The 114133-nt window shown below is 46.9% G+C and overlaps 4 protein-coding genes across 5 annotated transcripts in view; 2 read left to right on the top strand and 2 right to left on the bottom strand.

The window, feature by feature from the left end:
- The first annotated feature begins 9980 nt into the window (after positions 1-9980).
- On the top strand, positions 9981-29234 carry B3GNT8 (UDP-GlcNAc:betaGal beta-1,3-N-acetylglucosaminyltransferase 8). Its single transcript, XM_058196386.1, has 2 exons — positions 9981-10081; positions 26426-29234. Coding segments are annotated over exons 1-2 (1287 nt in total). The 5' UTR covers positions 9981-10079; the 3' UTR covers positions 27711-29234.
- Positions 29235-33597: 4363 nt separating this feature from the next.
- On the bottom strand, positions 33598-52421 carry BCKDHA (branched chain keto acid dehydrogenase E1 subunit alpha). Its single transcript, XM_058196151.1, has 9 exons — positions 52262-52421; positions 47585-47761; positions 46974-47060; positions 46177-46285; positions 43588-43749; positions 41000-41206; positions 39047-39188; positions 38754-38925; positions 33598-35702 (listed from the first exon to the last, which is right to left on the bottom strand). Exons 1-9 carry the CDS (start codon positions 52361-52363, stop codon positions 35532-35534), a joined length of 1329 nt encoding a protein of 442 aa, XP_058052134.1. The 5' UTR covers positions 52364-52421; the 3' UTR covers positions 33598-35531.
- A 3763-nt stretch (positions 52422-56184) lies between these two features.
- Positions 56185-84802, top strand: EXOSC5 (exosome component 5). Of its 2 annotated transcripts, XR_009156611.1 has the most exons (7): positions 56185-56318; positions 57948-58061; positions 61075-61196; positions 66771-66911; positions 69032-69121; positions 83337-83575; positions 84316-84802. XR_009156611.1 is itself a non-coding variant. In XM_058195991.1 (6 exons), exons 1-6 carry the CDS (start codon positions 56207-56209, stop codon positions 83427-83429), a joined length of 672 nt encoding a protein of 223 aa, XP_058051974.1. In that variant the 5' UTR covers positions 56185-56206; the 3' UTR covers positions 83430-84802. The 2 variants fall into 2 exon arrangements, 1 of the variants encoding a protein (XP_058051974.1); XM_058195991.1 differs by having other exon boundaries at positions 83337-84802.
- A 10033-nt stretch (positions 84803-94835) lies between these two features.
- The window catches only part of TMEM91 (transmembrane protein 91), a 22745-nt gene continuing 3447 nt past the window's right edge, over positions 94836-114133 (bottom strand). Inside the window, exons 2-4 of the mRNA XM_058196385.1 lie at positions 99174-99643; positions 96879-97022; positions 94836-95755 (exon numbers count right to left, since the gene is read on the bottom strand). Of these exons, the coding sequence (XP_058052368.1) occupies positions 95597-95755; positions 96879-97022; positions 99174-99590 (720 nt within the window). The 5' untranslated portion in view covers positions 99591-99643 and the 3' untranslated portion in view covers positions 94836-95596. The remainder of the gene's footprint in view (positions 95756-96878; positions 97023-99173; positions 99644-114133) is intronic.

The raw sequence follows: 114133 nt of genomic DNA, 5'->3' as shown, positions 1-114133 counted from the left end.
CTTGCTACTGTCGTTAAGCCTCTGTGGCTCAGACTGCTAATGCGGTCTTTTCTTTTATGTACACTGAGAGCGTATGTACCAAGACAAATTTCTTGTGTGTCCAATCACACTTGGCCAATAAAATTCTATTCTATTCTATTCTATTAACAGTAGCTGCCTGCAATTACTGCAGGTTCAAGTCCCACCAGGCCCAAGGTTGACTCAGCCTTCCATCCTTTATAAGGTAGGTAAAATGAGGACCCAGATTGTTGGGGTGGGCAATAAGTTGTCTTTGTATATAAATATACAAATAGAATGAAGATTATTGCTAACATAGTGTAAGCCGCCCTGAGTCTTCGGAGAAGGGCGGGATATAAATGCAAAAAAAAAAAAAAAAGTGAATCACTGGAGTTGTTCAGTTAGTCACACAATTATTAAGTGAACCTGGCGTCCCCTTGACTTGGCTTGTCAGAAAATTGCAAAAGGGGATCACGTGACCCCAGGAACATTGCAATCGTCATAAATATGAGTCAGTTGCCGAGCTGCTGAATTTTGATCCCATGACCATGGGGCATGCTGTAATGGTCATAAGTGTGAAAAACGGTCCTAAGTCACTGTTTCTAGTCGCTGTTTCTAGTCCCGTCTTTGGCTTGAAAATTGGCTGGGTGACTTTGGGTCAAACACCAGGAGACGGCGAGTTCTAGTACAGGGGTCTACAACCGTGTCAACCTTAAGACTTGTGGACTGAGGGATTCTGGGAGTTGAAGTCCACAAGTTTTAAAGTTGACAAGGTTGGAGACCCCTGTTCTAGTGGCCGCTTTAGGTAGAAAAGCTAGTTGGATAATTTTGGATCAATCACCAGGAGATAGTGATAGTAATGGGATTCAGCCGGTTCGCAATGGGATTCAGCCGGTTCGCACCTATTTGGGAGAACCGGTTGTTAACTATCTAAGCAGTTCGGAGAACCGGTTGTTGGAAGAAATCTTATTTTGTTTTTTTCCACTTTACAGGGCTAATTTTTTTTATTATTTATTTTTTTCTTTGCATTTATATCCCACCCTTCTCTGAAGACTCAGGGCGGCTTACACTGTGTTAAGCAATAGTCTTCATCCATTTGTATATTATATACAAAGTCAACTTTTATTGCCCCCAACAATCTGGGTCCTCATTTTACCTACCTTATAAAGGATGGAAGGCTGAGTCAACCTTGGCCCTGGTGGGACTTGAACTTGCAGTAATTGCAAGCAGCTGTGTTAATAACAGACAGACTTAGTCTGCTGAGCCACCAGAGGCCCATTCATTAATCCTGTAAGGCAGGCAGGAAGGTAACATTCTGGTGGTGTTTCTAGCCTCATCTGTATTGCCCTGCTTACAGAAACTGCCTCTCTGCTTAACCGTTATTACATTGTAACAGCTAAGGCGAAGCGCCCATCGACGTGAATGACGTTGAGTTGGCCATGCCCACATGGTCACGTGACCACCGAGCCACGCCTATCCAGCTGGTCATTAAGGCAGAGAACCGGTTGTTAAATTATTTGAATCCCACCACTGGATAATGAGTTCTAGTTCCACCTTAGGCATGAAAGTCGATGGGTGACTTTGGGCCAGTGAAGTCCCTCCCTCTCTGCCCAACCCAACCTCATAACACTGTTATGGGGAAAATAGTAGGAGGAAGATGTATTATATATGTTCATCACCTTGAGTTACTTAAAGGTAAAGGTAAAGGTTCCCCTCGCACATACTTGCTAGTCGTTGCCGACTCTAGGGGGCGGTGCTCATCCTCGTTTCAAAGCCAAAGAGCCAGCGCTGTCCGAAGATGTCTCCGTGGTCATGTGGCCGGCATGACTCAACGCCAAAGGCGCACGGAACGCTGATACCTTCCCACCAAAGGTGGTCCCTATTTTTTCTACTTGCATTTTTACGTGCTTTCGAAACTGCTAGGTTGGCAGAAGCTGGGACAAGTAACATAAAAGGCAGGATTTAAAAACCTAATCAAACAGTAAGAAATACACGCATTAAACTTAATCATGCCCAGTCCCATCGCCCGATTTGTCCTTGCTTACCCTGCCCTGCTAAACTACAGTGCCCTATTCTTGATCTGTCATGGTCCCCTTGGGGATCTATGCACTTTCCCCATCTACTTTCATTTACAGCACCATAAAAAGCTCGTCACAGATATATAAAGCGTTCGCTAAGTGCTTTTTCAGAGTTCTCGTCACCTTCGTTTAGGATGCAGGCATCTTTTTCCAGATGAGATGGCAAAATTACACCCACCAAAAAGTACTCTGTGAGAAGAGCCCGATTAAAGGTCGATAAGAGATCTGGGTGTCTTGTTTTATTACTCGATGATTGACAGCTGAAAGAATAGGTAAGCTTGACCTAGTGCAGTGTTTTTTTCGACCCTGGCCACTTTAAAAAGAGGTGTGGACTTCAATTCCCAGAATTCCTCAGCCACCCAGTTGCTGAGATTGAGGCGGGCTGGGAGATTCTGGGAGTTGGAGTCCACACTTCTTCCAGTTGCTGAGATCGAAGCTGGCTGGGGGATTCTGGGAGTTGGAGTCCACACTTCTCATAGTTGCTGAGATTGAAGCTGGCTGGGGGATTCTGGGAGTTGGAGTCCACACTTCTCATAGTTGCTGAGATTGAGGCTGGCTGGGGAATTCTGGGATATTGCAAAATACCCATTCCCACCCCACTCTGGAGCCAGCCAGAGGTGGTATTTGCAGGTTCTCCAAACTACTCAAAATTTCCCCTTCTGGTTCTCCAGAATCTGTCAGAACCTGCTGAAGGACGAGGGGAGACATGATAGGCACATTCACATCGCTAACGAGAATGTCGCAATCCTAAATCCTTTCGCAATATTTAATTAGTGTTGGGAAATTTGAATGAATTTGCCTGACGATCATCGTTATTTTTAATGACTAGGCTGGTGGGGAAAAAACATCTCGAAACCCAAATGTGATGACCAATCGATTCCTTAGTCACCGCAAGGAGCAGAATAAAGCGGAAAATTACGGCAGCATCCAGACGGGAATGGAATTAAGTTTCCTTCCCAGATGTTTTGCTCTTTGGGATAATTTAAAAACCGCACCTGTTGCTCTGATCCAGCACAGTATCTTTTCCTCTCCATATAGAACTCCATCATTTCTGCTTCCTGCATCTGTAAGAAAAAGCCAGATTCAGGTTCCGGAATGGAATTATCCTTAAAGACAGGAAGTTGTCGACTTACAACAGTTCGCTTTAATGACCTTTCAGAGTTACAACGGCGTTGAAAAAAGTGACTTGAAGGCCACACTTGGAATATTGCATCCAGTTTTGGCCGCCACGATGTAAAAAAGATGTTGAGACTCTAGAAAGAGTGCAGAGAAGAGCAACAAAGATGATTAGGGGACTGGAGGATAAAACATATGAAGAACGGTTGCAGGAACTGGGTATGTCTAGTTTCATAAAAAGAAAGACTAGGGGAGACATGATAGCTGTGTTCCAATATCTCAGGGGTTGCCACAAAGAAGAGGGAGTCGGGCTGTTCTCCAAAGCACCTGAGGGTAGAACAAGAAGCAATGGGTGGAAACTGATCAAAGAAAGAAGCAACTTAGAACTAAGGAGAAATTTCCTGACAGTTAGAATAATTAATAAGTGGAACGACTTGCCTGCAGAAGTTGTGAATGCTCCAACACCGGAAATTTTTAAGAAAATGTTGGATAACCATCTGACTGAGATGGTGTAGGGTTTCCTGCCTAGGCAGGGGGTTGGACTAGAAGGCCTCCAAGGTCCCTTCCAACTCTGTTGTTATGTTATGTTGTTAAGTTAAAATAGCCTCTATGGTGCAGTGATAGAAGGCCATCAGCAGTTTTCCATTCAGATGATAATAATAATAATAACAACAATAACAATAACAATAATAGTAATAATAGTAATAATAATAGTAATAATAATAATAATAATTTAATTTGTATACCGCCCTTCTTCCGAAGGACTCAGGGCGGTTAACAGCCAAATAAAACAACAATCAAAATACATACAATATAAATAAAACAATAGCTAAACAACTTATTCAAAATTTGGCCCAAAATTTAAAATATATTTAAAACCCTAAAAACAAATTAAGAATTAAAAACCCATAAAAACCTCTAAAAATTTTATGCCAGTCCTGCGCGGAGAAATAGGTACGTCTATTGTTGTTTCCCCGAGAAGTCTCAGGTAGTATAATCTCTGCCGGGCCCTTTTGACCAGGGCTGTAATGTGAGCGCCCCAGGTCAGGTCCTCTTTTTATGATTTTTATGAAAACCATTTTTTGCGACCTTCTGACAAGCAAAGTTTTGCGAGCGGCAAGCCCTTGCAGTTGTGAGCACCCAGTTTCAAACAGCGGGCTGGGGCCCCAAGGGGCCCCAAGCCTGCAAGACGATTTTTGCAAATCTGGTTCTCCAACTTTTAGGGCCAGGATGGTTGGGGAGCAGCCAAGAATGACCTTTTAATTCTTAAAACGTTTTCTTCCCCCCCCCCCGACCTCCGCCCGGGTAGCTCAACTAGTTTGGCTGAATCGGGTGGCCTGTGGCCTTTCCTTCATGGTCCACCCTGATTGTCCATCTCTCCAGGCAGAAATTCTGCTGGAAATTTCCAGCGAGCGTTCTCCGCTCCGTGAGCGATGAATTTGCTCTGGATTTCCTGAGGGTACCAGGATTTTTATTTATTTATTTAATTTTGTCACAACAGTATACGTAAACATTGTCATAAGTAAAAAAAAAATATCATGAAGAATATATATATATATATATATATTTGTTTTCTGAGGTTTTCACGGGTGTTTGTATCAGTTCAAACCCCCACTAGCAGTTAAAAGGAAGAAACAGCTGCGATCACACATTGCTCTCAGAAGCACGAAGCTGAAGCCTGAAGATGACGAATGAGACTTCGTCGAAACGTCGCCAAGACACTTCCAATTTTACACGGGAGAAAACCCGAACAACCAAAGACCTATATATATATATATATATATATATATATATATATATATATATATATATATATATATATATATATATATATATATATAGAATATGCATTAGCTATATTAATTTGATATAATAAAGGGAACAATAGGACAGGAACGGTAGGCACTCTTGTGCTCTTATGCACGCCCCTTACGGACCTCTTAGGAATGGGGTGAGGTCAATGGTAGACAGTTTTTGGTTGAAGCTCTGGGGATTTTGGGAAGAGACCACAGAGTCAGGTAGTGCATTCCAAGCATTAACAACTCTGTTGCAGAAGTCATATTTTCTGCAATCAAGTTTTGATTTCTTTCTTTTTGAATAGCTTTTTTTATTAATTGATAATATGACACACAAAGAGAATATAAAAGGAAATATTAGGAAAATTAGGGAAGGAAAAAAGGGAAATGGATAGTAGGGGAAAGAGGGGGAAAGAAAGGCATTGACTTCCAGCTCCCTTTGGTGCAGTAAAATAAGGCATTAACGTCTACCCTCAACTTTTTACTTTTTCATAATCCTAGAAAGTGGCCCTTTCTGTAACAGCAAATCTATCTCATCGGCAAAACCGAAAATCAAAGTTTCATTTTTTTTTCTTGCAGACATTTCATGACCCTACTAGGTAACTTCATCATTGCTAGAAGGGTGTGGGAGGACGGCTGAGAGATCCTTGGTGCCCTCTGACCTTGGTGGTTTTCTTGTAGACGTTTCATGACCCTACTAGGTAACGTGATCAGTGCTAGAAGGGAGTATGGTTTGTGAAGGAGAAAGGCGAGGGAGGAGGGGGAGGGGGAGGGGGAGGAGGAGAACTGTGGGTCCTTGGTGTTCTCTGAGCTTGGTGGTCTCTGAACTTGGTGGTTTTCTTGTAGGTGTTTCATGACCCTACTAAGTAATACGATCAGTGCTAGGAGTGGGGTTTGTGAAGGAGAAGGGAGGAGGAGGAGGAGGACGATTGTGAAGGAAAAGAGGAGGAGGAGGAGGAGGAGGGCTGTAGGGTCCTTGGTGTTCTCTGAGTTTGGTTGTTTTCTTGTAGACGTTTCATGACCCAACTAGGTAACATCATCAGCGCTAAAAGAGAGAGGGTTTGCTCTCATTTCTTTGAAGTTCAATGTTTATAGAAAAAGATATCTGTTGTTATACCAATCCCGACTGGAGCCTTCAGGGCGATAACAGAATAACAGATTGGGAAGGGACCTTGGAGGTCTTCTAATCTCATCCCTGCTCAGGCAGGAGTCTCTACATCGTTCCGGACAAGTGGCTGTCCAATCTCTTCTTAAAAACCTCCGAGATACACGAATGACTTCCTCAATAATTTAAAATATTGAATTTATCAGACTTGAACCGTGGAAAGACAGAGCCCCTTCCTTGGCGATAGGCCAAGCCGCGAGTGGGGCGCTCTCCCCCCCGCGTGACAAAACCGGCATAGCAACAGTCACACAACTCTTAAGAAACCAGCAGGTTGAGTAGGCGGGATGCTAAAAAGGTTCTTCCCACGCCCTGTGTGTGGTTAGGAAGAAGTCGCTCTCTCTAGGTGGGGAAAAAGAATCTCTAAAAATAAGAAAGAAAAAACTTGGTTAGGAGTTTTATTTGCAAGCCTGGCTCAGTCTGGGCGGTTTCTGGTAGACAGATCGTTCTCCTGTATCCGACTATTAAAAGCCAGGTGCTGGAACTAAAAATAATGCGGTGGGGGGGGGCATGGGTGGATATGGAATGAATGGACAGATAAATAGATAGATGAATGGATGATCCGGTAGGTAGATGAGCGAGAGAGGGAAGGAGAGGGAGGGGGGCTTGGATGGATGGAGGATAGACAAACAGAGAGAGTAATGGATGGATGTTGGATGGATGAATAGATGGATGGATGGATGAATAGATAGATAGATAGATAGATAGATAGATAGATAGATAGATAGATAGATAGATAGATAGATAGATAAATGGATGACAGACATACAGATAGTAGATAGATAGATAGATAGATAGATAGATAGATAGATAGATAGATAGATGATAGATAGATAGATAGATAGATAGATAGATAGATAGATAGATAGATAGATAGATAGATATAATTAATAGATGATAGATAGGTAGGTAGGTAGATAGATCTATAATTAATATATGATAGATAGATAGATAGATAGATAGATAGATAGATAGATAGATAGATAGATAGATAGATAGATAGATAGATAGATAGATGATATAGGATATAGGATAGGTAGATAGAGGAATGGATGGAAGATGGATGGATAGATGGTTAGATGAATGGGTGATAGAAAGCTAGACAGATAAAGAAGAATGAATGCATGATAGACAGACAGACAGAGACAGATATAGAATAGATAGATAGAAGAATGGATGGAAGGAAGGAAGATGAATGGAGGGATGGTCAGATGAATGGATGATTGAAAGATAGATAGAGAGGAATGAATGTATGATAGATGATAGATAGATAGATAGATAGATAGATAGATAGATAGATAGATAGATAGATAGATAGGAGTGGGTGGGTGGATGATATAGATATGTATCATTTTTATGCCTTCAAGTCAGCGTAGGCTCCTGGCAACTATCTGGAAAGATTCATGCAATTTTATTGGAAAGAGTGTTTTTTTTTCCTTACTGCTTCACCATTCATTGCCTCTTTCCTAGGTCTGAAAGAGAGTAACTGGCTGAAGGTCACCCAACTGGCTTCATGCCTAAGGTGAGACTAGAACTCAGGGTTTCCTGGTTTACGAAACACCCCTCTTCCCAGCTTTAGGGAACTTGTTTCCGGGTAGGGCATAGAACATAGCATAGAGCTGGAAGGGACCTTGGAGGTCTTCTAGTCCAACCCCCTCTGCTCAGGCAGGAAACCCTGTACCCATTCCAGACAAAGGGCTGTCCAGTCTCTTCTTAAAAACCTCCAGTAATAGAGAAGCCACAACTTCTGGAGGCAAGTCATTCCAGTGGTTTAATCGCAGAAAGAGAATTTTTAAAAAAAATCTTGCTGGATTTACCTTCTCAAAGGACTCGTCTCAAAACTTCTCAAAGGCCCGCTTAATTTGGAAAGGGGACTGAACGTTGGATGTTCCCATTTTCTTCTCAAATGTTTATTTTGGGGCGAAAAGGAGCACATTTTGCAACCGGAAAGGCTATTAGAAAATATTTTGTTTTCCTAGCATTTGACGCCGTTTAACCTTAGAGCCAGTCCCAGTTCTTGCTGAGGCAGAGAGCAAAAACTTATTTGAAAATGTTTGTTTTCCTAGTGCTTGGCTGAGCTTGACCTTAAAGGGCCTGTTTAATTTGCTCCTACGACGTCTGGTTTGGTCAGAGAACAAGGTGCTGGCACTCTAAAAGGTGGGCGTTTACCAGCAGGCTGTCAAATAAGGAGAAAGAGCTTTTCTGAGTATACACAGAGTGCTTCCAAGTTAAGGCCAAAGGACTTAGAACTGGAAAGGCCCATGGATCAATTCCTAAAAATGAAATCAAAGAATCAATTTGGCCTTGTTGCCCCTGTTCTACGAGCTCAGGTGCATAAGTGCATAAGGTGCATAAGTAAAAAAGGAATATTAGGATGGGGACGGTACTAACGTGTCTAATACCGTCCCCATCCTAATATTCCTTTTTTACTTACTCTTTTCATGTATCCAAATTACATGTTTATACTTTTACTTGTTATCTTATATGTGACTGACAAAATAAATTAAACAAATACAAGATAAAATAAATAAATAAAGCTGACTCCCCCCCTCCTTTCTGCTCCTTCGGATGGAATCATGAGGACTAGCGCCAGATTCCAATCGGCCAGCTTTAAACGGCTGCCGGACCTTCCCCTGCGGCATCTGGCGAGCCTCCCCAAGGGAAGCTCAGCTCTTCCACGATTCCAGAGAGAGACTCGGGCGGTTCGCCCAAAGGCTGGGCTGGGGTGGGGTGGGGGGGTCCTGTGTGTGTCCCCCACTTGGAATCGGGAGCATGCATGCTGCGCTTTCCTGGCTCCGCTGCTGCCTGTCCGGGACAGTGAGCGCTGCATCGGAGCTTCGCCTCCCGGCAGCGCGGGGGTCTCCTTGCTCCGGTGCCGGCAGAAGCTTGTCTCCAGGGTATTCCTGCGGGAGAGGCTCGGGCAGCGGGAGGAGGAGGAGGAGGAGGAGGAAGGAGGAAGGATGAGAAAAGGGAAAAAGGGGAGAAGGAGATACAGAAGGATAGGAGAAGAGAAGGAAAAGGAGAGGAAGGGAGAAGGAGGAAGAAAGGGAGGGAGATAGGAGGAGGAGGAGGAGGAGGAGGGAAGGAGAAAGAGAAGGTTGAGGAACAGAAGATAAAGAGAAGGAAAAAGAAGAGGAGAAGGACGGAAAAGGAGAAAAGAAAGGAGATAGAGAGGAGGAGGGAAGAAGAAAGGAGGAAGGAGAGGAAAAAGGAAGGAGATAGGCAAGAGTGGAGGAAAAAATAGGGCAAGAGGAAAAAAAGGAGAAGGAGAAGGAAGGAGATAGGACGAGGAGGAAAGGAGAGAAGGAAGAGAAAAGGGGGAAGGAGGTTGAGAAGGGTAGAAAAAAAGATAAGAGGAAGAGGAGAAGGAGAAAAAAAAAGAGGAGGGGAGAAGGGGAAAAGGGAAACAAATAGAGGAGGAGGAGGAGGAAAAGGAAGAAGTAAGGAAAAGGGAAGGAGAAAGAAGAAGATAGAGAAAAGAAAGAAGAGGAGGAGGAGGAAGAGAAGGAAAAGAAGAGGAGAAGGAGAAGGAGAAGGAGAAGGAGAAGGAGAAAGAAGAAGATAGAGAAAAGAAAGGAGGAAGGAGAAAGAAGAAGAGAGGAAAAGGAGAAGGAGGAAGGAGAAAGAAGAAGAGGAAAAGGAAAGAGTAGAACGGGGGGAAAGGGAAAAGAAGACAGAGAAGGAGAAAGAAGAAGAGAGGAAAAGGAGAAGGAGGAGGAGGAGGAGGAGGGCCCCGGACGGCGCAACCGCCCCGATTTCAGGTGAGCCCCACCCTCGCTTCTCCCTTCCAGTCCCTCCGCGCGGCGCGCTCACAAGAACAAGGCAGCCGGCCGGCCGGAGGGAGGGAGACGCTTCGCAGCGCTGCCCGGCGGAGCTCCTAGGATTCGAGCCCTGGGGAGGGGCAGCTGGAATCAACCCGCCCCAGCCACTATGTAAGTCTGGGGACTTTAACCCAGTGTGTGTCTGTGTGTGTGTTTATGTTTGTGTGTGCGCTCCTACTCTGTTCCTCCAGGAAAGACCCCCATCCCAGAGTCCAAACCAAGCCTTTGCGTTCCTTTTTCGGATCTCGGGTGGTCTTCATGGGTTGGGGTGGGGGTGGGGTGGGGTTTGCAAGGGAAGAAGCCCCTCTGCTTCGAGTTGTTCTGGACTTGGGGATGCCAGAGATAGTCACCTGATGCCTTCCTGGTCTGAAGAGGAAGACACAGAACCTGAATCTGAAGAAGAACACACACAGAACCATCTATTCTATTGTAATGTCCTTCCTGTTAAAGACTACTTCAGCTTCAATCGCAACAATACAAGAGCAAACGATAGATTCAAACTTGATGCGAACCGCTTCAATCTTGATTGCAGAAAATATGACTTCTGTAACAAGAGTTGTTAACAACGCTTGGAATGCACTGCCTGACTCTGTGGTCTCTTCTCAAAATCCCCAAAACTTCAACCAAAAACTGTCTACTATTGACCTCACCCAGTGGTGGGATTCAGCCGGTTCGCACCACTTCGGGAGAACCGGTTGTTAACTTTCTGAGCAGTTTGGCAAACTGGTTGTTGGAAGAAATCATCATCATCATCATCATCATCATCATCATCATCATCATCATCATCATCATATTTTAATTTTTATACCACCCTTCTCCCAAAGGACTCAGGGCGGTGAACAGCCAAGTAAAAACAATACAATATATTACAATAAAAACTATTTAAAAAACTTATTCAATGTGGCCTAAATTTAGATATAAAATACATAATATAAAATAACCCCATTTAAAACCGAATTAAAAACCCCTATCATGAGGGCAGAGAACCGGTTGTTAAATTACTTGAATCCCACCACTGACCTCACCTCATTCCTAAGAGGTCTGTAAGGGGCGTGCATAAGAGCACAAAAGTGCCTACGGTTCCTGTCCTATGATTTCCTTTCATTATATCAAACTAATATAATTGTTGCATACTTTTGCTTATATATATGTTTATATGATATGTTGTTGTTTTATGTTGATGTTTGTGTATACTGTTGTGACAAAATAAAAAAAAAAAGGGTCTCTTAAGAAGCCCCCCACCCCCTTCAAATTAGAGAAAAGGCCAGCTGGGAAGGTTTGAAGTTCAGACCAAAGGATCCAGAACCTGCCGAGAGCTTCTGTGATCAGAAAGTAGGAAAAGATGCTCTCTTCGAGGCAGGGCTGTCTTAAAAGCATTTGGGGCCCCCCTGGAACAAAGCAGTGTAGTGTCTGCCCCCCCCCCATGGCAACTACTCACAGGAATAAAAATGTAAACGGTCGATAAAATGGAACACGTATTTTATTGGCATGTTAGTATTCATTTTAAAAATGCAGTAAAACATAAGAAATAGGTTGCTGTGTTTATATGGTACAAGGTGCGTGGAAGGGTTAACATACACAGATTAGTAGGGGGGCCCCCTATGCTCCTGGGGCCCATGGACAAGGGCCCATCAGGCCCATGCGTTAAGACAGCCCTGCATTCAAGGGAGAGAAAGAGGTTGGTGGAGGTAAGGAACCCCCCCTGGGAAAATTTAAAAGATATGTCAGGCTCTGAAGATGCCTGACCTTTGAGGGGTCCAAGAAGGTAGAAGAGAACGTGGAGAAGCCTTCTTGGGTGTCTTAGGAGGGCGATGAAGGTTGCCAAGTCTTCCTCTCCAGAGCTAGTGAGGAGTCATCATCCTTGGCATTGGGAGGAGGAGGTTCCGTGGGAGAGAAACGAAACGAAAACCGGCTTTGGAGTGGCATTTTTTAATTGGCCCAGGTTCTCTTCCCCCAAAAGGCCATCACTGCACTGGGGGAAGAGACGGCCCGTTTAATGCAAGAGGTCCGGAGTCACCTGCGTAAGGGTAGAGTAAAAATTTGATAAACAAATAAAATGAAGTGAAGCAGAATATTTGTAGGTCAACGGTTGAACTGTGAGCTTCTGAGTTTGGTGGTTTTCTTGCGGAAGTTTCGTTATCCAGTTAGGTTACATCATCTGTGCTGGAAGGGAGTGTTGGTTTGTGGAGAGGGGGAGGGGGAGGAAGAGGAAGAAGGAGAAGAAGGAGGAGGAGGAGGAGGAGGAGACTATAGGGTTACATCCTCAGTGCTAGAAGACAGTGGGGTTTGCTGAGAGGAGGAGGAGGAGGAGGAGGAGGAGGGATGAAGGAAAAGGATGAGAAGGACAAAGATGGGAAAGAAGAAAATGGGGGAGGAGGAGGATTGAAGGATCTTCCCGGCTCTCTGAACTTGCATGTTTCATTACCAAGCTAGGTAACCTCCTCAGTGGTAGACAGGAGTGGGGTTTGCGAAGAGGAGGAGGAAGAGGAGAAAGACTATAAGGTCCTTGGAGCTTCATTGTTTTCTTGCAAACATTTATTTATTTTTTATTTATTTTTGTCACAACGTTATATACAAGCACATATAATGAAAGAAAACAATAGGACAGGAACGGTAGGCACTTTTGTGCTCTTATGCACGCCCCTTACAGACCTCTTAGGAATGGGGTGAGGTCAATAGTAGACAGTTTTTGGTTAAAGCTTTTGGGAGTTTGAGAAGAGACCACAGAGTCAGGTAGTGGGTTCCAAGCATTAACAACTCTGTTACAGAAGTCATATTTTCTGCAACCAAGACTGAAGCGGTTAACATTAAGTTTGAATCTATTGTTTGCTCTTGAATTATTGCGATTGAAGCTGAAGTAGTCTTTAACAGGAAGGACATTGCAATAGATAATTTCATTACCAAAGTAGGTACCATCATCAGTGCTAAAAGAGAGGGGAGTTTGCGGAGAGGGGAGGAGGAGAAGGAGGAGGAAGAGTGGTGGGGGGACTGTGAGATCCTTGGAACTCTCTAAGTTTGGATTTATTTATTTTTTGAAGACGTTTCATTACCCAAACTAGAGAACACCATCAGTGCCCCAAGGACCCCCCAAGCAAATAAAAGTGACATGTTTGGTTGTTGCCTTTTCCCAGCTGCCGGTTCCTCTGGCTCAGGAATTCCCACGCAGTGCCAGGAATCTGTTGGGTCACGTCCCGTTTCCGTTTTTCTGGGAAGGCTTCTAGGCCTTCCTCCCATCCATCCATCCATCCATCCATCCAAAGTCCAACAGACTCATTTACAGAACGATTGGCTTCTGTCTCTTCTCCAGGCAGATTCCTTTAGTAAACGTGTTGCTAACTTTAACAACTGCAGGGAATTCACTTAATATTTACGGCCCATAATATTTATGGGAGCAAACCTCCCTTAACCAATATTTCACTTAGCATCCATTCTGCAATGCTGGGCTCCATTCTGGTCGTTAAGTCAAGGGCTTGCCCGTATTCGCAGCCGTACTGGCCCAGAATGAGGAGACAGACTAATGGACTCCAGCTTGTTGTTTTCCTTGGGAGATGGATTCCGTTGCGTTCGTGCCAAGGAACGAAAAACAAAAGGCGGCCAAATCCCAAGTCCCATCAGGCTAGGAAATGGCTTCTCAAAGAGCACTTAGCAGCCCCCAACGTCTTCCAGGCGAGGCAGGGAGCTGGATTCAGCCACCACTTTCCTTTCTCCATTAACCTAGCAGGCACCTTTCCCTCTCTTGGTTTGGTCTCGCTCTCCAAAAAGAATTATAATTGGCTTTTTTTAGGCAGATGCTTTGTGCCAGGCCAGGCCAGGCCAGGCCAGGTCCGGTTTCTCTATGCTGCCTCCAGGAAGGGGAGCATGCTGACAGGCAGTGGGGTAGATTTGGGGTTTGGGAGGAGCGTGAGGGTAGATCCCAGAATAAGGGTTCGGACATGGGGGCTGTGATGGGTTTGGCCACTGCTTGGGTCCATAGGTAGTCCTCCATGAAGAAGTGTTTGTTTAGTGACCGATTGAAGCTACAACGGAATGGAAAAAAGACTTGTGACTTGGGACCTTCCTTCCTCGCTGCCCCTATCCTTCCTTCCTTCCTTCCTTCCTTCCTTCCTTCCTTCCTTCCTTCCTTCCTTCCTTCCTTCCTTCCTTTCCTTTCCTTTCCTTTCCTTCCTTCCCTCCTTTCTTTCTTTCTTTCTTTCTTTCTTTCTCTCTCTTTCTTCCTTCCTTCCTTCCTTCCTTCCCTCCTTCCCTGTATCTGTTCTTGTTCTCCTTCCTTCCTTCCTTCCTTCCTTCCTTCCTTCCCTTTCCTTTCCTTCCTTCCCTCCTTTCTCTTTCTTTCTTTCTTTCTTTCTCTCTCTCTCTCTCTTCCTTCCTTCCTTCCTTCCCTCCTTCCTTCCTTCCCTGTATCTGTTCTTGTTCTCCTTCCTTCCTTCCTTCCTTCCCTGTATCTGTTCTTGTTCTCCTTCCTTCCTTCCTTCCTTCCCTGTATCTGTTCTTGTTCTCCTTCCTTCCTTCCTTCCTTCCTTCCTTCCTTCCTTCCTTCCTTCCTTCCTTCCTTCCCTGTATCTGTTCTTGTTCTCCTTCCTTCCTTCCTTCCTTCCTTCCTTCCTTCCTTCCTTCCTTCCTTCCTTCCCTGTATCTGTTCTTGTTCTCCTTCCTTCCTTCCTTCCTTCCCTGTATCTGTTCTTGTTCTCCTTCCTTCCTTCCTTCCTTCCTTCCTTCCTTCCTTCCTTCCTTCCTTCCCTGTATCTGTTCTTGTTCTCCTTCCTTCCTTCCTTCCTTCCTTCCTTCCTTCCTTCCTTCCTTCCTTCCTTCCCTGTATCTGTTCTTGTTCTCCTTCCTTCCTTCCTTCCTTCCTTCCTTCCTTCCTTCCTTCCTTCCTTCCTTCCTTCCTTCCTTCCCTGTATCTGTTCTTGTTCTCCTTCCTTCCTTCCTTCCTTCCTTCCCTGTATCTGTTCTTGTTCTCCTTCCTTCCTTCCTTCCTTCCTTCCTTCCTTCCTTCCTTCCTTCCTTCCTTCCTTCCTCTCTGCCTGTTCTTGTTCTCCTCCCTCCCTCCCTCCCACACCTCCCTGCCTTTGTTCTTTTCCTTCTTTTTCTTTCTTCCTCCCTCCCTGTTCCCTCCCTCCCTCCCTCCCTCCCTCCCTTCCTTCCTTCCTTCCTTCCTTTCTTCCTTCCTTTTCTTCCCTCCGTCCCTCCCTCCCTTTGTTCTTGTTCCCCTTCTTTCCTTCCTTCCTTCCTTCCTTCTTTCCTTCCTTCCTTCCATCCATCCATCCATCCACCCAAAGTCCGAGAGACTCATTTACAGAAATATTGTCTGGTTTCTGACTCTCCTCCAGACAGTTCCAAAGTTCTTTTCCATTTGACCTGCTATTTTATTTATGTCGGGGAAAGATATCAGCTGGCCATAAACTTCCTCCACTGGCACATTCCTTTCCCAGAAAAGCTCTCCTGATAGGATTGTTTTTTTCCTTTACGCCTGTCAGATTTCTCTGGGCTCACCTCCCACGGTCCTGGCACCATCCCTGCAGATACCAGCACTTAATGCTGGCAGGCTGGGCTGGGGTGGCTCAGTTTTTGAAGAAAGAGTTACAGCTCTTTGGTGGAGGGGGGAGATATAGATGATCCTTGACTTACAACTGTAAATAACAACAACAACAACAACAACAACAACAACAGAATCTAGTCCAACCCCTGCCCAGGCAAGAAACCTTACACCACTTCAGACAAATGGTTATCCAACGTTTTCTTAAAAATTTCCAGTGTTGGAGCATTCACAACTTCTGGAGGCAAGTCGTCCCACTGATTAATTGTTCTAACTGTCAGGAAATTCCTCCTTAGTTCTAAGTTGCTTCTTTCCTTGATTAGTTTCCACCCGTTGCTTCTTGTTCTACCAGAATTGTGGTCAAAAGTTGTGTCAGTGGTTAAGGATGTTATTACATCACTGTGCCTAATTTTACCTTTTTGTGTGTTTGTGTGTGTGCAGCAGTTGTTAAATGAAGACCAGCAAATCCATTGTCCGCGATATGTTTTATTTGCCGGGAATTGATAACGAACGCCCATTTCCAGCAAAAAAACCCAAAAACAAATAAACAGCAACTTGCAAATTGTATCCTAAATATGAGCCGATTACCAAACACGCAGCATGCGATCACCTAGTTTTGCCCCCTGATAAGAATAATAAGAGTTGGAAGGGACCTTGGAGGTCATCTAGTCCAGGGGTCTCCAACCTTGGCAACTTTAAGACTTGTGGACTTCAACTCCCAGAATTCCTCAGCCGGCTTTGCCGCCTGTGGAATTCTGGGAGTTGAAGTCCACAAGTCTTAAAGTTGCCAAGGTTGGAGACCCCTGATCCAGTCCAACCCCCTGCTGCTCAAGCAGGAGACCCTAAACCATTTCTGACAGATGGCAGTCCAGTTTTTTTCTTGAAAGCCTCCAGGGATGAAGCTCCCAACAACTTCCATTGGTTGATTGTTCTCTCCGTCGGAAAATTTCTCCTTATTTAGATATATAGATTTATTTATATAGAGCATATAAAACATTTGCTAGACCAATTCTAGAATACAGCTCGCCTGTTTGGAACCCTCACCACATCTCTGACATCAATACAATTGAACGTGTCCAGAAATATTTCACAAGAAGAGTTCTCCATTCCTCTGAAAACAATAGAATACCTTATCCCACCAGACTTGAAATCCTAGGCTTAGAAAACTTGGAACTCCGTCGCCTTCGACAAGACCTAAGTTTAACTCACAGAATCATCTATTGTAATGTCCTTCCTGTCAAAGACTACTTCAGCTTTAATTCCAATAATACTAGAGCAACCAACAGATTTAAACTTAATGTCAACTGCTTTAATCTAGATTGCAGAAAATATGACTTCTGTAACAGAATCCTCAGTGCTTGGAATACTTTACCTGACTCTGTGGTCTCTTCTCATAACCCTAAAAGCTTTAACCAAAAACTTTCTACTATTGACCTCACCCCATTCCTAAGAGGACCATAAGGGGCGTGCATAAGCGCACAAACGTGCCTACCGTTCCTGTCCTATTGTTTTTCTTTTCTTCTTCCTATATATATATATATATATGCTTATACCTCCTTATATTTACTCATATAAGTGTTTATATACTATATAATCTTTTTGTATGATACCTACATATATTGTTGTGACGAATAAATAAATAAATAAAATAAATTTGTAGGTGGAATCTTTCCTTGATCGGTTTCCATCTCAATCTGACATGTTGGGATCAGTGATGGGTTTTCACTGACCTTTGCTACTGGTTCGCTTGCACGCGCGCCACTTCTGTGCATGTGCCAAGTGTATTTGATGATATCTGGGTGGGTGGGCGGGGCTTCTCACTGCCGCTACCAGTTTGCCCAAACTGGGGTGAACCGGTAGCAACCCACAACTGGTGCAGATGCCCCCAATCATCCCTGACCTTCAAAACGTAGAATCTGACTTGTAAATACAGGTAGTCTTTGAGCCCCAAACTTCCTTTTAACTTTAAGCAAAGTGAAGTGAATTTTGTTCCATTTACAAATCACTGCCGTTATTAAGTGAATCCTGAGGTCATTAAGTGAATCCGGCTTCCCCATTGACTTTGTTTGTCAGAAGCCAGCTGGGAAGAAAATAAATGGTGATCACATGACTTCAGGCCACTGCAACTGTCGTAAGTACATGCCAGTTGCCAAGCATCTGGATTTGGATCACCTGACTCTGGGGATGTTGCAAAAGTCATACGTTTGAAAACTGCTCATAAGTCACTTTTTTTCACTGCCGCTGTAATTTCAAATGGTCACTAAACGAATGGTTGTAAGTGGAGAATGACCTGTGTCATTTTTGGCGTCCGTCATAACCTCAAACGATCACCAACGAGTGGTCGTAACTCAAGGGCTACTTATGCATGTTAATAAAATAAGTTAGAAATAGCAACCGGGCCAGTCTGAATATTTTTTAGTGCATTTGGGAAGACTTAAGCCAGGGGTGAAATCCAGCAGGTTCTGACAGGTTCTGGAGAACCGCTAGCAGAAATTTTGAGTAGTTCAGAGAACTGGCAAATGCCACCTCTGGCTGGCCCTAGAGTGGGGTGGGAATGGGGATTTTGCAGTATCCTTCCCCCAGGAGTGGGATGGGAATGGGGATTTTGCAGTATCCTTCCCCCAGGAGTGGGATGGGAGTGGGGATTTTGCAGTATCCTTCCCCCAGGAGTGGGATGGGAATGGGGATTTTGCAGTATCCTTCCCCCAGGAGTGGGATGGGAATGGGGATTTTGCAGTATCCTTCCCCCAGGAGTGGGATGGGAGTGGGGATTTTGCAGTATCCTTCCCCCAGGAGTGGGATGGGAGTGGGGATTTTGCAGTATCCTTCCCCCAGGAGTGGGATAGGAGTGGGGATTTTGCAGTATCCTTCCCCCAGGAGTGGGATGGGAATGGGGATTTTGCAGTATCCTTCCCCCAGGAGTTGGGTGGGAGTGGGGATTTTGCAGTATCCTTCCCCCAGGAGTGGGATGGGAATGGGGATTTTGCAGTATCCTTCCCCCAGGAGTTGGGTGGGAATGGGGATTTTGCAGTATCCTTCCCCCAGGAGTGGGATGGGAATGGGGATTTTGCAGTATCCTTCCCCCAGGAGTGGGATGGGAATGGGGATTTTGCAGTATCCTTCCCCCAGGAGTGGGATGGGAATGGGGATTTTGCAGTATCCTTCCCCCAGGAGTGGGATGGGAATGGGGATTTTGCAGTATCCTTCCCCCAGGAGTTGGGTGGGAATGGGGATTTTGCAGTACCCTTCCCCAGGAGTGAGGAGGGAATGGAGATTTTGCAGTATCCTTCCCCTGCCGTGCTCACCAAGCCACGCCCACAGAACCGGTAGTAAAAAAAATTGGATTTCACCATTGATTTAAACCAGTCTGCCTGTTTTCCTTTTGGCTTGAAAATGGTGATGGCTGACATAAAAAATTAAACAAATAAAAAAAAGAGAGAAAGGATCATAATTTGAAAAGTTTCTTACCCGAGCAGCAGGTTGGACTAGAAAACCTCTGAGGTCCCTTCCAGCTCTGTTATTCTGAAAAAAAACCCCACACTTGTATAAACCAGGTTTGCTTGGAGGATCTGAAAAGAAGCTCAGTAGCCAGTTCTCAGGATTTAAAAAACAAAACAAAACTAAAAGCCCGCAGGCAAAGCAAAAATACATTTTTATGCTCAGAAGGCTGTTCTGATAAGGCTCATGTTTTTTGGAGAATTTTGGTACAAATTGGTACAATTCCAGTTTTTATCTGTTGGGAGGACAGATCAATTTAAGCAAGGGGGAAGTCACATTAGTTGGATTATTTGGCTCTTCCTACCAAGGGTACCTCAAAGCCCCAAAGGTACATTAGATTATAAATATTTGATATTGTTGATACAAAGAATACTGGTTACATTCAAGCAAGACGGGGGGAGCTCGTCCTTGTTCAGTGACGGCTTCATTTAGCAACAGTTCTTGGTTACAATGGTGAGGACGGAGTAACTTTTCGACCAATCCTCACGTTTACGGCTGTCGTAAGTCTGTAGAATGGCGTCAGTTAATCTCAGCCATTGGAAGAAGGGTGGACTTCAACTCCCAGAATTCCCCAGCCATCTCTTCTAGCTGCTGAGATTTGAGGCTGGCTGGGGGGATTCTGGGAGTTGGAGTCCACACCTTTTACAGTTGCTGAGATTGAGGATGGTGAAGGAATTCTGGGAGTTGAAGTCCACACGTTTTCAAGTTGCTGGAGATGGAGGCTGGCTGGGGGATTCTGGGAGTTGGAGTCCACCTCTCTTCCAGTTGCTGAGATTGAGGCTGGCAGAGGAATTCTGGGAGTTGGAGTCCACCTCTCTTCCAGTTGCTGAGATTGAGGCTGGCAGAGGAATTCTGGGAGTTGGAGTCCACCTCTCTTCCAGTTGCTGAGATTGAGGCTGGCAGAGGAATTCTGGGAGTTGGAGTCCACCTCTCTTCCAGTTGCTGAGATTGAGGCTGGCAGAGGAATTCTGGGAGTTGGAGTCCACCTCTCTTCCAGTTGCTGAGATTGAGGCTGGCAGAGGAATTCTGGGAGTTGGAGTCCCCCCCCTCTTCCAGTTGCTAAGATTGAGACTGGCAGAGGAATTCTGGGAGTTGGAGTCCCCCCCCCTCTTTGTTGCTGAGATTGACAAGCACCGCTGTAAAAGTGAAGGAAGATCATAAGCACAGTGTTTCAGCTTAACAACTGCTTCGCTTAATGGCCACGTTACCAGTCCTGATTGTGGATGTTGAAAAAGGACTACTTGGAATATATTTCTTGCAAAGCTGAGAGAACCAAGCTGTGGGTTTCTGGGTAAAAGCCGCAGGGCTTTTCAACAAAGAAACCAACTTTTCCGGTTATGTTTGTCTAACTGGGTCTATGCGTAGGAATCAAAGAGACTGACAGTTGGATATCTCCTTCCGGCTTCTGATAAGACTTTCTCCCAAATTTCAGAAAAGGGAAAGAGCCATTTTATGAAAATTCTCCCTGTGCAGCTAGTACTCAACAATGGAGCCCAACACTTACGTTGTTAAGTGAGACATTGGGGGAGTGACTTTTGCTCCCATTTTTACGACTTTTCTTGTCGCGTCTGTTAATGGAATCCTTGCAGTTGTTAAATCGGCAACTCCGTTGTTAAGCGAATCCAATTTCCCCATTGATTTTGCTGGTCCGAAGGACTCCAGGACGCTACAAACGCGTCACAAACGCGAGTCAGCGGTCAAGCTTCCGCACGTAACTCACGGGACCCCACGGGGAGGCTGCAACGGTCATTACGTGTGAAAAAAAAAGATCACAAGTCACTTTCTTCGGTGCCGTTGTAACCTCGGAAGTCGCTAAATAAACCACTGTAAAGTTGGGGACTCCCTGTACTTTAAATTTGCTCTTTCAAATGGATTTGCTGATAATTTACCAGACGCCTTCACCGTTGAGAAAAGCCAAGTTTTAAAATCTCTGCCCCTCGAGTGCCAGGTTGGCACGAATAGGAGGAGGCCATTCAGCTTCGAATTGGCAACGCGAAACTTCTAACGACATAATCACGGTTGTTAAGGAAGGTGCAAATTAATTGCTTCATTCCAGCTAATTGTTTTCTCTGGAAGTGGTTCTCACTTTTGCAAAAATCTTCCGGCTGAGACGGAGTCGATGGAGGCTGAGTAGTGGAAAAAGTTTTGATCGACTTTGGAGGAGAGCTGATCTTGTCCAAAAGTGATGTGTGTGTGTGGGGGGGGGGGAAACTGCATTTGAAACTAATATTTGCATTAATGAGATTTTGAATCGATTGGAAAAGACCCCAAAGTGGAAAGATTCCCAGACCTGGCTGCAGAGAAAGAAGCTCGTGATAGGGAGGAGAGAAATGAGAAGAAGGCCCAGATCCACTAGACTTGAAATCCTGGGCTTGGAAAACTTGGAACTCCATCGCCTTCGACAAGATCTAAGTTTAACTCATAGAATCATCTATTGTAATGTCCTTCCTGTCAAAGACTACTTCAGCTTTAATTGCAATAATACAAGAGCAACCGATAGATTTAAACTTAATGTCAACCGCTTTAATCTAGACTGCAGAAAATATGACTTCTGTAACAGAATCATCAGTGCTTGGAATACTTTACCTGACTCTGTGGTCTCTTCCCACAATCCTAAAAGCTTTAACCAAAAACTTTCTACTATTGACCTCACCCCATTCCTAAGAGGACCATAAGGGGCGTGCATAAGCGCACAAACGTGCCTACCATTCCTGTCCTATTGTTTTTCTTTTCTTCTATACCTTTATGTACTATATAACCTTTCTGTATGATAGTTACATATATTGTTGTGACAAAATAAATAAATAAATAAATAAAATAAATAGATAAACACTACACTACTAACCAGAGCATATAAAACATTTGCTAGACCAATTCTTGAATACAGCTCGCCTGTCTGGAACACATACCACATTTCAGACCTCAATACAATTGAACGAGTCCAGAAATATTTCTCCACTCCTCTGAATACAACAAAATACCTTATGCCACCAGACTTGAAATCCTGGGTTTAGAAAACTTAGAACTCCGCCGCCTTCGACATGACCTGAGTTTAACTCATAGAATCATCTATTACAATGTCCTTCCTGTTGAAGACTACTTCAGGTTCAATTGCAACAATACAAGAGCAAACAATAGATTTAAGCTTAATGTAAACCGCTCCAATCTTGATTGCAGAAAATATGACTTAGTAACAGAGTTGTAAATACTTGGAACACACTACCTGACTCTGTGGTCTCTTCCCAAAATCCCCAAAGCTTTAACCAAAAACTATCTACTATTGACCTCACCCCATTCCTAAGAGGTCTGTAAGGGGCGTGTATAAGAGCACAAGCTTGTTTGTTTCCTTTCATTATATCCAATTAATATAGTCATTACATACTTATGCTTATATATATGCTTATATATAGCATAGTTATTTCGTGCTTATGCTTATATATACTGTCGTGACAAATAAAATAAATAATAAAATAAAATAAAATAAATAAATAAATAAAACGGAAAGAGAAGGAAGAAATGAAAAAGGAAAAGTAACTGGAAGAGCTTAGGTGAGTGAGGAAATGGGTTTCCTTTCTTGCTATCCCTAGAACAGGCAGCTACGGAAGGTCTGATTGAACGGATAAGCACAGACAGTATCCGTAAGTTTGGATGTTCGGCAGGTCATGGAAGAGTTTTGTTTTAAATTCTGAGGAGAGGTGATTTGGCTTCTTCAACATGCCCAACTCTTGCTTGATTTCTCTCCTGTGCCCCTCAAATATTAAGAATATTCTAATGGTTACGTTAAATCGTCATGTAGCAAAGAAACTTGGCTTAAGGAGCCATTGGAATATTCTTCCTGTTACGATATCATGCATTTAATGACTACATTTAATGGGTGGAGAGAGGTAGTAGGAAGGCGTAATGGGATAGCAGCTTGCTTACAAGCTCTTTACTCTTCCGAAAGACTTCTTTAGTCCTCTAAAAACCACTTTTATGAGCTGAGCAGCCGTGTTAGAGAAAAGAAGAATTAGGGGTGACGTGATAGCAGGGTTCCGGTATTTGAGGGGCTGCCACAAAGAGGGAGGGGGGTCAAATTATTCTCCAAAGCACCTGAAGGCCAGACAAGAAACAATGGATGGAAGGAGAGAAGCAATCTGGAATTGAAACTTCCCAACTATGAGGATAATTAACCTGTGGAACAGCTTGCCACCAGAAATCGTGGGCGCTCCATCCCTGGATGCTTTTAAGAAGAGACTGGACTTGTCTGAAATGGTACAGGACAGGTTCTCCTGCCTACCGTTCCTGTCCTATTGTTTTTCTTTTCTTCTTCCTATATATATATATATATATATATATATATATATATATATATATATATATAGGTCTTTGGTTGTTCGGGTTTTCTCCCGTGTAAAATTGGAAGTGTCTTGGCGACGTTTCGACGAAGTCTCATTCGTCATCTTCAGGCTTCAGCTTCGTGCTTCTGGGAGCAATGTATGATCGCAGCTGTTTCTTCCTTTTAACTGCTAGTGGGGGTTTGAACTGATTGGGTGGGAGCTTGGCTGTGCTCTGATTGGATGGGGGTTTTTCTGTGCTCTGATTGGCTGGGGGTGTGTCCTGTGTTGGTGGGGGCTTGGTTGTGCTCAGTCTAGTCTGTGAAGATGTAGCACGACCACAAAGCCAAACAACAGCTATGCAGCTCACCAGCTCAAATCCCCCTGCAGCACAGACTAGACTGAGCACAACCAAGCCCCCACCAACACAGGACACACCCCCAGCCAATCAGAGCACAGAAAAACCCCCATCCAATCAGAGCACAGCCAAGCTCCCACCCAATCAGTTCAAACCCCCACTAGCAGTTAAAAGGAAGAAATAGCTGCGATCACACATTGCTCCCAGAAGCACGAAGCTGAAGCCTGAAGATGACGAATGAGACTTCGTCGAAACGTCGCCAAGACACTTCCAATTTTACACGGGAGAAAACCCGAACAACCAAAGACCTATATACAAACACCCGTGAAAACCTCAGAAAACATATATATATATATATATATATATATATATGCTTATACCTCCTAACATTTACTCATATATATGTTTATATACTATATAATCTTTTTGTATGATGTTGTGACAAAATAAATAAATAAATAAATAAAACAGCGGGCTGGACTAGAAGACCTTCGAGGTCCCTTCCAGCTCATTTCTATTCCGTTCCTAGAATTCCCCAAAGTGAGAAGGTAGAATTGACTTATTTTAAAACAACTTTGCAGGTTCCCGCGCCTTCTTAGGTGAACCTTGTAACTGCAGATTACAGGTAGTCCTTGATTTACGACCACAGTTGAGCCCAAAATGTATGTTGCCGAGTGAGAAATTCGTTAAGTGAGCCTTGTCCCCTTTTGCGACTTTTCTCGCCACATTGGTTAAGTGAATCACTGCAGTTCTTAAATTAGTGACCCGGTTGTTAAGTGGATCTGGCTTCCCCATTGACTTGGCTCGTTGGAAGGGGGCAAAAGGGGATCACGTGACCTAGGGAGACTGGAAACGTCATAAATGCGAATCAGTTGCCAAGCATCTGAATGTAAGTCAGATGACCAGGGAGATGCTGCAAAGGTCGTAATTGTGAAAAACGGTCATAAGTCCCTTTTTTCAGTGCCGTCGTAACCTTGAAAGGTCCACTAAGTGAACTGTTTTAAGTCAAGGACTACCCGCATTAACCTTGGTTTACTGTTGACCTGGTTGGTAAGTCAAGGTGCAAGTTAATCTGCATTAACCCTGGTTTATTATTGACCTGGTTGGTAAGTCGAGGACTACCTGCATTAACCCTGGTTTACTGTTGACCTGGTTGGTAAGTCAAGAACTACCTGCATTAACCCTGGTTTACTGTTGACCTGGTTGGTAAGTCAAGGACTACCTGCATTAACCCTGGTTTATTATTGACCTGGTTGGTAAGTCAAGGTGCAAGTTAATCTGCATTAACCCTGGTTTATTATTGACCTGGTTGGTAAGTCAAGGACTACCTGCATTAACCCTGGTTTACTGTCGACCTGGTTGGTAAGTCGAGGACTAGCTGCATTAACCCTGGTTTATTATTGACCTGGTTGGTAAGTCGAGGACTACCTGCATTAACCCTGGTTTACTGTCGACCTGGTTGGTAAGTCAAGGACTACCTGCATTAACCCTGGTTTATTATTGACCTGGTTGGTAAGTCGAGGACTACCTGCATTAACCCTGGTTTACTGTTGACCTGGTTGGTAAGTCGAGGACTACCTGCATTAACCCTGGTTTATTATTGACCTGGTTGGTAAGTCAAGGACTACCTGCATTAACCCTGGCTTACTGTCAACCTGGTTGGTAAGTTGAGGACTACCTGCATTAACCCTGGTTTACTGTTGACCTGGTTGGTAAGTCAAGAACTACCTGCATTAACCCTGGTTTATTATTGACCTGGTTGGTAAGTCGAGGACTACCTGCATTAACCCTGGTTTACTGTTGACCTGGTTGGTAAGTCGAGGACTACCTGCATTAACCCTGGTTTATTATTGACCTGGTTGGTAAGTCAAGGACTACCTGCATTAACCCTGGCTTACTGTCAACCTGGTTGGTAAGTTGAGGACTACCTGCATTAACCCTAGTTTACTGTTGATCTGGTTGGTAAGTCGAGGACTACCAGTATTAACCCTGGTTTACTGTCGACCTGATTGGTAAGTCGAGGACTACCTGCATTAACCCTGGTTTACTGTCGACCTGGTTGGTAAGTCAAGGACTACCGGTATTAACCCTTGTTTATTATTGACCTGGTTGGTAAGTCGAGGACTACCTCCATTAACCCTGGTTTATTATTGACCTGGTTGGTAAGTCAAGGACTACCTGCATTAACCCTGGTTTACTGTTGACCTGGTTGGTAAGTGGAGGACTACCTGCATTAACCCTGGTTTATTATTGACCTAGTTGGTAAGTGGAGGACTACCTGCATTAACCCTGGTTTATTATCGACCTGGTTGGTAAGTCGAAGACTACCTGCATTAACCCTGGTTTACTGTCGACCTGGTTGGTAAGTTGAGGACTACCTGCATTAACCCTGGTTTACTGTCGACCTGGTTGGTAAGTCGAGGACTACCGGTATTAACCCTTGTTTATTATCGACCTGGTTGGTAAGTCGAGGACTACCTGCATTAACCCTGGTTTACTGTTGACCTGGTTGGTTAGTCGAGGACTAGCCACATTAACCCTGATTTACTGTTGACCTGGTTGGTAAGTCGAGGACTACCCGCATTAACCCTGGTTTATTGTTGACCTGGTTGGTAAGTCGAGGACTACCTGCATTAACCCTGGTTTACCATTGATCTGGCTGTATGAACCCAGTCTCTAATCGTAACGCAAATTTAATTATCTGTCTTTCTTATCTCCTTACATGTTGGCTGCTTGTTCTCCCCCACCAGGAAGAGAAAAATGAACATTTCCCGGTGCCTCTCGATCGCCACGGCGTTGCTAACCCTGGTGGCTCTCAAGGCCTACATCGAATGGACAGCCGAGCAGGAGGAACGATACCCCACGCCTCACGCCGTTCGTTGGCAGAGCAGCCCCATCATCCCCATCCTGCCCTTCGAGGAAATCCCGCCGTCCTTGGTCTTCCATCGCTTTAACGCCTCCTTGCAACAATTCCGCCACAGCATCCCGCAGGTCAAAGCTTACTGGAACAATAAACAATACCAAAATTTCCGGGCGTTGGAAGAAGGTTCGGTGGCCAACGCTTCCTGGAATAAATGCCCCAGTGCCGATGTGGAGGAACTGGCCACCAAGATCAAAAATTTCAACTCGTATCCGGAGCTTTATAAGAATTTCATTCTCTACGGGGACTGCAGGAATTATTCCCTCCTGATCAACGAACCCCGTAAGTGTGCCGATACAAAGAACGGCACCTTCCTGCTCTTGGCCATCAAATCCGTGCCCGGCAATTTTGCCGCCCGCCAAGCCGTGCGGGACACTTGGGGGCAAGAAGGAGAACCCGGTGGGCTGGCCATCCGGACCGTCTTCTTGCTGGGCACGGCTGAGGGGCGGTTCGGACCCCGCCTGCAACACCTGGTCCATTTCGAGAGTCGGAGTTTTGGGGACATCTTGATGTGGGATTTTGAGGACACTTTCTTCAACCTGACCTTGAAGGACTCGCTCTTTCTGCATTGGACGCTGGACTATTGTCGGCACGTCCGTTTCATTCTCAAAGGGGACGATGACGTGTTCATCAACACCCCGAAAGTCTTGGGGTATCTAAGCTCGGTGGATACCAACAAGCCCCTCTACACGGGGCAGGTGATGTCCAATGCCTCTCCCTTCCGGTTGCAGAGAAGTAAATACTATGTGCCAGAATCGTTTTACGTGGGGCCGTATCCAGCTTATGCGGGAGGCGGGGGCTACATTTTCTCCGGACACCTGGCCCCGTTGCTCCTCCTCATTTCTCAGCATGTGGCCTTCTACCCCATCGACGACGTTTACACAGGGCTCTGCTTCCAAGCTCTGGGCATCCCCCCTCAGCCCCACGCCGGCTTCATGACCTTCGATATCGCCGAGAAGGACCGGGAAGACCCCTGCGTGCACAGCCAGCTGCTCTTGGTCCATCGGCGCAGCCCCCGACAGACTCTCCACCTTTGGAAGCAAATCACCGATCCAAACCTCCGATGCGGACGCAAGGCGTTGAACCCCCAACCGGGGAAGCGGGCGGGATTCTGACCAAACTGGGGAACGGACCACGTGGAACTTTTCAGTCCTCGGGGCTGCAACGGGGAGATGCTCAGGCCCAAATCCCATCGGAATGTTTCAGAGGGGACACCCCAACTTTTAAGGTACTTTTTGAAGGACAGGAGCTGAGGATGGGCATCCCCTTTGGACCCCTTTTGAAATTCCTGTTCTTTGTTTGCCTTTCTGAGATATCGCAGTGGAACCCAGAGCCGTACCAAGAGTCCAGGAAGTGCCATTTACAGAGATAAGCGTCCTTATGGTCAGAAAAGGGCCACAGCATCCACCTGGCCTTAGCTGAGAATGCCAGGCCTTCAAGCTTGCTTCCCCCACCCGGTGCCCTCCCAATAGGCCTGCAACAACTGGATTTCTAAGAGGAACCTTCCTCCACATCTGGAGGCAATGTAAGAGGATCCTGGCTAGCTGGCCCAACCTGCCTGGATTGCAGAGAGTATTGTCCACAAGTGTTTTATTTTTTTCTTCCTTTGGGGCCCGAATCTTTGAGGGCTGGATAAACCGAGAAATTGAGGCACGAAGCCGATTCTAAATAACCATGAAGTGTTTCAACGTGGTGAAAGAAAAGTGGAAATAAGGCCCTCTAGAATTATCATCAGAAGTGATGATAGCCACGATGGCACAGTGGCGAGAATGCAGTATTACAGGCTAACTCTGCCAACTGCCAGCAGTTCGATCCTGACCGGCTCAAGGTTGACTCAGCCTTCCGTCCTTCTGAAGTCGGTCAAATGAGATTGTTGGGGGGGGGGTGAGGCAAGATGTCATTGGTAATGTAATTTGGACCCCAGGATAGTTTTGGTGCCCGATAGGATCACTTTCTCTGTTCCACCGATCCTTAAGCCTTTTGACTCATTGACCGTTTCTGTATCTCATCTCTAGAAAAATTCCTTGTTCGTGCACTTTAGATGTCCAGATCCGTATTACCCTTCACCTGTCAGAGAGTTTCATGCAATGTTCAGCTTCTGCAAGTCTAAGTCTATCACCCGCTGCGCGGGTGATAGAGGGAGCACCGCGTTGCTCCCATATAACACCTATCCTGCGCGGCCTACACTGGCTGCCCGTAGCCTTCCGGGTGCAATTCAAGGTTTTGGTTACCATCTTTAAAGCGCTCCATGGCTTAGGACCGGGGTATCTACGAGACCGCCTTCTGCCGCCGATAGCCTCCCAACAACCGGTGCGCTCCTACAGAGCGGGCCTCCTCCGGGTGCCGTCGACCAAACAATGTAGGTTGGCGACCCCCAGGGGGAGGGCCTTCTCTGTGGCAGCACCGGCTCTGTGGAACGAGCTTCCTCCAGGGTTACGGCAACTCCCTGACCTCCGGACCTTCAGGCGTGAACTGAAGACTTTATTATTTCAACGAGCTGGACTAGCCTAAGAATAAAATATTTTAGTTAATTTTAATGGGTTTTAACCGGTTTTTTACCGTTTTAGTGATTTGGCGATTATAATATCTTGTTTTAATTGGGTTTTAAATTGCTTATTTATTATTGTTGTATTTTTAATATGCCTGTGAACCGCCCTGAGTCCTACGGGAGATGGTGCGGTATAAAAGTATAAAAATAAATAAATAAATAAGAAGCTGAGATAGGAAAGGGGAGAATCTGTAAATTGGTCAGAAAACTTGGACACCAGTTGTGAGCTGCTGCCGGTTCGGACCGGTTCGGCTGAACTGATAGTTCCGACAATCAGCTGGCCCCGCCCACCGGCCCCCACCCTATCCTGTCATATATCTCCTTCTTTCTGGCTCGGCTGATTCGCACGACACAGCTGTTTTCCGCGTCTCCGCTATTCTACTTACCGGGGCTGCCTTAGAAGGTAAGCAGCTGAGGTTCAGATTGCTGTATTTTGAACGCTGCACGCATGCGCGTTAGGATCACAGAAGCGGTTGTTAAACCGGTTGCATTCCACCACTGTTCGACATCTCTTGAAACTAATAGAGAAATGTACTTGCTGTGTCAGACACTCCCACTTATCCAAGCCCCTTGAAGTATTCGAGATAACACCAATATATATTTGTTTTCTGAGGTTTTCACGGGTGTTTGTATGTAGGTCTTTGGTTATTCGGGTTTTCTCCCGCATAAAATTAGAAGTGTCTTGGCGACGTTTCGATGAAGTCTCATTCATCTTCAGGCTTCATCTTGAAGCTGATGTGTCTCGCCCGCTTTCACCGCAGCCGGGGCCTTCTTATCTGCTTCCGAACGCTGAGGAATGTCCTAGTATGCCTCCCGGCCCCAGCCCTGGCTCCATGCCCAGACAGGCTGAGGAGGAAGAAGTACCTCCAGCCCCCAGCTCTGGCTCCATGCCCAGGCAAACGGAGCAACTAGACCCCTCCCCCTCCCCCACAGCATGTGAGCCTGAGGGAGGTCAATTGCCAACAGCTGCAGACTGGAGTGACCCTCGCGTCAGAAGACTTGATAGGCGGAGGCAACAGAAGGAAGGGAGGGGCAGGCCTGGATAAGTGCTGAGTCATGGAGCCACACCCCATGGCCTATATAAAGGACCTGCTTTCTGGCATTCTCTGAGTCAGGCAAAGTCTAAACATATCTTGCTGAAGTCACTTTCTGGTCTCCTGCCTGCTCTGAGGACTTTGCTAGGACTTTGGCAGAGCTGCAGAGGCACGCCTGATTCGGATTTCCCTGACCCGGCCGTCAGCGGGAGTGGGACGCGACAGCTGAAGCCTGAAGATGACAAATGAGACTTCGTCAAAACGTCGCCAAGACACTCCTAATTTTACGCAGGAGAAAACCCGAATAACCAAAGACCTACCTACCTACCTACCTACATATATCTCTCTCCATCTTTTCTTTCCAGAATTACAGCATTGAGGACTTGCAAACATTGAACCGTTTCCATCAGCTGCCCTTCTTTGCTGCGACACAGGCGCTGGCGGGGGGAGAGAGGAGAAAAAACGTATTCCTCTAATGCAGGGGTGAAATGTAAAATTTGTTACTACCAGTTCTGTGGGCATGGCTTGGTGGGGGGTGTAATGTGACTGGGTGGGCATGGCCAACTTTTTTTTTTTTACTTTTAAAAGCATTTTTTCTACAACCTCTTCAGCCAAAGAGGATGTAGAAAAAATGATTTTAAAAGGCTCTGGCGATCCCAGCTGAGCCGCACGATCATCAGAGGCTTTTTTTTTTTACTTTTAAAAGCATTTTTTTCCGCCGAAGAAAAAATGCTTTTAAAAGTTAAAAAAAAACCAAAAACCCTCTGATGATCGCGTGGCTCAGCTGGGCATGGGGGGAGAGGGATTTTTGCTACTGGCTCTCTGATCCACCTGCTGCCATCGCTACCGGATCGGACGATCCGGTCTGAACCGGGAGCATTTCACCCCTGCTCTAATGCAGGGGTGTCAGATTCAAGGATCTGGCCCGCAAGGTGCTTAGATCTGGCCAGTGGGGAGTTGCCCTTGAAACAGCAAATCGCCAACCCGCAGTGCCTCTGCCAGCAAAAATGGAGCTCGGGAGAGACGGCCTCGTGCAGCCCTTTGCCAACTCCATTTTTGTTGGCATAGACGCCCCCCGACACGAGTGACATCGAGCTGGCTGTGCCCACCCTAGCCATGCCCCCACAGCCCCCACCCCCACCCCTGGAGGACAAATACAACCCTGATGCGGCCCTCCATGAAATCGAGTTCGACGCCCCGTCTCTACTGAGCCTCGTCCTAGGAAATCCTCTTTTTTAGTTGACTCTGTAAACCGCTTCGAGAGGGCTGCAAAAACACTGTCAAGGGCTATGGCTACTGCTGACGGTGTTCTGTCTCCTTCCCCACTTCAGAGCCACGAGCTGGCCTTCAGCCAGTGGATTCACGGCTCTTATCAGTCCTGCCAGAGAAATCGCAGCTGCCTGCCAAAGTTCAAACAAATGACTCACGTAACAAGACTTTCAGCTCTTTCTGAAATGGTTCAACTAAACTTTTGCTTCCCATGGAGTGAGAGCAGTCTCAAAGCTCCTTATATATCCTGTGGGGTGGGGCTCCTGCCCCACACTTCCTTTTGGTGACGCCGCCTCTCTAATCTTCTGAAGCACGGGTCGATCCAAGCTTGATTATTATTATTATCAGCTGGGTCTGAAGGCGTAGCCTGGGGAAGGGAGGAATCAGGGGATGACGGCCTCATTACGTCCTCCGACTGGCCTGGTTCTGGCTCCTGGAGCCGGGCTAAAAGAATCGGTGCTCCCAAGGTAAGCCTTGCCGGCCCTTCCCCCTCACTCTCAGAGTCACTGTCGGGCATGGGGCTAGGTTCAGGGGCTGGAGTCACAACAGATGGTTTAGAGAGGGCTTGGTTACTTTTGACTTGACAAAACCCATTTCCCCAACTCCTCCTGCCCACCTTATAATGTCCTGCTGTAATAAAAATGTGAGCCGGATACCGCCGGTCTTGGAGAATGTCGACTGGCGATTTGTGAACAGGTGTTTTTTGGAAACGTTGGGCTTGGATCCTTCAAAGCAGCCGATTATAGGTAGTCCTCAACTTATTGCCACCCTTAGAAAATTCCCATCGCTAAGCGACACGTCCAAGTTTCCCTCCTTTTACGAGTTCCCTTGCCACTAAGTGAATCGTAGCAAATCAAGGCAACGGTTAAGTTAGCCGCCCGGTTGTTAAGTGAATCTGGCTTCCCATTGGTCTTTGCTTGTCGGAAGGTCGCGAAAGGGGATCTCGAGACACACACACACACCCCGGGATGCCGGAACCGTCATAAATATGAGTCCGTTGCCAAGGAAATCTGAATTTTTATCACGTGACCAGGGTGAGGAGGGATGATGCAATGGTCATAAGTGGGAAAGATGGTCATTGGTCGCTTTTTCCCCTCCCCGTGCCGTTGTCACTTGGAACGGTCACTAAATGAACTGTTGTAAATTGAGGACTACCTCTATTTCCTGCAGAGCCGGGGTCTCCAACTTTGGTCCCTTTAAGACTTGTGGACTTCAACTCCCAGAGTCCCTCAACCAGCAAAGCTGGCTGAGGAACTCTGGGAGTTGAAGTCCACAAGTCTTTAAGAGACCCCTGGACTAGATGACCTCCAAGCTTTGGTGGCTGAGGGACTCTGGGAGTTGAAGTCCACAAGTCTTAAAGGGACCAAGATTGGAGACCCCTGGATTAGATGACCTCCAAGCTTTGCTGGCTGAGGGACTCTGGGAGTTGGAGTCCACAAGTCTTAAAGGGACCAAGATTGGAGACCCCTGGATTAGATGACCTCCAAGCTTTGCTGGCTGAGGGACTCTGGGAGTTGAAGTCCACAAGTCTTAAAGGGACCAAGGTTGGAGACCCCTGGACTAGATGACATCCAAGCTTTGCTGGGTGAGGGACTCTGGGAGTTGAAGTCCACGAGTCTTAAAGGGACCAAGGTTGGAGACCCCTGGACTAGATGACCTCCAAGCTTTGGTGGCTGAGGGACTCTGGGAGTTGAAGTCCACAAGTCTTAAAGGGACCAAGGTTGGAGACCCCTGGACTAGATGACCTCCAAGCTTTGCTGGCTGAGGGATTCTGGGAGTTGGGAGTCCACAAGTCTTAAAGGGACCAAGGTTGGAGACCCCTGGACTAGATGACATCCAAGCTTTGCTGGCTGAGGGATTCTGGGAGTTGGAGTCCACAAGTCTTAAAGGGACCAAGGTTGGAGACCCCTGGACTAGATGACATCCAAGCTTTGCTGGCTGAGGGATTCTGGGAGTTGGGAGTCCACAAGTCTTAAAGGGACCAAGGTTGGAGACCCCAGCTGCACAGCATCTCCAGTAAAAATTCTGGGTTTTTTCCAAGGAGGCAGCCAGGAAAACTGTGCCAAAACACACACACACATATTCTGGGAAGAACATTCTGATACGTCGCGGGTCAGATGGTGTCTCCCAACAGGTATTCTCACACACGCGCACCGTTGGCCCAAAAAAATATTTATTGATTTTCCAACTTGCCCCATATGTGCGATTAGATAGGCTGCCATCTCTACCCGTTATTCCCTTTAACCCACTAATAATCGTTATTTTCAGTCGTAACCGCTTTTGTGTAAGAGTAACAGAACAGCGTGAATTCCACGTTGGGAAGGCGCCGGGAAAAAAAAAATTATGCACCAAACCGTCCACAAGAAGATGTTCGAACTCGGATCCCTGTGTCTCGTTCTCGCAACCCCAAACTTTTTCATTTCTAAAGCCCCCTCCCCCCCGGGTGCAAAGTTTTCCGGCCTTCTTCCCCCCCTTGCTCTAAGCCATTTCCCTCCCAAAGAAAACCCACAACTGTCGGGCAACTGTTTTCTAAGTAAAACACCCCTTTAAGCGTTTTGATAAATTAGCCGGCACCTCATTCGAGGCCGATTTCCGTGCCCTGGCAAAGAAATAAATTTATCGTGTCTGTTTCCACGGTGGAACATGGGGGGAGTGGCAGAGGTGGGTATTTATCCGGTTCGGACCAATTGACCCGAATCAGGAATGGAAATTGTCGGCTCTATGCTATCCTATCTGGGCACGTTTTTGAGGCCGGGCGCACATACGAAATGCCCATGTGCTCATATTTGCAACCCAGTAGGGAAAGTAAGTAAATACCACCCCTATGGGGTGGGGGCACCTCACTTCAAGCCTTCAGCCCCCTCTAGGGATTTTCCTAAAGAGAGATTCATTCCCTTCCAGAGAGCAATAGGATAAATTTAACCCTTTCCCACAGCGGGTCGCTCAAGGCGACACCCAATTTGCTCGCTGAATTTGAGGGCTGAGCAGCGAGGAAGGTGGGAACGTGTCAAAACTCAAGAAAGGCTAGAAAGCAGAAAATTTAAGGCAACTGCAGTCCATCACCATTGAGCTGGGAGATTTCTGTGCTTTTAAAGAAAGTATCTGTGGCTTTTCCCACCTTTTTGTGCAAAAAAACCCCCAAAAAACAAACACCCTCGTCGGATCATTCAAGATTATTCAATCCTTGAATGTTAAATTTCTAAAGCTCGGTTCCCACCACCCTCCGGTAAAAACCCCTAACCACAGTTACTGTCGTTAGGCCCTCTGACTATTGCAAAAGTAGTAGCTACAAGGAAGAAACTCCCCTTTGCTTTAAAAATTGGAACTTTTCTTAAAAGAAGACAGTGACAATCAAAAATTGACAGCTAGGGTGACGAGGGGTGAATCATAAAAAGATGAATACGTCGCTCAAGAAACAGAGTGCCAGGTGGTGCCCCTATACCAGACTATCTCTCTGACCCCAAATAGCGCCAGCCCAGCTCTATATTTTCCAAGAACCCAGAAGGAGAGGAAGCGTCGCTTGATCCAGAAAGCAAATTCAAGGCGAAGTCTTCGAAGATCAAAGCAGGCCGAAAGGATCCCACTCACCCACCCCAGTTCTAAATTAAACACTTGACAGTGTTAGAATGAAGTAGCGATAGCCGTATGTACAGAAATGCACCTAGCAATGCATTAAAACTCCTTTTAACTGTGGGGGTTCCCAATCCCCACTTAAGTCTCTTGCCCCCACCAAGCCCCTGAATGGGGTGTGTGTGTCACACTCTCTTCTTTTGGGCTGGCCTTTAAAAGGAAAAGAAAAACGAAAGGCCGTCGAATGACAGAAAGCAAGGCGCCCCTTTCGTAAGAAAAACCTTGGAGGGATGCCAAGACTCCAGCCGAAAGCAAAAACGAAGGATGGACGGATTGATGGGTGGATGGAAAGCTGGGGTTGCCATCCCCACAACGAGAGAGATTTTGGGGGGCGACCGGGGATGGGTGCTGGAGATGCCAACAGGGCGATCTGGCACCCTGGAGGGTGGGGAGCGCCAGCCTTCGTGGTTGGGAGGAAGGGGACGTAAGGAGGATGTCCCGCTAGGCTTCGAGATTCACTTCTCGAAGTGATCCAGAGGGTAATGTTCTCCATATTGTTTCAGATGACGCTCCAAGGACGTCTGCTGTTTGGCGATGTGCCAGGGCATCTCACTGTAGACGTCGGAGAAGAGGAGCTGAGGTTTCGGCTTCAGCTTCCGCTCGGCCTCCTCGAGGGCCTCCATCACCTGGAGATAGAGGGGTGGAGGGAACGCGACAATGAAGCAGAATCACGGAGTTGGAAGGGACCTTTGAGATCTTCTAGTCCAGGGGTCTCCAACCTTGGTCCCTTTAAGACTTGTGGACTTCAATTCCCAGAGTTCCTCAGCCAGCTTTGCTGGCTAAGGGACTCTGGGAGTTGAAGTCCACAAGTCTTAAAGGACCAAGGTTGAGACCCTGACTAGATGACCTCAAGCTTTGCTGGCTGAGGGACTCTGGGAGTTGAAGTCCACAAGTCTTCAAGGGACCAAGGTTGGAGACCCTGGACTAGATGACCTCCAAGCTTTGCTGGCTGAGGGACTCTAGGAGTTGAAGTCCACAAGTCTTAAAGGACCAAGATTGGAGACCCTGGACTAGATGACCTCCAAGCTTTGCTGGCTGAGGACTCTGGGAGTTGAAGTCCACAAGTCTTCAAGGGACCAAGGTTGGAGACCCTGGACTAGATGACCTCCAAGCTTTGCTGGCTGAGAGACTCTGGGAGTTGAAGTCCACAAGTCTTAAAGGGACCAAGGTTGGAGACCCCTGGACTAGATGACCTCCAAGCTTTGCTGGCTGAGGGACTCTGGGAGTTGAAGTCCACAAGTCTTAAAGGGACCAAGGTTGGAGACCCCTGGACTAGATGACCTCCAAGCTTTGCTGGCTGAGGGACTCTGGGAGTTGAAGTCCACAAGTCTTCAAGGGACCAAGGTTGGAGACCCCTGGACTAGATGACCTCCAAGCTTTGCTGGCTGAGGGACTCTAGGAGTTGAAGTCCACAAGTCTTAAAAGGACCAAGATTGGAGACCCCTGGACTAGATGACCTCCAAGCTTTGCTGGCTGAGGGACTCTGGGAGTTGAAGTCCACAAGTCTTCAAGGGACCAAGGTTGGAGACCCCTGGACTAGATGACCTCCAAGCTTTGCTGGCTGAGAGACTCTGGGAGTTGAAGTCCACAAGTCTTAAAGGGACCAAGGTTGGAGACCCCTGGACTAGATGACCTCCAAGCTTTGCTGGCTGAGGGACTCTGGGAGTTGAAGTCCACAAGTCTTAAAGGGACCAAGGTTGGAGACCCCTGGACTAGATGACCTCCAAGCTTTGCTGGCTGAGAGACTCTGGGAGTTGAAGTCCACAAGTCTTAAAGGGACCAAGGTTGGCGACCCCTGGACTAGATGACCTCCAAGCTTTGCTGGCTGAGGGACTCTGGGAGTTGAAGTCCACAAGTCTTAAAGGGAACAAGGTTGGAGACCCCTGGACTAGATGACCTCCAAGCTTTGCTGGCTGAGGGACTCTAGGAGTTGAAGTCCACAAGTCTTAAAGGGACCAAGATTGGAGACCCCTGGACTAGATGACCTCCAAGCTTTGCTGGCTGAGGGACTCTGGGAGTTGAAGTCCACAAGTCTTCAAGGGACCAAGGTTGGAGACCCCTGGACTAGATGACCTCCAAGCTTTGCTGGCTGAGAGACTCTGGGAGTTGAAGTCCACAAGTCTTAAAGGGACCAAGATTGGAGACCCCTGGACTAGATGACCTCCAAGCTTTGCTGGCTGAGGGACTCTGGGAGTTGAAGTCCACAAGTCTTCAAGGGACCAAGGTTGGAGACCCCTGGACTAGATGACCTCCAAGCTTTGCTGGCTGAGGGACTCTGGGAGTTGAAGTCCACAAGTCTTAAAGGGACCAAGGTTGAGACCCTGGACTAGATGACCTCCAAGCTTTGCTGGCTGAGGACTCTGGGAGTTGAAGTCCACAAGTCTTAAAGGGACCAAGGTTGGAGACCCTGGACTAGATGACCTCCAAGCTTTGCTGGCTGAGGGACTCTGGGAGTTGAAGTCCACAAGTCTTAAAGGGACCAAGGTTGGGACCAAGGGACCAAGTTTTGCTGGCTGAGGGACTCTGGGAGTTGAAGTCCACAAGTCTTAAAGGGACCAAGATTGGGACCAAGGGACCAAGTTTTGCTGGCTGAGGGACTCTGGGAGTTGAAGTCCACAAGTCTTAAAGGGACCAAGGTTGGGGACCCTGGACTAGATGACCTCCAAGCTTTGCTGGCTGAGAGACTCTGGGAGTTGAAGTCCACAAGTCTTAAAGGAACCAAGGTTGGAGACCCTGGACTAGATGACCTCCAAGCTTTGCTGGCTGAGGACTCTGGGAGTTGAAGTCCACAAGTCTTCAAGGGACCAAGGTTGGAGACCCCTGGACTAGATGACCTCCAAGCTTTGCTGGCTGAGAGACTCTGGGAGTTGAAGTCCACAAGTCTTAAAGGGACCAAGGTTGGAGACCCCTGGACTAGATGACCTCCAAGCTTTGCTGGCTGAGGGACTCTGGGAGTTGAAGTCCACAAGTCTTAAAGGGACCAAGGTTGGAGACCCCTGGACTAGATGACCTCCAAGCTTTGCTGGCTGAGGGACTCTGGGAGTTGAAGTCCACAAGTCTTAAAGGGAACAAGGTTGGAGACCCCTAGACTAGATGACCTCCAAGCTTTGCTGGCTGAGGGACTCTGGGAGTTGAAGTCCATAAGTCTTCCCCCCCAGGCCACGCCTCCAGACCCAGCTGATGGCAATCAGGCTTGGCTGGACCCTAGGTTTCGTAGGCAGGAGAGGCGGGAACAACAGAAGCAGGGGTGGGGCAGGCCTAGGAAGTGCTGAGTCATGGAGCCACACCCCACAGGATATAAAAGGCAGCAAGAACTGCTGTGCCTCTTCGTAGCAGGCAAATCAACTGATTAACTAAGAGCTGAAGTTTGTTCCTGGGTAACTCATCGGTGTCGAGGAAGATAACAGAGACATTTGGCAGACGCTAGCTATCCTGCTGCCAGAGCTGATAGTGCTGGCTAATTAAGCCATCACTCGGACGGAGGCGAAGGAGGGACAGAGCAATAGCCTTCCTTTTGGGGGGTTATTCCCAGGGGAATGCTTCTTGAAAAAGCACCATTGGGACAACCCTGACCTGGATGACTGAGAATCTCTGGGACTTTGGGGAAATTTAATCGCCCACCCTTGGCCCTCCCGGCACGGAGGCGAGACGGGAGGTCTTTCGGCTCCGCCACTGACCCGTTTGCGCGATTTCTTCCTCCAGCTCTTCTCCTGCTCCTCGTCCCACCAATTCCGGCTCGTCATGTAGTGACGGAGTCGGGAGATGGGATGATCTTGCTTGTCCCAATAATTGACTTCGTCCACGGAGCGGTAGGCTGAGCTGTCGTCGCTTGTGCTGTGGTGCCCAATCCTGGGAGAACAAACCAGGGCAGGCGGTGGGGGGGGGCCAAGCAGATTTCAGGCGGACCCCACCCCTCTCCCTCCACCCTCCCTGGTCTGACCTCCATTCCAGCTGTCGCCTCCAAACCTACCTGTAGGTCATGGCTTCAATGAGGAACGGCTGGTTCTCGGCAATGGCCCGGCGCCGGGCCTCCTTGGTGGCGTTAAACACCGCAAAGACGTCGTTGCCATCCACTCGGATAGACTGGATGCCGTAACCGGGACCCCGGGCGGCTGTGGGGGGGGCGGGGTTTCAAGAAGAGCTATCACCACACTGGGACTCTTGCCTTTTCCAGACCCTTCCTGCTAATTTTTGTTCAATTGACATTTTTTAAAATTTAAACTTAAAAATCTAGATCCAGGAAGGCTTGCGGATTGACTCTGGCAGAGTGGTTTCCAAAACAAGAATTCAGGCATTCCTCCACTTACGACCTTTCGTTTAGTGGCCGTACGAAGTTACAACAGCATTGGAAACAAAGGGAGTTACGACCCTGTTTCGCACTTACGACCATTGCACGGCCATGGGGAGGGCTACTTCTAACTTCCTTAGGATTAACAGCTTAAAACACGGATAGAGGAACTCCTCGACTTATGACCGGAATTAGGACCAAGAATTTCCATTGCTAAGCAAGACAATTACTAGGTCAGCGGTGCCCAATTTTACCATTGTTGTCGCCACGGTGGCTGAGCCAATTCACTTAACAGCGGGAGTGACTTGTGCAGTCGTTAAGCCAATTTGGCTTCCACGGTCGGAAGCCAGCTGCGAATGGCGATCCCTTGATCTCCGGACGCTGTATAACCGTCGTAAATACGTGCCGGTTTGCCAAGCATCTACATTTGGAGCAGGCGACAGTGGGGAATGCTACGATGGTCATAAGTGCGAGGACTGGTCCCAAGTCACTGTTTTCAGTGGCATTGTAACTGCGAACGGTCACTGAACGAACTCTTGTAAGTCGAGGACTCCCTGTAACGGGCCGTCCTCGACTTAGAACAATTCATTTAGTGACCGCTCGAAGTTACAATTTTTTTTTAAATTTTATTTGAATTTATACCCCGCCCTTCTCCGAAGACTCAGGGCGGCTTACACTATATCAAGCAATAGTCTTCATCCATTTGAATATTATATACAAAGTCAACTTTTATTGCCCCCAACAATCTGGGTCCTCATTTTACCTACCTTATAAAGGATGGAAGGCTGAGTCAACCTTGGGCCTGGTGGGACTTGAACCTGCAGTAATTGCAAGCAGCTGCTGTTAATAACAGACCGCTTAGTCTGTTGAGCCACCAGAGGCCCCTAATTTATTTATTTATTTATTTATTATTCATATTTATATACCGACCTATCTCCCGAAGGACTCAGGGCGGTTCACAGGCATATAAAACACTTATATACAATTTAAAATAAACATTAAAAAACTTATTCTAATGCCCAATTATTAAAACTAGAAATATAAATATTAAGACCAATTTAAAACCCCTATAAAATTTAAAATCTACGCCAGTCCTGCACAGATGAATAAATGTGTCTTGAGCTCGCGACGGAAGGTCCGGAGGTCCGGAAGTTGACGGAGTCCTGGGGGGAGTTCGTTCCAGAGGGTGTTTTAGGGGGTTTAATTTTCCAGTACAATGGTACCGGAAAAAGTGACCTAGGACCATTTTTCGCATTTATGGCTGTTGCACCATTCCCTGCGGTCATGTGATTTACTGTGCATTCGGATGATTGACAAATGACTCACATTTATGACAGCGGCAGTCTCTCTGGGGGGGGGAGGTGTCACGTGATCCCCTTTTGTGACCTTCTGACCAGCAAAATCAATGGGGAAGCCAGGTTCACTGAACAACTGGGTGACTAATTGAACTATTGCAGTGATTCACTTAACAACTGACTAAATGAACAACCACAACGATTCACTCAACCAAAGAGGCGAGGCGAGTTGTAACGCGGGGCGAAACCCACTGAACCGTCGTCTCACTCAGCGACATAAAGTTTGGTTCGTAAGTCGAGGACGGCCTGCATCCCCCTTTCCCCAACCGGACTGTCTCACCGATTCCATCGCCCCGGTATTGTTCGGAGGTCGGCGTGGAGATGGCGTAGCCGTTGTTCCGGCAGAAAAATATCACCGGGCACTCGAGGGTGGCCGCAAAATTGAAGCCCGCGTGGGCATCCCCCTCGCTGGACGTCCCTTCGCCGAAGTAGCAGATGACAACGCGGTTGGTGTTCGTCCGCTTGAAGGCGTAGGCGGCCCCCACCGCTAGCAAGGGAAGGAGAGTTAATTTTTGTTTGGGGGGGGGAGGGTTCCTCAAATATAAGAGCCTGCTTGGGCTTGGGTGGCTCCGTTTGGGGGGATGGGGGCTGGGATGTCTGCCCGGCAGTGGTGGGATTCAAATAATTTAACAACTGGTTCTCTGACCTAATGACCAACTGGGTGGGCGTGGTCATGGTGGGCGTGGCCAGGACCCAGCACACTTGGCATCCTTCACTGCACGGTCCCCCCGGAGCAAAAATGGGCTGTGGGGGGGGGCGCACTGCACCCCCCGCGCCCTGTTTTGGGCCTAGTAGACCTCCCTGCATTTACCTGGGAGCCAAAACCCGGGGTGTGTGGTGACTCCTGGAAGGGGAGGGGAAGGGCGGGGCCAGCCAGCAGTTTAACAACCGGGTTGCCTGAAGCGGACCGAACCGGCTGAACCTCACCACTGCTGCCAGAGTCTTGACAAGAAGCTGGCCTCTGGCGGTGCCTCACCTTGTGGGATCTGGGTGGCCAGCGGGGAGGAGATGGTGACGAAGTTCAAGTCCTTGCAGCCGTAATGCACCGGCATCTGGCGGCCTTTCCCGGGATCGCTGGCGTTGCCGTAGCACTGGGCCATAAACAGGTCCAGAGGGTAGCCCCTGTGCATCAGGACGCCTGGGAGGAAGGGAGGCAGAGAGAGAGAGAGAGAGAGAGAGAGAGAGAGACCAGGTTAGTGGCTTCGGGTAGCATCTGGCACTAGATTGGCATTGGCACTGGGCCAGGTGTTGTGGTCAACTTGTTTGTGTGTGTGGGGAGGGGAGGTAATCAACGGAATAAAAGATATAGATGAGACAAAATCACAAAATAATAAGGATAAGCTGAGATTTCTTTCTTTCTTTCTTTATTCAATTTTCTTCTTCTTCTTCCCTCCCTCTTCCTTTGTTCCTCTTCCTTCCTTCCTTTCCTTCTCTCCCTTCCTCTCTCTTTTCTTCCTACTTTCCTTCCTTCCTTTTCCTTTCTCCCTTCCTCTTTCTTTCTTTCTTTATTCAATTTTCTTCTTCTTCTTCCTCCTCTTCCTTTGTTCCTCTTCCTTCCTTTCCTTCTCTCCCTTCCTCTCTCTTTTCTTCCTACTTTCCTTCCTTCCTTTTCCTTTCTCCCTTCCTCTTTCTTTCTTTTCTTTCTTTCCTTTTCCTTCCTTCCTTCCCTCTTCCTCCCTCCCTTCCTCTCTTCTTCGTTTCTCCCTCCCTCCCTCTTTCTTTCTTTCTTTCCTCCTTCCTTCCTTCTTTCCTTCCTTCCTTCTTTCCTTCCTTTCCTCTTTCTCTTTCTTTCTATCTCTCTCTCTCTTTTCTTTCTTCCTTCCTTTCTTTCTTTCCTTTTTCTTTTCTTTCTCCCCCCCACTTAGTTGTTACTGACTCTGAGTAGCATACATACACATTTACTGCAATTCCTCTTATTAGAAACCAAAAAAAACAAAACCAAAACCCCTCTCTACAGCCCTCCAAAGCAACTGGTTGACTAGCTACCCGGTTAACGCCTCTCCCTTTTCAACTGCCTGTAATCCACCAACTTGTGCTGTTGGTGTTGCCTTAAAGAGGGGATACATTTCCCCCTAAACGAAGCTGCTGGGTTTCAGGAAACAGAGATCTGGTGCCAGTAGGCCATGCCGCGTTTGATCCCTGTGCGTTCCTGGTACCTCCTCAATTCAAAACAAACCAGGCTGGTCAATGAGAGATATGAAGTCCTCTGACATTGACTCATGCCAACAAGCCTTTATCCTGGGTTCAAGAGGCTATCATGCAAAACACGGCTGCTTTAAAGAGGTGCCAGCTGGGGCAACTTGCACCCGCAAACCTGCTCCCAAAACACCTTCTAGGCTTGGTTCCAAGCGCCATGCGTATCTCTAGGCTCAAGATACTAACAACGCAAGGGGAAGGAGAGTTAATTTTTGTTTGGGGGAGGGTTCCTCAAATATAAGAGCCTGCTTGGGCTTGGGTGGCTCCGTTTGGGGGGATGGGGGCTGGGATGTCTGCCCGGCAGTGGTGGGATTCAAATAATTTAACAACTGGTTCTCTGACCTAATGACCAACTGGGTGGGCGTGGTCATGGTGGGCGTGGCCAGGACCCAGCACACTTGGCATCCTTCACTGCACGGTCCCCCCGGAGCAAAAATGGGCTGTGGGGGGGGGCGCACTGCACCCCCCGCGCCCTGTTTTGGGCCTAGTAGACCTCCCTGCATTTACCTGGGAGCCAAAACCCGGGGTGTGTGGTGACTCCTGGAAGGGGAGGGGAAGGGCGGGGCCAGCCAGCAGTTTAACAACCGGGTTGCCTGAAGCGGACCGAACCGGCTGAACCTCACCACTGCTGCCAGAGTCTTGACAAGAAGCTGGCCTCTGGCGGTGCCTCACCTTGTGGGATCTGGGTGGCCAGCGGGGAGGAGATGGTGACGAAGTTCAAGTCCTTGCAGCCGTAATGCACCGGCATCTGGCGGCCTTTCCCGGGATCGCTGGCGTTGCCGTAGCACTGGGCCATAAACAGGTCCAGAGGGTAGCCCCTGTGCATCAGGACGCCTGGGAGGAAGGGAGGCAGAGAGAGAGAGAGAGAGAGAGAGACCAGGTTAGTGGCTTCGGGTAGCATCTGGCACTAGATTGGCATTGGCACTGGGCCAGGTGTTGTGGTCAACTTGTTTGTGTGTGTGGGGAGGGGAGGTAATCAACGGAATAAAAGATATAGATGAGACAAAATCACAAAATAATAAGGATAAGCTGAGATTTCTTTCTTTCTTTCTTTATTCAATTTTCTTCTTCTTCTTCCCTCCCTCTTCCTTTGTTCCTCTTCCTTCCTTCCTTTCCTTCTCTCCCTTCCTCTCTCTTTTCTTCCTACTTTCCTTCCTTCCTTTTCCTTTCTCCCTTCCTCTTTCTTTCTTTTCTTTCTTTCCTTTTCCTTCCTTCCTTCCTCTTCCTCCCTCCCTTCCTCTCTTCTTCGTTTCTCCCTCCCTCCCTCTTTCTTTCTTTCTTTCCTCCTTCCTTCCTTCTTTCCTTCCTTCCTTCTTTCCTTCCTTCCTTCTTTCTCTTTCTTTCTATCTCTCTCTCTCTTTTCTTTCTTCCTTCCTTTCTTTCTTTCCTTTTTCTTTTCTTTCTCCCCCCCACTTAGTTGTTACTGACTCTGAGTAGCATACATACACATTTACTGCAATTCCTCTTATTAGAAACCAAAAAAAACAAAACCAAAACCCCTCTCTACAGCCCTCCAAAGCAACTGGTTGACTAGCTACCCGGTTAACGCCTCTCCCTTTTCAACTGCCTGTAATCCACCAACTTGTGCTGTTGGTGTTGCCTTAAAGAGGGGATACATTTCCCCCTAAACGAAGCTGCTGGGTTTCAGGAAACAGAGATCTGGTGCCAGTAGGCCATGCCGCGTTTGATCCCTGTGCGTTCCTGGTACCTCCTCAATTCAAAACAAACCAGGCTGGTCAATGAGAGATATGAAGTCCTCTGACATTGACTCATGCCAACAAGCCTTTATCCTGGGTTCAAGAGGCTATCATGCAAAACACGGCTGCTTTAAAGAGGTGCCAGCTGGGGCAACTTGCACCCGCAAACCTGCTCCCAAAACACCTTCTAGGCTTCGGTTCCAAGCGCTGCGTATCTCTAGGCTCAAGATACTAACAACGCAAGGGGGAAGGAAGGTCAAGGTTGGACAGTTTGGTCTAGTGGTTAAGGAACAGGCTACAAACAAGGAGACGTGAGTTCTAGTCCCACCTTAGGTATGAAAGCCGGCTAGGTGATTTTGGGCCAATCACCAGGAGACGGTGAGTTCTAGTTCCCCTTACGTATGAAAGCCGGCTGGGGGACTTTCAGCCAATCACCAGGAGACAGTGAGTTCTAGTTCCCCTTAGGCATGAAAGCCGGCTAGGTGATTTTGGGCCAAAGGAGACGGTGAGTTCTAGTTCCCCTTACGTATGAAAGCCAGCTGGGGGACTTTCGGCCAATCACCAGGAGACGGGGAGTTCTAGTTCCCCTTAGGCATGAAAGCCAGCTGGGGGACTTTGGGCCAATCACCAGGAGACGGTGAGTTCTAGTTCCCCTTACGTATGAAAGCCGGCTGAGGGACTTTGGGCCAATCACCAGGAGACGGTGAGTTCTAGTTCCCCTTACGTATGAAAGCCAGCTGGGGGACTTTCGGCCAATCACCAGGAGACTGAGTTCTAGTTCCCCTTACGTATGAAAGCCGGCTGGGGGACTTTGGGCCACACCAGGAGACGGTGAGTTCTAGTTCCCCTTACATATGAAAGCCGGCTGGGAGACTTTCGGCCAATCACCAGGAGACGGTGAGTTCTAGTTCCCCTTAGGCATGAAAGCCGGCTGGGGGACTTTGGGCCAATCACCAGGAGACGGTGAGTTCTAGTCCCGCCTTAGGCATGAAAGCCAGCTGGGGGACTTTGGGCCAATCACCAGGAGACGGTGAGTTCTAGTTCCCCTTACGTATGAAAGCCAGCTGGGGGACTTTCGGCCAATCACCAGGAGACGGTGAGTTCTAGTCCCGCCTTAGGCATGAAAGCCAGCTGGGGGACTTTGGGCCAATCACCAGGAGACGGTGAGTTCTAGTTCCCCTTACGTATGAAAGCCAGCTGGGGGACTTTCAGCCAATCACCAGGAGACGGTGAGTTCTAGTCCCATTTTAGTCATAAAAGACAGCTGGGGGACTTTGAGCGAGTCACTCTCTTTCACCCCAGCCCACCTCACAGGGTTGTTATTGTGGGGGAAAATAGGAGACGGAAGGTGTGTTGGATACGTTCGCAGTCTTATTTGTCAAAATAATAAAGGCAGGATACAAACCAACCAAGCAGAGTAAAGAAAAGGTGGAAATACTGCCCTACGCAGGCCACACCGAGCTCATAAACCAAGATTCTAGTCCTCTGTTGTGAAACGCTGCCCCCTGGTGGCTGCTTAGCTGAGGGTGAGGAAGAAGAAAAAAAACGCCTTGCCAAGGGTCACCTGCTTCCCGATACTGTCCGAAGACCAGGTCAGCGTCATCCAGAGCTGCGATGCTGCCCACGTGGGTGCCTTCTTCCCCATAGTTGGTCATATAAAAGGAAATGCGTCCCTGGGAATAAAAAAGAGAGAGGGGCTGTGAACGTGGGCCGGGGCTTCAGCTCTGAAGCCTAAAAGGTGCTAATGAAGAAGAATATTGGTAACTCAGGGTCGCCATGAATGAAGGGACCTTGATGCTCTCTGAGCTTGGTGGTCTTCTTGCAGATGTTTCATTACCAAACTAGGTAACATCATCAGTGCTAGAAGGGAGTGGGGTTTGTGGGGAGGAGGAGGAGGAGGAGGAGAGGGAGGAGGAGGAGCAGGACTGTGTGGGGTCCTTGGTACTCTCTGACCTTGCTCGATTTCTTGAAGACGTTTCATTACCAAACCAGGTAACATCATCATTGCTAATAAGGAGTGCAGTTTGCTGTCAGGTTATATTTTGGCACCCAGACTCCATGCCGGGTAAGCCTTGCTAAGTCAGAGGTCAACAACCTTTCGGACCTCAGGGGCCCCAAAATTCATAATTTTAAATCCCACGGACCACTAATATGCATTTTTTTTAAAAAAAGATAATAGTATTTAACTATTCTAGGTCAGTGCAATGTAAAAAATGCAAAGAATTTTTCTGTAGACCGCCAACGGGACCTTGTCTTGATCCCAGATGCCAACTGTCACCCCAATGGTGGTGTCATCACGAGGGCCCATCCAGAGATCCCCTGCCCTGCTCCCCGCCCCCCCACTCCCTGCCATCCTCCCACCTGTCTCTGGGACTCATATAGGATGCGATCCATGGTGTTGAGCAACGTCATACTCTTGTAGAATTTCAGCACTTCCTCCTGGGATATCTGCAGAGGGAGGAAAGGGAAAGGTCACTTTTAGGCATGTTTTGGGAGAAGCAGGTAAGGGGGAGGCGGACCCTAAAACAGGGGTTTCCAACCTTGGCCACTTTAAGACTTGTGGACTTCAACTCCCAGACCCTTGCTGGCTGAGGAATTCTGAGAGTTGAAGGCCACAAGTCTTAAAGTGGCCAAGGTTGGCCGAGGAATTCTGGGAGTTGAAGGCCACAAGTCTTAAAGTGGCCAAGGTTGGCCGAGGAATTCTGGGAGTTGAAGACCACAAGTCTTAAAGTGGCCAAGGTTGGCCGAGGAATTCTGGGAGTTGGTCCACAAGTCTTAAAGTGGCCAAGGTTGGCCGAGGAATTCTGGGAGTTGAAGTCCACATGTCTTAAAGTGGCCAAGGTTGGCCGAGGAATTCTGGGAGTTGAAGGCCACATGTCTTAAAGTGGCCAAGGTTGGCCGAGGAATTTTGGAAGTTGAAGGCCACAAGTCTTAAAGTGGCCCAGGTTGGAGACCCCTGGCCTAGAACTCACCTGTGGATCCTCACTGGGGTTGACTATCTGTCCCTGCCGGTCCATGACTCGATAGATGGGGATCCCCGAAATGACGTTGGGTTGGATGAATTCCAGCTTGTCGATAAAGACGGCCGAGGCTCCCGGGAACTGGGGCTTCTCTTCCAGGGAGGTGAATTCCTGCTGCCGAAGACCCCCCTGGGGGAAGAGCAGAAATACGTATGCATGAAAGGGTGAGCAGAGCTGCCCCACAGCTGGCTTGTGGGGGATGACCCATCGATCAGATTTAGAAGGAGTCCTCGACCTTACAACCGCTCGTTTTGTGACTGCCTGGGGAATTCTGGGAGTCGCAAGTACCTCGCACCTTCCAGATGCCAAGGCTGAGAGACAGAACTTTGGGCTGTGACAGAATGAAAGACGCTAGCTTTTAATTTATTTTTTATTCTAAGCAGTCCAGCAGAGATTCTTTGAAGTTCAACAGCTGGTGATCAGGGCACGGTACCCCAACCAACCTGGTCAGTCTATGCTTGGATTTTTAAAAAGATTAATCAGGATTAGATAGGAGAGAGATAGAAAAGGGAGGGAGGAGGGAGCAAAAAAAAGGAAGGAAGGAAGGAAGGAAGGAAGGAAGGAAGGAAGGAAGGAAGGAAGGAAGGAAGGAAGGAAAAAGCAAAATGGGAAGGAAGGAGGGAGGGAAGGAGAGAAAGCAAACAAGCAAGAGAAAGAAAGAAAAAGAAGGAAGGAAAGAAGGAAAGAAGGAAAGAAAGAAAGGAGGGAGGGGGGGAAGGAAGGAGGAGGGAGAAAAGAAAAGAAGGAAAGGATAGGAAGAGAAAAACAAAGAGAAAAAGAAAGAAAGAAAAAGAAGAAGTAAGGAAGGAAAGGAAAGGAAAGAAAGAAAGAAAAAAAGAAAGAAAAAAGAAGGAAAGAAAGGATGGATGGAGGGAGGGAAGGAGCGAGGGAGGGAGAAAAAGAGAAAAGAAGGAAAGGGTAGGAAGATAAAAGAAAGAGAGAAAGAGAAAAGGAAGGAAGGAAGGAAGGAAGAAAAGAAAGAAAGAAAGAAAAGAAGGAAAGAAGGAAAGAAAGGACGGAGGGAGGGAGGGAGGGAGGGAGAAAAAGAGAAAAGAAGGAAAGGATAGGAAGATAAAAAGAAAGAGAAAGAAAAAAAGAAGGAAGGAAGGAAGGAAGGAAGGAAGGAAGGAAAGAAAGAAAGAAAGAAAGAAAGAAAGAAAGAAAGAAAGAAAGAAAGAAAGAAAGAAAGAAAGAAAGAAAGATTTTTTTTACTGGAAAGGCCGCATCTATGAGAATAATTCACAACCCTATAAACTAGATTCAGCTGAGAATGAGTGACAAGCTCACAACCCCCCCCCCAAAACTTTAACCACTAGGCCTTGCACATGAATGTGTCTGCTATTGGTTCAGCCTGCTCCAAATTCTCTCCCAAGGCCGGCTGACCAAACCGAAAACTCTCCCAGCCGTTCCAGGCGAAGAGTTCGCTTGCAGGAGGGCAGAATCTAGAATTCACAAACCGAAATAACTTCGTTGGCATAAAAATGCCCGCAAAGGGGAAACCCTCTTTCTCCATTCCCACCAGGAAAAGCTGGATAGCCATCGGTAAATAAGCTTGATGCCAATCATTGGTGCCCGGGCAGTGCCGGGGAGAAGCCTGACCTGCCTCCAACACGCCCCTTGAAATGGACCAATCGCAGGAGGCGCTCACAAGGGCACCCTCTGCCCTCCTCCCTTCTGCCAAGAAAGCCAAGGCTGGCCCACCGGCGGGTGACACCCCCTACCTTGCCTGCCACTGAAAATGCCTTTCTGCAAAGAACATTCTTTAAAAGCCAACCGGGCATTTTCTCCTACTTCCAGAGTTAACTGATTTTTGCACTTTTGCATTTTTTATATTGGAGGTCTGGTGGGTTTAAGCCCGGGTCTTTTGCCAATGCTTTCTCAGAAGGCCGCGGTGTGGCTCAGGCTGTAAGAAGCCTGTTATTAAACACAGCTGCCTGCAATTACTGCAGGTTCAAGTCCCACCAGGCCCAAGGTTGACTCAGCCTTCCATCCTTTATAAGGTAGGTAAAATGAGGACCCAGATTGTTGGGGGCAATAAAAGTTGACTTTGTATATAATATACAAATAGAATGAGACTATTGCCTTATACACTGTAAGCCGCCCTGAGTCTTCGGAGAAGGGCGGGATATAAATGTAAAAAAAAAAAAAAAAGCAAATCCCACTGGATTTCAGTGGGGCTCACTCACTCCCCAGGAAGCCTGCCCACCATTGCAGGTTTTCACCTACTAACAGTAAGGCAGTTCTTCCAAATATTCAGTGCAAAAAAACCCCGATGGATTTTTTTGGTTTTTCCTGGGGTTTTTATGACTGCTAGCACATCAGAGGTCCCATCGAATGCACCAGAGATGGGACAAATAGCATCCCATTACGATGCGGTCTAGGACCAACCTAGCGACTAGGAGATGGAGAGTTCTAGTCCCACCTCAGGCATGAAAGCCAGCTGGGTGACTTGGGCCAATTACCAGGAGACTGGGAGTTCTAGTCCCACTTTAGGCATAAAAGCCAGCTGGGTGACTTTGGGCCAATCACCAGGAGACTGGGAGTTCTAGTCCCACCTTAGGCATAAAAGCCAGCTGGGTGACTTTGGGCCAATCACCAGGAGACTGGAAGTTCTAGTCCCACCTCAGGCATAAAAGCCAGCTGGATGACTTTGGGCCAATCACCAGGAGACTGGGAGTTCTAGTCCCACCTCAGGCATGAAAGCCAGCTGGGTGATTTTGGGCCAAGAAGTTTGGGAATTCTAGTTCCGCCTTAGCTATGAAAGCCAACTGGGTGACTTTGGGACGCCCATTCTCTCTCAGCTCAACCCACCTCACAAGGTTGTTGTTGTGGGGAAAATAGCAGGAGAGGGAAGTATTATGTACGCTCACTGCCTTAAGTCATTTATAAATGTTAATACAGGTGGGATACAATGAAATAAAATGAAATAAATATGCTGCGCGGACCTAGTAGAACAATGATCGTTGTAATTCAACAGGCCTTGAGGGCAAAAGATGACGGAAGGTTACATATACATGTGTGCATGGATGGACACACACACACACAAAGAGCTAAAATACATCTGATTTCAAACAAGCCTCCCTTCCCAATCACCACCCAAGAATTGTGACATTATTTATTTATCTTTGAGACTGCATCCCCATCTAGTTAATCCAATGTTTTCAATAACCTGACTAGGGAATTCTGGGAGTTAAAGTCCGTAAATCTTACAAAGTTGAGAACCACAGGGTTAAGGGGAACTGAGGAACTGGGAAACCTAGTTTCACGCCCACCTTTGCAGGCGTTCTCAGCCAGGCGGATGACCCAATGTCTTTGATTTATGGAATTATTTGTTTGATTTCTGCAGTATAGCCACCCACCTCAACCATGGGCGCTTTGCAAGGTTGTTGGGGGTGGGAGGGAAACACCTTTGCACATACATGCAACACATCATTTTACACACACGTGCAACACATTACACACAGAGGTAGGTGTAAGGGTCCTTGGATCTGCACCCCACACTCCTTTCTCTCTCTTTAAAAGAGGGCGGTCCAAATTTGGGGACTTGAAGACGTGGGGACTTCAACTCCCAGAATTCCCCAGAATTCCCCAGAATTTTGGGGAATTCTGGGACTTGAAGTCCCCACGTCTTCAAGTTCCCAAGTTTGGACCAGTCTGTTTTAAAAGATGCGGGGGGCGGTCTTTTTTTGGGGGGGAGGGAAGAGTATGTGTGTCTCATCTTGCAGAGATTCCGGCCCTCCCTTGACTACAAGGTGGTACCCTCCAGGGTTGCAGGACAACAACACCCAATCTCCTTGGCTGGGGAGCGTGGGGACTGTAGTCCCTCTGCTCCGGAAGGCAGGGGACAATGGATCCTCATCAGCCTTCTGGAATCACCCCTCCGATCCCCAAATTGGGTCATTTCCCATCCTGTCAGGCCAGCCCCCCCTCCCCTTCTGGGGGAGGGTCTCAAGCCAAGAACTTTGCAAAGACTTTTGGGAAGCCCCAAATAAATAACGCCCCCCCCGCCTGCTTAAGGGGGAGCCCCCACCCCCAATATTCCTCCTACCCCACCCCCAATATTCCTAGGATCCCCAAATTGGGTCATTTCCCATCCTATCAAGCCAGCCCACCCCCTTCCCCTTCTAGGGGAGGGTCTCAAGCCAAGAACTTTGCAAAGACTTTTGGGAAGCCCCAAATACATAACGCCCCCCCCGCCTGCTTAAGGGGGAGCCCCCACCCCCAATATTCCTCCTACCCCCACCCCCAATATTCCTCGGATCCCCAAATTGGGTCATTTCCCATCCTATCAAGCCAGCCCCCCCCCTCCCCTTCTGGGGGAGGGTCTCAAGCCAAGAACTTTGCAAAGACTTTTGGGAAGCCCCAAATAAATAACGCCCACACACCCCGCCTGCTTAAGAGGAGCCCCACCCCAATATTCCTCCCTCCCATCTGGGAAGCCCCACCCCAATTCCATAACTCTCAAGCCAATTCACTGCCCAGGGCATTTCACCCACAACGACCACCGACCCCAATGCCCACCCATGGAGACCCCACCCCACCCCATCTCCCCTTCTTGGAGCCCTTGACACCCCAAAGACTCCCCACCTCCACCCCTTGCAATTGCACCCCCCCCGTCCCCAGACTCACCCCTGCTGAGCGCAGCCCCCTGAGCCCGGCCGGGCAGGGAAGCCGAAGCCCCCGCAGGAAGCCCAGCCCGGCTCTGCCCACCGCCGCCGCCGCCGCTGCCATCTTGCCCGAGAGGCGGAGAGAGCCAGCAAGCCGCGCCCGGGAACGGGAGGAGCGGAGCGCCCGGCCACCCGCCCGCTTCTTTCTCTTCTTCCTCCTCCTCCTCCTCTGCCCTGGGCAGAGCAGGGACGCCCCGCTCGGGACGGTCGGGCAGGCGGTGGGGGGGCGATTGTGCCAGGCTCCTGGAGGGCGCCCGGTTGGAGAAGAAGGGGACTGCGATGGTTTTGGGGGTGGGCGTCGATTGGAGGTTTGATCCTTCAGGTGATGGGCGAGGAAGATGGGAAGGGACTCCTGCAAGCCCTCGGGCCCCTTTCTTTTCTTTTCTTTTCTTTTTTCTTTTCTTTTCTTTTCTTTTTTCTTTTCTTTTCTTTTCTCTTCTTTTTTCTTTTTATGTTTGTCACATTATATACATTTTTATTTTTTTATTTTTATTTCTGGGCAAATTTTTTTATTTTTCCATAATAATTCCCACCATTTGACCAGTGTACAATACAATCACTTATCCAACCATCGATCCTATACTCAAATTATACTCCATCAGGGCTGCTCGACCACCACTCCCTCCCTTAATCCTTTCTACCCTTCTCATCCTTATTCGACTTTCCCCACCATCCTTCTCCTTGCTTTCCTACTTCCCCGCCTCTTCCCCACTTCTCACTACCATCTTTTCTAACCCTCTATCTTCTCCTCCTTCTTCTCCTCCTATCCTTTCTTCTCCCTCCCTTCTTTCCTACCTGCCTACCTACTTTCTTCCTTCTTTACTCCTCTTTCCTTACCCTTTCCCTTCGGGAGTGGTTACCAAGCAGTCCCAACTACATTTTTATTTTTATCACATTATATACAAGCACACTGAAGCAGTAGGCATGAGTTTAAATGGACTCCAGAGGATGGTAGAGGACAGGAAGGCCTGGAGGAATGTTGTCCATGGGGTCGCGATGGGTCGGACACGACTTCGCAACGAACAACAACAATACAAGCACATATAATGAAAGAAAACAATAGGACAGGAACGGTAGGCACTTTTGTGCTCTTATGCACGCCCCTTATAGTCCTTTTAGGAACGGGGTGAGGTCAATGGTAGATAGTCTTTGGTTAAAGCATTTGGGATTTTGAGAAGAGACCACAGAGTCAGGTAGTGGGTTCCAAGCATTAACAACTCTGTTACAGAAGTCATATTTTCTGCAATCAAGATTGAAGCGGTTAACATTAAGTTTGAATCTATTGTTTGCTCTTGTATTATTGCGATTGAAGCTGAAGAAGTCTTTTAACAGGAAGGACATTGCAATAGATGATTCTGTGTGTTAAACACAGGTCATGTCGGAGTCGGCGGAGTTCTAAGTTTTCTAATCCCAGGATTTCAAGTCTGGTGGTGTAAAGTATTTTGTTGTTTACAGAGGAGCGGAGAACTCTTCTTGTAAAATATTTCTGGACTCGTTTTGGATGTTCAATTGTATTAATGTCAGAGATGCGGTATGTGGTATTGGAGGTTTGATCCTTCAGGTGATGGGCAAGGAAGATGGGCAGGCACTCCTGCAAACCCTCGGGGGCCCCTTTCGCCCCTCTGCAAACCTCCCACCAATCTGCAAGAGAGAGACAGAGAAAGGCAGATGGATAAAAAGGGGGAGAGGAAGGGAGAGATCAGGGGTCACCAACTTTTTGGACCTCAGGGACCACTAAATTCATAATTTTAAATCCCATGGATCATTAATATGATTTTTAAAAAAAAGATAAATAGTATTTAGCGCAATATAAAAAAATGCAAATATTTTTTCTGCAGACCACCAACATTTTCTCATGGACCACCAGTGGACCACTGGTTGGTGACCACTGGGATAGATGGTTGGATGGATCATGGAAGGATCGACGGATGGAGGAATGGTTATGTAGAAAGAGGGAAGGAGGGATAAAGGAGAGATTGATAGATGATAGAGATATAGACGATAGCTATAGAGATCAGATTGATATGGAAATAAGATAGACAGTTAGACAGATACATACATACAATACAATACAGTTCTTTATTGGCCAAGTGTGATTGGACACACAAGGAATTTGTCTTTGGTGCATATGTTCTCAGTTTACATAAAAATAAAAGATACATTTGTTAAGAATCATAAGGTACAACATTTTGTTGTTGTTAGTTGTGAAGTTAGTTGTCCGACCCATTGCGACCCCATGGACGTTCCTCCACTTAATAATAGTCATATGATAGATAGATGGATGGATGGATGGATGATAGAAAAATGGATATCTGGATGGATGGATCTAATCCATATGGATTAGATAGTTGATATAGATTAGAGAGAGATAGATGATAGATTGATAGATGATAGATAGATATGATGGATGGATGGATGGATGGATGGATGGATGGATGGATGGATGGATGGTAGAAAATTCGATATCTGGCTTGATATATAGATTAGAGAGATAGATGATAGATGGATAAATAGATGGATAGATAGATGGATGATAGATGGATAGATGGATAGATGGATGATAGATAATTGGATGATAGGTAGGTAGGTAGGTAGGTAGGTAGGTAGGTAGGTAGGTAGATAGATAGATAGATAGATAGATAGATAGATAGATAGATAGATAGATAGATAGATAGATAGAAAGAAAAATGGATATCTGGATGGATGGATCTAATCCATATGGATTAGATAGTTGATATAGATTAGAGATAGATAGATGATAGATTGATAGATGATAGATAGATAGATATGATGGATGGATGGATGGTAGAAAATTCGATATCTGGCTGGATATATAGATTAGAGAGATAGATGATAGATGGATAAATAGATGGATAGATAGATGGATGATAGATGGATAGATGGATGATAGATAATTGGATGATAGGTAGGTAGGTAGGTAGGTAGGTAGATAGATAGATAGATAGATAGATAGATAGATAGATAGATAGATAGATAGATAGATAGATAGAAAGAAAAATGGATATCTGGATGGATGGATCTAATCCATATGGATTAGATAGTTGATATAGATTAGAGATAGATAGATGATAGATTGATAGATGATAGATAGATAGATATGATGGATGGATGGATGGATGGATGGTAGAAAAATCGATATCTGGCTGGATATAGATGATATAGATTAGAGAGATAGATGATAGATAGATAAATAGATGGATAGATAGATATATGGATGATAGATAGATGGATAGATATATGGATGATAGATAGATAATTGGATGATAGGTAGATAGATAGATAGATAGATAGATAGATAGATAGATAGATAGATAGATAGATAGATAGATAGATAGATAGATAGATAGAAAGAAAAATGGATATCTGGATGGATGGATCTAATCCATATGGATTAGATAGTTGATATAGATTAGAGATAGATAGATGTAGATTGATAGATGATAGATAGATAGATATGATGGATGGATGGATGGATGGTAGAAAAATCGATATCTGACTGGATATAGATGATATAGATTAGAGAGATAGATGATAGATAGATAGATAAATAGATGGATAGATAGATAGATGGATGATAGATGGATGGATGATAGATAGATAGGAATGGAGACAGAGAGATAAAGCCACACAGATATAACTGTTAGAATGGCTGCCAAGAGTCTTCTGGAGTAGAACCTCTCCTAAATTGAATTAAAAAATAAATAAGGTCAATCACAAAATAACAGAGCGCGTGCGTGTGTTTTGCAAAAGCCACGGAGGGAGGGCGAGGAGAGGGCGGGGGCGTGGCGTGGCGCCCAACCGCCAATCAGCCGTCCCTACGTCAGGCTCGGAGGGGAAAAAAAAGCCCCGGATGCGGAAGTGCCGTGAAGGGAACCACGTGGGCAGCATGGAGAGCGAGCAGCGGCGCTTCGACTCCGGCGATCTGCCTTCTTTGCGCCGGATCGTGTGCGAGCAAGGGCCGATCTCCCGCCCCGACGGCTCCGTCTCTTGGATGCAGGGTGCGCAGCGGCGCGGCTGGCTGTCCTCCCTCCTAGCTGCCCCTCCCTCCCTCCCTCCCTCCCACTCTTGATCACCTCGTGGTGTTTTTTCCTGGATATTTTTTTTTTGGGGTAGGGGGTGGGTGGATCAGGCGCCTTCGGGATATGCTGGACTCCATCCAGCTCCCATTCTCGCACATCTGGGCGGGTCCAGGCAGGATGGGAGCCGAGCCAGGGGCATCGCGAGCTTTCCTGGAATAATTCCTTTCATTCCAGAAAAAAAATGTAGAGTTCAATTCCTCCACTGAGACTGGGGTGGGTGGGAGAGAAGAACCAGTGGAGCTCAGAGGCGTGTTGTGGTTGGATATCTTGTCATGGTTGACTTTCCCTGGCATTAAGGGATGGTTTAAACCAGGGGTGAAATCTAATTTTTTTTACTACCTGTTCTGTGGGCGTGGCTTGGTGGGCGTGGCAGAAGGATACTGCAAAATCCCCATTCCCTCCCCACACCTGGGGGGAAGGATATTGTAAAATCCCCATTCCCTCCCCACTCCTGGGGGGAAGGATATTGTAAAATCCCCATTCCCTCCCCACTCCTGGGGGGGAAGGATATTGTAAAATCCCCATTCCCACCCACTCCTGGGGCAAGGATACTGCAAAATCCCCATTCCCACCCACTCCTGGGGGGGAAGGATGTTGCAAAATCTCCATTCCCTACCCACTCTGGGGCCAGCCAGAGGTGGTATTTGCCGGTTCTCCGAACTGCTCAAAATTTCCGCTACCGGTTTTTCAGAACTTGTCAGAACCCTGCTGGATTTCCCCCCCCCCCGTGGTTTAAACCAACCTCGGCCACTTTTAAGACTTGAAGACTTTGCACTCCCAGAATTCCCCAGCCAGCATAGTCCACAAGTCTTAAAGTGGCCAAAGTTGGAGCCCCCCCCCCCCCGGTTTAAAAGTTTTTTGTTTTTTTTTACTCAAACGTGACCATTTTAGGAGGTGTGGGGACTTCAACTCCCAGGGTTATTCTCAGCACACACCCTTTTTAAAAAAAACAAACGATGGAGGATTGCCAAAAGTTGTCCTTTGGATCAGGGGTCTCCAGTCTTGGCCACTTTAAGCTTGGTGGACTTCAACTCCCAGAATTCTCCAGCCAGCTTTGCTGGATAACTGTCCCAAAGGTACTTTTTGGGTTTTTTTCCAAGAGGCAACTGGGCTTTCTGGTTTTTCTTTGATGACGTTTTCGCTTCTCACCCAAGAAGCTTCTTCAGCCCCGAATGGATGGTGGGGAACGGAAGGGCTTTTGCATCATCCCAAGAAGCTGAAGAAGCTTCTTGGGATGAGAAGCGAAAACGTCTTCGAAGAAAAACCAGAAAGCCCAGTTGCCTCTTGAAAAAAAAATAGCATCTTTGGGACAACCACGACTTGGATGACTTGAGAATCTCCATAGACCTTCGGATAACTGTTTTGCTACATCCTCCCCCCCACCCCCCATTATTAGCAATTCAACATATTTGTGTTGCACGTATCCGGTCTCCCACCCAAAAGGTGGAATTAGAGTAGAGAAATTTCTGTAATTCTATCATTTTCCATTATTCAGCTGAAAGTAGCGTGCTTAGAGCCTTCCTTCCATTTTTTTTTTATTATTTCCAGGGGATACCTCCGTGTTAGTTGGGGTGTACGGACCCACAGAAGTGAAGGTCAGCAAGGAAATTTACGATAAAGCGACTCTGGAGGTTCTGCTGAGACCGAAAGTTGGCCTGCCAGGTGAGGGGACCCTGTATTAGAGATCGCCACAAAGGGTGGGTTCTTTTGGGGGGGGGGTTTGCCTGCTAAATGCTGGTGGTACAATATGTGTGTAGGTATTTGTATCCTTGCCTTTATTACTTTTACAAAAAAACTCAGATCATATCCAACAGGCCTTCCTCCTATTTTCCCCACAACCTCCATCCTATGAGGAGGGTTGGGCTGAGAGAGAGAGAGAGAGAGAGAGAGAGAGAGAGTGATTGGCCCAAAATCACCCAGTCATCTTTCATGCCTAAGGCAGGACTAGAACTCTCCATCTCCTAGTGATTGGCCCAAAGACACCCTATTGGCTTTCATACCTAAGGCAGGACTAGAACTCTCCATCTCCTGGTGATTGGCCCAAAGTCACCTTATCAGTTTTCATACCTAAAGCAGGACTAGAACTCTCCATCTCCTAGTGATTGGCCCAAAGACACCCTATTGGCTTTCATACCTAAGGCAGGACTAGAACTCACCGTCTCCTGGTGATTGGCCCAAAGTCACGTGACTTTCATGCCCAAGGCAGGACTAGAACTCTCCATCTCCTAGTGATTGGCCCAAAGACATCCTATTGGCTTTCATATCTAAGGCAGGACTAGAACTCTCCATCTCCTGGTGATTGGCCCAAAATCACCTTATCGGTTTTCATACCTAAGGCAGGACTAGAACTCACCATTTCCTGGTGATTGGCCCAAAGTCACGTAGTTGACTTTCATGCCCAAGCAGGACTAGAACTCACTGTCTCCTGGTGATTGGCCCAAAGTCACCCAGCCGGTTTTCATGCCTAAATCAGAACTAGAAACAGTCCCCTGCTTGCTTGCTTGCTTGCTTGCTTGCTTGCTTGCTTCCTTCCTTCCTTCCTTCCTTCCTTCCTTCCTTCCTTCCTTCCTTCCTTCCTTCCTTCCTTCCTTCCTTCCTTCCTTCCTGTTAGAATACAGTATTGCAGGCTAATTCTGCCAACTGGCGGCAGTTTGATTCTGACCGGCTCAAGGTTGGACTCAGCTTTCCATCCTTCCGAGGTGGGTAAAATGAGGACCCAGGTTGTTGGGGGACAAGATGCTGACTCTGTAAACCATTTAGAGAGAGCTGTCAAGCACTATGAAGCGGTATATACATCTTCAGTGCTATTGCTATTGCTGCATTTGTGTATTGTTGGAGTGTGGTTGCTGTGTCCAGCTCTTCCTCTGATTTAAATTCTTGGGCACCCTCACCATTCCCCCCCCCCATTTTTAAAGAGTGAAATGATCTGTTATCACCATTAATCAAGCAGGCCATCTGGAATCCCAGCAAGAACTGCCATCTGGTATTTTGTTCCCTCTGCCAGGAGTTGACAAAAGAATATTGTTGGCAAGTGGAGAAGAAAACAAACACAAAAGCAAAAATTCCCTTCCCCAAGATCCTTTTCAATTCTGACAGCCAGAGTCTCTGGAGAAGCTGGCTTCACTGGAAATTGTGCAATTGTACCATTGGAAAAAAATTATTTCCTTTTAGAGGAATGAGAAAAGCTCTTTTGAAAGATCTTACGGACCTATTGGAAAATTACGGTACAAGCTAATCGTGATATACATTTATATAAAGATGCAGTCTTTCATTTTTCAAATTATTCCATGTTTTCTCTTAGAAATTATTAGAAATATACAAGTTGGATTGAAAGTAATAACTTATGACTAATGCTATTAGTCTTATTTGTATTAGAATATAATAAGAGTAATAATAAGAGAAAACATGGAATAATTGAATAAGGATAGATTGCAACTTTATATAAAGATGTATTATTATTAGAAATATATAAGTTGGATTGAAAGTAATAACTATGACTAATGCTATTAGTTTTATTTGTATTAGAATCTATGACGCCCAGGCGTCACACAATGATAACATTTGTAAAAAAAAATAAACTTTTTTTTTAAAAAAAAAATTACAGTAGAAGTAGAGAGGCTGCTTGGGAAGGTGTGAGCGACTTGGGGCCTTCTGCACTTTGGGCTACAGGTAGTTCTCGACTTAGGACTGCAATTGAGTCCCGACGTTTCCGTGGCTAAGCAAGACAGTGGCGAAGTGAGCTTTGCCGCCATTGTACCACCTTTTTCTTGCCACCGTTGTTAAGTGAATCGCTGCGCTTGTTAAGTTAGCAACACGGTTCTTAAGTGAATCTGGCTTCCCCGTGCACTTTGCTTGTCGGAAGGTCGCAAAAAGGAGATTATGTGACTCTAGGACACTAAATACGAATCCGTTGCCAAGTGTCTGAATTTTGATCGCGCGAACACGTGGATGCTGCAACAGTCGTGTAAGAGTGAAAAAACCGGGCATGTCACTTTTTCGGTGGTGTTGTAATTTCGAACGGTCGGTGGCCGTAAATCGAGGATTACCTGTACCTTTGTATTATGCAAACGCAGATAGCCTTGGTCTGTTGGGAAGCCCCTAGAAATCCTAAAATTCTTATTTTACTTGGAAGCTTGGCCAAGAAACATGTCTGGTTAAGATACGCTGGAAGCAGAATTGAATTTGGTTCGATTTAATCTTCGTTTGATCGATCAGGAATGCCTTATTATACAGGGCGTTCTCGACTTGCAGCCATTCATTTAGTGACCATTCCAAGCAACAACGGTGTTGGGGAAAAAAAGTGACTTACAGCCCATCCTTGCACTTACGACCATCAGAGCATTCCCCGTGGTCATGTGATCCAAATTCAGTCCCTTGGCATCCAGCCACAAACTGACAACCTTTGCAGCATCCCAGGGCCATGTGAAGAAGCCGGTTTCACTTAAGGAACCTCGTGATTTGCTTAACGGCGGCAGTGTCTCGCTTAACAATCGAAGAGGTTGTAAAAAAAAAAAAATCGAGCACGAATCGCCGAACTAACCGCCTTGCTTAGGAAAGGAAATTTTGGTCCCCATTGTTCGGTCGTAAGGCAGAGGGTGCCTCTGTTTGATTCTTTTCTGCATTGTGACATTTTAGCAAATTTCTAAGCCTTCTAACACACACACCCCTTTTGCAGGGGTCTACGAAAAAAGCAGAGAACAGATGATCAAGAAAACCTGTGAGGCAGTGATTCTGGGCACCTTGCATCCCCGTTCGTCTATTACAGTTGTTCTCCAGGTGATTACAGATGCTGGATCTGTATCCTTTTTAGGAAAAAGAAAAGGTATTTTGAAGGGGGGCAGGAAATGGAAGGGGAGGGGGAGAGTTGAGGGAACTTTGTGCTGCTCTGTGTTACACACACACACGCCATCCCAAAACCAAAATGTTCTGACCAGAGATGGGTTTAAGCAGGTTCTGGACCAGTTCTGCAGAACCGGTAGCGGAAACTGACTAGTTTGGAGAACCGGTAGTAAAAATTCTGACTGGCCCGGTCCCCATCTATTCTCTGCCTCCCGAGTCCCAGCTGATCGGGAGGAAATGGGGATTTTGCAGTAGCCTTCCCCTGCCACGCCCACCAAGCCATGCCACGCCCACCAAGCCACACCCACAGAACCGGTAGTAAAAAAAAATTGAAACCCACCACTGTCCTGAACAGACTAGAATTATTAGCACCGCCGCATCGGATCAAATCAAACCTTGCGAGAAATGAATTTACATTTCACCTGTCCTTTTCTTCAGCCTTTCTCAGCTGTGTGTGTGTGTGGAGGGGGGGGAACTACAGTGCCCATCACCCCCAGCCAGCCCTGGGATATATTGGCCTAGAGAAGGGACTTCTTGTCTGATTTCCAAGGCACGCTGTGATTTGAATCAATTAGAAGGAAGAAACAGCCAAACTAACCCGGAGCTCCTGATCTAACAGCCATTTTAAAAAAATAGAATAGAATAGAATAGAATAGAATAGAATAGAATAGAATAGAATAGAATAGAATAGAATAGAATTTATTGGCCAAGTGTGATTGGACACACAAAGAATTTGTCTTGGTGCATATGGCAATAAAGAGACTTTTATTTATTTATTTATTTATTTATTTATTTATTTATTTTGTCACAACAATATATGTAACTATCATACAGAAAGGTTATATAGTATATAAAGGTATAAGCATATTTATATATACCTTTATATACTATATAACCTTATACTATACTATATATATGTTTTCTGAGGTTTTTGCGGGTGTTTGCATGTAGGTCCTTGGCTATTCGGGTTCTCTCCCGTGTAAAATTGGAAGTGTCTTGGCGACGTTTCGACGAAGTCTCATTCGTCATCTTCAGGCTTCAGCTTCGTGCTTCTGGGAGCAATATATATATATAGGAAGAATATATATAGAATATATATATAGGAAGAAGAAAAGAAAAACAATAGGACAGGAACGCTAGGCACATTTGTGAGCTTATGCACGCCCCTTATGGTCCTCTTAGGAATGGGGTGAGGTCAATAGTAGAAAGTTTTTGGTTAAAGCTTTTAGTGTGGGGTGAGAGAACATGGCTAGCTTGCTTGCCCTGTCTCTAACCCCGTTTCACCTCTGCCAGGCTCCTGCTGTCATGACGGCTTGTGAGAGTCAGGTTAGGCTCCCCTCCTTTATTTTTTTATCTCCCCCCTCCCCACACTGTGGTTGAGGATTTCCTTCCTCTTCTCTCTTCTACATCCAAAGGTTTCTGGGCTGCAACAGACCCCTCGCATCCTGGACATAAACTGTTTCAACTCCTAGCCTCAAAACGGCGCTATACAGCTGTGATGGCAGGGTGCCAGAGGTGGCACGCAAAACCCACTTTGTGGACACGCGTGCCGTCGCCAGCTGCTCTTCTGGTATTTTGGAGCACCGGGCAGCTGGTCTTTGCAAGTGCTGGAGCGCCGGAAAATGGCCTGGAAAACAGCAAAAAACCAGGCCATTTTTGGACCATTTTCAGATCATTTTTCAAACCATATTTTTTGCCCTGAAAATGGCCTGAAAACATCCCAAAAAACAGCCTGAGAACGCCCCCCAAAAACAGGCACACACAAGCTGACCAGCTGGTCTTTGGGTTTCTGGTGCTCTGGCGCGTGCAAAGACCAGCTGGCTGATGCACAGCCAGCTGCAGGTTGCGGATGCTCCAGCACACGCATATGCACACCTGTACACACCTGCACAGTGTTCCGATTTGGGCACTCGATACTAAAAAGGTTCACCATCATTGCTAAAGAGCAGGGGTCTCCAACCTTGGTCCCTTTAAGACTTGTGGACTTCAACTCCCAGAGTCCCTCAGCCAGCAAAGCTTGGAGGTCATCTAGTCCAGGGGTCTCCAACCTTGGTCCCTTTAAGACTTGTGGACTTCAACTCCCAGAGTTCCTCAGCCAGCTTTGCTGGCTGAGGGACTCTGGGAGTTGAAGTCCACAAGTCTTAAAGGGACCAAGGTTGGAGACCCCTGCTATAGAGCACTGCACACCATAACAACTAGACACAAGGACAGTTTTTCCCCGAACGCCATCACCCTGCTAAACAACTAATTCCCACAACACTGTCAAATAATTTACTAAGACTGCATTACTATTCTTCTTCTCGTCTTACTAGTACCTATCTCTTCCCACTCACGACTATAACCATGTTACTTGTATCTTTCAATGTATATTGTTTTTACTTGTTTCCTAGTACAATTTGGTAGCTTATTAGTTAGTAACCTTGACTATCATTGAGTGTTGTGTCTTTTTATTCTTGATGAATGTATTTTACTCTCCTTATGTACACTGAGAGCATATGCACCAAAGACAAATTCCTTGTGTGTCCAATCACACTTGGCCAATAAAGAATTCTATTCTATTCTATTCTATTCTATTCTATTCTATTCTATTCTATTCTATTCTATTCTATTCTATTCTATTCTATTCATATTGTTTTTATTTGTTTCCTAGTACGATTTGATAGCTTATTAATAACCTTGACTATCACTAAGTGTTGTATCTTTTTATTCTTGATGAATGTATTTTATTCTCCTTATGTACACTGAGAGCATACGCACCTAAGACAAATTCCTTGAGTGTCCAATCATACTTGGCCAATAAAGAAATCTAGTCTAGTCTAGTCTAGTCTAGTCTTTCCTTATTCTGTTCTGTTCTGTTCTGTTCTGTTCTGTTCTGTTCTGTTCTATTCTATTCTATTCATATTCATATTGTTTTTATTTGTTTCCTAGTACGATTTGATAGCTTATTAGTAACCTTGACTATCACTGAGTGTTGTGTCTTTTTATTCTTGATGAATGTATTTTACTCTCCTTATGTACACTGAGAGCATACGCACCAAGGACAAATGCCTTGTGTGTCCAGTCACGCTTGGCCAAGAAAGAATTCTATTCTGTTTTAACAGAGATGAAATAATTGGGCAAAGCAGAGGGCAGCAGAGGGCAGTAGCGGTCTTAAAAACCAGGAACTCTTTTTTTTTTAAACTCTGCCAGTCAGTCCCCTGGTAGCTACAGTACTTATCTGCAGCCCGCAGAGGGCAATGAAGCATTGGCAGAGAGCAGGAGGCTGGCAACCCTTTTGCATGTTAAACGGACAGCCTGGTGAGCGACTGGCATTGCAGGGCTCTTGCTGTCACCCCTCCCCAATTCCCCCCCCCCTTCCACGCTCTCGCTTTCTCCCCTCGAAAGCAGATGAAGCTGGAAGGAAAAATTGTCAGGAGAGAAGAGAAATTCCTTATATATATATATATATATATATATATATTATTTATTTGTCACAACATTATATACAGGAACATGTATTGAAAGGAAACAATAGGACAGGAACGGTAGGCACTTTTGTGCACTTATGCACGCCCCTTATAGTCCTCTTAGGAATGGGGTGAGGTCAATGGTAGACAGTTTTTGGTTAAAGCTTTTAGGAGTTGGAGAGGAGACCACTGAGTCAGGTAGTGAATTCCAAGCATTAACAACTCTGTTACTGAAGTCATATTTTCTACAATCGAGATTGAAGCGGTTGACATTAAGTTATACATCCCAGGGATGGGAAAATGGATAGATAGTAAGGAGAATGGGTTGCCCCGAGATCAAAATATTAAAATCCTTCCTGTAGGATAGCTAGCTTTCTCCATTTTGGAATCCGAACTGGGAATTCCTCGACGTACGACCAAAATTGACCACCAGAATTTCCGTTGCTATGCAAGTCAGTTGTTCAGTCAGTCACACCGGGGCTTTTTGTCACCGTTGTTAAGGGAATTGTGCATTCATTAAGTGAGTCGTGTGGCCATTGAGTGAATCATGTGGCCATTAACTGAATCATGTGGCTGTTAAGTGAATCGTGTGGCCGTTAAGTGAATCGTGTGGCCATTAAATGAATCGTGTGGTTGTTAAGTGAATCATATGGTCATTAAGTAAATCATGTGACTGTTAAGTGAATCATGTGATACTTAAATGAATCATATGGTTCTTAACTGAATCATATGGCCATTAAGTAAATTGTGTGGATGTTAAGTGAATCGTGTGGCCATTAAGTGAATTGTGCGGCCGTTAAGTGAATCATATGGTTGTTAAGTGAATCATATGGTCATTAAGTGAATTGTGTGTCTGTTAAGTGAATTATGTCGTCATTAAGTGAATCATGTGGCCGTTAAGTGAATCATGTGAGAGTTAAGTAAATCATATGGTTGTTAAGTGAATCATATGGTCATTAAGTGAACCACGTGGCCATTTAAATGAATCATGTGGTCATTAAGTGGATGGCTTCCCACCAAGGACTTTGTTTTGATGGGAGCCAGCTGGGAAGGATGCAAAAGACAATCCCACGGCCCCAGGAGGCTGCAGCTGTTACTTAATAAACTTGCCGGTTGCCAAGCAACCCAAATTTTGATCCTGCATCTGTGCAAATGCGTGACGGTTTGCCAGGGTGAGAACCAGGACATAAGTCCCTCTTATCAGTGGCCACTAAATGGACAGTCATAATTTGAAGATCTGCCTGTATATAGAGAACATTGTTATTAAAACCTCAGTAAGCTCAAACTGCCCAAGGAGCTGCTGATCCAATTCTACAGAGGAATTATTGAGTCTGTCATTTGCACCTCTATAACTGTCTGGTTCGGTTCTGCAACCCAACAAGAAAGACACAGACTTCAGAGGATAATTAGAACTGCAGAAAAAATAATGGCTACCAACCTGCCTTCCATTGAGGACCTGTATACTGCACGAATCAAGAAGAGGGCCGTGAAAATATTTGCAGATCCCTCGCATCCAGGACATAAACTGTTTCAACTCCTACCCTCCAAACGACGCTATAGAGCACTGCACACCAGAACAACTAGACACAAGAACAGTTTTTTCCCGAAGGCCATCACTCTGCTAAACAAATAATTCCATCAACACTGTCAAACTATTTACTGAATCTGCACTACTATTAATCTTCTCATAGTTCCCATCACCAATCTCTTTCCACTTATGGCTGGATGACTGTAACTTTGTTGCTGGCAATCCTTATGATTTATATTGATATATTGACCATCAATTGTGTTGTAAATGTTGTACCTTGATGAACGTATCTTTTCTTTTATGTACACTGAGAGCATCTGCACCAAGACAAATTCCTTGTGTGTCCAATCACACTTGGCCAAAAAAAAATTCTATTCTATTCTATTCTATTCTATTCTATTCTATTCTATTCTATTCTATTCTATTGCCACCCGATTTCCCGGCGAATTTGGGCAACTGGGAATTGCAGCTCTGGCCCTTTTTATCCCCTTCCCCTTCCTTGTCTGCACCTGTTGGATGGTTCTTGTTTTCCTTGAATCCAAATCTCCGCCCGTAAAGCTGCTTTCCAGCTGTTTGAACGCCGCCTGCGTGGGACTGATGGACGCAGGGCTGCCCATGAGTTCCTTGTTCTGCGGAGTGACCTGCGCCTTGGACGCCGATGGGAACATCCTCCTGGATCCCACCGCGAAGCAAGAAAAGGTGGGAATAATCCTAGCTCGTTCCGGGCTGGGTAAACGCTGGTGGCAGGGAGTACCAAAGGCCCCCACGGAGGACTGGGAAGGAGCAGGCAGGAAGACAACATGTGCAAAGATTTGGTAAAAATTCTGCTCTTATCGCTAACGGAACAGCCATTGTTTCTCCGCTTCTGCCCCTTTAAGAGGAGCGGACTTCAACTCCCAGAATTCCCCAGCCAGCAATGCTGGCTGGGGAATTCTGGGAGTTGAAGTCCGCTCCTCTTAAAGGGGCAGAAGCGGAGAAACATTCACCCCCAAAGGACTGACACACTGTTGTGCCTCGTCCACTTTCCCCGCAGCCGGGGCCTTCTTATCTGAACGCTGAGGAATGTCCTAGCATGCCTCCCGGCCCCAGCCCTGGCTCCATGCCCAGACAGGCTGAGGAAGAAGAAGCGCCCCCAGCCCCCAGCCCTGGCTCCATGCCCAGGCAAACGGAGCAACTAGACCCCTCCCCCTCCCCCACAGCATGTGAGCCTGAGGAAGGTCAATTACCAACAGCTGCAGACTGGAGTGACCCTCGCGTCAGAAGACTTGATAGACGGAGGCAACAGAAGGAAGGGAGGGGCAGGCCTGGATAAGTGCTGAGTCATGGAGCCACACCCCATGGCCTATATAAAGGATCTGCTTTCTGGCATTCTCTGAGTCAGGCAAAGTCTAAACATATCTTGCTGAAGTCACTTTCTGGTCTCCTGCCTGCCCTGAGGACTTTGCTAGGACTTTGGCAGAGCTGCAGAGGCACGCCTGATTCGGATTTCCCTGACCCGGCTGTCAGCGGAGGAGTGGGACACGACACACACCTGGATTCATAGCCCCATCAGCCCCCTCCTGAAGGATAGCAGTCTAATCCCAGGCCGGCTGGGGAGGATAGGAATTGTAGTCCAACCCTATGGCAACGGAGGCCGACTCTGATCTCCAGCCCTGCGGGAGGCATTCAGTAGACAAACGTGGGCCTTCCGGGGGCCAGATTCGAGGTGGTGTGGTTGCCAGGGAGGGAAGCTTTGACTTTGGGGCACTTGGCCCGTAAATCTTTCGTCTGGTCACAACGCCAAGTCCAGTCAAAGGGCTGCAGCTGGTCATTTGCTTCTTCGGACTTGGCAGCTCTTCCTTCTGAATGGTTTTGCTGGGTTTTAAGCAGTGACTGGATTCTCTCCATCGCTCGACTCCCTCTCTGTGCCTGTTCTGCCCCCCTTCGCCTCCGTCCGAGCGATGGCTTAATTAGCCGGAACTATCAGCTCTGGCAGCAAACTAGCGAGCGTCTGCCAAGTGTCTCTGTTATCTCCCTCGACGCCGATGAGTCACCCAGGAACAAACAGTACTTCAGCTCTTAGTTAAGCAGTTGATTTGCCTGCTACGAAGAGGCACAGCAGCTCTTGCTGCCTTTTATATCCTGTGGGGTGTGGCTCCATGACTCAGCACTTCCTAGGCCTGCCCCACCCCTGCTTCTGTTGTTCCCGCCTCTCCTGCCTACGAAACCTAGGGTCCAGCCAGGCCTGATTGCCATCAGCCGGGTCTGGAGGCGTGGCCTGGGGGGGGGAAAGAGTCAGGAGACGGAGGCCTTGTTATCTCTTCCACCTGGCCTGCCTCTGGCTCCTGGAGCTGAGCCAGGGAAGCCGGTGCTCCCGAGGTAAGTCCTGACGGCCCTTCCCCCTCACTTTCCAAGTCACTTTCTGGCAGGAGGCCCGGCTCGGGGGGGCGCAGACACAACACTATCTCTTCCTCCCTCCCTTGTCTTTCTCTCTCTTTCCCTCTGTCTCCGTCTCCCTTTCTCCCTCTCTCTCCCTCTCCCTGTTTCTCCCTCCCTTTTTCTCTCTCCTTTCTCTCCCTTTCTCTATCTCTCTCCCTCTTTTTCTCCCTCTCCTCTCTTCCCCTGTCTCCCTCCCTTTCCCCCTGTCCTTCATTCTCTCTCTCCCTCTCTCTACTCTACCTAACCCTAATGATGTTAGCTGCATTTTTCACGGTTCCCAGCTTTTCTGAGAATTAGGGGTGATGTTGTAGCAGGCCAGGGGTGGGAGGTCCGGTTCCAATTGTTATCGAAATTAATTCTTTCTTCGGCCTCAGTGAGTACAACGTTCTCTCTTTCTGCAGGACGCCCCTGCGGTGTTGACCTTCGCCATCGACAGCGTTGAGAAGAAACTCCTGCTCTCCACCATGAAGGGGACATGTTCCGAAGAACAGGTGAGGGGTATGACCTGTCCGAATCTGGAGTTGAACCCCTGTTTGTCTGGGGGCGGGGGGGTGGGTGGGTGTTGAGCGCTTTTGTTTTCAACGTCTGTTTTGTCTCTTGCAAATTTATCATCAGCGTCGCTCAAGATTAGCCCTGCGAGGTGGTCCAATCAAGGACACTTAGGTCAGGGGACGGCAACCTTAAAAACTCAAAAGCCCCCCATTCAATTCTGGAGATGACCGGAAGTCCGGTTCCCACCCCCACGCCCCCCCCCCCCCCCACCATAGAGTCTCCTCCTAGCGCAGCGTCCTTTTCCCTCTACCTATCCTAACCGGAAGCCCTATCAATTGTGGAGCCGACTGGCGACAAGGAGCCGCAGCAGAAGGATGAAAGAGCCACATGCGGCTCCAGAGCCGCAGGTTGCTGACCCCTGACTTAGTGTTTGTTTTGTTTTTTAATTTATTTGCATTTATATCCCGCCCTTCTCCGAAGACTCAGGGCGGCTTACACTATGTCAAGCAATAGTCTTCATCCGTTTGTATATTATATACAAAGTCAACTTGTATTGCCACCCCAACAATCTGGGTCCTCATTTTACCTACCTTATAAAGGATGGAAGGCTGAGTCAACCTTGGGCCTGGTGGGACTTGAACCTGCAGTAATTGCAAGCAGCTGCTGTTAATAACAGACTGTCTTACCAGTCTGAGCCACCAGAGCCCCTTTGTATTAGGTGTATTAGGTGTATTGGTGCTGTTAGCAGAAACGTGAAAATCTAGATGTATAGGTAATGCTCCACTTTATAACAGTTCACTTATAGTGACCATTTGAAGTTACAACAGCATTGAAAAAAAAGTAACTTATGACCATTTTTCATTCTTATGACCATCGCAGCATCCCCAGGTTACGTGATTTACATTCGGATGCGTGACAGCTGACTCACATTTATGAGTCCCTTGGGAGATAGGGCGGTATATAAATATGATTAAATAAATAAATAAATAAATAAATAAATGACGGTGGCAGTGTCCCGGGCTCACGGGACCCCCTTTTGCGACCTTTCAGACAAGCCCAAAATTTCTGTTGCTGAGCGAGACATTCGTTCAGCGAGTTTTGCCCCATTTTTACGACCTTTCTCGCCACGGTTGTTAAAGTGAATCACGGCCGTTGTTAAGTTAGTCACCCAGCTTAAGTGAATCCGGCTTCCCCAATTGAATTGGCTGGTCAGAAGGTCACAAAAGGGGAAATCACACTGCCACCGTCGTAACTGTGAGTCGGTTGCCCCAGCGCCTGAATTTTGATCTGTGCGACCACGGGTGGCATTGCAACGGTCGTAAGGGTTAAAAAACGGCCGTGGGTCACTTTTTTGACTGCTGTTGTCACAGAGAAAACACAGCCCTTCAATTGCTCAGGGATTCAGAGCTGGGAAACCGTGTAAAATCAAAGCGAGGAAAATCTCAAGGCCAATTTTTTTTTAAAAAAACGAGCAAGTTCAATTGAACCCACAAGGCCCCGAGACGTGTCGTAATTTTTTTTTTTTTTAATGGAGGATTTAAATGAAATCTGGGTTTTTGTACACCAGGGGGATCGTGAATGGATTTCCCTCCGTAATCCTTTCCGCTGGGTGTGTTTTTCAAGGATTGGCGACCGCGTAGAACAGGCGTGTCCGAGCGTGGCAACTTTTAAGACTTGTGGACTTCAATTCCCAGAATTCCTCAGCCAGCAAAGCTTTGCTGGCTGAGGAATTCTGGGAGTTGAAGTCCACAAGCTGGCTGAGGAATTCTGGGAGTTGAAGTCCACAACTCTTAAAAGTTGCCAAGTTTGGATACCCCTGGCGTAGAAGCTGCTTCCCATGAAGAAGCAGGCCGAAATAATTTCAATAGAATAGAATAGAATAGAATAGAATTTTTATTGGCCAAGTGTGATTGGACACAAAGGAATTTGTCTTGGTGCATATGCTCTCAGTGTACATAAAAGAAAAGATACGTTCATCAAGGTACAACATTTACAACACAATTGATGGTCAATATATCAATATAAATCATAAGGATTGCCAGCAACAAGTTATAGTCATACAGTCATAAATGGAAAGAGATTGGTGATGGGAACGATGAGAAGGTTAATAGTAGTGCAGACATAGTAACTAGTTTGACAGTGTTGAGGGAATTATTTGTTTAGCAGAGTGATGGCCTTCGGGAAAAAACTGTTCTTGTGTCTAGTTGTTCTGGTGTGCAGTGCTCTATAGCGTCGTTTTGAGGGTAGGAGTTGAAACAGTTTATGTCCAGGATGCGAGGGGTCTGTAAATATTTTCACGGCCCTCTTCTTGATTCGTGCAGTATAATATATAATATTAATAATAATAAATCAGTGCCTGGCACAAGGAGGTGTGTGGTTACTGTGGATATCGGACACGCTGACAACGCTGGGTTGCTTGACAAAGCAGTTTGTGCTTTCTCTTCCTGCCCAAGCGTGGGCTCCTTCCTCCGACAACGCGTGTCCCCCCTCCCGCCCTCCGACCGTGTGTTTTTCTGGCAAGCGTCTCCGCTCGCTGGCAACCACCTTAATTGGGGGTGTCCATCCGAATCGCCTGAAGTACCTGCGCCGCCCCATCCATCAGCTCATGATTGCCTCTTCGGGGACCGATCCACCAATCTGGTTATGCGTGTCAGGGATATCTATAGGGCACGGTTGAAAAACATATCAAGAGCACCTAAAAGTCGGGCGAAGTTTCAACCTGCGCTGTTTTGAGGCCGTCTTGACCTCAGCCTAATTCTCCAACGCCCCCCCCCCGCCCCCCCGAAGGCAGGGCAAGAAGCAACAGATCGAAACTTAATAATATAATAATAATATCAGAGTTGGAAGGGACCTTGGAGGTCTTCTAGCCAGGCAGGAAACCCTACACCATTTCAGACAAATGGCTATCCAACATTTTCTTAAAAATTTCCAGTGTTGGAGCATTTACAACTTCTGCAGGCAAGTTGTTCCACTGATTAATTGTTCTAACTGTCAGGAAATTTCTCCTTAGTTCTAAGTTGCTTCTCTAACTTAACTAATCCAGGAGAGAAGCAACCTGGCATTAAGGAGAAATTTCCTAACCGTTAAAACGATTAGCCGGTGGAACGGCTTGCCACCAGAAGATGTGGGTGTTTCCACACTGGAAGTCTTGAAGGAAAGATCGGGCAACCGTTTGCCTGAAATGGTATAATATTTTCTGCCTGAGCAGAGGGTTGGACTGGAAGATCTCCGAGTTCCCTTCCGACTCGGTTATTCTGTTCTGGGGTTGTTGGCTTTTTTATTTTTTTTCCTCTACCTACACATCGACCAAAGGCCATTAGCATTCCATGCGAGGCACGCCGAGTCATTTCTCATTACCGTCTCGGCAAATGGCCCCGAACACCGAGCCCATCCTGCTCCGAAGGGACAATTAGGAACGTTAATGCGCTATTGAACGGCACAGGCGGCCAGGCGCCATTAATTAGGTCCAGTGTTTCTGTCAGGGTGGAGATGGCTGCGTTTTCATTTGGGGGGGTGAATCGTAATAAATCGGGGCTCTTGGAAAAACTGAATTATTGGCCAGCAGCCCAGAGGAGAACATAAAATCAGATTCCTCTTGGTTTGAGGTTGCTCTGTTCTTTCTTGGGCTGGGTATGCTCCTGATACCATAGCCGCCATGATCCTGCTCGGGATGAAATAAGAGGAGAGGATCTGTGGAGACTTCAATGCTCTCTGAGCTTGGTGGTTTTCTTGCAGATGTTTCACGACCCAACTAGGGAACATCTTCAGTGTTAGAAGGTAGTAGGGTTTGGAGGAGGAGGAGGAGGAGGAGGAGGAAGAGGAGGAGGAGGAGGAAGAAGATTATAGGATCCTTTATGCTCTCTGAGCTTGGGTTGTTTTATTGCAGGCGTTTCATGACCCAACTAGGGAACATCATCAGTGGAAGAAGGAACTGTATACAAACAGAGAAAAAATCCAATTCCCTTCTAACACTGATAATGTTCCCTAGTTGGGTCCTGAAATATCTGCAAGAAAACAACCAGGCTTAGAGAGCATCAAGGATCCCAGAGTTGTTGTTGTCGTCGTCCTCCTCCTCCTCCTCCTCCTCCTCCTCCTCCTCCTCCTCCTCCTCCTCCTCCTCCTCACAAACCCCATTCCCTTCTAGCACTGATGATGTTCCCTAGTTGGGTCATGAAATGTCTACAAGAAAACAACCAAGCTCAGAGAGGATCAAGGACCCCACAGTTCTCCTCCTCCTCCTCCTCCTCCTCCTCCACAAACCCCACATCAGTCCTAGAAGGGAGTAAGGTTTGTGTAGAGGAGGAGGAGGAGGAGGAGAAGAAGAACTGTGAGGTCCTTGATGCTCTCTGAGCTTGGGTTGTTTTCTTGCAGGCGTTTCATGACCCAACTAGGCAACATCATCAGTGGTAGAAGGATGCAGGGTTTGCTCTTTGTAAACCCCGTAAACAAAGCACTGATGATGTTACCGAGTTGGGTAAAGGAAACGTCTGCAAGGAAACAGCCAACTCCAGAGACAAACCAAGGCCATTCGTTGGACCTATAAACAGAGGAATTTTTGCACTGGACTAGATCAATTTTTTTCCCCCCCCAGCCTTGGCAACTTTAAGATAGGTGGACTTCAACTCCCAGAATTCCCCAGCCAGCAGTAGAGTTGCCCCCCCCCCACCCTCTGAATTGCTTATATAGTTTTCGGCAAAAAAAAAATAATAATGCCCAGAATCTCGCTTAGTGACAGCTGTGCTCACTTTTAACAACCACTGCATTTGCGTGACAACGACATAAAATTGAGCTTGATCACGCGGTGACCCACTTAAGGACTGCCGTGACTTACGGCCATAATTCCCGGCTCAATTCCAGTCGTAAGTCAAAGACTCCTTGTAGTTTTTCTCGTGAAAGTGTTGTTGTTGTTTTATTTGCGTGTGCCTATTAGGTGGAAGGTTTATTTCCCTGCTGTCGATGAATGTCAAATGCTGCAGCTCTTCCACGCTTTGCTCCATTTTTCATAACATAACATAACATAACATCAGAGTTGGAAGGGACCTTGGAGGCCTTCTAGTCCAACCCCCTGCCCAGGCAGGAAACCCTACACCATCTCAATCAGATGGTTATCCAACATTTTCTTAAAAATTTCCAGTGTTGGAGCATTCACAACTTCTGAAGGCAAGTCGTTCCACTTATTAATTGTTCTAACTGTCAGGAAATTTCTCCTTAGTTCTAAGTTGCTTCTTTCTTTGATCAGTTTCCACCCATTGCTTCTTGTTCTACCCTCAGGTGCTTTGGAGAACAGCCCGACTCCCTCTTCTTTGTGGCAGCCCCTGAGATATTGGAACACAGCTATCATGTCTCCCCTAGTCCTTCTTTTTGTTAAACTAGACATGCCCAGTTCCTGCAACCGTTCCAAAAAAAACCATTTTTGTCCGTTTTCACGCCGCTGGGTCTTTGATTTTTTTAATTTTTTTTTTAAAAATTGTTTTCAGGCTTGACGTGAGCTGTACTGTACTGTTTCCTCTCCCCTCCCCCACCCACATTTAGCAGAAACGCACCTTTGGGGATCTTGGCTAGCATTGCAATGCTCTGTACATGGGGCTATTGCAATTATTAGTTGCTATTGCAATGCTCTCTACATGGGGCTCCCCTTGAAGAGCACCAGGAGGCTCCAGCTAGTCCAGAATGCGGCTGCGCGGGTGATAGAGGGAGCACCCCATTGGTCCCACATAACACCTATCCTGCGCGGCCTGCACTGGCTGCCGGTAGCCTTCCGGGTGCAATTCAAGGTGTTGGTTACCACCTTTAAAGCGCTCCATGGCATAGGACCGGGGTACTTACGGGACCGCCTGCTGCCACCGATAGCCTCCCACCGACCCGTGCGCTCTCACAGAGAGGGACTCCTTAGGGTGCCGTTGACCAAACAATGTCGGTTGGCGGCCCCCAGGGGGAGAGCCTTCTCTGTGGGGGCCCCAGCCCTCTGGAATGAGCTGCCTCCGGGGTTACGCCAACTCCCCGACCTCCGGACCTTCAAACGTGAACTGAAGACTTTATTATTTCATCGTGCGGGACTAGCCTAAGTGTAATTTTAATCGTTATTTTTTAATTTTTTTTATTTGCATTTATATCCTGCCCTTCTCCGAAGACTGTTCGGAGACTGTTTGTATGTTGGGTTTTATGTCGGTCTTTGACTGTTTTAGTTTTATTCGGCCTTTTAAATATTTGTTTTTAAATTCTGTTTTAAACTTGTCGGTGGTATTGCGTGTTTTAAATATGGCTGTAAACCCGCCCTGAGTCCTTCGGGAGAAGGGCGGTATAGAAATTAAATTATAAATGTAAATAAATAAATAAATTGCCTCCACCTCTTTAAGCATTCATCACAATCTCCAACGCCTCTGACTAAAATCAGCACTTAGGTAAACGGGGAGCGGAGGGGGCACAGCCACGCGTCCATTTTAATCAGGGCAAGACCGGCCTGCGTCTGATTGTCTGGCCTCGGTTTATATACACGTCCCCCATTTCTCCCATCGCCCCGAAATGCTCTCCTTGTAATTCGCCCCGAGCCTTGCAAAAAGAACCTTGCGAACGAATCCCCCATTGGGCATAGTTAGGAAGCAGGAAAAAACAGCCCAGGGTTTTTCTGGCTCCCCATTCCTAAAATTTGTCCAGCATCCTCTACCACAGGAGCCCCCAATAGTCTGCGACTGAGTATTGGGGTGCACGTCTGTTTGGAACTGGGTGTCAGGGTTCCATTTAATACACCTGTTGTGGTCCGCCAGCAGTCTGCAGAGCTGGCCACGGAGTCGGACAGCGATGAGGCTGAGGAAGAACAGGGGCCAGTCCTGGAGGCTGGGGAAGGTCAGGATGAGGGCTCTACATCAGAGGCAGAGATGGGGCCAGGGCCATCGGGGAGTGATGTGCGGACACCGGAGCCTCCAGAGGCTGACAGTAGTGAGGCAGAGGAACAGGAGGAGCCTGTTCCTAATGCACGCATGAGAAGAGCTGCCAGAAGGCAAGAGCAGCTCAAGCAAAGAGGACGACTCAGGAGTAGGGCCAAGAGATGATTGGCCCCTCCCATAAGGCTTAAAAGACCAGCAACGGTGTTTGGGCTCTTTGCCGGAAAGCAACATTGATAGACTTGCTCCTTGTCTTGCTGCATTTATTTCCTTTCGGCGTCTTCTGCTTTTGAACTTTTGCCAAGAAAAGCCTTTTGCCTAATTAGACCAAGGTTGATGATAAGACCGAAGAATTGTGTTAGGAAGAATTTGCTTTGCTTTAGTTTGGACGAGGCTGAGAATAAGTTAATTCTCAGCTGCTCTAATAAAGTCTGTTTGTTTTTGAACCGATTGCGTTTACTACTACCTACTTGGGCCTGGGTCACAAAAACACCCAAAAGAATCAAAGGCTGGCATTCCTATTCCTCAAAGAATAGATTTATTAGGCATGTCATATTGGCACATCTAAGGAAAACCGACTCTAAACCATGGGTGAAATGTGGGCGTGGCTTGGTGAGGGGGCAATGTGATTGGGTGGGCGTGGCCAACTTTTTCTTTTTTACTTTTAAAAGCATTTTTTCTACAACCTCCTCGGCCGAAGAGGTTGTAGAAAAAAGGCTTTTAAAAGGCTCCTCTGACGATCCCAGCTGAGTTGCCTGATCGTCAGAGGCTTTTCTTTTCTTTTAAAAGCATTTTTGTTTTGCCTAAAAAAGAAAAAAAAAGAGCCTCTGACGATCAGGAAACTCAGCTGGGATCGTCAGAGGAGCCTTTGAAAAGCATTTTTTTCTGCAGCCTCTTCTGCTGAAGAGGTTTTAAAAGCCTCTGACAATGCCAGCTGAGCTGTGTGATCATCAGAGGCGTTTGTTTTTTACTTTTAAAAGCATTTTCTCGGCCGAAGAAAAAATGCTTTTAAAAGTAAAAAAACACACCCTCTGATGATCACGTGGCTCAGCTGGGCATTGGGGGGGGAGGGATTTTTGCTACCGGTTCTCTGAACCACCCGCCGCCATTGCTAATGGATTGGGCGATCCGGTTCGAACCAGGAGCATTTCACCCTTGCTGTAAACCCCTCTCCCCTCAGGTTTTCCCCCAGTTAAAACTAAAGTTTTCTTTCCCTCTACCCATGTAACCAATCACATGCAGGGGTGGGATTCAGCTGGTTCAGACCGGTTTGGGAGAACCGGATGCTAATTTTACACCTGGTTCGGCGAACTGGTAGTTGCAAGGACTGGCTGGCCCCTCTCATCCCGCCCCTCCCCTCCCAGGAGTCTCCTCCATGCGTCCCGCCCTCTGCCAGCCGTAAAAGTTGGAGACCACTGAAGTTTTCTTTTTCTATCCTGTCCTTGGCAGGTATCTTAGTCACCTGGGCCTCCGTGGGCGGTTGGCATCAGTCTGCAAGGACAGCAAATTATGATTTACTTCCATTCAGGATCTTAGCTCGGGGACACTCGATGGCACGCTTGGCCCCAGTGTTGGTTTGAAAGCTCGGCTGGAGGGGGAGCGAGCGAGAGGATCTTTTCCATCATTTTCCACGGTCGAGAACTACCGCGGCCAGCTGGGTCTTCGTCCGTCGGCAAATTGCAGTGCCGTTCGAAATGGGTTGCCTTCAATGGCTGCCTGGTGCTGCAGACAACCACGCCAAAGCCCTTGATCCGGGAGGTGTGGTGGGGAGGGAGAACGGGGGGGGGGGGAACCGATGGCTGGACACGGTAGATTGCTTTTCACAGCGCATTTAATTTGGCTTCTGCAATTGCCCATTATCTGGAAGGCGCAAAAATATGTGCTCTTGTCATGAGTTCCGCTCCCAAACAATTCTGCTGTGCCAGATTCAAGACAGACGAAGCTGAACCCTGTCTGTCTGTCTCTCTCTCTCTCTCTCTCTCTCTCTCTCTCTCTGTGTGTGTGTGTGTGTGTGTGTGTGTGTGTGAGAACCCCGCAAACCCACGTCGAGTGTGGGTGCAGCATGGTGCAAGGTTTCTGCTGCTTTATCGAACCTTTGCTTGGAGGAAAGTCCTTGCCCAAACCATGGAGAAATTAGATTAGGTTAGGTCCTTGACTTAGGAGCCACAATTCTGGAACATCTGTTGCTAAGCAATGTGGTCCCATCCGATTTTATGATCTTTTTTTTTTTTAAGGGGATCATTAACTGAATCGTACGGTCATTAAGCAGATCACGTGGTCATTAAGCAAATCCAGCTTTGCCCCCATTGACTGGTTAGAAGCCAGTTGGGAAGGTTTTAACCACGGGATTGTGGTCTCATCGAGCAACGTGCTGGTCCCTGAGCCGGGTTGCTTCGTGGAAGTTAAGTGTATTGTGTGAATCAGCTGTGGTTAGGAAGCTGCAGTGGGGGTCTCATAACATAGCATAATAACAGTTGGAAGGGACCTCAGAGGTCTTCTAGTCCAACCCCCTGGAAATCCTACACCATTTCAGACAAATGGCTATCCAACATTTTCTTAAAAATTACCAGTGTTGGAGCATTCACAACTTCTGCAGGCAAGTCGTTCCACTGATTAATTGTTCTCACTGTCAGGAAATTTCTCCTTAGTTCTAAGTTGCTTCTCTCCTTGATCAGGAGATCCACCCATTGCCTCTGGTGGCTCAGACTGCTAAGACAGTCTGTTATTAACAGCAGCTGCTTGCAATTACTGCAGGTTCAAGTCCCACCAGGCCCAAGGTTGACTCAGCCTTCCATCCTTTATAAGGTAGGTAAAATGAGGACCCAGATTGTTGGGGACAATAAGTTGACTTAGTATATAAATATACAAATAGAATGAAGACTATTGCTAACATAGTGTAAGCCGCCCTGAGTCTTTGGAGAAGGGCGGGATATAAATGCAAATAAAAAAATAAATTGCTTCTTGTCCTGCCCTCAGGTGCTTTGGTAAATAGCTTGACTCCTTCTTCTTTGTGGCAGCCCCTGAGATATCGGAAGACTGCTATCATGTCTCCCCTGGTCCTTCTTTTCATTAAACTAGACATTAAACTAGACACTAAACTTTCGTGTGACTCTGGTTCCACAAACTCTAGTTTGGTGATCTCACAGCGATACATGGAAACTGGCTGTTCCCGGGTGTCAAAAATGCTCCCTTTGTGTTCCCAAGGCAAAAATATAGTTTTGGTGGTCTCCGAGCTTGGTTTTTTTCTTGCAGATGTTTCCCAACCAAACTAGGTAACATCCTCAGCGCTAGAAGGAAGTGGGTTTTGCGGTGAGGAGGTAGAAGGAAGCAGGAGGAGGAGGTGGGGTTCTTGGTATTCTCTGAACATTTTCTTGCAGACATTTCATGGCCAAACTAGGTAACATCATCAGGGCCAGAAGGGAGTGGGGTTTGCAGAGTGGAGGAGGAGGAAAAAGAGAAGAACTGTGAGGTTCTTAGTGTTCCCTGAGCTGGATTGTTTTCTTGCCGACGTTTCATGACCCAAATAGGTAACATCATCCGCTCTAGAAGGAAGTGGGGTTTATTAACAGAGAGTAAATGCCACTCCCTTCTAGCACTGACGATGTTACCTAGCTGGGTCATGAAATGTCTGAAAAGCACACTTAATGAATTTAAATCAGGGGTGAAATGTAAAATTTGTTACTCCCGGTTCTGTGGGTGTGGCTTGGTGGTGGTGGTGGGTAATGTGACTGGGTGGGCGTGGTCAACTTTTTTTTTTTTGGTATTTTTAAAAGCATTTTTTCTAGAACCTCTTCGGCTGAAGAGGTTGTAGAAAAAATGCTTTTAAAAGGTTCCTCTGGCGATCCCAGCTGAGTTGTCTGATCATCGGAGGCTTTTCTTTTCTTTTAAAAGCATTTTTTTTTGCCTTTAAAAGAAAAGAAAAGCCTCTGACGATCAGACAACTCAGCTGGGATCGCCAGAGGAACCTTTTAAAAGCATTTTTTCTACAACCTCTTCAGCCAAAGAGGTTGTAAAAAAATGCTTTTAAAAGGCTCTGACAATCCCAGCTGAGCCGCGCGATCATCAGAGGCTTTTTTTTTTACTTTTAAAAGCATTTTTTCAGCCAAAGAAAAAATGCTTTTAAAAGTAAAAAAAAAAACACCCTCTGATGATCGTGTGGCTCAACTGGGCATTGCGGGGACAGGGATTTTTGCTACCAGTTCTCCGAACCACCCGCCGCCATCACTACCGGAGCATTTCACCCCAGATTTTAAACCCTGAGCTACAAATATTCTCTGTTGGCAAAACGGGTATTGCAACTTTTTTTTAATTTAATTTTATTTACATTTATATCCCGCCCTTCTCTGAAGACTCAGGGCGGCTTACAGTGTGTAAGGCAACAGTCTCATTCTATTTGTATATTTACAAAGTCAACTTATTGCCCCCCCAACAATCTGGGTCCTCATTTTACCTACCTTATAAAGGATGGAAGGCTGAGTCAACCTTGGGCCTCGTGGGACTCGAGCCTGCAGTAATTGCAGGCTGCTGTGTTCTAATAACAGGCTTCTAACAGCCTGAGCTATCACGGCCCTCATCCCTTCTTGCCAGATTTAATCCAGCAAGAAGAACATCAGAAAAAGTAGCCAGAGGAGAGGGTGGAAACACACAGGCTTTCTTCCATTCTGATTTTGCGCAGTGTTGTCTTTCCGGAATTTGTGTTAACTTCATGGATAGTTTCAAACCATCGTCAGAGATGTTAAAAAACAACATCGGCTTTGACAAGAAAAGAGGATGGGATGGAAAGAAACAATCCTGCCCTCGGGAAGATGTTTTTCTTCCAGAGATTTTTATATTATTCCTGTTTGGCCAAAACCGAGCAGGACCGATTTTGGAGGAGAATTCGCCGTTTTCCCGCGATGGTTCCCGCATCACCGCACCTGTTTGGCGTGCACCCAAGTAGATTGATGGCCCGTTGAATTGAGCAGGAGGGCTGAACTGATTCCTTATTTGTAGCCGCTTGTCTGCCTTCCCGCCAGCTGCGGACTCAACGCACTCTGGCCACGCCGTGTGCCGCGGGTAATTGAGCTGAAAAAGCGTAAGCGAGCCAGACAGTTTTTGACAGCTCCAGGTTGGCTGACGAGGAGGAGGAGGAGGATGGGGGGGTGGCACGGAGAACTGGATTGCTTGTTCCCGCTATACTTGGGGTGGGGTGAGGTGGGGAGAATGGATGGCTTCCTTGGCATATAAATTGACTAATTAAAGCACAGCCTTGGGAGTAGACCAGATAAGAAAACTGGAAAAGATGCGCTAATTGTCCTTTATTGGTCAGGCTGCATTCACAGAACTTGCAAGCCTGAAAGTACCAATCTCCCACAAGTATCGTTTTATCATCACCATCATCATCCTCATCTTTTAACAACCCCATAAACCATTGTGGGGTGGAATCTGGGCCACTGAGTGAAGCTAGCAGAGTGTTTTTTAATGGCCGGATGCCTTTCCTGTCGCCAAGGCAGAGTTTTATTCGGCAGAGATATTCTCACGTGCCGAGAAAGAGAGAGATAACTGCCTCTACCTAGGATCGAACTCACGGCCTCCTGTTTGTGAGGCGGGAGCTCCGCCTCTAGGCCACCGCACTGCTCTTCTTTTTATCCCTCGATTAGGAAAGGGAAATCTTTTCCGAGTTTTATTTTTCTCTCGTCTGTTGTGCAGCTGAGAGCTTCTGGCTCCTTTATCTTACCGTACGGGAGGCAACACCATTCTGTTTCCCGAGGCCGTTCTCGCAAACGGGTAGCCCTCGACTTGCAACCGTTCGTTTTGCGACCGTTGGAAGTGACAACGGCCCTGAAAAAAATGTTGACTTGCGATCATTTCTCACAAGACCCTGGCAGCCTCTCCATTGTCGTGTGATCAAGAATCAGATACTTCGCAACCAACTCTATAAGGGCAGGGGTAGTCAACCTTTTTATACCTACTGCCCACTTTTGTATCTCTGTTAGTAGTAAAATTTTCTGCCAGTGAGCACGAGCCCACTGGTTTGTGCTCACTCTCACAAATCTAACTGCGTACTAACTGCGTACTAACAGTGCAACCGCAAACAAAAGAGTGCTGTCGTGTCCCACTCCTCCGCTGACGGCCGGGTCAGGGAAATCCGAATCAGGCGTGCCTCTGCAGCTCTGCCAAAGTCCTAGCAAAGTCCTCAGGGCAGGCAGGAGACCAGAAAGTGACTTCAGCAAGATATGTTTAGACTTTGCCTGACTCAGAGAATGCCAGAAAGCAGGTCCTTTATATAGGCCATGGGGTGTGGCTCCATGACTCAGCACTTATCCAGGCCTGCCCCTCCCTTCCTTCTGTTGCCTCCGCCTATCAAGTCTTCTGAAGCGAGGGTCACTCCAGTCTGCAGCTGTTGGCAATTGACCTCCCTCAGGCTCACATGCTGTGGAGGAGGGGGAGGGGTCTAGTTGCTCCGTTTGCCTGGGCATGGAGCCAGGGCTGGGACCGGGAGGTGCTCCCTCCTCTGCAGCCTGTCTGGGCATGGAGCCAGGGCTGGGGCCGGGAGGCATACTAGGACATTCCTCCGTGTTCGGAAGCAGATAAGAAGGCCCCGGATGTATGAGATCGGACGAGACACAATACCTGCGCCGTGTGTCGTCATCTGCGCATGCCTCGCACATCGTGGATTGGGTTTGGGGGGGGGCGCCAGCTACCAGCTCTGCTTGTCTGTTACATCTGGCGGGTGTGGGGGGAGATGCGCAAGCTATTCTGGGATGAGGCTCTCTTGTTTGCGGATGCACTATAGCGCCATTTAGTTTTACTTACGTAACGTGAACTAAACTTATGCGCGAGCGATACAAATAGTATATTTTCAGAAATTTAAATTGTCACGGGGAATTTTATGAAAACCTAATGAAGATGTTTTTAAATAATGCTATGAATTTTTTTTTAAAAAGTCAATTAAATTAAAAAAAGGAAAGTGCTTCAATATCGGACAAAACCCCTACCACCCACCATGAGAGCTGGAACGCCCGCTAGTGGGCGGTAGGGACCAGTTTGACTACCACTGCTATAGGGTCAGGTGATCTGAACTTTGATCATGTGACTGGGGGGGGGAGGCTGCAACGGTCGGTAAGTGTGAAAAACGACCGTAAGTCCCTTTTTCGAAGGCGGCTGAAACTTTGAACGGTTTGAACGGTTTTAATTGAAGACTGTGCCCGTGGATGTCAATGAGGCCTCGGAGGGTGGTCCTATAAGGGAGGGGCAGAGAGTGCTGCCCCCACCCCCCAAATCTGATTGGAAGGGGTCTTTTCCTTCCCTCTTTCCTGCTTTTAACCGTCTCCCCTTCCCTTGATCTCTGCAGCTTCAGCAATGCATCGCCACCGCACAACGAGCGGCCGAAACCATCTTCCGCTTCTATCAAGACGCTGCGTGCAGGAAGTACTCAAAGTGGTGACTGCTCTCCCCTCCCCCCATCACCAGTGCAGTGGGACATTTCCTAAGGAAGAGGGGCGGACGCACCCAAGACCTTTCCAGCAGCCGACTCCGCCTTCCAGATGCGCGCAGGCTGCTGTTAACCCAGGTTGGGGAAGCAGCTGGCAGGTGGGACGCTAACAAGCTAGGAATGCTGGCTACCTAAACACTGACGAACCTCAGCATCTGGGATTTATTTCCAAAATGCATGTTAAACGTCCCCTTCCTGCCTCCGGAAAATGTTTCCTGATCCAGTTCGATTCTTGCTCGATTTTATCTACATTTTTTCCACTCAACTGGTTCGGCCCATCCTGTTCTGTTCTTCGCTATTTCTTGTCTCCTGCCTGAACTAATCACCATGGGTTTTGGCAAAGCCAGCCACACGTCGTCTTCCCTGCCATGACCAGGAAGAAGCAAAGGAAGAATTCATCCTGGTTTGCTTAAAGGAAGAATTTATCCTGGATTGCTTAAAGGAAGAATTCATCCTAGTTTGCTTAAAGGAAGAATTTATCTTGGTTTGCTTAAAGGAAGAATTTATCCTCGATTGCTTAAAGGAAGAATTCATCCTGGTTTGCTTAAAGGAAGAATTCATCCTGGTTTGCTTAAAGGAAGAATTCATCCTGGTTTGCTTAAAGGAAGAATTCATCCTGGTTTGCTTAAAGGAAGAATTCATCCTGGTTAGCTTAAAGGAAGAATTTATCCTCGATTGCTTAAAGGAAGAATTCATCCTGGTTTGCTTAAAGGAAGAATTCATCCTGGTTTTCTTAAAGGAAGAATTTATCCTGGTTTGCTTAAAGGAAGAATTTATCCTGGTTTGCTTAATGCTCACCATTTTTTTTTTTTTTAATCTCTTGCATGTCAATTATTAGTCTGGCTCGTACATCACCTGAAGCTACCAATTTTGATCAGCTGGCTTGATGGCAGGGGGTTGGACTAGAAGACCTCCAAGGTCCCTTCCGGTTATTCTGTTCCGCTTAGTTGGAGAAGCAGCACGCTGGGCCAAGGTTCACCAGCCTCCGGTGGGTCACCTGGAAAACATCATCTTGCTCCCACTCCTCTTAGAGACGTAAATCTCCAAGCCGTTTCTTCAAAAATAAAACTTTGGGATGTTGAAGGCGGGAGAAACAGATAACTGGACTTCAGGAATGACCTGTTGTTTCCACCCCACTCCATTTAAACAAAAAACTTTCCCTAATCAGTAGAGGGAGCTGTAATATCAGCAGAAGAATTTCAGCCCTGCAACTCCCTCTATTAATGAAGGGGGGGGGGAAACTGCCCTCGATTGAGGACTCTGGACTTTTGCTGCGTCTGTAAAGAAATTAATGTCACGAATAAAATAGCAAAGAGGAAATCCCAGCTCAGTCCTGTTCGTTTGTTTTTTTATGGGGCGAAACCTTGTTCTCTTGTTATCTATCTACTCTTGCGGACCACGGCAGATTGAGGGCGGGTTAGATCAAGGGATTGTGATGGTGCATATTTTATACACATGACGACACATTAAAAAAAAGGGGGGGGGCTGGGTGTCAGCCGCAAGTCGGGGCTGCCATCTTGACTTTTTTGAACCCCTCTCCGCAGAGACCCTCACGCACAAAAGAGGAACGGCAGCATCCCCCAAAATATAAATAAATCGGAAATCTCTTTGGACTTCTTTTTTGCTATTCTGTTAAATCCATATTCCCAAAGCCACTGATAGCAAACTTCTATTCAAAACCAGAGGTATCAAACTCCAGGTCCGCAGGCAAAGGTGGTACTTAGCCGGTTCAGACCAGTTCGGGCGAATCGGTAGCTGTGACAGATCAGCTGGCCCCGCCCACCCACCCTATCCTATCCTTTATTTCCTTCCTTCTGCAAAGCCCCTGAAGGCAGGACAAGAAGCCACGGATGGAAACTGATCAAGGAGAGAAGCAAACTGGAATGAAGGATATATTTCCTAAGAGAGAACGATTAACCAGTGGAACAGCTTGCCTCCAGAAGTTGTGAATGCTCCAACACTGGAAGTTTTTAAGAAGAGATTGGACAACCGTTTGTCTGAAATGGTTTCCTGCCTGAGCAGGGGGTTGGACTAGAAGACCTCTAAGGTCCCTTCCAACTCTTGTTATTCTATTCTATTCTATTCCTCTATTTTCACTATTCTATTCTATTATTTTCTATATTCTATTATTTTCTCTATTCTATTCTATTATTTTCTCTATTCTATTTTATATTCTATTCTCTATATTCTATTCTCTATTTTCTCTGTTCTATTCTCTATATTCTATATTTTCTGTAATTCTATTCTATTCTTTATTCTATTCTATATTCTATTACCCTCAAAACGACGCTATAGAGCACTGCACACCAGAACAACTAGACACAAGAACAGTTTTTTCCCGAAGGCCATCACTGCTAAACAAATAATTCCCTCAACACTGTCAGACTATTTACTAAATCTGCACTACTATTAATCGTTTCATAGTTCCCATCACTAATCTCTTTCCACTTATGACTGTATGACTATAACTTGTTGCTGGCAATCCTTATGATTTATATTGATATATTGATCATCAATTGTGTTGTAAATGTTGTACCTTGATGAACGTATCTTTTCTTTTATGTACACTGAGAGCATATGCACCAAGACAAATTCCTTGTGTGTCCAATCACACTTGGCCAATAAAATTCTATTCTATTCTATTCTTTGTTCTGTTCTATTCTTTATTCTATTCTATTCTGTTCTGTTCTATTCTATATTTTATTCTATTCTATTCTATTCTATCCTATTCTATTCTATTCTATTTTCTATTCTATTCTATTCTCTATATTCCATTCCTCTATTTTTTCTATTCTATTCTATTATTTTCTATATTCTATTCTATTATTTTCTCTATTCTATTTTATATTCTATTCTCTATATTCTATTCTCTATTTTCTCTGTTCTATTCTCTATATTCTATATTTTCTGTAATTCTATTCTATTCTTTATTCTATTCTATTCTTTATTCTATTCTATATTCTATTCTTTGTTCTGTTCTATTCTTTATTCTATTCTGTTCTATTCTATTCTATTCTATTCTATTCTCTATTCTATTCTATTCTATTCTATTCTATTCTATTCTAAAGTGACTGAGGTTGGAAAATGTTGCCCTAAGCTGTGAGCTGAACATAATTGTGGTGGGATGTGATGCATGAATTCAGACACTTGATTGTGTTTATCCTTCGGGGTTTATGTAAGGATCTATCGGCAACGGGTTCCCATGAGAGCTTCCTTCATTTTATCTTGTTTTTCTCCGGCTCACCACTTTATGCAAATCCAACTTGTTTGGTTGCTGCAGAGTTCTGTGCAATGCTTAAACCCTGGAATTAGGATAATTCAGTACAGGGAGTCCTCGACTTACGACGCCCACCAAATCTTCTGTTCTTCAGCGAGACATTTCTTAAGCGAGCTTTGCCCCCATTTTACGACTTTTCTCGCCACGCTTGCGAAGGCGAACCCGGCTCGCCCCGGGACTTTGCTTGTCAGAAGGTCGCAAAAGGGATTCGCAGGCACCTCCGGGACGCTGCAACCGTCATAAATATGAGTCGGTCGCCAATGTTGATCCCGTGACGTGGTCGTAAGTGTGAAAAACGGCCATATAAGCCCCTCATTTTTTCCCCCCAGTGCCGTGGTACCTTTGGACGGCCGCGCAATGAACTGTTGTAAGTCGAGGACTACCTGGATGTCAAAACGAAACCAGCAAACGCAAACCCTTGTCAGTCGCCTAGTTTTGAATCTGCTTTGCGGCTTTGATCGGCTGTTGCAATTCGCCGAGAGAAGATTTCTCCTCCAGCTTTCCCTCCTGTCCCTCCCTCCGGAAGACCCGCAACCTCCCTCGGTCACCTTGATGACAAAACCTTGAGTTGTGATGGAGTCTCTGTAATCTCTGTACCGTATCTGGCTCATTATTATTCTCTGGAACTTTCCACCTTGGGTTTTGTTTTTGTTTTTAATTTGGCATTTTTGGCAAGCCGGGCGCGAAGAGCATGGGGGCCCATTGCCAACCAGCAATCCGGCTTTGCAATCAAGGCCTTGGCACGCGGCAACAGATCGGGAGGGTGGGTGGGGGGGGGGGAGAGAGAGCTAGGAAAGCAATTGTGATCTCCCAAAGAACTCCCAAACACACCCAGGCGCCTCCCCCCAAAATTAAATCCGATATTTCTACACACACACGTACCCCAATTGTGCTGCGGTTTTAGGGAGAGCTAAAACTCCTGAATTCTAGGACTGCGGATTTTAAAGAATATTTTCCTCCTTCCAAGAGGGGGGATGTTTTCTTAATAATTAGCTGAATGCAGCTTTTTAGGTTTTTTAATTATTCCCTCCCCCCACCCCCACTTTATCACCACCTACCCAACCTGCAATGAAGTTGCAAGAAACTTCATTGGACGGTAGAAAAATTCAATCTCTCTGCATTCCTTCTAAGAGCCATTTTGGGGGAGTCCTTGCCCGAAGCCGAGAATCCTCGACCTTAAAAAGAGAGGCCTGGATTTTGAGTTGCCTTTTGATTTTCTCAAAAATACGGGCAGTCCTTGACTTACGACCGCGAGGGAGCCCAACATTTCCGTTGTTAAGTGAGACATTTGTTCGGAGAGGTTTCTCCCACTTTTACAACCCATCATTAAGCGAATCGCTCCCGTTAAGTCACGCACCGGACGTGAAGGGAAGTCCTGAATGCCCCGTTGACTTTGCTCGCTGGAAGGGGATCGCGTGACCTTGGGACACAGCGACGGTCGTAAGTGCGAACCGGTTGCCGAGCGTCTGAATTTTGATCCGCGTGACCGTGGGGAGGCAGCGCTTTTCGTAAGTGTGAAAAAAACAAGGACTTTTTTTCCAGGCGTCGTTGCTTTGAACGGTCACTAAGCGAGAGGTTGTAAGTCAAGGACTACTACTGGCAGCGATGAGGACGGCTTGTTAAGGATGACACTACCGGCCACCAAACATCAAACCCGAATCCTTCAGAGGAAAGTCGATGCTCGAAACAACTTGGCTTCCAGAAGTTGTGAACTCTCCAACGACTGGAAGTTTTTAAGAAGAGATGGGATAACCATTTGTGAGAAATGGGATAGGGTGTCCTGCTTGAGCAGGGGGTTGGACTAGAAGACCTTTAAGGTCCCTTCCGACCCTTGTTATTCTATCCGGTTCCAAAAAAAAAAGGGGGGGGAGAATTCGGCTGTCATGCGACAGATACGCTTGCATTAAAGCGTTGAATATCGGCTGCAACCATGTCGGATTGCAGCAGCTTCTGGTTAAGCATATCATTTCTCATTTGCCTTAAAACTGACAGCTCCTGACCCCCAGGGCAGCTCCGTGCCAAGTTTGTTTATTTCTCTTTCCCCATCGTTCCCCCTCCCTCCTTCCCTCCCCACCTCTGTTTGCCTCTCAGAGTCCTCAGTGACTCGTCACCTTCATCGCTGGCCAGGGAAGAGAGCCATCCTTTGCTTTAATTAATGAGTCTCATGGCACGGATGAAATTAGACCTGTTTTTCTTCCGCTGAAGCCAGCTTGCCCTCGTTGCAAAGTTTCTTTCACAAGGACAAGTTGTGTTTCTCAACCTTGGAACTTTTCGAGAGGGGTGGATTCCGACTCCCAGAATCCCCCAGCCAGCGTGTTTTAAGATGCATGGACTTCAATTCCCAGAATTCCCCAGCCAACTTGTTTTAACATGCATAGACTTCAATTCCCAGAATTCCCCAGCCAACTTGTTTTAACATGCATAGACTTCAATTCCCAGAATTCCCCAGCCAGCGTGTTTTAAGATGCATAGAATTCAACTCCTAGAATTCCCCAGCCAGCATGTTTTAAGTTGTATGGACTGCGACTCCAACTCCCAGAATTCCCCAGCCAACTTGTTTTAAGATGCATAGACTTCAATTCCCAGAATTCCCCAGCCAGCGTGTTTTAAGATGCATGGACTCCAACTCCCAGAATTCCCCAGCCAGCGTGTTTTAAGTTCTATGGACTGCGACTCCAACTCCCAGAATTCCCCAGCCAACTTGTTTTAAGATGCATAGACTTCAATTCCCAGAATTCCCCAGCCAGCATGTTTTAAGTTCTATGGACTGCGACTCCAACTCCCAGAATTCCCCAGCCAACTTGTTTTAAGATGCATGGACTCCAATTCCCAGAATTCTCCAGCCAGCATGTTTTAAGTTCTATGGACTGCAACTCCAACTCCCAGAATTCCCCAGCCAACTTGTTTTAAGATGCATAGACTTCAATTCCCAGAATTCCCCAGCCAGCGTGTTTTAAGATGCATGGACTCCAACTCCCAGAATTCCCCAGCCAGCATGTTTTAAGTTCTATGGACTGCGACTCCAACTCCCAGAATTCCCCAGCCAACTTGTTTTAAGATGCATGGACTCCAATTCCCAGAATTCCCCACCCAGCATGTTTTAAGTTCTATGGACTGCGACTCCAACTCCCAGAATTCCCCAGCCAACTTGTTTTAAGATGCATAGACTTCAATTCCCAGAATTCCCCAGCCAGCGTGTTTTAAGATGCATAGACTTCAGTTCCCAGAATTCCCCAGCCAGCATGTTTTAAGTTCTATGGACTGCGACTCCAACTCCCAGAATTCCCCAGCCAACTTGTTTTAAGATGCATGGACTCCAATTCCCAGAATTCTCCAGCCAGCATGTTTTAAGTTCTATGGACTGCGACTCCAACTCCCAGAATTCCCCAGCCAACTTGTTTTAAGATGCATAGACTTCAATTCCCAGAATTCCCCAGCCAGCGTGTTTTAAGATGCATGGACTCCAACTCCCAGAATTCCCCAGCCAACTTGTTTTAAGATGCATAGATTTCAATTCCCAGAATTCAGCCAGCATGTTTTAAGTTCTATGGACTGCGACTCCAACTCCCAGAATTCCCCAGCCAACTTGTTTTAAGATGCATGGACTCCAATTCCCAGAATTCTCCAGCCAGCATGTTTTAAGTTCTATGGACTGCAACTCCAACTCCCAGAATTCCCCAGCCAACTTGTTTTAAGATGCATAGACTTCAATTCCCAGAATTCCCCAGCCAGCGTGTTTTAAGATGCATGGACTCCGACTCCCAGAATCCCCCAGCCAGCGTGTTTTAAGATGCATGGACTTCAATTCCCAGAATTCCCCAGCCGGCATGTTTTAAGATGCATGGACTCCAACTCCCAGAAATCCCCAGCCAGCGTGTTTTAAGAGGCATGGACTTCAACTCCCAGAATTCCCCAGCCAACTTGTTTTAAGATGCATAGACTTCAATTCCCAGAATTCCCCAGCCAGCGTGTTTTAAGATGCATAGACTTCAATTCCCAGAATTCTCCAGCCAGCATGTTTTAAGTTCTATGGACTGCGACTCCAACTCCCAGAATTCCCCAGCCAACTTGTTTTAAGATGCATAGACTTCAATTCCCAGAATTCTCCAGCCAGCATGTTTTAAGTTCTATGGACTGCGACTCCAACTCCCAGAATTTCCCAGCCAGCGTGTTTTAAGATGCATGGACTCCAATTCCCAGAATTCCCCAGCCAGCGTGTTTTAAGATGCATGGACTCCAACTCCCAGAATTCCCCAGCCAACTTGTTTTAAGATGCATAGATTTCAATTCCCAGAATTCCCCAGCCAGCGTGTTTTAAGATGCATAGACTTCAATTCCCAGAATTCCCCAGCCAGCGTGTTTTAAGATGCATAGACTTCAGTTCCCAGAATTCCCCAGCCAGCATGTTTTAAGTTCTATGGACTGCGACTCCAACTCCCAGAATTTCCCAGCCAGCGTGTTTTAAGATGCATGGACTCCAATTCCCAGAATTCTCCAGCCAGCATGCTTTCAGGTGGCTGGAACAACACCCAGAATTCCCCAGCCAGCATGCTTTAAGCTGCGTGGGCTTCAGCTCCCCGCATGGCATTTGTGTGGAATTGTGGGAGTTGAAGTCAACGCGTCTTACAGGTGCCATGAAACGCTTCTTCAGAGCCTCGTGTGTGTGCGCCCAGCCACTTGTTCCGCAATTAAAGGATGGGGTGACCTTCTCCCTTTTCGTCCCCAAACAAAACCCAGATTTACTTTGTGACTCTTCCTGCCTGCCATTTCTCGAATGCGTCATCTTATCCAGTCGCATTAAATCATTCTGCATCCAGTCAGCCCCATTGCCGCCCCTGAACGCTGCTGCCCACTGAATAATGACGCAGAGCAATAACGGAGATTTAAAATGACCAAAACCTAAACGATGGGAGTCTGGAGCAATCGGTAGAGGGGGTCCGACAACAAACCTTGGCAAAAACCAGGTGGGTGAATGGTAGCCCTCTTTCAAGAAGCGGTCCCCCAACTTTTGGGGCACCAGGGACCAGTTCGGTGGAAAGCGGAAAGGTTTTTCGGTGGACCAGAAGGGCCGTGGTTTCATGTGCTGCCTGCGTCTCACGGATGGGGCTTCGCTTCTTTGCGGTGCCCGGGTTTTGGCATGCCGTGGCCCGTTGCCAGTCTCCAAACCTGGAGTTGGAGACCCCTGATTTAAAGGCGTCAACATTGGTGAGCTGTGGCTCCCTTCTCACATTCAGACTATCTACTCCGGTGTTTCTTGACCTTGGTTACTTTTAAGATGTTTAGACTTCAACACCCCCAAAAAATTAAAGGTGACATTGTGACTTGTCAGCCACCAACCCCTCCAGCACCTGAATCAGAGGAGGAGGAGGAGGAGGAGGAGGCGTGGGAGTCAGGGTGAAATCCAAATTTTTTTACTACCGGTTCTGTGGGGGTGGCTTGTTGGGTGTGGTGTGGCTTGGTGGTCGTGGCAGGGGAAGGATACTGCAAAATCTCCATTCCCGCCCCACTCCAGAGGAAGGATACTGCAAAATCCCCATTCCCTCCCCCACTCCTGGGGGAAGGATATTGCAAAATCTCCATTCCCACTCCACTCTGGGGCCAGGCAGAGGTGGTATTTGCCGGATCTCTGAACTGCTCAAAATTTCCGCTACCGGTTCTCCAGAACCTGTCAGAACCTGCTGAAGAGGGAACGGAGCTGTCAAAGAGAGAGAGAGAGAGACAGAGGCAGAGCCTAGGCCATCCGTCAGCCCTCAGATGGAGAGTCAACAGCCCCCAGGTTGGCTGATGAGGAAGAGGAGGAACAGCTGGATCCAGTGCCTGACGCGCGGAGGTGCAGATGGCAGAGGAGAGGAGAGCAGTGGAAATCTATGGGCCGGTCCTTGGGACAGAAGAGCCACCGCTGCTAGTGAAGCCCCACCCAAGCTGTGGGGATCAAAGGCAGGGGGCGGAGATGAATAGATGTGGCCGACAACGATTCATCTCCCTGCCAGACGGACTTGTTAGCCTGTAGTGATAGAGAAACTTTTTGCTGGGGCTGCTGAAGCTCCTAATAAAGGAATCATCGCTTCAACTACAGAGGGTTTGTCGTGTTTGGGGAGCTGAGTCAGAACTGGCGGCCTCCCCCTCCGAAGACCCCCACACACACACAAAGGTGACCTCTTGCTTTCTGTCCTAATATCCCTGTCTTTTCATCTGACGGAAACGATCGTTCATTCTCGAGAAAGCTGCTCGGGAGACCCTGCATAAATATGCCATAAAGCATCCTTAATAATTCATAGCCGCTTTGGAGAAAAGTGAAAGAACAAGGAAGGAACGGAACGGAGGGAGGAAGGGAGGAAAGGAGACAGAAAGGGGGAGAGGTTTTAGCTCTGGCCAGGTGGCTTCACCACGTCCAGCGGGAATGAGACCCCCCCGCCCGCCCCCCGGAAGTGATCGGTCGATTCTTCTTTCCTGACCTACTTAAGAGGTAGTCCTCGATTTGCGACCAGAATCGAGGCCAAAATGACTCTTGCTAAGCGAGTTGTTTGTTTTCGTCGCGTTTTACAGCCTTTCGGGCCAAACCTGTGAAGCAAAACACAGCGGTTGTTCAATTAGTGACACGGTTGTTATGCGAATCTGGCTTTGCGGGTCGGAAGGTCGCCAAACAGGATCAGGTGACCCCGGGACACTGCAACCCGTCATAAATAGGAGTCCGTTGCCAAGCGGCTGGATTTTGATCACGTGACCACGGGGATGGTCATAATTGTGAAAAACGGTCATAAGTCACGACCGTTACATAACTGTGGCATCGGACTTCTATTTATGAAGTTTGCAGTGTCCTGGGGGGGGGGGGTTTCACGTGATCAGTTTTTGCGACCTTGTGACAAGTCAAGGGGGAATCCAGATTCACTCAATGACCATGTTACTGTTTTCACAACTGCTGCGATTCACTTAACAACTTGGCAAGAAAGGTCATAAAACGGGGCAAAACTCACAGCAATAGCAATAGCCTTTACACTTATATACCGCTTCATACTGCTTTCCAGCCCTCTCTAAACTGTTTACGGAGTCTCCCCCAACAATCTGGGTCCTCATTTTACCCACCTCAGAAGGATGGGAGGCTGAGTCAACCTTGAGCCTGGTGAGATTCGAACTGCCAAGTTGCAGGCAGTCGGCAGACAGCAGAAGTAGCCTGCAATACTGCATTCTTACCACTGTGCCACCATTGGCACTTAACAAGCGTCTCACTTAGCAACGGAAAATTGGGGCTCAATTGTGGTTGTAAGTCGAGGACTACCTGTATTCATGAAGTGGTCCTTAGCCTCAACGGAAGCTTCCTTTCCGGGGCTGGGAGACCCCCATTTTCAAGCTGCTCTTGCTTTGGTGCTTTTTTTCCAAGAGGCAAAACTGGACTTTCTGGTTTTTCTTTGAAGACGTTTCACTCCTCATCTGAGAAGCTTCTTTGACTCTGACTGGAAGGTGGAGAATCCAGCCAGAGCTGAAGAAGCTTCTTGGACGAGAAGCGAAACGTCTTCAAAGGACTGAGTTAGATTTTAATTTATGGGTTTTAAATTGGGTTTTATTTCTATATTTTTAATCATTGGGCTTTTAGAATAAGTTTTTTAATTGTTTTTATATTGTATTTATGTGTTTTTTAAGTGCCTGTAAACCGCCCTGAGTCCTTCGGGAGATAGGGCGGTATATAAATATGATCAAATAAATAAAAGAAAGAAAGAAAGAAAAACCAGTTTTTTTCTGGTTTTGCCTCTTGGAAAAAGTGCCTTTGGGACAACCATGACCTGGATGATGGAGAATCTCCCTAGACCAAGGGTATCAAACTAGATTTCTTCGAGGCCGGATCGGCATTGCAGTTCTCCTCTGCCAGCTGGCGGGGGGTGGGGGGAAGCGGGAGGGGGGGGAGACAGGACAGATACATCCTGCAACGCTTTGCTGGCCAAAACAGGGGGACACACACACACGTTTTTGGCTGGCAGAGTGCTGCTGGAGGCCATGGAGGCTGAAAACGGGCCGCATGGGGGCCTGCAGGAGGCCATGGAAGCTGAAAACAGGCCGCCCTCCCTTGACCTGTTTTGGCCGGCAGAGGCACCGCGGGCTGCTCCTTTTGATATTTCCAGGCTGGCCCCGCGGGCCAGATTTAAGTGCCCCGTGGGCTGGATCTGGCTCGCGGGCCTTGAATTTAACAACCCCTTCCCTAGACATTTTGCTTTGTGGGTGTTGCTCGCCAGAACGAGGACAATGAACTGGGGAGTTGGGGGGCGGAGAGCAGGGCCTCAACCCTTTATTGAGAAGACCTGATGATCAGTCCATCACAGGCATGGCGGATTGAGTAGCTCTGTAGAAAAGGAGGCATGACCGAGGGGCACAGAGAATTAGGGGCTTCGTAAGGGGTCCGGGCAAGCAAAACAAACATCTCTAAGCTGATCCCCTCCTCCAGATCAATGCTCAACCTGCTTCCTCAAAGCCCCTTGAGTTCTCCTTGGCTGGACAGTCCCTCCTCAAAGCTCCAAGGACTGGTGGATGCCTCTCAACTAAAGAAGTCCCAGGAGGTTGAACCTCAGCTCAACGGCTCCTCTTTTCCAAGTTTCTGCTAGCCTCCTCGGTCCGTTGTTTGTTTGTTTTCCAGTTTCTTGCAAGTGAACCTGCCACTGTGTCCTCTTGGGTCCAAGAAATAGTCTGTCCCAACTCAACCCGGCAGGGTTGGTTTCCTTCGTCACAAGACCAGGGTATGGGAATAGGTCTTCATGTTGTAATAATGTCTACATTTGGTCACTCCTTTCCACCCTTCCATGAGGAGGCAAGGAACTGGGTGGCGAGTGGCTCGTTGAGGGGCGGGGCGAAAGGCTTAGGTGGGGGCCTTGTTAGAGAGATAGGCGATGAGTGCTACCACGGCGCCGATGTAGGTGCAAATGCCAAGGATGATGGACAAGACCGCCAGGGCAAACGTTTGACGGGAGGCGGTCCACGCTCTGGGATAGTCGCCCATGGCTGAAGCTTTGTTGGTCTGCAAGGAGAAGGAAGGAGAGAGAGAGAAAGAAGACCATCAAGTTAGCATCCAGAAGTTGAGTTCTCCCAATAGAAGAACTGAGTCCAGAAGTGTCCAGAAATATTTCACAAGAAGAGTTCTCCACTCCTCTGATTACAACAAAATACCTTATGCCACCAGACTTGAAATCCTGGGTTTAGAAAATTTAGAACTCCGCTGCCTTCCGCATGACCTGAGTATAACTCATAAAATCATCTGTTACAATGTCCTTCCTGTTGAAGGCTACTTCAGCTTCAATCAAAACAATACACGAGCACACAATAGATTTAAGCTTAATGTGAACCGCTCCAATCTTGATTGCAGAAAATATGACTTCAGTAACAGAGTTGTTAACGCTTGGAATACACTACCTGTCTCTGTGGTCTCTTCTCAAAATCCCAAAATCTTCAACCAAAAACTGTCTACTATTGACCTCACCCCATTCCTAAGAGGTCTGTAAGGGCCATGCATAAGAGCACCAGCGTGCCTACCGTTCCTGTCCTGACATTCCCTTTGATTGTATACAATTTCATATAGTTATTACATACTTATGCTTATATATATGCTTATACATCTTATAGTTATTTCATGCTTATGCTTATATATACTGTAGTGACAAATAAAATAAGTAAATAAAAATAAAAAATAAAGTTGAGTTCTCCAAGGAGAGAATATTTGGATTGGTATTCGACTTCATTCGTGAGAAAGTTTGTGGCTCGAAGGCTAGAAACCAGGGGGCTGAGTTCTATTCCTGCTTTTAGCCATGATCTTTATGGTTATTCATGGTGATCTTTAGCCAATCCCTCCTTTTCGCTCTCTCAGCCCAACCCACCTCATGGGAGTGTTGTTCTGGGGAAAAGAGGAGGAGGACGGTGTGCTGGATATGTTTAACGCCTCCTGTTATTTGTAAAAAAAAAAAAAGGGATGGAAATAAATGAATAAAATATTTCTGCTGGGCCTTGGTGGAGATACGTGGCCTCCAGTTTTAGCTTTGATGAGACGGACCAATCTCTCCCATTTGGTCCCAGTCTGACTGTCCTGCCCACTTACCGAAGCTCCTCTGTCCTCAACGCGCTCTTCCTTCCTGGTCCTCAACACTCACCTTCTGCGACAGGTAGAAGGCAGCGATGCCTAGTGGCCAGAAGCAGCACAGCATGGAGAAAACCGCCAGGCCCAGGTAATCCTGAGGCTGCAACAGGGAGAAGCTGTTTTCGCTCTCGGTGTCGCTGTCGCTCGAGGAGTCGTTCTGGAGAGGGGTGGGGAGGACACGGATTTTCAGTGAGGACCCCCATATAACGATGACATCGTGTAAATGCTGCATGCCTCGTGCGATGACGTCATAGCAATTTGGGTTGATGATGTCATCAGCCCCTAAGTCATCCTTTGATGACGTCATCAGCCCCAAGTCTCCCTTTGGTGATGTCATCAACCCCAAGTCATCCTTCGATGACATCATCAGCCCTAAGATATCCTTTGATATCATCAGCCCACAAGTCATCCTTTGATGACATCCTCAGCCCCAAGTCATCCTTTGATGACATCCTCAGCCCCAAGTCATCCTTTGATAATGTCATCAACCCCAAGTCATCCTCTGATGAAGTCATCAGCCCCAAGTCATCCTTTGATCATATTATCAGCCCCGAGTCATCCTTTGATGACATCATCAGCCCCGAGTCATCCTTTGATGATATCATCAGCCCACAAGTCATCCTTTGATGATGTCATCTATCTAAAAATATAAATAATAAAATAAAATCAGCCCTAGTCATCCTTTGATGATGTCATCAGCCCCGAGTCATCCTTTGATGATGTCATCAGCCCCATCATCCTTTTGAGTTTTGCAGCAAGGGATTGGTCCATGATGTGGTTGGGGCTCTACTCGTTTTAAAGAACAGTTTCATTTGAAAAGGCAATTTATGAGCATTATTTGGAACATGTCCCAGGAAAGGGGGCTGCTCCAAAGAAGAGGAGGGGGTGTCAAGCTATTCTCCAAAGCCCCTGAAGGGAGGACAAGAAGCAACGGATGGAAACAAATCAAGGAGAGATCCAATCTAGAACTCAGGAGAAATTTCATGATGGTGAAAACAATTTAAGAATAGAATAGAATAACAAGAGTTGGAAGGGACCTTGGAGGTCTTCTAGTCCAACCCGCTGCTTAGGCAGGAAACCCTAATACCATTTCAGACAAATGGTTGTCCAATCTCTTCTTAAAAACTTCCAGCGTTGGCGAATTCACAACTTTTGGAGGCAGAAGTTGTGGGTTTTTTCACTCAACAACATAAATTTTGGGCTCAATTGCAGTCATATATTGAGGACTACCTGTATTAGTTTATACCATAAACTAATTTTTAAAAATGACTGGGGTGGGGGGGAAGAAAAGAAATATTACTGCAATACTCCCGTGAACCAGACCCCGTTTCCCCTCTCCTCCCCTTCTTGCCTGCCCCTCTTTTCGAAGGAACGGGTTCGATGCCTCAGTTTCCCTTTGGCGCAAAGAATCGCCACAAAACCCACTTAAGCAAAACTGCCCCCACCTTCTCCGAACTGGAAGCCAGATAACTCGAAAAGCCGAGCCAAAATACTTTTCACCAATGCTCCTCCGTCGAACCGAAGTAGGTCAGCCTCGCAAAATATCGCCGAGATAACAAAGCCAGCTGAATAAATGGCTTTTCAGCAGAGCGATTCGGCATTAATAAAAAATAAATAAAAATTAGGTCCCAGCGAGACATCGGTCGCTGGCACAGGAATGGGGGTTGCTTGGAAAGCATCATTGAAAACCTGTCAGATGACTGTATGCGCAAAAATGGAACGACGCTTTGATTCCTGCTATGGACGAATGGCTGCAGAAGTTGATGGGAGTTGGCTGAAATGGCAAAATTGACGATGGCCATGGGGAGTTGGCCATGGGGAGTTATCCGTGGGGAGTTATCCATGGGCAGTTGGCCGTGGGGAGTTATCCATGGGGAGTTATCCATGGGGAGTTGGTCGTGGGGAGTTGGCCGTGGAGAGTTAGGAGTGGGGAGTTGGCCATGGGGAGTTGGCCATGGGGAGTTGGCCGTGGGGAGTTAGGAGTGGGGAGTTGGCCATGGGGAGTTGGCCGTGGGGAGTTAGCCATGGGCAGTTGGCTATGGGGAGTTATCTGTGGGGCGTTATCCGTGGGGACTTAGCCATAGGGAATTGTCCATGGGGAGTTGTCCATGGGGAGTTAGCCGTGGAGAGTTGGCTGTGGAGAGTTGGCCGTGGGGAGTTGGCCATGGGGAGTTGGCCATGGGGAGTTGGCCATGGGGAGTTGGCCATGGGGAGTTGGCCATGGGGAGTTGGCCATGCTGAATTGTCATAGACCCGTCTCCCTCCTTGCCCTTCCCTAAAAGACCCTCCAAACCAGCCCAGCTCCTACCTCCACCTCGGGCAGCTCCATGTCTCCCACCTCGTAGCAGACCGTGTGAATATCCGTCTCGAGGGCGATCTTGCGTGGCAGTTCACCCGCCGCTTTGCCGTCCCCAAAGGCAGTTTCGATATAATCTTTCTTCCTCCAGTTTGGGGGGTTGCTGCATTTCCACAGTTCCGGGTAGAGCTTCGATTCGGGAAGGTTGGAGGAAGGGACGGTGACCCTGGTCAGGCTGCAGGGCTTCAGGAGCTGCTTGGGAAGAAGGTCGGTGCCGGGGGAAAGCCAGGAGAGGTTGGACGGCATGCGGTGGGGCAGCAATCCAGAGGGGTCCTGCGGACTGGCCCAGCTGAGCATCCCTCCTGGGAGCAGGGTTTTGCTAGGGGGGTTCCCCAGGAGTGGATGTTGTAGTTCGTGGATATTCTCCATTGTGTGTGAGAAATTGCTTCCTGCTTAAGTGGTCCTCCTCGCCCTTCCGTTACCTGGAAAAGCAATTTGAAACAGACATCCGTTGCAAAGGGTCAACCTTTCCCAACCTGGCACCCCTCGGGAAGCACCGGGACTACATCTCCCAGAATTCCCAGCTATAACTGACTTATTTCACTTATATAAGGTGCTGGCCTAGAAACCAGGAGACAGGGAATTCCAGTCTTGCTTTAGTCGTGAAAGCCAGCTGATTGACTTTGGACCAATCACCAGACAACTGTGAGTTCTAGTTCCATCTTGGGAATGAAAGCCTGCTGGGTGACTTTGGGCCAATCACCAGGAGACCGTGAGTTCTAGCCCTGCCTTAGGCATGAAAGCCAGCTGGGTGACTTTGGGTCAAACATCAGGAGACCGTGAGTTCTAGTCCTGCCTTAGGCATGATAGCTGGATGGGTGATTTTGACCCAATCGCCAGAAGACAAAGAGTTCTAGTTCCACCTTAGCCATAAAAACCAGCTGGGTGACTTTGGACTAGTCCAGGGGTAGTCGACCTTTTTGTACCTACCGCCCACTTTTGTATCTCTGTTAGTAGTAAAATTTTCTAACCACCCACCAGTTCCACAGTAATGCGCCATGTATCGTCATCTGCGCATGCCTCTCGCGCATCATGGATTGGGCCTGGGGGGGGATGCCGGCTACCAGCTCTCCTTGTCTGTTACAGCTGGGTGGTGTGGGGGGAGATGCGCGAGCTATTCTGGGACAAGGCTCTTTTGTTTGCGGTCACACTATAGCGCCATTTAGTTTCACTTACATAACTTGAACTAAACTTACGCGCGGGCGATACAAATAGTATATTTTTAGAAATTTAAATTTTATGAAAACCTAATGAAAATATTTTTAAATAATGCTATGAATTTTTTTTTAAAGTCAATTAAATTAAAAAAAAAGGAAAGTGCTTCAGTATCGGACAAAACCCCTACCGCCCACCATGAAAGCTGGAACGCCCACTAGTGGGCAGTAGGGACCAGGTTGACTACCACTGGACTAGTCCCTCAGTCCAACTCACCTCAAAGGGTTGTTGTTGTTGTGGGGGAAAATAGGAGGAGTATTAGGCATATTCATCATCTTATTTCGAAAGTAATAAAGGTGGGAAAGAAATCAAACCGATTCATATAGCAGGAATTCTGCGAGTCATCCTGTAGGAAGTTAGCACCTACCCCTCTCCTAGAAGAATGAAATATTCTTGGAAATATTTTAAAAGGCAGAATATTATATTTCTCTGGGATGAGAAATGGAGAAACATGTTTTTTGAGGCAGGAAGCAGACTCACTCTTCATAGCCCCCACCCTCCTCAATAGCCCATAGCAGATGTCAGCACTTAAGAGATAAAGAGATGGCTAAGTCTATTCATAAGCAAATGCCCTCCCCTAAGAGCCAACAAAGATGGGATTAGCCCTCTCTACCCATCTAGCAACAGAACTCACCACATGGGACCTAGGGAGATTGCATCACCCAGCAAGGCTCAACCAAGCCTGGGACTCAAAAGACAACCTACAAAGTTAGCCCTGCATGGCCCTATGGGAATACAATCAGAATACAAGCTCAAATTCAAAGCCCAACAGAGAGAATAAATCGGGTGAAATCCAGTAGGTTCTGACAGGTTCTGGAGAAACGGTAGAGGAAATTTTGAGTAGTTCGGAGACCCGGCGAATACCACCTCTGGCCAGCCCCAGAGTGGAGTTGGAATGGAGATTTCGCAATATCCTTCGCCTGGAGTGGGGTGGGAATGGAGATTTTGCTGTATCCTTCCCCTATCACGCCCACCAAGCAACGCCCGCCAAGCCACACCCACAGAACTGGTAGCAAAAAAAATTGGATTTCACCACTGATATAAATCTCTCTCTCTCAAAACCATGTGGTCCTGTCCACCATTAAACCATCTTTCCATGCAGTCTCCATAATATAATATAACAACAGAGTTGGAAGGGACCTTGGAGGCCTTCTAGTCCAACCCCCTGCCCAGGCAGGAAACCCTACACCATCTCAGTCAGATGGTTATCCAACATTTTCTTAAAAATTTCCAGTGTTGGAGCATTCACAACTTCTGCAGGCAAGTCGTTCCACTTATTAATTGTTCTAACTGTCAGGAAATTTCTCCTTAGTTCCAAGTTGCTTCTTTCCTTGATCAGTTTCCACCCATTGCTTCTTGTTCTACTCTCAGGTGCTTTGGAGAACAGCCCGACTCCCTCTTCTTTGTGGCAACCCCTGAGATATTGGAACACTGCTATCATGTCTCCCCTGGTCCTTCTTTTTATGAAACTAGACATACCCAGTTCCTGCAACCGTTCTTCATATGTTTTAGCCTCCCCTAATCATCTTTGTTGCTCTTCTCTGAACTCTTTCTAGAGTCTCCACATCTTTTTTACATCGTGGCGACCAAAACTGGATGCAATATTCCAAGTGTGGCCTTACCAAGGCCTTATAAAGTGGCACTAACACTTCACGTGATCTTGATTCTATCCCTCTGTTTATGCAACCCAGAACTGTGTTGGCTTTTTTAGCAGCTGCTGCATACTGTTTCTGTGTGCATGTTTCCAGTGTCTTTCTCCCCACTTGGAATTGGACCCAGATGGACGTCTCTTCCAACAGCAGCCAGCAGAGAGTTCTGGGAATTATATATATATATATATATATATATATATATATATATATATTTTAGAGTGTGGAAGGCCACTTTCTGAAACCCACCCAACCAAACGAAGGCATGCCAAGGTTTTTTTTTTTGCAACCCTTCCCAAAGGCCACTGTGCTCCTCCTCCGTTTGCAACACGTAGCCATCAATAAACAACAGCGAGTCCCCGAGTTTCTATTTTGCTATTTCAGAGGCAGGCCAAGCTTCTGCGAAGGCGAAAAGGGATCTAATCTCCATAAGAAAGAATTCCCCCCTCCAGCCTCTCTCTCTTCTGCTTTGCATCTGATATACTCATCCCCCCCACCAAGCCCCAGGAAAGAAGATGATTCACTTCCCATTAAAGAAGTCTCTAAACAGCCCCCCCTCCATCTATAGAGACCCTCCTTTGATTTATCTCCCCCTGCCCAGTTTCTCCATTTGTTGCGGTGGTTGGTCTTGTGAATCCTTAAAACGCTGCCGGGAGAGACCGAGTACCACAGCTGGCGCTCTCTCTCTCTCTCTCAAGACCAGCCAGGATGGAGATGCTGCTCAAAGATGTTGTCCAAGGGAGGACATAGGCAGTGAGTGTAAATGGGTTTGTGTGTGTGTGTGTGTGTGTGTGTGTGTGTGTGTGTGTGTGTGTGTGTGTTGGGTTTCAAATTTTTTTATTACCAGTTCTGTGGGTGTGGCTTGGTGGGCGTGGCAGGGGAAGGATACTGCAAAATCCCCATTCCCTCCCCACTCCAGGGGGAAGGATATTGCAAAATCCCCATTCCCTCCCCACTCCAGGGGGAAGGATATTGCAAAATCCCCATTCCCTCCCCACTCCTGGGAGAAGGATACTGCAAAATCCCCATTCCATCCCCACTCCACGGGAAGGATATTGCAAAATCCCCATTCCCTCCCCACTCCAGGGGGAAGGATATTGCAAAAACCCCATTCCATCCCCACTCCATGGGAAGGATATTGCAAAATCCCCATTCCCTCCCCACTCCAGGGGAAAGGATACTGCAAAATCTCCAATCCCTCCCCACTCCAGGGGGAAGGATATTGCAAAATCTCCATTCCATCCCCACTCCACGGACACGATATTGCAAAATCCCCATTCCCTCCTCACTCCAGGGGAAGGATACTGCAAAATCCCCATTCCCTCCCCACTCCAGGAGGAAGGATATTGCAAAAACCCCATTTCCTCCCGATCAGCTGGGATTTGAGAGGCAGAGATTAGATGGGGGCGGGGCCAGACAGAATTTATACTACCAGTCCTCTGAACTACTAAAAATTTCTGCTGCTGCTTCTCCAGAACTGGTCAGAACCTGCTGAAACCCACCTCTGGTATATGTGTGTGTGTGTGTGTGTGTGTGTGTGTGTGTTGGGTTTCAAATTTTTTTATTACCAGTTCTGTGGGTGTGGCTTGGTGGGCATGGTAGGGGAAGGATACTGCAAAATCCCCATTCCCTCCCCACTCCAGGGGGAAGGATATTGCAAAATCTCCATTCCCTCCCCACTCCAGGGGAAGGATATTGCAAAATCCCCATTCCCTCCCCACTCCAGGGGGAAGGATACTGCAAAATCCCCATTCCCTCCCCACTCCAGGGGAAGGATATTGCAAAATCCCCATTCCCTCCCCACTCCAGGGGAAGGATATTGCAAAATCTCCATTCTTTCCCCACTCCTGAGGGAAGGATATTGCAAAATCCCCATTCCCTCCCCACTCCAGGGGAAAGGATACTGCAAAATCTCCAATCCCTCCCCACTCCAGGGGGAAGGATATTGCAAAATCTCCATTCCATCCCCACTCCACGGACACGATATTGCAAAATCCCCATTCCCTTCTCACTCCAGGGGAAGGATATTGCAAAACCCCCATTCCATCCCCACTCCAGGGGAAGGATACTGCAAAATCCCCATTTCCTCCCGATCAGCTGGGATTTGAGAGGCAGAGATTAGATGGGGGCGGGGCCAGTCAGAATTTATACTACCAGTCCTCTGAACTACTAAAAATTTCTGCTGCTGCTTCTCCAGAACTGGTCAGAACTTGCTGAAACCCACCTCTGGTATATGTGTGTGTGTGTGTGTGTGTGTGTGTGTGTGTGTGTGTGTGTGTGTGTGTGTGTGAAACAAGACCCCTTGCAAATAAGAAAGGTCCAGGAAATCTTTTTTGCCTTTTGCACCCAAACCATAGACAGGAATTACTGCTGGGGGCGTGGGGGCTTGCTTTCCACTGACCTCCAGCTTCTTGAAAGCCTCCCGTGATGAAGCTCCAACAACTTCCAAAGGCAACTTCTGTTCCATCGCTTGATTTTTCTCACTGTCAGAAATTTTCTCCTTATTTTTAGGTTTAATCTCTCCTTGGTCAGTTTCCATCTGGCCTTCGGGTGCTTTGGAAAATAGCTTGACACCCTTCCTCCTCTCTGGGGCAGCCCCTCAAACATTGGAAGATGCTATCCCATCTCCCCTGGTCCTTCTCTTCACTAGACTAGCCAGGCCCATTTCCTGCAACCGTTCTTCCTAGGTTTTAGCCTCCAGGAATTGCTTTAGTCCACCCTGGATTGCTTCCAACCCACAGCTGGAATTGTCCCACAATAGGTGCAAACGTGTGTTTGGAACCAGTTTCAAGCTGGCAGCTTCTTGGCTCTGGCTTGATAGCCGGTGAATCTCTGTTCCAGATTCACTCATGAGCTGAAAGTCGAATTGCACCACACAAAGGTGTGAAACCGCCAGGGACCCTTTGTGAGATGATCAAAATGGTCTTGAGCTGTGAATGCTCCAACACAGCTTCTTTCTGCGCCAACTCAGAAAGCTCAAACTGCCCAAGGAGCTGCTGATTCCAGTTCTACAGAGGAATGATTTGAGTCTGTCATCTGCACCTCTAGAACTGTCTGGTTTGGTTCTGCAACCCAACAAGACAGACACAGACTTCAGAGGATCATTAGAACTGCAGAAGAAACAATGGCTACCAACCTGCCTTCCATGGAGGACCTGTATACTGCACGAGTCAAAAAGAGGGCCATGAAAATATTTATAGACCCCTCACATCCTGGACATAAACTGTTTCAACTCCTACCCTCAAAACAACACTATAAAGCACTGCACACCAGAACAACTAGACACAAGAACAGTTTTTTCCGAACGCCATCACTCTGCTAAACGAATAATTCCCTCAACACTGTCAAACTATTTAGTAAATCTGCACTACTATTAACCTTCTCATCCTTCCCATCACCCATCTCCGTCCACTTATGACTCTATGATTGTAACTTTGTGGCTTGTATCCTTACGATTTATATTGATATTGATTGGTTCCTGATTGCTTATTTGTACCCTATGGCTATCATTAAGTGTCGTACCTTAGAATTCTTGATGATCTTTTCTTTTATGTGCCCTGAGAGCGTATGTACCAAAGACAAATTCCTTGTGTGTCCAATCACACTTGGCCAATAAAAAAAAATATTCTAATTCTATTCTGTTCACTGGAAGTTTTTCAGAAGAGATTGGATAACTATTTTATCTGAAGTGGTGTAGGGTTTCCTCCCTAGGCAGGGGGTTGGACTAGAAGACCTCCAAGGTCCCTTCCAACTCTGTTATTCTGACTTTTCTGCCTAATTCACCAAGGGAGAGGCTGGTGTGTGTGTGTGTGTGTGTGTGTGTGTGTGTGTGTGCGCGCGTGCGCGCATTCTGGCAGTTCAGTATTTAATCATGCCCGCCATGTATTTGACTTGCACAGATGATGGTTTAATTGCTACTGACAGGTTGGGGGTGGGTGGAGATTGCGTCATCCCCTTTGCCTGCAGTGGTGGGGGTGATAAGAGACGGACAGACAAACTTGTAGGGCTGGGCTCTTATTTAGCAAGCCATGATGGCTTGTAACTGACCTACCCACCCACCCACCACGCGTGTAGGCAGACAGACCAGGATCTCATTAAGATTCATTCATGCTCTTAAATCGAATTGCCCTTTTAAAAACAGGGCTTAAATTGCAGCACGTTTGAAGAGTGGAGTTACGAACTTTCGGGAAAGGAGCCTCCCGTTTGCCTCTAAACTGTGATTTGAGGGTGAGGATCTAACCTCTGAGCCTGTGCAGAGTATCTGGAGGGCTGACGAACTGCAGACGCTTATGCACGGAATGGATAGTTTGGTAAACCCGTTATTTCACAACCTCAGGAACGTTAAGATGGATGGACTTCAAACTCCCAGAATTCCCTAGCCAGCATTCTGGGAAAGAGTTCCACTTTATGACCATAGATGCCATGGTGGTATCATAGCTTCTTGAAAGCCTGTTTGGTGTAGTAGTTAAGGCACCAGACTAGAAACCAGGAGACAGGGAATTCCAGTCCTGCTTTAGTTGTGAAAGCCAGCTGAGTGACTTTGGACCAAACACCAGGAGACTGTGAGTTCTAGTCCCGCCTTAGGTTTGAAAGCCAGCTGCGTGACTTTGGGCCAAACACCAGGAGACTGTGAATTCTAGTCCCTCCTTAGGCATAAAAGCCAACCGGATGAATTCAGATCAGTCTCTCTCTCTCTCTCTCTCTCTCAGCCCAACCCACCTCATAGGGATGTTGTTATAGACCAGACAGGAAGATGGGGAAAGGTGTATCGTCTATGTTTGCTGCCTTGAGTTATTTGTAAGAGCGATAAAGGTGGGCTGCCAATGAATAAACACATCTAAATTTAAAACGTGAGCCTTGGGCTTTTTTCCCCCAAACCGGCTGCTGAGAATGCTAGCACACAGCCAACACCAGGGGCGAGAAAGGGACCGGGATTTCAGAATTTAATGAGCCCCAACTGAGCCTCTTGCTAACAGAAGTTACAAACAGTTTGCATTAAGTCATTTCGAAGTGCTTATCTCGAGCCGGTAAATGAGATGGAAAATGTGAAGCCAAATGGCCTTTATTTTATTTTTTTGCAGAATTACCACTGAGTACTGCAATTTATTGATTAGCAAGCTCTTTTGTTTCCCTCTGGTTTTTTTGTAGGTGTTCTGGCTCCAGATCATCTTAAGGAATGAGTTATTTTTCTAGCTATTCCTGTCCCCAGACCCCCCCCCCCACACTCCATCTTTTGCTCCTTTTAATTATCTCCAGCTCAACCGTTTTGGCCCCAATTCCTTTGCTTTATGTTCCTCTTATGAGTTTCTTCCTTTGATTTTGTTTTTCCTCAAACAAGAACGGATTGATTCCTTTGCAGCAAGAGGACTGCGGGGCGAATGGGAGAGGGAGGCTGTCTTTTTTTTTTTTTTTAACAAAAGAAGGGGGGGGGAAGCCCAGAAATTATAAAATCGATCTGGCATCGCAGGGCAACACACATGCTTAACCTTTAGAGCTGTGCGAAAAGCAAGAAAAGCGCACACTTGAAAGAACCACGCTAAAAAAAATGCACACCCGGGCATCAAAAGATCGCAGTCCCTTCTGACCAGATTCGCACTGACACACAGATCCTGCAGGGCGCCATCAGGCTGGCCAAACACCACGACCAACTTCCTGCAATCTGGTCCTCTCCCGCTGTTCAAAACTCCAAGTCCCAGAATTCCTCTGAAGTCGGCGTGTGGGGGTGGATTCTGGGAATTTAAACCAAAGGGGGCGGGAACTACAGTAGGGGTTCCCCAAAGCAGGGGAGTTCAATCTTGGGAACTTTAAGGCCTGTGGACTTCGACTCCCAGAATTCCCCAGCCGGCTTGGGAACTTTAAGGCCTGTGGACTTGGATTCCCAGAATTCCCCAGCCGGCTTGGGAACTTTAAGGCCTGTGGACTTCGACTCCCAGAATTCCCCAGCCGGCTTGGGAACTTTAAGGCCTGTGGACTTCGACTCCCAGAATTCCCCAGCCGGCTTGGGAACTTTAAGGCCTGTGGACTTGGATTCCCAGAATTCCCCAGCCGGCTTGGGAACTTTAAGGCCTGTGGACTTCGATTCCCAGAATTCCCCAGCTAGGTTGGCTGACTGGGGAATTCTAGGAGTGGAAGTCCACAAGTCTTAAAGTTGCCACGGTTGGAGACCCCTGCTCTAAAGACTGTTGAACTGCTGTTTGTCCTCAGCTGGCAACCGTCCCGATTCAAGTTACAACAGCACTGAAAAATAGGAGTAGCAGCCGCTCCTCACACTTATGACCCTTATACTATCCTTGCAGTCCCATGATCAGAATTTGGACTCTTGGCAACCGGCTGGTTGTGGCATCTCCAGGTCACACAGTCGTCATTTGAGACCTTCCCAGTCATCTTCCCACAGGCAAAATCAATGACTGACTGCATGATTCGTGTAGTGACCACCGTGATTCGCTTAACCACCCCGGCCAATAAGGTTGTAAACTTGGGCACAATTCCCTGAACAACCATCTCAATAGATGCTCCGATCCCTGTTTTGGCCGTAAAATCGAAGACTCGACATATCATAGTCAGTCTCAGGACTGCCTGCTTGAGGCTGTGACATCAGACAGGCCTCAGCGCCTAGCAAAGCCTAACCATCACTTGTGCTGGTTGTGGCTGCTGGGATTTGTAGTTGGACACCATCCGGAAGCTGCAGATTGTTCATTTCTTCGTTGCGTCCGTCTTGGCTTCCAGGGCTGATATTTTGAAATGAAGCCATCTTAGGTTAACCATTCAATCAATCAATCAATCAATCAATTATTTTACAGTCTTAAATCAGAGAACAAATAGAAACGCTCAGTATATTACACAATTAAAAATTCTAGCATAAAATAATAAATGAGCACTACATTTTACCTATAATGAAATCCAGTCTGTCAATTAGACATGCTCTAACTATACTAAAGGGACGCGGTGGCTCAGGGGCTAGGACGTTGAGCTTGTTGATCGAAAGGTCGGCAGCTCGGCGGTTCGAATCCCTAGTGCTGCCGTGTAACGGGGTGAGCTCCCGTGACTTGTCCCAACTTCTGCCAACCTAGCAGTTTCGAAAGCACGTAAAAATGCAAGTAGAAAAAATAGGGACCACCTTCGGTGGGAAGGTAACAGTGTTCCGTGCACCTTTGGCGTTGAGTCATGCCGGTCACATGACCACGGAGACATCTTCGGACAGTGCTGGCTCTTCGGCTTTGAAACGGAGATGAGCACCGCCCCCTAGAGTCAGGAACGACTAGCACGTATGTGCGAGGGGAACCTTTACCTTTACCTTTAACTATACTAAAATTACAATCCATTAGGCTAACCATGATACCTACTCCTTGTTCCCCAAAACAAGGATATATAAATTTACTGTTGCATTCAGATCCTGGCCATCACTGCTCTCCCCCTGCCTCCCCCCCGCAAAGCCAAAATCCAGTTAAATTAAAATTCAACTTTCTCACTACAAGCTGTGCAACTTTGTTCCTGCGGGAATCCTAGAGGGCTTTAAATTATAGCACAGGGGAGGGGAGAGGAAAGAAGGAATTACAGCCAGCTTGGATCTGGAGTCGTTACTGGCGAATGTTCATGTAGCTTCGGCTTCCGTGCGAAGCCCTCGCCAAGAAAACAGCACCTCGAAGCTTTGGAAAAAATCTTTTCCTTCGACTTGGCCTGAATGCTGGGAGAAGAAGCACAGGACGTAGAATAATAAGGTTCGGAAGGGACCTTTGAGATCTTCTAGACCAACCCCTTGCTCAAGCAGTAGAGCTTATACCATTCTGGGCAAATGGCTTCTTGAGTTTCTTCTTGAAAAGCTCCAGTGATGAAGCAGCCGAGTTGTGGATGCTCCACCACTGAAGGCTTTCAAAAAGAGACGGGATAGCTGTTTGTCTGAAATGGTATTAGGGTCTCCTGTCTGAGCAAGGAGTTGGACTAGAAAACCTCCAAGGTTCCTTCCAACCCTTATTATTCTATGTTTTAAGTTCTCCCAGTGATTAATTGGGACAGTTCTAACTGTCAGGAAATTTCTCCTTAGTTCTAAGCTGTTTCTCTCTTTGATTAGTTTCCATCCGTTGCTTCTTGTCCTGTCCTCAGATGCTTTGGAGAATAGCTTGACTCCCTCTTCTTTGTGGCAACTCCTGAGATATTGGAACACTGCTATCATGTCTCCCCTAATCCTTCTTTTCATTGAACTAGACCAGGGGTCTGCAACCTTAAACACTCAAAGAGCCATTTGGACCCGTTTCCCACAGAAAAGAAACCACCGGGAGCCACAAAACCCTTCCCGTGCCTGACTATTACTTGAGCGGCCGCAAAACTAGCATATGTAGTTGAATTAAACATTCTGTTTTCTTCTAAAACATTTCTTTTCTTGGATTTATCCATGGTTGGCCTACCGGGAGTCGAAAAGCTCAATAAATCGTGTACCGGTGGGTGTTGCACATTGGCAGTTGTGACGCATATTTTGAGCAACAGGGAGCCGCAGCAAAGGGATGAAAGAGCCACATGCGGGCTCCAGAGCTGACCCCTGGATTAGACATACCGACTTCCTGCAACCGTTCTTCGTATGTTTTAGCCTCCAGTCCCCTAATCATCTTCTCAGCACTCTTTCCAGAGTCTCAACCTCTTTTGTTTTTTGTTTTGTATCACGGTAATCAAAACTGGACATGGTTTTCTGAGTGTGGTCATATCAGTATAAAATGGTACATTAATATTTTGTGAGATCTTGATACGCTCCATCTTCTGGGGTAACCTAGAACTGGATTGGCCCTTTTGGCAGCTGCAGCACACTGATGGCTCATACTTAGTGATGGTTCACTAGGGCAGAGTTCTCCAACCTTTCCAGCTTTGTGGACTGGGGAGAAGAGGGGGGGGGCAGAGGGGGGTGGTGGTTACGTGCGAGTGGTGCACAAGTGTGCGCAATTCCATTTATGTGAGTGGCGGGCATGCACACCCACCATTTGCGCAAATGGAGCACCTGTGTAAATGCTCGCCCACTCGTGCCCACCACTGCTTGTGCATATGGGGATGCATGCACGCTTTAAAACGAAAATAAATTTAGTAACTAACTAAATAAGAGACATCACTCGGTAGCAGCAGTTACTCTGTGAGTAAGACCAGGAGAGAGTTGGGATGTGCCTTTCAATTTAGAACTGGCTAGAAAGGTTCCCAGCCTTTACAGATATTCTTAGAGTTCTAGTCCGGCCTTAGCTATGAAAGCTGGCTGGGTGACTTTGCGCCGATCACTGGGAGATGGTGAGTTCTAGTCCTGTCCTTAGCCATGAAAGCCAGTTGAGTGACTTTGAACCAGTCCCTCTCTCTCAGCCCAACCCACCTCACAGGGTTGTTGTTGTTGTTGTTGTGGAGAAAATAGGAAGAAGAAGGTGTGTTAGATGCGTTCACAGCCTTCAGTTATTTGTGAAAATAATAAAGGCAGGAGATTAGATAGGTAGGTAGGTAGGTAGGTAGGTAGGTAGGTAGATAGATAGATGATAAATAGATAGATAGATGGATAGATAGATAGATAGATAGATACCCGTGTTTTCCCCCAAATAAGACATCCCCTGATAATAAGCCCAATTGGGCTTTTTGAGCACATGGCTGTAAGGCCAAGCACTTATTTCAGGGTTCAAAAAAATATAAGACAGGATCTTATTTTCAGGTTAACACGGTAGGTAGGTTAGGTAGGTAGGTAGGTAGGTAGAGAAATTGAGATGAGAGAGAGAGAGAGAGAGAGAGAGAGAGAGAGAGATGGATGGATGGATGGATAAATAGACAGACATAGATAGATGAGAGAGAGCGAGAAAGACGGTAGATAGATTGATAGATATGGTAGATACAGTAGATATGGATGATGGATGGATGGATGGATATGCATGGATGATAGATAGATAGATAGATAGATAGATAGATAGATAGATAGATAGATAGATAGATAGATAGATAGATAGATAGATAGATAAAGATAGATAGATAGATAGAAAAATTACTTTGCCTAGCCAAGCTCTCTGGGAATATCCGTGGGGGTGAGCAGAAACCATCTGCTCTCCAGCAAAATCTGATTCAACAACCTCCCCCTGCTTTTTACTGTCTGCTGGGGGCTTCAGAAATGTGCGTCTGTACGCGTGTGTGTTTTTCTTCTGTATTGGGGCTTTGTGTGTGTCTGTGTGTGTGAAGCACCTATCAAGCCACGGCCACCTGACGATGGGGCTACAGGTAGCTAAGCCACCGCTGACTTCTTAAGAGGCCCAGAAAGGAGGAGGGTGAGTGGAATTTGTGAGTCATCAGAAAATCATTTCCTGGGAGAATTAAGCCGAATTGTGGAGTCTTTTTCCCCCCCCCAATCTCTTCATCGCCAGCAATTTCTCCGGGGTACCATTATTATTATTATTATTATTATTATTTCTTCTTCTTCTTTTCCACCTCCCTGCAGCATTGCTAATTGCGCTTACGTAGTCAGCGGATTTTTTTTTCCTCCCGCTTTCCAGAGTACGGCAGCTATTTCACAGAAGTAAAACCTCTTGGCTTCGTGACAAAAAAACGGCGGGTATTTGTTGAGTTGTTAAAACCTCCTCACCGCCTGTCCCCCCACCCCACCCTTCCCTTAACACCTGTCGCTGTCTAGAGAAAGAGAGCAAATAATCGGGACTTGTGGGTCCATCCAACCGGATGCGAGGGTCAACTTCCCAAGTAGGCGTTTGCTAGCCGGGATATCAAACCAGGATGGATCTGAGAATAGCAGCTTGGGGCGTCGCGGGGCAAACAATGCAGGCTTGCCTGAGTCAAATGTTTTCTTGATTCAGCCTAGCTGGCCTGCATTGGGGTTGCAAATTTGTTCTCCTCCACCCCATTCACACGAAGGTACGTTCTCCCTCGGCGCAAGAGGTTGTGTGAAAACGTAAAGTTGGTGGAACTGGGTTGTTTCTTTTGCAGGTCAGACATGAAATTAGACAGTTGTCAATTTGCTCAAGGGGGTGGGGAACCAAACAAAGCCAATCCTCGCACCAACGTAACGTCTGAACTCAGATTTATGTCGGGAACAGGGTTGGAAGGGACCTTGGAGGTCATCTAGTCCAACCCCCTGCTCAGGCAGGAGACCTGTACTAGGGATTCGAACCACCGACTTTTCTTGATCAACAAGCTCAATATTTTCGCCACTGTCGTGTCGACAGGGCTAGGAATGGGATGGCCCAGTTATACCTCGTTTCTGACGAGGAACGCTGACCTAAAATGGCAAGGCGATTTAATACTAGCCGTATTAAATGGGCTGGTTGATTTAAATTTGGTTCGTTTGGGATCTTATCGGAGGGGTTAAAAACAAAAAAGTAAGTTTGAGATGTTTTCTCCTTAAGCAGCTTCCCTCCCCCACCTCTATGCACCTTTGGTGAACAGCATTAGTGCCAAAGAGAAGAAGAAGAAAAAGTCACAAACCAATGTTTAAATTTTATAAATATTGCCAAAAAAAACCCCACAAATCTACAACCCCAAGTCTTAAAATGATGTAGCCTTTTTTCCAATCGCTCTGGCGATTAAAACAACAGCCTCTGAGATTCCTTATGGCCAAAGGCACCTCTGGGCAACATGGGAGTTGCAATCCAGGCCGGAGCAGGGAAAGGATAAAAGCAGAGTCGGAGGGAACCTTAGAGGTCATCTAGTCCAACCCCTTGACTCCTCCGTGCAGGATTCGACAAAGGGGCCATTCAGCCTTCACCGAAGGTCTCCACCGAAGAAGACCTCGCCCTATCCCAGGGAGTCAGCAACCTGCGGCTCTGGAGCCGCGTGTGGCTCTTTGACCCCTCTGTTGCAGCTCCCGGTCACTCAAAATACGGATCACAACTGCCACTGTGCGACACCCGCCGACACGTGATTTATTGAGCTTTTCAACCCCCTGGTAGGCCACCCATGGATAAATCCAAGAAAAGTAAAGTTTCAGAAGAAAATAGAACGTTTAATTCAACTACATATGCCAGTTTTGTGGCCGCTCAAGACATAGTCAGGCACGGGAAGGGTTTTGTAGCTCCCGGTGTTTTCTTTTCTGTGGGA

This window comes from Ahaetulla prasina, chromosome 10 (assembly GCF_028640845.1).
Source record: "Ahaetulla prasina isolate Xishuangbanna chromosome 10, ASM2864084v1, whole genome shotgun sequence".
NCBI lineage: Eukaryota > Metazoa > Chordata > Lepidosauria > Squamata > Colubridae > Ahaetulla > Ahaetulla prasina.
The sequence above is the reverse complement of the archived record's forward strand: the minus strand, read 5'-3'. Positions and strand labels throughout refer to the sequence as shown.

Bases quoted from the DNA above. Each gene is read 5' to 3' on its own strand.
- EXOSC5 (XM_058195991.1), top strand. From the start codon at position 56,207: ATGGAGAGCGAGCAGCGGCGCTTCGACTCCGGCGATCTGCCTTCTTTG. The intron at 61,197-66,770 runs GTATCCTTTTTA...CCGCCCGTAAAG, and splicing joins TGATTACAGATGCTGGATCT to CTGCTTTCCAGCTGTTTGAA. The intron at 66,912-69,031 runs GTGGGAATAATC...CTCTTTCTGCAG, and splicing joins CCACCGCGAAGCAAGAAAAG to GACGCCCCTGCGGTGTTGAC.
- BCKDHA (XM_058196151.1), bottom strand. From the start codon at position 52,363: ATGGCAGCGGCGGCGGCGGCGGTGGGCAGAGCCGGGCTGGGCTTCCTG. The intron at 47,762-52,261 runs GTGAGTCTGGGG...CTCTTCCCCCAG, and splicing joins GGGGGCTGCGCTCAGCAGGG to GGGGGTCTTCGGCAGCAGGA. The intron at 35,703-38,753 runs GTCAGTGGCGGA...CTCTATCTCCAG, and splicing joins GGAAGAAATCGCGCAAACGG to GTGATGGAGGCCCTCGAGGA.